The sequence below is a fragment of the Aythya marila genome (genome assembly GCF_965140915.1).
Source record: "Aythya marila genome assembly, chromosome: Z".
Classification (NCBI taxonomy): Eukaryota; Metazoa; Chordata; class Aves; order Anseriformes; family Anatidae; genus Aythya; species Aythya marila.
In genome coordinates, this window is record NC_139080.1 from 87,900,911 (window position 1) to 88,042,548 (window position 141,638).

The window sequence follows — 141,638 nt, forward strand, 5'->3', positions numbered from 1 at the left end:
AGGGTGCCATGCCAGCAGAGCCAGCCGGCAGTGCCGGCAGGGGCTCTCCATTGTCTCCCTTCCCAGCTTTTTTCCCTGAAGGGAGAGAGGCAGGAGCTGGAAAGGGCTTTGTGCACTGCATGCCATGACTGCCCTCTATCCCTGGCTCAGCAGCACGGGAGAGGGAGAAGATGCCTCCACACAAGCCTTGCCCACCCAGTACGGGTCCCACCTGGTGACCCCAGGCCCTGACATCTACGGTCACCTTCCCAGGGCATCTGGGCACTGCTCCTAGTGCCAGCCTCCAACGGGCACCTTCTCTCCTCTCCTTGCAGCAAAGAGAACCTAGCACTGCTGTCACAGCACCTCGGCCCCTGCATCAACGCCATTGGCTCTCTTGCTTCAGAGACGGAGAGGGGCAAGTTGGATGCTTCACTTTATGCTGAGGTAAGCAGCGAGTGAGCTACAGAGAGCCTGCTGCCAGTCAGTTCCTGCGCACTTTTTCCTAGTTAGCTTTGGCTGCTGAAAGACCACGGGAGAAACAGAAAGACAACGGAGATCCTGAGACACCACTGGGCAGGTTGCTGGCACCACTGGGCAGCTGAGGCCTGCCTCAGGCAGCAGGCATTCAAGCCAGCTTCCCATGAGGAAGGCCCAACAAAAAAGCACCACCCGCTCTGTCTTCCTTACAGATTCTGAAATCTCTGGACAGTGTGCTGGAAGTGCTGGTGTGTACTTCATCGGACTACACTGCCACTACGCTGGAGATCATCTTGCAGGTCTGTCCCCAAGGCCGCGACGGGCTATACCCCCTTTCCAGGCTCTTCTCTTGTTCAGGAGAAGCCTGGGCACGCTGCGTAAACCCTGCCCGGCGCTTGGCAGAGCTGCCGTTACGGGAGCTGCCACTGCATCCCAAGGCAAACCAGCAGCTTTTCTCTTCTCAGGCCCTGCTGCCCCTCACAAGATCCGAGAAAGTGGCAAAGCGTCGGTATGCCGTGGGGAGGATTGCCAGTCTGAGCGAGGCCCTGATCCCCACTTCTCTGATGCAGGTAAGGAGCTGGTGGTTCAGGCAACCTCTAAGCACTCCCTCACCCCTTCCTGCTGTCTCAAGTGCACTAGCTCAGCCAAGCTGCCACTGTCCATCCTCTCAACCCCAGGACTCGTTCACAAACAGAGTGGGCACGGTCAGCGTTCGCACCTTCCAGACGAAGCCTGTGCCACTCCTGGGGCAGCTGATGGGGTGCCTCACCCTGTGCTGTGCCGAGGAGGACGAGAACATCAGCTGTGGGTCTGCAGAGGCTCTTCACGCCATCCACAGGATCGTGATGGTGCGACAGAGTAAGAGAGGCTGGGGTGGGCTAGCACCTTCCAGACACGAGGGCCCAGTCAAGACCAGGCATGGTGATACGCCGCTTTGTCCGCCCTCCCCAGCTAGAGGAAAGAGCAGCACATTCCTCCAAGGGTGGAGCAGGGGAGCAGCCGTGCTGCACCAACCCTAGGGGGCTCCCCCAGCCCCTATTGGAGCAGCAGGATGTCCCCTGGGGCAGTGGCTTAGTAGCACTCCTGAGAACCAGTGGACTGGAGAGCCTGTAGCAGTAGCAGCATCGTGGGGCTTCTCTCCTGCTTCAGAGCAGAAAGCCGGACCAAACTCTCTGGCCTTTCTGCAGACTGCGAGGCGGTTTGCCCTCCTCCCCCTTGCAACAGAAGACCCATTTCCTCCCTGGCATGTCTCCTGTCCCCACCCCCTACCCTCCACCCAACACAGAGTGCCCCTCTTTGACAGACACAGCGCCCTGCCACAATCAGAGCTCTGCTTGGTGTTCTCAGCTGTCTTCTCCAAGCAGCAGCTTCTGCATCATTCCTACCACTCACCCACTCTCTGTTTGCCTTGCTGCCCAGGCCACCTGATGACACCTACCTATCCGTATCTCTTGCTGGAGCGGGAATGCCCAAGCACCTTCCTGCCCAAGGACGCTGCTAACGAACCAACGGTAATGAGCCCCTCCCTTCCTGGGATTCTTGGCTGTGAGGTTGACAGGAGACCTGGATGAACCAGTGCCCCAAGAACTGCGGGCAGGAGGCAGGGTCCGTCACGGCCTCCCAGCAAGCCGGCTGCAGGGTCCCACCATATCTCAGCAGGGAGCAGCCAAAGGCTAATGTCAGTGGCCAGCGTCAGCACTGCAGGTCCAGCTGTCCTGGCCACCCACAAGGCCTGGCTGCCTACACACCACCAAGTGTGCCCTGACCCTGACCTCCACCACCTGCCTTCACCCTGCGGGGCAGTTCCCTCTCCGCAGCCACTGAGGCTACAGTCATCCCAGCCCAGGCCAGCCCTTGCAAGCCCACGCCAGCTCTTGCTCCTGCCTGTGCTGGGGGCACAGCGCCAGCACTGCCCTGGCTCTCTCTCCAGAGCTGCCCTCGCTGCTCAGCTGCAGCCCGCCACCAAGGCAGGCTGTGTGACATGTCTTCCCTCTCGCAGGTATTTGGCAGCTTCCTCTTCCCTGTCGAGAGGACGGACTTCATCCTCACCATCTTGGAGGGCATGACACACCCCAGGGTCTCTGACACAAAGGTGGTTGCCCGCGTGTTGGATATGATCACAGACTCACAGATGGAGGAGGTTAGCAGTTTGCAGACAGATTGCCCTGTGCTGTTGCCCTCTCGGGGGCCGTTCTCCCTGGCCCGGGTCCAGGGCTTGGGAGTCCCCGACAGCCATTCGGGCTGGCAAAGAGCCACAGGAGGGAAGCATTTGCTGGTGGCAGCTGGGGCCATGGCTGTGCTCCGCTCCATTCTCCCTCGTCTCTCCTCCAGGTGCCACGGGTCATGCAGATCATCCATGACCGCCTGGCGTCGGTCAGCAAGGAATCACTCCTGGACATCCTGAAGAGGACCCTTTTCCAGATCACCTCCTTGCACCCTGAGCACGCGGTCCAGGGCCTGCTGGAGGTCTTCCCGTGGTGCGATAGGTACAGGGCCCCCCCACCCACCTCTGGCACAGCTCAGGACCCTCAGGGCCGGCACAGGCCAAGGGGCAGTGGCTGGGGTGGCCCCATCGACAGCATGCTTTGTCTCTGCAGGGTTGCCACGGCCATGTGGCAGACGATGGTCTCCGAGCCCTGCGTTGCAGAGGACGTGCTGAGAAAGCTGCTGATGCAACGCATAGGGCCTGGGCACGATGGCTTTGGCCCACACCACAACTGTGTCCGTTCCTGGGCTGTGAGTTCCTGGACCAGGCCTCGCTCACCCCCAGTGGGGCTGCACTCCCCTCCCCATCCCCTCCTCCCCTCTTCCTCTGTCCCCAAACGACAGCCTTCCCTGGGGCTCCCCAGTCAGGGGGGCTGGGAGCCAGAGCCCAGCAGGGCCACATGCACTGCTGGGGCCCCACTGCGCACAGGCACGCAGCCCACCCCTGCCCTGCCGCTCTCTGTCCTCCTCCCTCCCCGCCTGCTCCTGCCTTGCTGGGCAGCCCCGGGCAGGGCGGCTGCCTGGCCCAAGCAGGCTGCAAGGTTTGGCCCAGGGAGCTGAGGACAGCTGGCAAGACCCCCGGGGCCTGCTGGGCCCTTTGCTCTGGACACGAAAAGCTGGCTTGCCCATGCCACAAAGCAGAGACGAACCCAGGGAGCCGCTGGGGCTGGGCCCCAGGCCAGGCAGCCAGGCAGCGGGCTCTGGCCCGGTGCCTCCATCAGCTCAGAGCGACGCCTCACCCCCACCTCCCTCACCCCCCAACCCGCAAGCTCTGGCAGTGCTGCAGGGACACCTGTGCACTGAGAGCTGCACCTGACTGTTTTCTGCAGGTAACCAGTGCCATGAACAAGATCTTCCAGCTGCCCTCCAGCAAAAACATTGCGCACTCACTTTTCCACAAGCTCTACATTGCCGTGCTCTTCCAGATCTCCTTCATCCATGAGTGCACACTGCAGGACTTCAGCAGGAGCAGCAGTCAGATGGGGGAGTGCATGTGGCCTCCAGGCATCTTTCTCAGGTGCTCCATCCCCTCTGCCAGGTCTGTGCCCCAGGCCGGAGCCAGCGCTGGGGCGCCACATGTGACGCGCATTGTGCTCTGCATGCAGGACTGCGGTGATGACCATGAGAGCTCTTTTCCAACACGTGGGGGGTGCCACTTTGGTTGAAGACATCCAGACACAGGGTGGCTGGGACACGCTTTTAAGACATGAGACCTTCCACACAGGTGTTGCTGTGCTGACTAGGTGAGCGCCTCATCAGTTGTCCTTGTCTCCCCTGGCACTCTTCCCCCAGAGGTGGAGGGCCCCACGTGATCCCCTTCCTCGTGGCTGGTGAGGTGTCCCCAGGGGTCCGAGGGACAGCGTTGACCCTCAGTGCTGGTGACTGAGGGATCTCAGGAGAGACCGGCAGGGGAAGTGGCCTCTTTGATCTTTACGGTCCCTTCCAACCCGAGCCATTCTACGATTCATTCTATGATTTCCATGCTGCTGCCTCTGAGAGCTCCTTGGTGAAGGGCTGCTCTTGCCCAGTGCAAGAGGAGGACTCACAGGACCTGTCACCTTCCAATGCACTCCTTCCTCGGGGACCAGTGGTGCAGGAGAGTGCTGGGGCTGGCTCTGCAGGCAATGCCACAGCCTGCACTGGAGCTGTGTGGCAGAGCAGCCGGAAGGGTGGCCAGAGAGCGCGGGAAGGCTCAGTGGCCTGGGGATCCAAAGTGGTCAGGAAATGGCATCTGTTGGAAGGCCACAACTTGTGTGTAGGCAGGGCATCCCTCAGTGAATCGAGCACATCTGTGCTCGTCACCCTCCATGTTTGCAAAGGTAAGGTATGTGGTGAAGGGCGGGCGGCCTCTCCTCAAGTGGATGGCACCAGCTGCTGAAGCAGAGTGCAGAAATGCAAGCCTTGCCCTGGTCTGGCCCATGGGATAACAGCTAGCGCTGAAAGCACAGTCCCAAGGAGGTTTGTTTGCCCAGCTTGGTAGTACCAATGCGTTCTTCCCCTGGCCAGGGCTCTGCGAAGCAAAGCACCGCTCTTCGGTGCCTCGGCGTTTGAAGAGGCAGTCATATGTCTCCGCCAGAGACAGAAGCACAAGGAGATCACCGCCATGGCTGTCTTCATGGAGGTAGGGCCTAGCAGCAAGCGGTGCCTCTCCAAGGTGCCTTGAAACTCTGGGCTCTCTGGCAGATTCAGCGTGCTGCCAGGAGTCCTGCCGGCTGGGCCAGGCTCTCACTGGGCTGCTGGGTGTCTTTCAGTTGCTGGACTGCGTAGACTTTGAGCAGCTTGTCAATGCCTGCATCCCAGACATTCTTCATTCACACCTGCGCAGTCAGTCCTCGGTGCTGCGTAGGATGGCGGTTACAAGCCTCGTCACGCTGTCTACGAGACCCAAGATGGTGAGTGGGGGCATCTGGGCCAAGTGGCAGCATCCACCTGGGGCTGGGCTGCAGGTGCTGTTGCCCACAGAGGCTTGCTTGGACTTTGCCAAGAATCGGGAGGGGCGGTAGTGGCTCCACTGCTCTCACTGCCTTCTTCATCAGCCCCTGAGCGCTTCTGGGCAGCCCCTGCTTGGACTGTGCAGCACGAGGAGAGCGGCACCAGTGTCCGCTCAAAGGCACCTCCTGCTGTGCCAGAAAGAGGTCAATGCCAGGCCCCAGGCCAGCCAGCGCAGGGCTGCCTCAGCTGCAGGAGCACTCTACCCAGAGCAGTCATCCTGCTGAGGTTGGGAAGATGAGGCCCCGCACGGCGCCAGGCTGACACAAGTGGCTACTTCTGCAACCCAAGGCAGCAGCCTTCTGTCTGAAGGGGCCTCAGCACGCTCCTGGAGACAGACCTCTGCTCTGGGCTGTGCCTGCTGTAAGCAAAGGGCTTCTGCCAGGATGGTCTTCGGTGTTTCTGAAACAGAACTGCTGTGTTTCATGTAGGCAGTAACTCTGCAAGACCTGCTGCCAGAGGTCGTGCAGCAACTGCAGGATGCCAACAGCAACATCAGTATGAAGGCCGTGACTGTCCTCCGCAACACTCTGCGCCTAGCAGATGGGCAAGTGGCTGGCCCCATCGCTCTGCAGCTGCCTGACAGGCTCCTGCCCCTCTTTGAAAACGTAAGTCTGGTGGGCAAGCAGGAGGTTTGGCTAGCGTGGCCACGGGGCACGTGAATGTGGCCTGGGGGTGGTGCGTCCCTCTCCGCGTGTCTCACTGGCCTGCGAATTCTTCGCCCACCATGATCCCTGGGCACGTGCTGGAAACGTTTTGCTTGGTGCTTCTTGGGCTCTCCTGCTGGGGCAGCCCCTCCCTGTGCAGAGCCCTGCAGATGTGTGCTCCACAATGGCAACTTCTCCTCGGCCCCTTGCTGCCCATGGCCGCTTCTCCCCTTGCCATGTGTCCCCTTGCCAGCCCCAGGGTGGACCATCTGCAACCCACTGCCTTGCCCTTCCTGTGTCTTGAGCCATTTTGCACTGCCCACACACTTGGCCTACCTGCCACAGCTCACTGCAGAGTGAGAGCCAGGAGCGTGTGTCTCCCTGTCTGCCACACCGACCCCTTGCTCACTGTGAGCTCGGAAGAGCCTGGACTGAGGTCCTCCCTTGTTCTGTCTCACCAGGAGTCCAGCTGCATGAGAGAGCTCTCCATCCTTCTCTGCAAGGATGCCATGGAGGTTGCAGAGGGCACCCATAAGATGGAGATGAAGAAGCAAGTGCAGAGCACCATCCTCCCCCTCTTCTTCCACCTGCATGACCAGGACCAGCGTGTGGCTGAGGTGGGGACACTAAGCTGAGCATTCACTTGAGGGGGCAACACCCCTCAGGAGGGCCTGAGCATTAGGGGCATGGGCTGTTAGCAAGGCTCCCTCTGAATGTGCCTCACCTCAGGGCCAAAGGTCCCGAATCCAAAAGAAAGGTGCAGAGCCCCTCTGTGCCTGCACCAGGCCCACCACAGCCATTTTGCCCCTACTACACCTCCGCCTGCACAGAGGGCCAGAGCGGAGGGGCCTCTCCCTGCCCCACATCCAGCCCCGCATGCAGCCCTCCACAGAAAAGCCCACTGGGAGGCTTCCTGCAGCCCCAGAGCTGTCAGGGGCCAAGAAGGTGGGCACGGACATTTTCCAGACCTGCCCTGCCTGCTCCCAGCTGTGCTCAGCAGTGCTGCGTAGCCACAGATACCTAGGCACTAGAGTTTTCACGGGCATCCCAGCTGTGCCTGCAGGTGTCTGAGGCCAGTGGTGAGGTGCCCAACAGTTGTCGACCCCATGTTATGCACAGGGACCCGCCAGATGCCTAGGCTGAATGCTCCTTTGCTCTCTTGGGCATGAGCACCCTGGAGCCGCCAGCATGCTCACTGCAGAAACCCTGGCCTGCAGGCTGCCCTGGGCCACGCAGAAGGGTGCAGCCCCTGCCAGGGGTTGCAGGAGCCAGCATGGCTGCCAGCCTGGGAAGGGAGCCGCAGCCAGGGCAGGGGTCTGGCCCTGTGTCCGCGGTGGCGGGCTCTGGAGCCCAGGCCTTAGGGAACAGCCTGCTGGGGTCCCCGTGCGTGGCGTCCCTGGCTGCCTCCTGCCCTGGTGCCTCAGTGACTGCAGCGCTTCACCTGCCTGCTGGCCTTGGCTGCAGATGAGCAGCTCTGGGGGACTTCTGTCCTGCAGCCCCAGCAGCATGAAGTGCCAGAGCTGGTGGTTGCCCCACACCTCTGCCCGAGCACTGAACCCTCTGGCAGATGCCTTCCCCAGCTGCTGCACCTCCCCAGCAAGGGCCAGAAAAGCCCCCAAGCCTCGCCAAGGTGCAGGACAACCAGGGCCTGTCCAATGCGCAGTGGTTTCATCTCCCACTCTCTGCTGCTCTGCAGGCCTCTCGGGAAGCCCTCCTTGGTGCTGCCAAGCTCCTGAAGTGGAAGCAGCTCAGGAACCTGCTGGAGACAGCGCAGCCACAGAGGATTGGCAAGTGCCTGGTAAGGACAACTGCCCGAGGGCTCCCAAAACCTGGCCCAGACAAGGCCTGCCAGCCCTGGCCCAGGGTGCAGGGTGGCTACCCTTGCCTCTAGCCACTGCATCAGGCTATCCCAGCAGGGGAAGCCAGTCCCACGTACAGGGCTGGCCTGGCCAAGGGGCAAGGCTGCACCAGCCCCATCCACATGTACTATTCTCTTCCAGCTGGTGAGGCACAGCAGCAGAGTGGATGACTACCTGTGCCAGAGCCTGCCATACCTGTGGAGCCCCCAGGAGCCCCTGCAAGAGGCGGCCATCAGGTTCATTGGTGAGTCACAACCCCATGGGCCCTCTGTGCCCCACAGCAGCTTGGCCGCAGCCCCAGCTGCTGCTGAATCAGCCACGTGGCTGCAGAGCACTGCCGGCTCAGAGTGGGCCTGGAGTGCCTGAGAGGGCTCCCTGCTGCCCTTGGCCACCCCCTGCCCATGCAGTGGTTGCTGGTGGGAAGCTTAGCGAGTGCCTCGCAGCCTCCTTGGGTGGTGTCACACTTGGGCACACATGGCCAAGCCGGCAGGGATGTTGAGGGGGGGACTGTGTCTGGGGCGAGCTGGCCAGCGGGATCTGTGATGGGCTGTGTGTACCTAGGGCTTGCCGGGCAGCACTTGGTGGATGGGCGCAAGGAGAAGCTAGAGAACATCATCGAGGGTGAGTGAGGGCAGTGGGGTATCAGCACGAACTGGCTGGGAGGAGAAAAGACCCTGGGCAGTGAGCTGCGACCCCTGCCCCAGCTGAGGAGGTGGGGTGGGCTTGGCAGGAGGGGTTCCTGGGCGTGCTTCCCAGTGATACAGGCTCTGAGCTGCCCTCTGTTCCTTTCCATGTCAGCCCTGAGAAGCATGGAGGGCTACAGCAGCCCTTCGGTCTCCTCCCTGGTGACTGAAACCATCCTGGTCCTGAGAACTTCCTCCACATTCAGCCTGCAAGCACTACGTTACCGGCTCCGGAGGGTGTGGGAGAGGAGGCCCCGTGTCCCGAGAGCTGGCTGGCTATGCTGCTGCAGCTGTGCTCAGTGCTGAGCCCAGCTCCAGCCCTCGGGCCCCGCCGAGTAACCTCTCTGCTGGACTTTCCCCAAAGAAACAGCCTTCTTTCTTCACTGCTTGAACGTGTCATTTTTTTGTGTGAAAACTGAATGGTTAGAAAACTCCACGGCACCAAGCTGCTCTGCTAGGCTGTGAAACCAAGAGGAAGGAAAGCTTTTGCTTCCCTGGCCACAGCGTGTTAGAGCAACCCACTGCCTCGTCCTTCCTGGGCGTCGGGCCATTTTGCTAGGAACAGCACGATTTTAGAGTGAGCCTGATGGTACGGAACTGATAGATTACATGGCCAGCCCTGAGTCTAACTGACAACCTACTCATGTCCTCTGGATGAACTTTGCTCATTATAATCTCACTACAGTGCCAAAATACACCTCCATCCCCAAGGCTACCCGCCTCCAAGGTGCAACTACCTCTCACTGAGCACACGCTCTGAATTTCCCTGAGCAAAAACAAAAGCCAGGAAAATGTATACCAGTCACAACAAAGGCGCATATGACTTGAGTCGCTCACTACCTAAAAGCAGGAACATAGTAAAAAAAGGGCTCAAGAGAGGAAAATGTTGGGGAAGACACCACCACAGACAAGTAGGGAGGACGTCGCTGACTCCTGGCATCAGCCGAAGGCTGCCGTGCTGAACCTCTCTTCCCCCCTACAGGGATGCCTACAGGGTGAGGTCTGAACCCTCAGTTACAGTGAGTGCTTCCCTGGGAAACCTAACATTCTCTATAGAGTTGTTCCACAAGTTAACGTATATGTAGCTGGTTGTGTTAGTCATATTCTTGGTATTTGCACGTGCTTTGCAGACAGAGTCTTCATCACCAGCAATCCAAAAGAACCTGTGCTCGTGTTGCTCCAATAAACTACACCAGTCATTTACTAGACTGAAAGTGTATTACACGATATGTGCACCCATGATCACGATAATTTAGTCTATTGAATACAACCGGATTTATAGTTCCAAACAGGGCATCGCTCAGAATCCAAACCCAGCCACCCCCAGCCCCTCTGATATCTGAGGACAAGTTGGAACGCAAGGGGGTTTAGGTCCTGCCAACCTTCCTTATCCTTTAACACAACATGCTTTACTAAACGTCCGCTACAGTGGAGCAAATTACTAATGTTCCGGCAGATTCTATCACCTCAGCGCTACAGGAGGTCACATCCTTATCAGCAGGGGTAGTTCAGAACCATGAGGGGTTAGACTGCATAGTAGCATCCCATGGAGCAGTAGGTACACGGCTGCGTTGGAGCTGCTTGCTTCTACGTAGGTGAAAATCAGGTGATCGCCAGTGATGCTGTTATCTCAAATCCTTCGTGCCCCATGCTGGCTGCCCAGTGGGCAGCTGAGCACCACACAGCTGCTCTCTCACTCCGTCCTTGCACCGGGAGTGGGGAGAGAGCTGGAGGGGCCAAAGTGAGCAAAGTCATGCATTGAGGTAGCGCCCAAAGAGAGCGGGCTGGCTTCTGCTGGGATGTCAGCCATTGCTGTGATGAGCACTGAGCCTGGGCCAGGGAAGGCGCTGCAGCTGACATGCGAGAAAACGGAGGGATCAGAAGTAGCCAGTGTGGGTTTCTGAAGGGCTGGTCCTGGGTCTTTGTGCCTAAAGGCAGGACTCCGCAGAACCACCAGCAGGGGACAGGTATCAAGTCAGGGATTACTTGAACAAACTCAGCCACCATAAACAGAAATGGAGGTGGGTGCTCTGACCAGCTCCCCAAACACAAGTAGCGGTATGCCATGACACCCCAGGATCGCAACCCTATGGTTGTGGAGTCTTTTCTGCGCATGAGTTTGGCGAGCCAGGCAGGAGGACTCTGTTCGGCTGCAGGATCGACTGTGGAGCAGACCTCCTAGGCACGCCCCGAGCCCCTTTTTCTCTCTCAGAGGAGCTCCTCTCCCAGCCGCTCACTGCAGGGATACAGGAAGTTCCTGTGGTTGCGGGCAAACGGTACACCTTAATTAAGGTAAGCCAATTGGCCGGGGAGGTCGATAAGCCGCATAGAGATGTCTAGCGTGCAACACGAACCCTGAAGGCGTCTTGGGAGGTGGCCGGTAGAGTGGCCAAACGGAGGTGGCCGATAGAGCGGCCAAAAGGGGTTTTGAGTAGAAGCTGCCATACCCTGGTTCTAGGAACCACAAGGAACATCCTGAAGATCATAGAAGAGACGGGAGGAGGGTAGGCGAGCTTTAATGGTAACTGGCATAATGTTTGCAGCTGCTGGGGAATAATTCTAATTGGAATAATAACTGTATGTTGTTGTATATGTAAAGGCCCGGGCATTTTTGTTAAAGTGTTCTTTTAAACATATGTTAATATGTGAATATGTAAATATAATATAAGAACTGCCATTGAGGTGTATGCCTAAGGGAACAAAATTTGCCCAGGCATATTATCTGCTCGTCGGGTTTAAATGTCCTCAGTGTAATTGTCTACAGGCAGTTAATTTACAGTGGTCTGATTTTACTTGTGTATCTCTATATATTGTGGATTTTGGAGGGATTGGGATTGACTAGTAAAGAGCTCCTAGGAAAATGGTGGAATATTAACTGCTATAGATTAGAATGGGAAAAGGTCAAAGCAAAGAAATCCCGCGGAAAAGCCCCCTAGAATGTATACTAACACATTGGAGGGATATAATGGGAAGAGGGGGGACAGAAAGTAAAAGAACTGTTATCAAATATTGTAATCAGTGGTGGCCACTTTATAAACTAGAGGATGGAGAGGAGTGGCCCCACAATGGAACTATTAATCATAACACCGTATTACGGTCAATATGTCCTTTATTACAGTCAATAAAGTCCTTTGAGGAGAGAAGGAAAATAAGATGAAATGTAGTATACAGATATGTTGTTTCAGCATCTTAGAGAGAAAAGGAGCGGAGTTAATTGGCCCTTGACTGAGCCTTTGGTGTTGGCATTAGAAAAGTACAGGCTGGAGAAAGATAAAGGAAGTGATAAAAGGGTTGTTGAAGGTGTTAAAGGTGTTTAAAGTTGAATGAGCAGGGAAAGAGGATGTAGGAATTTTAAAAGCTCTGTCTCAGCCCCAGGCTGAGATCTCAAAATCACAGGTGTTAGCCCTCTGGGGCAAAGGGATCATGATGGGTCCCAGAGAGAGTTGTTATGGAAACAGAAAAGCAGTTAACTCTTAAAACAACCTGAGTTCATGTGCAAGCTCAGATTGCCAATGGGACCGCTCAGGGAACTGTTGACAATTGCATTCCCCTGACCGACCCCACTGAGACCCTAATCATCCCGAAAATTATGAAGTTAAGTTAATACTCAAATCTGTTTGAATTGGGAATTGAGAATATGCTTCCAACAAGGTCCAAAAGAAACCCCCATGGAATTTTTGGACCAACTTTGAAATGTAATGGAAAAAAAAATAAATGAAAAATATTCGGACCCAGATCTCTCGGATTCAGAGAACAAACTGACTAGCCTTTTCCTAGGGTAATCAGCCCCTGATTTTGGCAGAAATAACGGGGACCTGGGGAATCTACCCTAACGGATCCTCCACTGGTTATAATGAAGATAGGGGAGAAACGGAAGTGAAATTTCTTATTGGTATGGGGGCAACATATTCAGTTCTAAATCAAGCATTAATGGCTTTAGGGAATGATTATGTTAGGGTAAAAGGTGCAACCGATCGACCTGAAAAGGCTTATTTTTGTCAACCTTTGAAGTACAAGTTAGGGAAACAATGGGGCATACACAGATTTTTATATATGCCTAACTCCCCAAGGGCACTCTTAGGTAGAGATTTATTAGAGCAATTAGGAGCAGTAATAAAATTTGAAAAAGGGGAGATTACTCTGGAGGTAAAGGATCAACAATATATACAGGTAATGAGTTTAGCCCTAGTCAACCTGCCAATGGAAGGACAAGTTAATGAAGAAGTCGTAAACCAGGTATACCCAGGCGTATGGGCTACTGATGAACCTGGGAGAGCTAAAAATGCCCCACGTGTTGAGATTCGGCTCAAGGAGGGAAAGCAGCCAGTGAGGATCGAGCAGTACGCTCTAAAGCAGGAAGATAGGGAAGGAATTCGACCAATAATAAAAGTGTAAGTAGGATTGTTGAGGGAATGTGAATCCAATTTTAATACCCCTATATTACCTGTCCACAAGCCGGATGAGTCATATAGGGTGGTCCAGGATCTACGGGCAATAAATAACTGTATTAACACCAGAACTAGCCTGGTTTACAGTTTTTGACTTAAAGGATGCCTTCTTTTGCCTCCCTCTCCATGAAGCCAGCCAGAAAAGATTTGCATTTGAATGGGAAAACCCCAAGAGTGGGCGTAGGACCCAACTCACCTGGACGGTGTTACTCCAAGGCTTCAAGAATAGCCCCACAATAGTTGGAAATTGGTTAGCGAAAGATCTTGAATCCTGGGAGGCCCCACCAGGAGAAGGGAAATTGCTGCAATATGTTGATGATATTCTGACTGCTACTAGAACAAGGGACACCTGCCTGACTTGGGCGGTGAATCTGCCAGACTTTCTCGGACTCCAAGGGTACAGGGTATCTAAGAGAAAGGCCCGAGTAGTACAACAACAGGTAATCTATTTGGGATATGAAATCAGTGCTGGGGAAAGGACCTTGAGACAGGCTCGAAAAGAGGCAATATTCCAAACTCCAAGACCACAAACAGTGAAGGAACTATGGACCTTTTTGGGTATGAGCGGGTGGTGCCATCTATGGATTTAGAATTATGGACTGCTTGTTAAACCCCTGTATGCACTCACGACTACTGAACAGAAATGCCTTCAATGGAACAAGGAAGCAATACAAGCTTTCAAGCTACTGAAGAAGGCCCTGACGTCAGCTCCAACTTTGGGACTCCCAGATGTGAGTACGCCATTTTACCTTTTTTCCCACGAGAAGCAGGGGATTGCCCTGGGAATATTAGCACAAGACCTGGGCCCATACCGTAGGGCAGTTGCTTATTTCTCCAAACGATTGGACACAACTGCAAAGGGATGGTCTGGATGTTTGTGAGCGGTTGCGGCCATAGTACTAAACATCCAGGAGGCCCAAAAATTTACCTTGGGCCAGAAAATAACCGTGTTAGCATCCCATACGGTATCTGCAGTACTGGAAGCAGAAGGTGGACATTAGCTCTCCCCACAAAGAGTTTTGAAATATCAGGCTACAGTGGTGGAACAGGATGATGTGGAAATTGTAGTCACCAACATTGTCAATCCAGCTTCTTTTCTCAGTGGGAACACAAGGGACCCAGTGCATCACAACTGTCTGGAAACCATCAAAGCAGTATATTTGTGCCGTCCAGATCTGAAAGACAATCCTATGGAAGACACAGAAAACTGGTTCACTTATGGGAGCAGCTAAGTCGTAAGTGGTAAACGACACAATGGTTATGCAGCTACCACTTGTAAAGAGGCAGTAGAATCCGGGCCTTTACCTGCGAACACCTCTTCACAAAAGGTGGAAATAATTGATCTGACCCGAGCCTTGGAATTGGCCCAAGACAAAATCAAAAACGTCTATACAGACTCAAAATATGCCTTTGGGGTTGTACATGCGTATTGAGTGATCTGGAAGGAGAGGGGATTACTGAATTTGCATGGCAAAAATATCAAGCATGCAAAAGTAATCTTGAAGTTGTTGGAAGCACTTCAACTCCCTGAGAAAGTGGCAATCGTGCACATCAGAGCACACCAAAAAGCAAACTCAGAATTGGAAAAAGGAAATGAGCTGGCAGATGTAGTGGGTTTACGTGGCAAGGTTTTGGTAGCAGGGAGCCATAGGTGTGGTTTCTGTGAGAAAGATCTAGAAGCTGCCCCATGTTCGGGAAGGGCCCCATTGTTTTCCAGATCCAAGCCAATAAGCGATGTTGTTTTGCGCCTCTGTGAGAGCATATTTAAGACAGGGAAAAAACGCTGCGCCACACAGCAGCCGGGAGAGTCAAGGGAGTGAGAGAACAGCCTTGCACGTGCCAAGGTCAGTGTAGAGGGAGGGGGAGAGGTGCTCCAGGCGCCGGAGCAGAAGTCCCCTGCGGCCTGTGGTGAGGAGCATGGTGAAGCAGGATGTCCCCCTGCAGCCCATGGAGTACCACAGTGGAGCAGGGTTCCACGCTGCAGCCCGTGGAGGAGACCACGGTGGAGTAGGTGGCCCTGCACCGACGGAGGCTGCCGCCTGTGGAAGACCCCTGACGGAGCAGATTCCGGGCCGGACCTGTAGCCCGTGGAGAGGAGCCCACGCAGGAGCAGGTGACCCAGCAGGAGCTGCTGCCCATAGGGGAGCCAGGTTGGAGCAGTTTTCTCCTGAGGGATGGACCCCGCGGTACGGACCCATATCTGGAGCAGTTCTGGAAGAGCTGCTGCCTGTGGGAAGCCCATGCCGGATCAGTTCATCAAGGACTGCATCCCGTGGGTGGGACCCCACAGCACAGGGGACGAGAGTGACCGAGAAGGAGCGGCAGAGAAGAAGTGCTGTAGACTGACCATAACCCCCATTCCCCCGTTCCCCTGTGCCGCTCGGGGGGAGGAGGTGGAAGAGGGTGGATGGGGGGGAAGGTGCTTTTGGTTTGCTTTTTCCTTTGTTTTCTCACTTCTCTCGCTTGTTAGTAATAGGCAATAAATCTTACTATCTCCTTATGCCGAGTCTGTTTTGCCCGCTACAATAATTACTGCGTGATTTTCTCGTCCTTATCTCAATCCTTGAGCCATTTTCACATGTTTTCTCCCCATTCCTCTTTGAGGAGGGGGAGTGAGAGAGCGGCTGTGGTGGAGCTCGGCTGCCCACTCGAGCTGAACCACGACAGCAGACAGAGAGGCAAAACATGCAGCCAAAAGGGAGGTAAAAACAGAAGGGGCCCTGATCCCCAGTGGGCAAATCTCCCTAGAAGGTAAGCCCAAATATACCAAGGAAGATCAGAAATTAATTACTGATCTAGCAGGTTCCTATAACGAGGAAGGGTGGGCTCTTACCCCAAGGGAAAATGATTATTCCCTCTTATATGATATGGCCCTTGATAAGAGAGGAACATAGAAAGAGGCACTGGGGGACTGAAGCCTTATATAAACATTGGATCAGAGAAATTGTAGCAAGGAACCACTGCGAGACAACTGACTCAGCAGTGTGACCTTTGCCTCCAGACTAATCCCAAAAATACTCCAAAATTAGGGACAGGCCAAATTGGAAAAGGTAATGGGCCTGGACAACAATGGCAGATTGAGTTTTTGGAACTGCCAAGAAAAGGGGGGTACCGATACATGTTGGTATTAACTGACACCTTTTCAGGTTGGCCAGAGGCGTTTCCTACCAGAACAGCCAAGGCTAGGGAGGTGGTAAGAATACTAATACAGGAAATAATACCACGTTTTGGGGTACCAGCTACTATATCCTCTGACAGGGGACCGCCTTTTATTTCAAGAATAGTGCAACAAATCAGCCGCCATCTAGGTGTAGATTGACAACTTCATACCCCATATCGCCCTCAGTCAAGTGGCCAGGTAGAAAAGACGAACCACTTGATCAAACAACAGATTGTAAAGTTGGGACAGGAAGCGAATCTGGCCTGGCCTCAGTCTCTTCCTTTGGCTCTCTTATGCATACGAACAAGGCCAAGAGCAAAGGAGGGACTGAGCCCTTTTGAAATCCTGTGTGGACAACCCTATGGAATACAGAAGGGGATGTCCGCACAAGCAGGAGACAAAATTATGACATCCTATATGGTGGCATTAGGGAAACAATTAGACAAAATTGGAAAATACGTAGCTGGAACCCGGAGTAGCGTTTTGGATAGACCTATACACAATGTACAACCTGGAGATTATACATGTATATATGTAAAGTCTCTTGCAGAAGAAACTTTGGAACCCCAATGGGAAGGACCCTTTCAGGTGCTGCTTACATCATACACCGCAGTAAAAATTAAAGAACAACCTGCTTGGATTCACCACATGAGAATCAAGAAGTCAACGCAAGGTCCATGGACACTTGAAACAATGGGACCCAATAAGTTGAAATTGAAAAGGCAACACGTATGGACTTTGGACATTGCTTGTAACTATTGTATCAGCTCAAGCATGGAAGGAAAACTCGTATGTAAACATACCTGAAAGAGTCGCCCGATCTTTAAATTTATCTGACTGTTGGATATGTACTGCACTTCCGAGGGGCAATATGGAAATCCCGCTATATGGGATACCCTCCAGAAATTGGAACAATGCATTATATAGACTAATCAGACGTGGTCCGCTCAATGTTGGGGAATGGAAAGGGTAAATTATACCTTCCCTGAGGGACCGAAATTTGCTTTACAAGCACGGGAAACGTTACTGTTAAAAGTCGGTGTATGGGGGTCAATGATGGCAGCGAACAAAAGATCTTGCGTGATCTGGGGCTTAGTTTTGGTCGGGAACCTGACTGTTCAAAAACGGTAAATGCAGGGGGATATAATCTAGCCAATTTAAGGTCATTTTGTAATATTACTATCCAAGTAGCATACGACCCTGATAAGGTGTCTGGAGTGGATGGATCTTTGGAAAGTGGGTGAAAATTAGGTATAGGGTATACGGTATTGGTAGCTATGTGGTGATGGGAGGGCAAGGAAGAATTTACCACCTAATTGGAAGTATTATATATGGAGTGGTAATTCATGTCAAGAAAATGGTTGATATTAATAAAGAAGGGGAAGATTTGGGAGGGTGGCCATGGGGGTTGGAAAGCCCCACACTAGACACTAACACCACCCTAACACTAGACTCTTCTCGATGAGGCCATCAGGAATGTAAATGACTTTAGAGGGAACAGAGAAGGGTGATTCAGGAGACTGCATGCAGTCTCGGGTTTCTTGTTCTCCAGCCATTGAGGCATGGAAGTTTCTGGGTGTTTACTGTTACTGTTATTTGCAAAGTTGTTTGACCAATGAAAAGTTGTTTTGAAAAGAACTGCTGTGGAGAGAAGGGTATAGGAGGGGAGCCTGCCCTCAAGATAAAAAAAAAAAAAACAAAAAGGAAGGCAACACGATGTGACGAAGTTATGTCATCAGTAAAGAAGCAGAAAGAAGGAATGAAAAGGAGCAGGTTGGCAGAATGGAGACCAGGACAGGAACAGGCACTTTTCTCAGTCGTTCTTCTTGCCATCTCAGGAGTCGGGAGCACTTGGAACAGTCCTTCCCACTCACGTTGCAGCTTCGATTCTTTCCACATTTGCATCAAAACACGATCTCCTGCTCCGAATGGATGGATCAGGACTTCCAACGCCTCCAACATTACATGCTGTCGCAGTAGGGGATCTCCAAGTGCTGACTCTAAGGAACGGGATGGGGCACAGAGTGGAGTGGAGACACCACGGACAGGCTCTGTGACGAGAAGGGGACCTGATGCTCTTGTGCGCACTGTGACCGATAAGCTGCATGATCGCTACCCTGAGCTAATGGCCTGTCATGTTTTTGAGAAAGCGTTGTACTCTAGTGAGAGAACTGGTGTTTCTCTACAAGCAGCAATCCCCATGCTTTTGCTTCAGCTTTGAATATTGAAAGAACAATATGATCAAGCAAGTAACCGAAACTTTTTCAGCTGGAAGTAGCTCAACCTTTCTTTTACACAGGAAGAAAAATCTAGGAGCATAACAGATTACACACCAAAAACAAAAACATGTAAATAAACAATGTAATAATATCACTCGCAGAAAAAATAAAAAAAAAACAAAAAACAAAAAACAACACGGACAGGTGGCGACTCCCCTTCTCCTGCGGGGCAAGACATCAAGCGGTGTCCATCTGTCCCTGCACGGGAAATGGATGCTGGAAGTGGGCTTCTCACTATCGCTGCTTTGGGTAGTTGTGGAGTAATTGCCTTAACTGTTCCCTCATTAATGGAAATGGTTAACCCAACGAAAGTTAGAACAAATGATGGGGATTCTCCCCTCTAAACACAGGCCAAGAGAGCTGGAGTTGTTCATCACGGAGAAGAAAAAGCTCCAGGGAGAGCTAATTGCCGCCTTTCAGTGCCTAAAGGTGGCTTATAAAAAAAGTTGGAGAGCAACTTTTTGCTCAGACAGATAATGACAGGGCAAGGAAGTTTCCAAACTAAAAGAGAAAGAGGGGAGTTAGATTAGATGTTATGAGACCAGGGGAAAGGATAGAGGAAGACAGACACTGAGAAGGGCAGAGGAATCAAAAAAGATCAAGAGACGAGTGGGACAGAGGAAGGAGTAACAGCGGTAGCTGGACAGAGGAATTGCAGGGAACGCTACTGCAGGCGTGCAGTACTGGGTGCTGCAGTATCAGTGCTTTTATCATTGATGGGCAGTACCAGTTGTGGTTGCAGTGCAAGCAGTTGTCACAAAGTCTCAGGAGAGCATAGAAGCACAAGAGGAGCGTGGGGCATAATAGCTTTCTCAGGGTTGCAGAGTAGAGTGCAATGGTCCTAAATGGGTGAGTGCGGTAACATGGCTACCCAGCAGACACCCAGATGCCCGGATAGGTCCTGTGTGCCACTATGTTGGCTCCTGAGTACCACGCACACGCCAGCAGTCAACAAAGCATGCAGAGGCAAGTTAGCAGCAAGAAACGGATGCACAGGAGAGAATGTCCCTGTGCAGGCTGCACCCATCCCACTCCCTGCCCTGCCAGCATTTGCAGTGTGGCACCATTCCACTCCCTCCCCATGCACCTTGACACTCCAACCACCCTGACCTATGGAGGGCTTCCCTGAGCCCTGGCTGCAGCATGCACACGTGAGTTCCTTTGTTCCAGTACGCAAAAGGCAGCATTTATTCAGAGCTTCTTTTAAACTTCAAGGTAGTATTGCATCTGGATGACGGGTTTGGAGGGATTACATTTCACAGAAAACCCATGAGAAATAAATGTCTGGTGGACAGAGGTAACAAAATTCACACCGTATACAGTTGCGCTATTTATCTACAGTTGTCAAAAATACAAAGAAATTAGATAAAAAAGGTTGCTTGGTCAAAACATTAATGAAATATACGTTCCAAACGCATAGGAATCACAGAGTGATCAAACAAAGACAGTAAGTGTCTTAAAGCTTTAGAGCTTTCAAGAGCTGCTGTGGTCACGTGACTAAAGGAAAGCTACCGAGTTTGTTCACCAAGACAGGTGTTCAGATTAAAGACAGGGAAAAAAAATTACACTCTACCACCAGGCATCTTTGCTGGAGGGGAGCAAGGGCATGAACAGAACGCAGCAGATATTTCAACTTTTCCTTACGGTATCTGTATGTTTTAAAGAAACCTCTCTGGCAAAAGCAAGGTCAGTTTGCAGATACTATCTAAGGAAACAGTAAGAGACAGCAACAAATAATGCGTGTCACGGATGGGATCACTTCATATTCATTGTACTGCACAATGACCAAGAACAATGATCTCAGAGCTGAAAAGCAAATCTCTTTCCCCAAAGAGTACCCTGAAGCCTGAACGTCTTCAATAAACATTTTATTGATGAGTTTTCTCAATGTACTCGGTATTTCTCTGAGGGAGAGGTAGGCTCTCATGGGGCTACTTCATGCTCCCGTGCTCTGAGAAGTCAGAAACAACATGATTGTCCCCTGTCAGTAACCACTTTGTAGTTCAGAGTCCTTCAATTCCCACTGGTTCGCGTGCATGGATACGAGAAGTACTAATTCCAACTTCATCACCTGTAGAAAACACACAAGGTAAAGGTAGTTGATCCTCAGAAGATATTCAACTTTGTACTATATAGCCCTGCATCTTTATGTAGAAGCAGTCATTCACCTCCCTTCCTTCACTCCTCCCCAAGTGTCAGAAGTTATTTTTACCTGTTCTGATCAGAGGAGCCTTATTCTAAATTGGAATGTTTATACTTCTGTCAGTTTCAGCTTCACTTTTAGAGAGAAAGAAGCCAGAAAGCTACGTGTGTCTTACATACATCGTACATTTGTTTGAGGGTTTACCCTTTGAACAATAAGAACTAAATTAGTCAGGATTCCATTCTTATATCCTTTTTTGTTTTTCTTTTTCCTCTTCTTAAACAGACTATTGCGTGATCTTATAAAACCCTAAACACAATTTTTTAACACACAGAGCACTGCATGTTCAAGCCTGCTACAGCGATTTCTAGTAGTTTCTACCTCAGGAATTAATGTTTCCCTTGTCTTCTGCACTTCCTAGTATGTGCACCTGTTTACTTAGGTAACTGATACTCAGTTTTGTTCCAGTCTTTCCTTCCTCCCACACTGCTGAGGGAGCAAACGGCTTTGTGGTGCTTAGCTGCCTGCACACCACAGGCACATACAGAGTACAAATCTCTATCCATCAGAGAATCGGTTACTGGCATTCCAAGCACTGTCCACATGCTGGAGGAAGAACTCCACTGTTTTCTCTGAAAAAGAGGCAGAGAAGAAAATAGGATACAGTACAGAGTGATCATGCAGTCCAATAGGCACAGCCTCATACCGTGAAGAGATACAAGAACAGAACTTTCACCTGCAACATTATCAGACAGTATTTAACAGCCTGGATTAAAGCATGTTCATACACACCTTCTTTGTAATATGTTTATCACATAGACACAACTGTAAATATTACAAGAAGCTTGCAAAGACAAGAAGTGAAAAGATGTCTAATTCTTACTACAGCCTAGACCTCGCAAACAGGGATAGTTGTATGACTGGGAAAAAGTGACAGCAGCCCCGAGCTACATTTTGCAGTCAGACAGTTAAACTACATGTTCAGCTCTACATTATCTCAATGGATACATGGAACTGTTCTATAAAGAACATGGAAAGTCCTATCATAATGGAATTAATGGAAATTAATGGAAAGTCCTATATTAAGTTTATACTGAAAACAGTATTTGGGAAAGAGAATGCAGAAACACCACATGAAGTCAGCTAACTAACCCAGTTCAACACAGAACATGCGAGACTGGAGCAACCTCAAGCAGAGTTGTACGAGCCTTAGTACTCTGAAGGATGCCTTTCTCTGTAAGGCTGTAAGCTGCAAGTCAGTTGCCCAGAGCAATGGGACGAATGCTAAAGATGAACTCTATCTCCAGTACACACCCAAGTAAATCACTAGTGCACCAGGTAGTGGCTTACAGTATCAAATGCATGCCTTTCGGTGCTACTCGTTTAATTTCTGCAGAAGGTACAGAAACAGATGCCTGCTTGAATCTCACACTGATGAGCCACAAATCAAAATGACCTTACTGTAGCTGACTCTCAGAAGTTTTAGCCTTGTATGGAGAGTCATCCTTTGGCTGGGAGCAGTTCTAGCTACGTTTTGAAGTGGCAGAGTGTTCAAACCACATGCAGAGGAGTGGAAGAAGCACAGAGTGGCGCATAGGAACAGAAGTTCGCGGCATCAATGGAGCAAGAAACTGGGAACTGAGATACATGCAGCTTTTACGCTACAGATGCGGAACTGGGAAATAAAGGACTGGGAGAGATGGAGAAAAACACTTGTGGTCCTTGTTTGCAAGGCTTAAAAGCAACCTGGGAAGACAAAACGTATATAGTCTGATCTTTCCTACAGCCCATATTCCCTCTATAGAAGCTCACCTCTTCCTCCTTCGGAGGCCTAAAGACGTCTCCAGGATTCAGGAGATGTTTCTGCAAAACTGTCTGATGTGGTAAGTCTGTACAATACAGGAACACAAAGCAATCTGCCTGACAAGAGCATGCGTTGACTTGTCGTTGGCCAGTTGCTCAAACACATGCCTTCACCTCCTGGAATAAGGGCACACAACATGTTTTCCTTGAATTAAACACAACTACAGATAGATTTAGCTCATAGGGTTCCAGCTGATTATGCTCACTACAGAACCAAGATAAGAGAAACTACTGCAATGTAAGTAGTTATGCTAATAACAAGATCCCACAGTGAAACCAAAGCAGAAGCTTAAGGGAACAGATTGGTCACAAACCATTCTCCGTGACGGTAACATCCAGGTGAGAACTTCCATACTTGTGGATATGTTCGACACCCTCTTGTACACTGTCCACAACCTCAATGCAGCTCTCCAGATCCCCATATTCGTCGTGGAGAGATTTCACTTCTGAGGGGTTGAACATCAAGTAAGAGGCAAACTTTGGGCCAGCATGAATCTTCACCTGCAATACCAGAAGTATTTTGTGCTGTAGATTGTACCAGTGCGTAACAGGTGAAAAGTGCAGCTTGTTGTTCTGGGTATAGCTAGGATAGAGTTAATTTTTTTCATAGCAGTCCCTATACTGCTACATTTTGGATTTTTGCCTTAAACAAACCACTGTTTTGGCTGTTGCTAAACAGTGCTCACACAGTTCCAAGGCTTTCTCTTCTCCCCCCACAGTGAGAAGGTCGAGGGTCTGCTAAAAGTTAGGAGAGCACATACCCACAACCGATTCAAACTTAACCAAAGGGATAGCCTATGCCATATAATGTCAAAGTCAGCAATATAAAATGAGGGGAGGGGAGTTTCGAGGAAGGCAGATATTTCCAGGTTTGCAAGTCTCCCCTACAAAAGACTTTACCTGTTTTTATCCCTTTCTTTTGTAAACTGACACCAGCCCTCTCCAAAGTGTATGTTTCAGACACAAAAGAGTTACTGGGCCCAAAACAAGGCAAGGACTTTCAGTTATTTTACGATCCTGATGAAGAAGATCTAATGCATCGTCAATCTCTGAATTTAATCGTAGCAGCTAAGACACCTTAACAATGAGAGGGAGGAGTGGAGGAGCAGGTGCTGATCTCTTCTCTCAGGTGACAGCGACAGGACCCAAGGGAATGGCATAGAGCTGTGACAGGGGAGGGTCAGGCTGGATGTTAGAGAAAGGTTCTGCACCAAGAGGTGGCAGGGCACTGGAACAGGCTCCCAGGACAGTGGTCACAGCACTGAGCCTGCTGGAATTCAAGAAGTGTTTGGGCAACGCTCCAAGATGCATGGTCTGATTTCTGGGTGGTCCTGTGTGGAGCTAGGGGTTGAACTTGGTAGTCCTCATGGGTCCTTTGCAACTCAGGGTATTCTATGAAAAAAAAAAAAAACACAAAACAAAACACAACCAAACCAGACATTAAAAAAAAAAAAAGACAAAAAGAAAACACAAGCGAGTGAGGACTTGCTCCTGACTAGCTATCTGGCAAGCTTCTCTTAATATGACTTTAACATTATCAGAACATGACCTATTTTACCATGTTTTCCTGCATCAATCACTGCTTGTATACACTATTTGCCAAATGGAAATGCTATGTGAAAAATCCATGTTTTGAGTGTAATTTAAGTACTTCACAAATATTTCTCTCGTGATGCATCTCTGCTACAAAACATTACGCATGTCAAAGCAATTATGTAGGACAGTGGCCTTTCACTGTTCCTGTGGAACAGTGGGAGGGGGAAATAATGGGCGGGAAAATGGGTGGGAATAAAGGCAAGTGAGACAAAATGTTCAAAATATGTGGATGAAGCAGATTAGAGGAGGAGAAACATAAAATGGGAAACGACTGAGGTAAGAAGGTAAGTTAATAGATTTAATCAGAATAGTATTTGGGTCCGGGAGGTTGCCAGCCAGTAAGTCAGAATTAAGAGTAGTAGAGAAAGGGTTGGGGAAATGCTCTTCCAAGGCAGAGAATGATTTTTTTCTATGTAAAAGGAAGTAGTTGTATCCCAGCAATGGCATGCAGCCACCCCAAAGAAGCTGCTTGCAGATCGTTTCTATGGAAAAGCTTGGGGTTGCATGGAGAAGCCAAGAAAGCTCTCCGAAAAGAGTACAAAGGTGTACAAAGAGACATGTGGGTAACGTAAGTGTTATGTTATCATAAAACTACATAGGGCTATGTCAGCAAGACCAAGGGCTCCTAAAATGAACAACAAGTAAATAAAACAAAACAAAAGCCAACACAAGTATAAATGACTAACCTGTTCTACTCTCAACGTGTCTATGATCTGATCAAACAACGGAGTTCTCAGCAGGTCTCAGTGAATTAGGAGTGTTTCCCGAGCATCACAGGCAGCAGTATATTCACACTTCGAGCCTCTGACTGAGGTTTAAGAGTAAACAATTGGTTACGTAACATTTATGACAAAGAATTTGAAGAGCATGTGAATTATTATTACGTATGGTTCTAATAATATATTAATATATATATTAATATAATATAATAATATATTAATATAATAATATAATAATAATAATAATAATATAACCATACCACATATTCCAAATGTGTAGTTCAGTTACACTCATGGTATCCAAGTCACTCTCTCACAGCTTACTTATTCATGTGGCCTTCTCCACGCTGGCATCTGTGTCCACATACACATGACAGATCCATTCACCGTGTCCCATCACTGGAATTCCCTTAGCAGCTTTCTGGATAGTCCTGACTAGCTGGGATGAACCATGTGGAATGATTAGATCTACCAGCTTCTCCAAATGGCAGACATCTTCCACTTCCTTGCTTGTATTCACACGTGAAAGTTGTGACACAAACAGTCAATGGCCTGAATTCTCAAGCTCTGCCTGTGCTTTTTCTACATGCTACAGCACAAAAGTTGTTGCTTTAATTCTAGACACTTACTACTTGCACTGCATCTTTGACTCCATGAATGGAGAGTGCTTCTTGAGTCAGATGATGAAGGATTTGATTGCTGTATGCTGCCTCTTTCCCTCCTTTTATTAGCAAGCCATTTCCGCTAGCTATGGCCAAAGAAGACACCTGTCAGAAGGGAATTAAAACAACAACAACAACAACAACAACAACAAAGTGATCTGACTCCTCTGGGAGAATAACATCTGCAAAATAGAGTAAGAACAGGATTTTGCATTCTGCTGACTTACTCAATATTAATATACAGCACCAAGAATTTTTTCCGAGTCAGAACGTGTAACTCCAGAAATGAAGTATCTTAACGTTTCAGAAACAAACTTGAGCTTCAGGGTACTACTGGCAAAGGGAGACTGCAGTAAGTCAAAGGAAACCCTGAACATAGGCTCTGGCACAAATTCGCTAGTTGTATAAAACTATTTCAGATGCAAGAACTCTTATCCCTAATCATTCTGGCTGGAAGTAGCTAATGAGCTCTTCCTACGACTAACATTTTACTTGTGCTCTCTTATACAGAAGCCTTTTGTTTAATCACGCTGATTTTACGTTTATAACCAGAAGGTGTCCTTGCCTATGGCAGGGGGGAGTAGATGACCTTCAAGTTCCCTTCCAGCACAAATCATTCTATGATTCTATGACACCTCCCACTAGACCAGATTGCTCAAAGCCCCATCCAACTTGGCCTTAAATACTTCCAGGGATGGGGCATTCACAACTTCCCCAAGCAGCCTGTTCCAGTGCCTCACCACCCATAGTAAAGAATTTCTTCCTTTATTCTAATCTACATCTACCCTTTTAGTTTAAAGCCATTACTCCTTGTCCTGTCATTACACTCCCTGACAAAAAGTCCCTCCCCAGCTTACCCGAAGCCTGCTTCAGGTACTAGAGGGCCACTATAAGGTCTCCTCAGAGCCCCCTCTTCTCTAGGCTAAGCAACCCCAGTTCTCTCAGCCTGTCTTCATAGGAGAGGTCCTCCAGCCCTCATCAACTTCGTGGCCCTGCTCTGGACCTGCTCTAACACATTTATTTCTTATGTTGGAGTCCCCAGAGCTGAATGCAGCACTGCAGGTGGGGCCTCACAGGAGTGGAGTAGAGAGCGAGAATCACCTCCCTGGACCTTCTGGTCATACTTTTGATGTGGCTCACGATACGGCTGGCTTTCTGGTTTGCAACTGCACATCGCTGGCTCATGTAGAGCTTTTCATCCATCAACACTCCCAAGTCCTTCTCTGCAGGGCTGCTCCCAATCCACTCATCAACCAGCCTGCATTCATTCTTGGGAGTGCCTTGATGACGGTGGTGAACCTTGCACTTAGCCTTCTTGAACTTCACGAGGTTCTCATGTACCAACCCCTTAAGCATGTCAAGGTCAACTCAGACCAACTCCTTTTCCCTACTAGTGTCCTCTGGGTAAAAAACAGTCACCGTGTTTGATATTCTACCTCATCCTGCTGTCCACAATTTGAAAAGAATACTGAAAAAATAAGGAAGACTTCAGAAAGATCCTTGTCATTTAGTGGAACCTTGCTGTACCCAGATACTGTGTGTCTTTAACATACAAAACTAGACATTAAAATGCAATTTGATTGTATCTTGTTAACAATCTGCCTCTCCGAAGATCAGCATCACGAAGGAAAGCTGCAGAGACAAGCTTATTTAAATAAATAAAAAACATCCAATCTGTAATGGGTTTGAAAACAGTTTGTTCCCTTTAGATAGTAATAGAGCACGGCTGTACTTCAGAACAATTGGATTTCTTGAAATCTGTAAGAAGCAGTCTGTGAAATATGATCTCAGAACTTCGCCTTGTAAGTACTAGAGACAAACATGCTATTGTATATTGTTATAAATGACTGAGTCCCGAATAGGGTTACAATCAAAGTTTACAATTTATTAAAGGAACAGAGGTAAGCAAACAGCACTGGGTGCGCTGGGAGTCTCTGCTCCACGAAGACGCACACCGGTTACATCAGGCGACTGGTTTTTATGCTCCTAGGCTAATACATATTCATCACCACTTTTGGAAAAGGCAGGGGTATTATAATTAGTTTCCCAGAACCTGAACCATCCCACGGATGCATGCGTATCAGTCTCCAGTGGTCCCTCTGAGGGTCGCTCATACTGAAGGCTCGTAGTCTTCCTCACAAGTTTTGTCCTTCGGTCGTTCTTCAGCTTCCCCCCCACCCTCCCCTTATTTAGTAGTCTCTGGGCCAGATGCCAGAAAGTCGTGTCTCATGCAATAGTCAGCAGTTATCTCAAAAAACTCCCCCCTATTCTCTTATCTCCCAGACCCAAGTCTCAAGGTTTACCCTTCAAACCCTCTATCAACACGAACTGCTAGACCATTCTTTTGCAAGATACAAGAACTATATACACTAACCACTCTGTTTCTCTTGGACTTGTGGTTATTTATACAAGGGGATGTAAGACAGAAGGTCACATTTCATTATGAGGCCCTAGCATTGTTCCATATTGACACGAATCAGATGAACATATTTCACAGTCCCCCATCTCCTTTTTCATGGTATTGATTCGTGTTTTCCTTTCCAATCGAGTCAATACTTGCCAAATTGGTATCAATTTTGGATATTCTTTTCTTTTTATTATCGTCAGGCAATGGGTTTTCTCTTCTCCCTGGTTCTGGGTCAACAGTGTGAGAAACTCCGTAGCCAGTAACTTAGGCTCAGGCGAGGATCTCAGTGAAGAAGTAATTTGTTCGCGATTGCAATGGCGGGCGCCCCACAAGCAGGAGAGCACACCTACTAGTTCCAAAACACAGTTTATATACTTTTTGATGACAGGACCCTCCCCTGTTTCCCCACTGACTGGGTAATCCAGGTTCACCATCTATCCGATGCTTCACAAACAATGCATGGCCTTCACTTGCCGGCCTGTTAAATTTCAAATTTCTTTTGACATTTTTACTGCTTGGAGAGGTAATGTTTCTTCGCTTGTCTGACTTGACACCGTGATTTTCACCTAATTGTCCTAAGAAGTCTGGTTGTCTGCATTTTACAAGGTCGCCTGCTAAGCTTTCTTATCACTGTAAGCATATCTCAGTACCACATTCCTGCCCTCTAAACAACGTAACTCTGCAAAAACAACATTCCTATTCCCACAACAGGTACTGCAGATATTTGCATTCCTTGTATAACTGGAGTGTATCAGCCTGGTAATAGAAGGTATTAAACATGGAATTATTAACAATTCTCCACATATCCCCAATACAACCATCCTCATTTTAGCAAAACAATCACTGCCCATAAAGCCCCCTCCCATAATCTTCTTAGATCGATTCCATTCCAAGTTTGAACTGGGACGTGTGCAATCTTCTTCATTTCTTTTACAAGTTCATTTACAGCTTTTCTTTCTGTTGTGGTTTAACCCAGCTGGCAGCTAAACACCACACGGCCATTCACTCACCTCACCCCCTCCCTCTCTGGGATGGGAGAGAGAAATGGGAAAGTGAAGCCTGTGAGGTGAGATAAAGACAAGAAAATAATAATAAATAATCATAAATAATAATAATGACAATGACAATAATGATGATAGTTCTACTACTACTCATGTGTATGAAACAAGTGATGCACAATGCAATTGCTCACCACCGCTGATGCCCAGCTGTCTGATGCCCAGCCTAACCCTGAGCAGTCCAGCCCTCCTCCCAGCTCTTGCTGCACCCCCAGCCTGCTCGCTGGCAGGACAGTGAGAAGCTGAAACATCCTTGGCTTGGTGTAAGCATGGCTCTGCAACAATTAAAACATCAGCATGTTATCAGCGCTCTTCTCATCCTAAACCAAAACGTAGCATTCTACCAGCTACTAGGAAGAAACACCTTCATCATTAATCTCTAAACAGCAATTACTAAGGTTAGATTTTCCACAGACTTCTTCTTGTGCTAGTAAATAATCCAAAGCTAAGCGATTTTGATACATAAGTAGATAAGTAGTCCTTATCTTGGTATTTTGCTTTGCAATTAAGCCAAGTGCACCTCCGGTTTTATTTACAACTATTTCCATTACAGCTTGTAACCTAGTTATTCTATTAAGCATATATATTGGGGTCCTATAGCCCCAGGATCCGTCTTCTGCCCATGTAGCTGGATCATAATAGGCAAGACGCCTTCAATCAAGGGGTTGGGCCCACTTTCAGGGTCAATTTGGGCTTGTGATACCGTTCAGCCTGCCGGGGTGATCCAGCTCCTGGAAAACGAATCACAATTTTATATGGGTTTAAAAAGAAAAGTTCTTACGTTATTTTCTCGGGACAACCTCACCTTAGTGTGGGAGAAGTCCGGTCGAGGCCCTCTCACTCGGCAGTCAATACCCATCGCCTCCCTCGGTAGACCATACACACTGCAGTGGAGGGTCCTGCCCCGGTCTTGCCTTCTCCCTTTCCTCCCTTTAGGCTTGTCCCCTTTATTTGGCGTCCTTAATTCATGCAGAGCCTCATTGCCAGAATATGAGTTCTTCTTTAGCTTTAGTTTCAGTTCCCCAGGAGTGGACTCAACCCTCCAGGTTTCGGTAGTTACTGGTCCTTTTATTCTGGATCTGTGGATCCAACCCCTTTCCGCTGTTCTCACAGCTGTTTCAGTAGTAAGTAAAACTTACTACTTACAGTCCCTCCCATCGGGGGCTCAATGATTCTTCCCTCCAGGTTTTTATTAAGACCTTGTCTCCTGGTTGTATCTTATGAATAGCAAATCCTAAAGGTGGTGTTTGAGCCATCATTCCAATTTCTCTTAGCTCTTGTAACCTCCTTCCAATGGTAATTACGTATTTCTGGATGCTACGCTCCTCAACTACATTTTTCCTAGAGGCATCCCTTGAGAATAAGGCATACCATATAACATTTCATATGGCGATAATCCGCTCTCACTGTGTGGTTTAGTTCTTATGTTTAAAAGTGCCAATGGTAAGCATTTCATCCAGGGCATTTGTGTCTCGATCATTAATTTAGCCAAGTGTTGTTTTAGTGTTTGATTCAATCTTTCTACTTTCCCTGAGCTTTGTGGGTGCCACGGAGTATGGTATTCCCACTGAATACCTAATGATTGACATAATAATTTTATTATTTTAGAAGCAAAGTGTGTGCCCTGATCAAAATCAATGTACTGGATTATCCCATATTTAGGTATCAGGTGTTCTAATAGAGCTTTTACCACCATTTGTGCCATAGCTCGAGCTACGGGATAAGCTTCTACCCATTGTGTTAAATGATCTGCTATTTCCCATAGATATTTTATCCTCCCTACCTTGGGCAATTCAGTGAAATCAACTTGTACTTTCTCAAAAGGCCTGTAAGCTGTTTTTCTCCCTCCCGTGGCTGCTTGTCAAAACACTTTCTTATTTATCTTCTGACAAGTTAAGCAACGTTGTGTAATTTGTTTTGCTATTTCAAAAAAAAAAAAAAAACCACACAGCTTCCTGCTGAGGCAGAACTATTAACATTCCTACATCCTCCTTCCCTGCTCATTCAACTTCAAATGGCTCTGTTAAATACTACATGCCACACCTTTAACACCGGGGACAACTCTTTTAACGCTTCCTTTATTTTTCTCCAGCCTGTACTTTTCTCATGCCAACACCAAAGGCTCAGTCAAGAGCCAATTAATTCCACTCCTTTTCTCTCCAAGATGCTGAAACAACGTATCAGTATACTACACTTCATCCTATTTTCCTTCTCTCCTCCAAAACATGAATTGCCAGATAGTGTTATAGTCGACTGATCCATAAAGTGGCCATTTAGCTTATATAGTGGCCACCACTGATTGCAATACTTAGTGAAAGTCCTCTTCCTTTCTGCGCTCCCAGTTCTAACAATATCCTTTGAATGTGCCAGCGTGCACCCAAGGAGGCTTTCTTTAAAACATCTTTGTTTTGGATATTACTCATTCCTTTGATTTTCCATTCCCTTTTATTTATTTATTACTATTCCTTATTAGTTACTGTCCTTTGTTTCAATTTCCACGCAAACCTTTTTACTGTGGGTTTTTACTATCTTTTCCTAATCTTCTTCCCAAATGTCCCAGTTCTCTGGGATTAAATGCCTCTTCCCGCATACAAACTTTACTATTTCAGGTTATTAAGGAGCCCCGTTCCATGTTCCAATCATAAATCCATGGAACTTCAGGAAAAGAGCTGAAGCACTCAGCCTTTCATCTTCTAGACAAACATTACCACCTTTTCCACAAAATTTACATTTCAACAGGACCGAATTTCGAGCCAAATGCCAAGTTTTCTCATGCACTTTGTTAATAAGCCCATACAAAACAAGGAATCACTCCTGTGTATCCGTCAATAAATACCATTTAAAAAGGCATTGACACCTAAATAAATTCACTCTCCCCCTTCTTACCAAATTGCCAGGGCTCAAGCCCAAACCACCACAGAAAGGACTCTCTCCGTTCTACCGCTTTGATAATCAGTCAGCCCCCTCCACCTCTCCAGTACTTGGCAAACTGACCAAACGCCACAGCAAATACACCAACACTTCTAAACTGTTAGTTACTTAGATAACGCTCCCGCCTTTTTTCTTGTCACACTCAAAGCATTTAAGAGCAAAAATAGGATCACAAGATACACTGCCAGGCCCACATATTGGGCACCACCAATCAAAACTTGGTGAAAACAGCACTTCTTTTTGGTCTGTCACGCACTTCGTTCGTCTCCGGCCGCTCCCCTCACGGAGAATACGGAACCGCGGATCGGAACTCCGCACTCGCTTCGCAGCTCACTAGAAGGTAAACTGTTAGTCTGCAATTGTTTCACCTTTACTGCAACTCAAGACTGAACTCTGAGCACTGACTCAATTCCGTGTATGCTATCTCCAGCTAGCTATCAGGCACACACTACTCCATGGAGAAGTCAAATTTCCTCGGTAATTGCTTACCCAAACCAGTATGAGATGCAATAGTAAACTATGGAGGAAGCAACCTCTTCTCTGCACTCAGAGTCCATCCTACTATCAGCTACAGCATGGGAGAGAAACCATATTATTCAGATGCAGAGGTATCAAAGATGATCCTCTGAAGTTACATCGGAGAACTTGAGGATGGGGGCTGGCAGGAAGAAAAGTAACAAGACAAGTCATCCTAAGTCTGTAAAAAAAGAAAAAAAAAAAAAGAAAGGTTGGGGGGGGGGGGGGGGGGGTTGAGGGTGGGAAGCCAGTAAGAATCAGCCTGATAAAACAAATGAGATAAAGAAGAGGAGAATGGGAGAGTTTGGCTAGGCAAGGCAAGACACCCAGGAGGCAAAGGCTGGAGTCTAGGAAGGCAGACTAGAATTTGGCAAGGAAACATACTGGTTTTCTGTGAAGAACAGAGCGAGCAGCAAGGAAGCAATAATGGCAGAAAGGGAGACTACTGCCTTTTCCTTTCACATGAACTTTGCCTACAGCAGACTCCCCTTCAGTATGAAACGAGGAGTCTCTTTTTAAGTGCCCATACCCATCCCTTGCTCCTCAAATACTTGCTCATATGTTAGAGAAATGCTCAATCAGTCTTGCTAAAGATACCGGCAGTAAGAGCCTAGACTTAGCTTTTACACGCTTGTGGAAAGATATCATTCTGCCTCAGTGCAAACATGCAGTATCAGTATGGGACAGACCACTCAGAGCCTAGAACTTCTACTTCGTGCTGATCTTTTTCAGCATATATTCTTAACAGTTGCAGTTTGTTATTAACGACCTATATTAAACATTTGATGTTTAATCGTAGCCTGCAATTCAGCTGTAGTCAGCATGGACAGAAAAGTGCTCATTGGTAGGAGCCTTGTAAGTTGCAAGTTAAGCAGGGAAGCTATGTGATAAGACACAGGCAGAAATTGCACCACCTGAATGTAAGCTAACTCCTTCTCTACGTTGGGTATCAAAAACCAACGCTGAATAACTCTCAGCATTGCAGAAGCAAGTCCCAGGAAGACTGTAGTTTTCTGTAGAAAAAAAAAAATGGGATGACAGCAGAATTCATTTCAGAAGAATACAAGCAGAAGTCTTTTGAGGCAAGACTTCTTGCAGCCTTCCAATAACTCACCAGTAGAAATACACTTTTGTTATCAAAGATCTCTCTGCCCTCCTCACATACCTGTGGAAGACAGTCAGTCTGGACGGGACTCAAAAAAATCGCAAGAAAGACCCCAACAGGCACTGTCACCTGCTCCAACTCTAGATCTTTTGCTATGCGTGCTCTCTGAACTATGCTGCCGACGCTGTCCTGTGAAGATGCTGCAATCTGACAGAGCCCAACAGCCAAGCTGTTCAGCTTTGATGTAGACAGACTGAGACGTTTCAACAAAGGAAGTGCCAATCTTCCTAGAAGAAAGAAAAAATTGCGCTCAAGATAGATTTATCTGGCTAGTTTCAAGAAAGTGACCTAATGGTCAAACCAGGAAAAAAAGCCGCTGTTTCCCACGCCGCAGCAAGAAACCTACCTAAGATGAACAATGTAAAGCATTAAGTTTAGTAGCTACAATCAAACTGCTCCAATTTGACAACGCTTTCACCTACCATCACATATACACCTAATACGATATGAATGATTTGTATATGAAGTAACATCCGCAAAGACAAAGTTTGTCCTATTTCTAGTACCGTTACACAACCGTGTACCTGAATTTCTTACCAATTTCTACCCTTGCAATATTCCTGGAAGGTTTGCGCAGTAATTGCCTCTTTCTATTTCACAGATAGAAATCCCAAAGAGCAAAGGAACGCATAGCATTTCAGATTGGGCAAGAGCTGCCGGAGTTTTCTAGTCTGAACACGTTCAGGTAGGAAGTTTACTCAGAAATGTCCCTCCAGGCATTCTCCTCAGTACAAAATGGTTGCCGTATGCCTTTTACTGAACTTCACAATTTGTGATGCGCCAGTTCCACACATTTTCTAACCCAAGACCAGCTTCCTCACGCACCACTCTTACACAAAAGAATGGATTTAGTCTGTGCTGCCTGAACTGTACTTTCCTCAGTCAGAAGGTAAGGTGGTTCTTTCTGGAAAGCATCATTTTTAAGTAACAACCTTCCCCACAGGGGCCAAACATTACGTTAACCAGCCCAGGAGAATATTCATGCTATTTCATGCATGATGATAACAGGGAAGATCCTTGCTAGATTTAATTTCTAAAGTGAGCCTCCTTTGGCAAAAGAAAACACTGTTCTATTTTTAGTTTTTTAAACAATGCTGTGGGTTGCTGCTTTCAAAGGCCTCTCTCTCCATCTTCTCTGATAGAGACAGCTCTTACGGAAGCTGCAGCTGCTTACACTGACAAGCTCTCAAAGTCCTGGGTTCCCTAATCTGTGACGGCCATAATATCCAATTGCAGGTGACAGACTACTCTTGTTCTGCTCCTTTCCTTTGAGGCCCAGAAAAGCTCATGACAACAGGTGTTCCATGAAAGGACCCGTAATATTACCTTTATTTTCAGCTTCTTCTAAGTCCTTTTTGTTTGCCAAGAGAATTTCTTCTCACTGATCAGTTAGTAAGTCACCGAGATGATAAAAAAAAATAAATAAATCTCTGCTCTCTGAAAGAGAAAAGTGTCTGAACTGCATTCTTACACGAACTCCATGGTGTTTGACATCTGGCTCACTTCAGCTCATTCCTACTGACACATCTTCTCACTGGCTTGATGCCCTGAATACTTGGAGCCAGCTGATTTTTTCCAGGACCCATTTGTGTTATAAACCTGTATTTTAAAACTTGCCACATGTTCACAGCCTTAAAGAGCGAGAACATACTGTTCTCTCACCTGCTCAGGCTGCAGAGCTGCCAGCGTCCTGCTACCGGCTCGAGACATTCCACCCTGCTGCTCTACTGTAGGGCCTGCCAAAACACACACACACACACACCCACAAGACATGCAGACAAAGGTGGAAGGAAATGAACACTAACCTTTCAACTTTCAACTCCTTACTCAAAGCAGAAAAACAGGTACGGTCTTAAGAGACATATCAAAGAAGTTTACTGTATGCCACAACAGGAAAATTTGTATCAGATACCAAAATGCTGCCACGGTCCCCGAGCATAGCCCTTTTCAAGGCATCACAGAGATTCAGTAAGATCATCCATGTCGTAGGGGACAAACAAGTATACAACCTGTATCAAGAAGACTTGACAAAGAGCAAAAGAATACAAGGACAGCTACATCTCAGGGAGTGGGAGGCTACTGCAAAAAAAGGAAGGCATCCTTTGAAAAAGTTTAATTACATAACTACTGAAAAGAGAAAAGATTGCAAAACAACCTGGGAATGTGCGAACAATACAGGAAGCCAAAACCAGCCTCAGCAACAGCTTGCACAATAGCTGCTCTCTCTCTGCTCTGTGTACGTTGAAGGGCTCCTACAGAGGAGAGGTTTTTTTCTTGGCACGGATGTCAAAGAATCCATCTCAAACTGAAATGATACAGAACAAGTTTTGAAACAGAAACTGAAGTAACAAGTCAAAAGGCTCAGGCAGCATTTCACTAAGGAGTTCTCAAGGAGCTCCTGGATAAGCTACGTTTTCACTTTTAACTCTTGAAATTGTCTGTAGAACAGATGACTTGGCATGTGACTAATATGCCCGGACTTCTATTCAAGAAGTGTCCTACAGAAATTGCCAGAGCAGGAATTCCCACGGTAAGGAAAATAACAGGAGGTATAGTGGGAAGCGTAAGAAAAGAACTAGGGGACACTTGATTAATAAGACTTAATGAAGGACTGTTAAAACAGCTTTTTAAAGCAAGGTCATACTTTATAATGTGGCGTGTATTTTTGTGTTCTTTGAACACAAAAGGGGTGTTGGACCACGTGACCTCTGGAGGTCCTTTCAACCTCAACCAGCCTGTGATTCCTTTGCAGCCACTATGCAACAAAATAGCAAGTACAATTCACAGCAGATAAACATGAAGCAACGCAGAGACAAAAGGGGAAATCAGGCCTTGGTAGTGCACATAATCCTACGAAAACATCACTTCAATGCTCATCAGCGTTGAACAGCAACTTCCCTGTTTAAGCTTTTGGAGAAGGCCTAGGAAAGGCAACAAAAACCATCCACAATCTAATCAAAACTCAAAGTTAGCCTTGCTATCTCATAAACTGAAGGTTCACTTGCATCTCGGACGCTACACAAACTTTTATTTTCGCTCACCTTGAAAAGGTCACAGTAGAATAAAAACCGTTTCAGCCAAGAGAAACAGGGATCGACAGATCTTTGGAACAGTTTCTGTAGAAAAGGACTAAGAAAACACCTTTTTCATGTGAAAAAGCAATGAGGGAAAAGACAATGTCTCATCATAGAAGTTGAACAGAGATCGATCACCCACGTTCTCTTTCCATACAGAAGGTGGGGGCATCAAAAGCTAGCAGGAAGCAACTTTCACTCCTCCTGCCCACAAGCACACACAAAGTAAAGCAAGCAGTTCTTCACATAGTGCTAGCTCCAGAGTTTACACACAATACCTGGTTAAGGCTCGTGACTCCTGTGACCCATGGATGCTAAGTGTTTACCTCGGTCCAAAGGATATGGCCAATTTTTACAAGAAATCCATTTAGCATTTTTATACTCCAAGGCATTTGCTTGTCTTACAGTGCAAGTCACGAGTATCACTCTATACTTGTTCTATTCTGCTAAGATCACAGATCTTTGGTCTGACTTTCTGCGGCCCTTGTTACATTGTCACAGCAACACACAGGCAGGAAAACATTGCTACATACAGTAACAAAAGACTGAGTCATAAGAAGAACCTAGGATAAAAAATGAAACCGCACACTATCTTAGTTCAGCACTACATTCTATATGCATGCTTTCAGCCTGAAATCATCAATAAGAGACGATAACCTCTAAGACTGAAAACAAGACAAATTCTACTTAGTTCTCTGAATGCAAGGCTGATGCAGCAAGTCATCAGCTGGAAGGAACCCAAGCAGAGGATTCAAGATGTTCCATTCCAACATTGAAACTTACCTTTCCAAAGCCGCTTGTCAAGCAGAGCATAGTTTCCCATTTGTTGAACAGGCAGGCCTAGCCAAATTTCAACCCTAAACTTCCACGGAATCTCTACTGCTCCCAGCGTACATATTACTTCCGTACTCACCTGCAGGTCTTACCTGTGAAAACAAAGTTCCAACTTTCTTCCCTTCTACAATATCTGTGATGACATGACCCGAGATTTTCGGGTGGACTCCATTTGCAATCACTACAGAGGTGCCTCCTCGCAGGGCCCACAAAGCTGCTGTCACCTACAGTGAAGGAGAGAGCCAGTTCCCAAAAATGCACTTGTTAGTTGAATCCCCATCCTCAACAAGAATTCTTATGTTGGAAGAAGCCCTTAAGACCATCAAGTCCAAGCATCAACCTAATGCTACCACTAAATCATATCCCTAAGTGCTATGTCCACACGTCTCTTGAATACTTCTAAGGATGGGGACTCTACCACTTCCCCGGGCAGCCTGTTCTAATGCCTAACCACCCCTTCCATGAAGAAATGCTTATTTAGTACCCAGATATCTAGTGCTGCTCAATAGAGTTGTTCCTCCCTAGGGGTAGGGCTTGGCATTTCCCTCTCCTGAACTTCAAAAGGTTCCTGCCTGCCCCTATCTGCAGCCTGTCAAGGTTCCTCTGAATGCACCGCCCCCACCCCGCACAAGGGCCATTTCCACAGAAGCCACCAACCACCCGCCGCCTCGCCCCCTCCCTATCCAGCCCACCGTGGCGCGCCACCGACCACCAACCTCGTTGCGCCACCCCTCCTCGGCGTCCCGGCCTGCCCCGACAGCTTCTGCCCATGGCGCCGGCAAGCCCTGCATGCTGCTTCTGCCCTGGCTTCCTCCAAGCCAATCACACAGTGCTTCCGCCCTGATTGAAGACAGGCCCTGACATCACTTCCGCCCCAGGTTCCCAGCCAAGCACAGCGTGTCCCCACAGACACAGCAGAGCAAACACACAAACTAACATTGACATCCTACCCGTAAACATGCCGTAACAGTGACTCACCTGAGAAAGAACTGCATGCAATAAAGGCACCTAGTACTACATTAGTTTATTCTAACAGATCCTACTAGCTGTCACCTCAAAAAGACGTGCGTACCGCTCTCTACTTGGAAACGCATCAGTCCGTCCGTAGACTCTGACCCACCTAAAGAGCCCTGCAACTGACTGAAGGAAAAACAAAGCACTTACCCCAAAGAGCAGCCCAGGCAGAAGGAGCTCTCTGATGGCATACCTGGGGCTCATATACCGTTTGGCCGCGCCCAGCACCCAAGCCCAATCACCTGGGAAAGGGAAGGGGCAAAGCACAAGAAAGTAGAAAGAGAGCAGAAGGAGAAGCAGCAGCTGGCGTGTTTTTGTTCGTTTGTTTGTTTTTAATCTGATTTAGCTCAACAGCAAGCAGAGTGCAGACAAGAGAATCGGGCTGTTTCTAGAAGCAACGTTCCGCATGCTTAGGCTGCAGCTTTTAATCTTGAAAGGACAATATGACCAAGCAAGTAACTGGATTTTTTTCAACTGAAATTAGCTCAAACCTTTCTTTACATAGAAAGAAAAATCCAGGAGCATTAAAAAAAAAAAAGAAAAAAAAAAGCACAACATGCCAAAGAAAAACAATTCAATGTAATAATATCACTTTATCACTTGCAGGAAAAATCACATACTTGAGTAGGCTATCTGAGAGCCAAAAGGCCATTCTGACGGGTCAAAACACGCTACAGGACACTGGGTCCTGGCCCTCCGCTGCACTGACTTGAAACCCATCCCTAACACAGCATGAAAACTTGAAACCCAACCCAAACACAGACACAGCATTTCAGCCTCAACACAGTTTTGGGAACTGCTGGAAAGCAGGCTTCATCCTCAATGAGGTGTGCTCAGGCTACACAGCATGGGGCTTCAGGCACCTCTTCCCCTACGGAAGAAGACCGCCATCAGGAACCGCCACGCAAGACAACCTTTTTCCTCTACAACACCTTTCTCAGGAACAATGCAGCATTCCAGAGACCTGCTTTGCTCCTGTTCTAAGGGCTATCACCTTGCCTGTGGCACCTGATAAACAGAGGAGAAAGCAACCACAGCAGCAAAACCCACAGCAGCCTTTGGACAGTTACTCTCATCCCCTCCTTAACCTCAGCCTCTTACCTGCCCCACGTGGCAGATGCTTCCACCTGTTCTCTTAAGCCACTTAAAGCACCTCTAAAAGGCAAACTGGAATTTTACTCTATTGGATGTAGGAAAATAACTGCAGTGACAACCGCACCCCAAAAACAACTGCTACCTCTGTTCATCACTCACCAGAGTCACTCCAGAGGCAGCTCAGGTCATGACGTCCTGGACTGCACACTGAGTTTCAGCCTGAACAAAGGAAAACACAGCCAGAAGATAAACTTTCAGCTGCCAGCGTTAGCACTCATCCCTCATCAACACAAGCGACTCCATCTTTAATTGTATCCTTTCAAAACAGCAGTCCACTTGCCTCTGTACCTGGAAATTAAGTCCAAGCTCAGAAGGAGTAGACAGCATCACCCATGCCACCTGGGAACACAAAAGGACAAAATGACCACTGTGCTTGCAAACAACCACCTGCCACACTGCTCCTCTATCCCAAACAGCCTCACCTCAGACCCTGAGGGAAACACCTGAGTGTCTTCCGTTCGCTTTGGATAAGGGATGACCAGGCTGAAAACACTCTCACCTTCCCTCACTGCTCCGTGACATGGGGATTTCCCTTCCCTGTCCAAGACTGCACGAAGCACCTGCAGAGACAAGAGAGAAGCACACCCTGAGGCACCTCACAGCCAGAGTGTACCTGCTGCAATACTCTCTCTTCCCAGCTCTGTTACTCCAGCTGCTCACCAGCTTTAACTGAGATTCTTGGCTCACAGCGCCAAAGCAAACTCTGCCCAGGCCACACAACACACACTACACAAGCTACGTTATTTAAGACACACGAGCTGGAACGTTCCTGCCCAAGAATCAGTCGCATCACACAGGAAGGATGCCGCATGCTCCTAGAAACCAAACCTACCAGTCCTGAACAGCTTCCCTGCCAGACAGCTCCCCACCTCCTCCTGCCAACCACGCTCAGCACACGCACTATTTGCCTCTCAGAAACAACAACAACAAACAAACAAACAAACAAACAAACAAAAACCCACAAAAAGTAAGAACATACACACACAAAAGTGACTGAGCTCCACAGATGCCAAAAAGCCACGCACACACAGCAGCCCGGCAGGGGTAATCACAGACCCTTTACAGATGAAAAAAGGTAACTCTGATACGACCCTGCTCAGTCTCTTAGTAATACTGTGCCTACGTGGACAAGCCTCTTGGAGCATGTAATCAAGCTGTTTTTAGTTCTCTGGAGAGTTACACAAGTGATTAAAATATAACTCAAAACCAGAAGTGTATCCCACCATCCCTAAAACCAGTGATCCAGCAACCTCTGCTAAATATCCCTCTATTAAGTGAATTCCAAGCACTTAAAATCTAGAAATCCATAGACTCCAAGCTGCCTAAAGAAGCACCTGTAGAAACAAGAGAAAAAGCACACCCTGAGGCACCTCACAGCCACAGCATACCTGCTGCAACACCTCTCTCTTCCCAGCTCCTTTACCTCAGCTGCTCATTAGCTCTATCTGAAATGTGTGCCCAGGCAGCGCTGCACAAAATTGTGCCATCAGACTTAAAAAAAAAAAAAAAAGGCCCACAGCACAACAGCTGCTGCTCCTTCTGCTCTCCTTCTACTTTCTTGTGCTTTGCCCCTTCCCTTTCCCAGGTGATTGGGCTTGGGTGCTGGGCGCGGCCAAACGGTATATGAGCCCCAGGTATGCCATCAGAGAGCTCCTTCTGCCTGGGCTGCTCTTTGGGGTAAGTGCTTTGTTTTTCCTTCAGTCAGTTGCAGGGCTCTTTAGGTGGGTCAGAGTCTACGGACGGACTGATGCGTTTCCAAGTAGAGAGCGGTACGCACGTCTTTTTGAGGTGACAGCTAGTAGGATCTGTTAGAATAAACTAATGTAGTACTAGGTGCCTTTATTGCATGCAGTTCTTTCTCAGGTGAGTCACTGTTACGGCATGTTTACGGGTAGGATGTCAATGTTAGTTTGTGTGTTTGCTCTGCTGTGTCTGTGGGGACACGCTGTGCTTGGCTGGGAACCTGGGGCGGAAGTGATGTCAGGGCCTGTCTTCAATCAGGGCGGAAGCACTGTGTGATTGGCTTGGAGGAAGCCAGGGCAGAAGCAGCATGCAGGGCTTGCCGGCGCCATGGGCAGAAGCTGTCGGGGCAGGCCGGGACGCCGAGGAGGGGTGGCGCAACGAGGTTGGTGGTCGGTGGCGCGCCACGGTGGGCTGGATAGGGAGGGGGCGAGGCGGCGGGTGGTTGGTGGCTTCTGTGGAAATGGCCCTTGTGCGGGGTGGGGGCGGTGCATTCAGAGGAACCTTGACAGGCTGCAGATAGGGGCAGGCAGGAACCTTTTGAAGTTCAGGAGAGGGAAATGCCAAGCCCTACCCCTAGGGAGGAACAACTCTATTGAGCAGCACTAGATATCTGGGTACTAAATAAGCATTTCTTCATGGAAGGGGTGGTTAGGCATTAGAACAGGCTGCCCGGGGAAGTGGTAGAGTCCCCATCCTTAGAAGTATTCAAGAGACGTGTGGACATAGCACTTAGGGATATGATTTAGTGGTAGCATTAGGTTGATGCTTGGACTTGATGGTCTTAAGGGCTTCTTCCAACATAAGAATTCTTGTTGAGGATGGGGATTCAACTAACAAGTGCATTTTTGGGAACTGGCTCTCTCCTTCACTGTAGGTGACAGCAGCTTTGTGGGCCCTGCGAGGAGGCACCTCTGTAGTGATTGCAAATGGAGTCCACCCGAAAATCTCGGGTCATGTCATCACAGATATTGTAGAAGGGAAGAAAGTTGGAACTTTGTTTTCACAGGTAAGACCTGCAGGTGAGTACGGAAGTAATATGTACGCTGGGAGCAGTAGAGATTCCGTGGAAGTTTAGGGTTGAAATTTGGCTAGGCCTGCCTGTTCAACAAATGGGAAACTATGCTCTGCTTGACAAGCGGCTTTGGAAAGGTAAGTTTCAATGTTGGAATGGAACATCTTGAATCCTCTGCTTGGGTTCCTTCCAGCTGATGACTTGCTGCATCAGCCTTGCATTCAGAGAACTAAGTAGAATTTGTCTTGTTTTCAGTCTTAGAGGTTATCGTCTCTTATTGATGATTTCAGGCTGAAAGCATGCATATAGAATGTAGTGCTGAACTAAGATAGTGTGCGGTTTCATTTTTTATCCTAGGTTCTTCTTATGACTCAGTCTTTTGTTACTGTATGTAGCAATGTTTTCCTGCCTGTGTGTTGCTGTGACAATGTAACAAGGGCCGCAGAAAGTCAGACCAAAGATCTGTGATCTTAGCAGAATAGAACAAGTATAGAGTGATACTCGTGACTTGCACTGTAAGACAAGCAAATGCCTTGGAGTATAAAAATGCTAAATGGATTTCTTGTAAAAATTGGCCATATCCTTTGGACCGAGGTAAACACTTAGCATCCATGGGTCACAGGAGTCACGAGCCTTAACCAGGTATTGTGTGTAAACTCTGGAGCTAGCACTATGTGAAGAACTGCTTGCTTTACTTTGTGTGTGCTTGTGGGCAGGAGGAGTGAAAGTTGCTTCCTGCTAGCTTTTGATGCCCCCACCTTCTGTATGGAAAGAGAACGTGGGTGATCGATCTCTGTTCAACTTCTATGATGAGACATTGTCTTTTCCCTCATTGCTTTTTCACATGAAAAAGGTGTTTTCTTAGTCCTTTTCTACAGAAACTGTTCCAAAGATCTGTCGATCCCTGTTTCTCTTGGCTGAAACGGTTTTTATTCTACTGTGACCTTTTCAAGGTGAGCGAAAATAAAAGTTTGTGTAGCGTCCGAGGTGCAAGTGAACCTTCAGTTTATGAGATAGCAAGGCTAACTTTGAGTTTTGATTAGATTGTGGATGGTTTTTGTTGCCTTTCCTAGGCCTTCTCCAAAAGCTTAAACAGGGAAGTTGCTGTTCAACGCTGATGAGCATTGAAGTGATGTTTTCGTAGGATTATGTGCACTACCAAGGCCTGATTTCCCCTTTTGTCTCTGCGTTGCTTCATGTTTATCTGCTGTGAATTGTACTTGCTATTTTGTTGCATAGTGGCTGCAAAGGAATCACAGGCTGGTTGAGGTTGAAAGGACCTCCAGAGGTCACGTGGTCCAACACCCCTTTTGTGTTCAAAGAACACAAAAATACACGCCACATTATAAAGTATGACCTTGCTTTAAAAAGCTGTTTTAACAGTCCTTCATTAAGTCTTATTAATCAAGTGTCCCCTAGTTCTTTTCTTACGCTTCCCACTATACCTCCTGTTATTTTCCTTACCGTGGGAATTCCTGCTCTGGCAATTTCTGTAGGACACTTCTTGAATAGAAGTCCGGGCATATTAGTCACATGCCAAGTCATCTGTTCTACAGACAATTTCAAGAGTTAAAAGTGAAAACGTAGCTTATCCAGGAGCTCCTTGAGAACTCCTTAGTGAAATGCTGCCTGAGCCTTTTGACTTGTTACTTCAGTTTCTGTTTCAAAACTTGTTCTGTATCATTTCAGTTTGAGATGGATTCTTTGACATCCGTGCCAAGAAAAAAACCTCTCCTCTGTAGGAGCCCTTCAACGTACACAGAGCAGAGAGAGAGCAGCTATTGTGCAAGCTGTTGCTGAGGCTGGTTTTGGCTTCCTGTATTGTTCGCACATTCCCAGGTTGTTTTGCAATCTTTTCTCTTTTCAGTAGTTATGTAATTAAACTTTTTCAAAGGATGCCTTCCTTTTTTTGCAGTAGCCTCCCACTCCCTGAGATGTAGCTGTCCTTGTATTCTTTTGCTCTTTGTCAAGTCTTCTTGATACAGGTTGTATACTTGTTTGTCCCCTACGACATGGATGATCTTACTGAATCTCTGTGATGCCTTGAAAAGGGCTATGCTCGGGGACCGTGGCAGCATTTTGGTATCTGATACAAATTTTCCTGTTGTGGCATACAGTAAACTTCTTTGATATGTCTCTTAAGACCGTACCTGTTTTTCTGCTTTGAGTAAGGAGTTGAAAGTTGAAAGGTTAGTGTTCATTTCCTTCCACCTTTGTCTGCATGTCTTGTGGGTGTGTGTGTGTGTGTGTTTTGGCAGGCCCTACAGTAGAGCAGCAGGGTGGAATGTCTCGAGCCGGTAGCAGGACGCTGGCAGCTCTGCAGCCTGAGCAGGTGAGAGAACAGTATGTTCTCGCTCTTTAAGGCTGTGAACATGTGGCAAGTTTTAAAATACAGGTTTATAACACAAATGGGTCCTGGAAAAAATCAGCTGGCTCCAAGTATTCAGGGCATCAAGCCAGTGAGAAGATGTGTCAGTAGGAATGAGCTGAAGTGAGCCAGATGTCAAACACCATGGAGTTCGTGTAAGAATGCAGTTCAGACACTTTTCTCTTTCAGAGAGCAGAGATTTATTTATTTTTTTTTATCATCTCGGTGACTTACTAACTGATCAGTGAGAAGAAATTCTCTTGGCAAACAAAAAGGACTTAGAAGAAGCTGAAAATAAAGGTAATATTACGGGTCCTTTCATGGAACACCTGTTGTCATGAGCTTTTCTGGGCCTCAAAGGAAAGGAGCAGAACAAGAGTAGTCTGTCACCTGCAATTGGATATTATGGCCGTCACAGATTAGGGAACCCAGGACTTTGAGAGCTTGTCAGTGTAAGCAGCTGCAGCTTCCGTAAGAGCTGTCTCTATCAGAGAAGATGGAGAGAGAGGCCTTTGAAAGCAGCAACCCACAGCATTGTTTAAAAAACTAAAAATAGAACAGTGTTTTCTTTTGCCAAAGGAGGCTCACTTTAGAAATTAAATCTAGCAAGGATCTTCCCTGTTATCATCATGCATGAAATAGCATGAATATTCTCCTGGGCTGGTTAACGTAATGTTTGGCCCCTGTGGGGAAGGTTGTTACTTAAAAATGATGCTTTCCAGAAAGAACCACCTTACCTTCTGACTGAGGAAAGTACAGTTCAGGCAGCACAGACTAAATCCATTCTTTTGTGTAAGAGTGGTGCGTGAGGAAGCTGGTCTTGGGTTAGAAAATGTGTGGAACTGGCGCATCACAAATTGTGAAGTTCAGTAAAAGGCATACGGCAACCATTTTGTACTGAGGAGAATGCCTGGAGGGACATTTCTGAGTAAACTTCCTACCTGAACGTGTTCAGACTAGAAAACTCCGGCAGCTCTTGCCCAATCTGAAATGCTATGCGTTCCTTTGCTCTTTGGGATTTCTATCTGTGAAATAGAAAGAGGCAATTACTGCGCAAACCTTCCAGGAATATTGCAAGGGTAGAAATTGGTAAGAAATTCAGGTACACGGTTGTGTAACGGTACTAGAAATAGGACAAACTTTGTCTTTGCGGATGTTACTTCATATACAAATCATTCATATCGTATTAGGTGTATATGTGATGGTAGGTGAAAGCGTTGTCAAATTGGAGCAGTTTGATTGTAGCTACTAAACTTAATGCTTTACATTGTTCATCTTAGGTAGGTTTCTTGCTGCGGCGTGGGAAACAGCGGCTTTTTTTCCTGGTTTGACCATTAGGTCACTTTCTTGAAACTAGCCAGATAAATCTATCTTGAGCGCAATTTTTTCTTTCTTCTAGGAAGATTGGCACTTCCTTTGTTGAAACGTCTCAGTCTGTCTACATCAAAGCTGAACAGCTTGGCTGTTGGGCTCTGTCAGATTGCAGCATCTTCACAGGACAGCGTCGGCAGCATAGTTCAGAGAGCACGCATAGCAAAAGATCTAGAGTTGGAGCAGGTGACAGTGCCTGTTGGGGTCTTTCTTGCGATTTTTTTGAGTCCCGTCCAGACTGACTGTCTTCCACAGGTATGTGAGGAGGGCAGAGAGATCTTTGATAACAAAAGTGTATTTCTACTGGTGAGTTATTGGAAGGCTGCAAGAAGTCTTGCCTCAAAAGACTTCTGCTTGTATTCTTCTGAAATGAATTCTGCTGTCATCCCATTTTTTTTTTTCTACAGAAAACTACAGTCTTCCTGGGACTTGCTTCTGCAATGCTGAGAGTTATTCAGCGTTGGTTTTTGATACCCAACGTAGAGAAGGAGTTAGCTTACATTCAGGTGGTGCAATTTCTGCCTGTGTCTTATCACATAGCTTCCCTGCTTAACTTGCAACTTACAAGGCTCCTACCAATGAGCACTTTTCTGTCCATGCTGACTACAGCTGAATTGCAGGCTACGATTAAACATCAAATGTTTAATATAGGTCGTTAATAACAAACTGCAACTGTTAAGAATATATGCTGAAAAAGATCAGCACGAAGTAGAAGTTCTAGGCTCTGAGTGGTCTGTCCCATACTGATACTGCATGTTTGCACTGAGGCAGAATGATATCTTTCCACAAGCGTGTAAAAGCTAAGTCTAGGCTCTTACTGCCGGTATCTTTAGCAAGACTGATTGAGCATTTCTCTAACATATGAGCAAGTATTTGAGGAGCAAGGGATGGGTATGGGCACTTAAAAAGAGACTCCTCGTTTCATACTGAAGGGGAGTCTGCTGTAGGCAAAGTTCATGTGAAAGGAAAAGGCAGTAGTCTCCCTTTCTGCCATTATTGCTTCCTTGCTGCTCGCTCTGTTCTTCACAGAAAACCAGTATGTTTCCTTGCCAAATTCTAGTCTGCCTTCCTAGACTCCAGCCTTTGCCTCCTGGGTGTCTTGCCTTGCCTAGCCAAACTCTCCCATTCTCCTCTTCTTTATCTCATTTGTTTTATCAGGCTGATTCTTACTGGCTTCCCACCCTCAACCCCCCCCCCCCCCCCCCCAACCTTTCTTTTTTTTTTTTTCTTTTTTTACAGACTTAGGATGACTTGTCTTGTTACTTTTCTTCCTGCCAGCCCCCATCCTCAAGTTCTCCGATGTAACTTCAGAGGATCATCTTTGATACCTCTGCATCTGAATAATATGGTTTCTCTCCCATGCTGTAGCTGATAGTAGGATGGACTCTGAGTGCAGAGAAGAGGTTGCTTCCTCCATAGTTTACTATTGCATCTCATACTGGTTTGGGTAAGCAATTACCGAGGAAATTTGACTTCTCCATGGAGTAGTGTGTGCCTGATAGCTAGCTGGAGATAGCATACACGGAATTGAGTCAGTGCTCAGAGTTCAGTCTTGAGTTGCAGTAAAGGTGAAACAATTGCAGACTAACAGTTTACCTTCTAGTGAGCTGCGAAGCGAGTGCGGAGTTCCGATCCGCGGTTCCGTATTCTCCGTGAGGGGAGCGGCCGGAGACGAACGAAGTGCGTGACAGACCAAAAAGAAGTGCTGTTTTCACCAAGTTTTGATTGGTGGTGCCCAATATGTGGGCCTGGCAGTGTATCTTGTGATCCTATTTTTGCTCTTAAATGCTTTGAGTGTGACAAGAAAAAAGGCGGGAGCGTTATCTAAGTAACTAACAGTTTAGAAGTGTTGGTGTATTTGCTGTGGCGTTTGGTCAGTTTGCCAAGTACTGGAGAGGTGGAGGGGGCTGACTGATTATCAAAGCGGTAGAACGGAGAGAGTCCTTTCTGTGGTGGTTTGGGCTTGAGCCCTGGCAATTTGGTAAGAAGGGGGAGAGTGAATTTATTTAGGTGTCAATGCCTTTTTAAATGGTATTTATTGACGGATACACAGGAGTGATTCCTTGTTTTGTATGGGCTTATTAACAAAGTGCATGAGAAAACTTGGCATTTGGCTCGAAATTCGGTCCTGTTGAAATGTAAATTTTGTGGAAAAGGTGGTAATGTTTGTCTAGAAGATGAAAGGCTGAGTGCTTCAGCTCTTTTCCTGAAGTTCCATGGATTTATGATTGGAACATGGAACGGGGCTCCTTAATAACCTGAAATAGTAAAGTTTGTATGCGGGAAGAGGCATTTAATCCCAGAGAACTGGGACATTTGGGAAGAAGATTAGGAAAAGATAGTAAAAACCCACAGTAAAAAGGTTTGCGTGGAAATTGAAACAAAGGACAGTAACTAATAAGGAATAGTAATAAATAAATAAAAGGGAATGGAAAATCAAAGGAATGAGTAATATCCAAAACAAAGATGTTTTAAAGAAAGCCTCCTTGGGTGCACGCTGGCACATTCAAAGGATATTGTTAGAACTGGGAGCGCAGAAAGGAAGAGGACTTTCACTAAGTATTGCAATCAGTGGTGGCCACTATATAAGCTAAATGGCCACTTTATGGATCAGTCGACTATAACACTATCTGGCAATTCATGTTTTGGAGGAGAGAAGGAAAATAGGATGAAGTGTAGTATACTGATACGTTGTTTCAGCATCTTGGAGAGAAAAGGAGTGGAATTAATTGGCTCTTGACTGAGCCTTTGGTGTTGGCATGAGAAAAGTACAGGCTGGAGAAAAATAAAGGAAGCGTTAAAAGAGTTGTCCCCGGTGTTAAAGGTGTGGCATGTAGTATTTAACAGAGCCATTTGAAGTTGAATGAGCAGGGAAGGAGGATGTAGGAATGTTAATAGTTCTGCCTCAGCAGGAAGCTGTGTGGTTTTTTTTTTTTTTTTGAAATAGCAAAACAAATTACACAACGTTGCTTAACTTGTCAGAAGATAAATAAGAAAGTGTTTTGACAAGCAGCCACGGGAGGGAGAAAAACAGCTTACAGGCCTTTTGAGAAAGTACAAGTTGATTTCACTGAATTGCCCAAGGTAGGGAGGATAAAATATCTATGGGAAATAGCAGATCATTTAACACAATGGGTAGAAGCTTATCCCGTAGCTCGAGCTATGGCACAAATGGTGGTAAAAGCTCTATTAGAACACCTGATACCTAAATATGGGATAATCCAGTACATTGATTTTGATCAGGGCACACACTTTGCTTCTAAAATAATAAAATTATTATGTCAATCATTAGGTATTCAGTGGGAATACCATACTCCGTGGCACCCACAAAGCTCAGGGAAAGTAGAAAGATTGAATCAAACACTAAAACAACACTTGGCTAAATTAATGATCGAGACACAAATGCCCTGGATGAAATGCTTACCATTGGCACTTTTAAACATAAGAACTAAACCACACAGTGAGAGCGGATTATCGCCATATGAAATGTTATATGGTATGCCTTATTCTCAAGGGATGCCTCTAGGAAAAATGTAGTTGAGGAGCGTAGCATCCAGAAATACGTAATTACCATTGGAAGGAGGTTACAAGAGCTAAGAGAAATTGGAATGATGGCTCAAACACCACCTTTAGGATTTGCTATTCATAAGATACAACCAGGAGACAAGGTCTTAATAAAAACCTGGAGGGAAGAATCATTGAGCCCCCGATGGGAGGGACTGTAAGTAGTAAGTTTTACTTACTACTGAAACAGCTGTGAGAACAGCGGAAAGGGGTTGGATCCACAGATCCAGAATAAAAGGACCAGTAACTACCGAAACCTGGAGGGTTGAGTCCACTCCTGGGGAACTGAAACTAAAGCTAAAGAAGAACTCATATTCTGGCAATGAGGCTCTGCATGAATTAAGGACGCCAAATAAAGGGGACAAGCCTAAAGGGAGGAAAGGGAGAAGGCAAGACCGGGGCAGGACCCTCCACTGCAGTGTGTATGGTCTACCGAGGGAGGCGATGGGTATTGACTGCCGAGTGAGAGGGCCTCGACCGGACTTCTCCCACACTAAGGTGAGGTTGTCCCGAGAAAATAACGTAAGAACTTTTCTTTTTAAACCCATATAAAATTGTGATTCGTTTTCCAGGAGCTGGATCACCCCGGCAGGCTGAACGGTATCACAAGCCCAAATTGACCCTGAAAGTGGGCCCAACCCCTTGATTGAAGGCGTCTTGCCTATTATGATCCAGCTACATGGGCAGAAGACGGATCCTGGGGCTATAGGACCCCAATATATATGCTTAATAGAATAACTAGGTTACAAGCTGTAATGGAAATAGTTGTAAATAAAACCGGAGGTGCACTTGGCTTAATTGCAAAGCAAAATACCAAGATAAGGACTACTTATCTACTTATGTATCAAAATCGCTTAGCTTTGGATTATTTACTAGCACAAGAAGAAGTCTGTGGAAAATCTAACCTTAGTAATTGCTGTTTAGAGATTAATGATGAAGGTGTTTCTTCCTAGTAGCTGGTAGAATGCTACGTTTTGGTTTAGGATGAGAAGAGCGCTGATAACATGCTGATGTTTTAATTGTTGCAGAGCCATGCTTACACCAAGCCAAGGATGTTTCAGCTTCTCACTGTCCTGCCAGCGAGCAGGCTGGGGGTGCAGCAAGAGCTGGGAGGAGGGCTGGACTGCTCAGGGTTAGGCTGGGCATCAGACAGCTGGGCATCAGCGGTGGTGAGCAATTGCATTGTGCATCACTTGTTTCATACACATGAGTAGTAGTAGAACTATCATCATTATTGTCATTGTCATTATTATTATTTATGATTATTTATTATTATTTTCTTGTCTTTATCTCACCTCACAGGCTTCACTTTCCCATTTCTCTCTCCCATCCCAGAGAGGGAGGGGGTGAGGTGAGTGAATGGCCGTGTGGTGTTTAGCTGCCAGCTGGGTTAAACCACAACAGAAAGAAAAGCTGTAAATGAACTTGTAAAAGAAATGAAGAAGATTGCACACGTCCCAGTTCAAACTTGGAATGGAATCGATCTAAGAAGATTATGGGAGGGGGCTTTATGGGCAGTGATTGTTTTGCTAAAATGAGGATGGTTGTATTGGGGATATGTGGAGAATTGTTAATAATTCCATGTTTAATACCTTCTATTACCAGGCTGATACACTCCAGTTATACAAGGAATGCAAATATCTGCAGTACCTGTTGTGGGAATAGGAATGTTGTTTTTGCAGAGTTACGTTGTTTAGAGGGCAGGAATGTGGTACTGAGATATGCTTACAGTGATAAGAAAGCTTAGCAGGCGACCTTGTAAAATGCAGACAACCAGACTTCTTAGGACAATTAGGTGAAAATCACGGTGTCAAGTCAGACAAGCGAAGAAACATTACCTCTCCAAGCAGTAAAAATGTCAAAAGAAATTTGAAATTTAACAGGCCGGCAAGTGAAGGCCATGCATTGTTTGTGAAGCATCGGATAGATGGTGAACCTGGATTACCCAGTCAGTGGGGAAACAGGGGAGGGTCCTGTCATCAAAAAGTATATAAACTGTGTTTTGGAACTAGTAGGTGTGCTCTCCTGCTTGTGGGGCGCCCGCCATTGCAATCGCGAACAAATTACTTCTTCACTGAGATCCTCGCCTGAGCCTAAGTTACTGGCTACGGAGTTTCTCACACTGTTGACCCAGAACCAGGGAGAAGAGAAAACCCATTGCCTGACGATAATAAAAAGAAAAGAATATCCAAAATTGATACCAATTTGGCAAGTATTGACTCGATTGGAAAGGAAAACACGAATCAATACCATGAAAAAGGAGATGGGGGACTGTGAAATATGTTCATCTGATTCGTGTCAATATGGAACAATGCTAGGGCCTCATAATGAAATGTGACCTTCTGTCTTACATCCCCTTGTATAAATAACCACAAGTCCAAGAGAAACAGAGTGGTTAGTGTATATAGTTCTTGTATCTTGCAAAAGAATGGTCTAGCAGTTCGTGTTGATAGAGGGTTTGAAGGGTAAACCTTGAGACTTGGGTCTGGGAGATAAGAGAATAGGGGGGAGTTTTTTGAGATAACTGCTGACTATTGCATGAGACACGACTTTCTGGCATCTGGCCCAGAGACTACTAAATAAGGGGAGGGTGGGGGGGAAGCTGAAGAACGACCGAAGGACAAAACTTGTGAGGAAGACTACGAGCCTTCAGTATGAGCGACCCTCAGAGGGACCACTGGAGACTGATACGCATGCATCCGTGGGATGGTTCGGGTTCTGGGAAACTAATTATAATACCCCTGCCTTTTCCAAAAGTGGTGATGAATATGTATTAGCCTAGGAGCATAAAAACCAGTCGCCTGATGTAACCGGTGTGCGTCTTCGTGGAGCAGAGACTCCCAGCGCACCCAGTGCTGTTTGCTTACCTCTGTTCCTTTAATAAATTGTAAACTTTGATTGTAACCCTATTCGGGACTCAGTCATTTATAACAATATACAATAGCATGTTTGTCTCTAGTACTTACAAGGCAAAGTTCTGAGATCATATTTCACAGACTGCTTCTTACAGATTTCAAGAAATCCAATTGTTCTGAAGTACAGCCGTGCTCTATTACTATCTAAAGGGAACAAACTGTTTTCAAACCCATTACAGATTGGATGTTTTTTATTTATTTAAATAAGCTTGTCTCTGCAGCTTTCCTTCGTGATGCTGATCTTCGGAGAGGCAGATTGTTAACAAGATACAATCAAATTGCATTTTAATGTCTAGTTTTGTATGTTAAAGACACACAGTATCTGGGTACAGCAAGGTTCCACTAAATGACAAGGATCTTTCTGAAGTCTTCCTTATTTTTTCAGTATTCTTTTCAAATTGTGGACAGCAGGATGAGGTAGAATATCAAACACGGTGACTGTTTTTTACCCAGAGGACACTAGTAGGGAAAAGGAGTTGGTCTGAGTTGACCTTGACATGCTTAAGGGGTTGGTACATGAGAACCTCGTGAAGTTCAAGAAGGCTAAGTGCAAGGTTCACCACCGTCATCAAGGCACTCCCAAGAATGAATGCAGGCTGGTTGATGAGTGGATTGGGAGCAGCCCTGCAGAGAAGGACTTGGGAGTGTTGATGGATGAAAAGCTCTACATGAGCCAGCGATGTGCAGTTGCAAACCAGAAAGCCAGCCGTATCGTGAGCCACATCAAAAGTATGACCAGAAGGTCCAGGGAGGTGATTCTCGCTCTCTACTCCACTCCTGTGAGGCCCCACCTGCAGTGCTGCATTCAGCTCTGGGGACTCCAACATAAGAAATAAATGTGTTAGAGCAGGTCCAGAGCAGGGCCACGAAGTTGATGAGGGCTGGAGGACCTCTCCTATGAAGACAGGCTGAGAGAACTGGGGTTGCTTAGCCTAGAGAAGAGGGGGCTCTGAGGAGACCTTATAGTGGCCCTCTAGTACCTGAAGCAGGCTTCGGGTAAGCTGGGGAGGGACTTTTTGTCAGGGAGTGTAATGACAGGACAAGGAGTAATGGCTTTAAACTAAAAGGGTAGATGTAGATTAGAATAAAGGAAGAAATTCTTTACTATGGGTGGTGAGGCACTGGAACAGGCTGCTTGGGGAAGTTGTGAATGCCCCATCCCTGGAAGTATTTAAGGCCAAGTTGGATGGGGCTTTGAGCAATCTGGTCTAGTGGGAGGTGTCATAGAATCATAGAATGATTTGTGCTGGAAGGGAACTTGAAGGTCATCTACTCCCCCCTGCCATAGGCAAGGACACCTTCTGGTTATAAACGTAAAATCAGCGTGATTAAACAAAAGGCTTCTGTATAAGAGAGCACAAGTAAAATGTTAGTCGTAGGAAGAGCTCATTAGCTACTTCCAGCCAGAATGATTAGGGATAAGAGTTCTTGCATCTGAAATAGTTTTATACAGCTAGCGAATTTGTGCCAGAGCCTATGTTCAGGGTTTCCTTTGACTTACTGCAGTCTCCCTTTGCCAGTAGTACCCTGAAGCTCAAGTTTGTTTCTGAAACGTTAAGATACTTCATTTCTGGAGTTACACGTTCTGACTCGGAAAAAATTCTTGGTGCTGTATATTAATATTGAGTAAGTCAGCAGAATGCAAAATCCTGTTCTTACTCTATTTTGCAGATGTTATTCTCCCAGAGGAGTCAGATCACTTTGTTGTTGTTGTTGTTGTTGTTGTTGTTTTAATTCCCTTCTGACAGGTGTCTTCTTTGGCCATAGCTAGCGGAAATGGCTTGCTAATAAAAGGAGGGAAAGAGGCAGCATACAGCAATCAAATCCTTCATCATCTGACTCAAGAAGCACTCTCCATTCATGGAGTCAAAGATGCAGTGCAAGTAGTAAGTGTCTAGAATTAAAGCAACAACTTTTGTGCTGTAGCATGTAGAAAAAGCACAGGCAGAGCTTGAGAATTCAGGCCATTGACTGTTTGTGTCACAACTTTCACGTGTGAATACAAGCAAGGAAGTGGAAGATGTCTGCCATTTGGAGAAGCTGGTAGATCTAATCATTCCACATGGTTCATCCCAGCTAGTCAGGACTATCCAGAAAGCTGCTAAGGGAATTCCAGTGATGGGACACGGTGAATGGATCTGTCATGTGTATGTGGACACAGATGCCAGCGTGGAGAAGGCCACATGAATAAGTAAGCTGTGAGAGAGTGACTTGGATACCATGAGTGTAACTGAACTACACATTTGGAATATGTGGTATGGTTATATTATTATTATTATTATTATTATTATTATATTATTATATTAATATATTATTATATTATATTAATATATATATTAATATATTATTATAACCATACGTAATAATAATTCACATGCTCTTCAAATTCTTTGTCATAAATGTTACGTAACCAATTGTTTACTCTTAAACCTCAGTCAGAGGCTCGAAGTGTGAATATACTGCTGCCTGTGATGCTCGGGAAACACTCCTAATTCACTGAGACCTGCTGAGAACTCCGTTGTTTGATCAGATCATAGACACGTTGAGAGTAGAACAGGTTAGTCATTTATACTTGTGTTGGCTTTTGTTTTGTTTTATTTACTTGTTGTTCATTTTAGGAGCCCTTGGTCTTGCTGACATAGCCCTATGTAGTTTTATGATAACATAACACTTACGTTACCCACATGTCTCTTTGTACACCTTTGTACTCTTTTCGGAGAGCTTTCTTGGCTTCTCCATGCAACCCCAAGCTTTTCCATAGAAACGATCTGCAAGCAGCTTCTTTGGGGTGGCTGCATGCCATTGCTGGGATACAACTACTTCCTTTTACATAGAAAAAAATCATTCTCTGCCTTGGAAGAGCATTTCCCCAACCCTTTCTCTACTACTCTTAATTCTGACTTACTGGCTGGCAACCTCCCGGACCCAAATACTATTCTGATTAAATCTATTAACTTACCTTCTTACCTCAGTCGTTTCCCATTTTATGTTTCTCCTCCTCTAATCTGCTTCATCCACATATTTTGAACATTTTGTCTCACTTGCCTTTATTCCCACCCATTTTCCCGCCCATTATTTCCCCCTCCCACTGTTCCACAGGAACAGTGAAAGGCCACTGTCCTACATAATTGCTTTGACATGCGTAATGTTTTGTAGCAGAGATGCATCACGAGAGAAATATTTGTGAAGTACTTAAATTACACTCAAAACATGGATTTTTCACATAGCATTTCCATTTGGCAAATAGTGTATACAAGCAGTGATTGATGCAGGAAAACATGGTAAAATAGGTCATGTTCTGATAATGTTAAAGTCATATTAAGAGAAGCTTGCCAGATAGCTAGTCAGGAGCAAGTCCTCACTCGCTTGTGTTTTCTTTTTGTCTTTTTTTTTTTTTAATGTCTGGTTTGGTTGTGTTTTGTTTTGTGTTTTTTTTTTTTTTCATAGAATACCCTGAGTTGCAAAGGACCCATGAGGACTACCAAGTTCAACCCCTAGCTCCACACAGGACCACCCAGAAATCAGACCATGCATCTTGGAGCGTTGCCCAAACACTTCTTGAATTCCAGCAGGCTCAGTGCTGTGACCACTGTCCTGGGAGCCTGTTCCAGTGCCCTGCCACCTCTTGGTGCAGAACCTTTCTCTAACATCCAGCCTGACCCTCCCCTGTCACAGCTCTATGCCATTCCCTTGGGTCCTGTCGCTGTCACCTGAGAGAAGAGATCAGCACCTGCTCCTCCACTCCTCCCTCTCATTGTTAAGGTGTCTTAGCTGCTACGATTAAATTCAGAGATTGACGATGCATTAGATCTTCTTCATCAGGATCGTAAAATAACTGAAAGTCCTTGCCTTGTTTTGGGCCCAGTAACTCTTTTGTGTCTGAAACATACACTTTGGAGAGGGCTGGTGTCAGTTTACAAAAGAAAGGGATAAAAACAGGTAAAGTCTTTTGTAGGGGAGACTTGCAAACCTGGAAATATCTGCCTTCCTCGAAACTCCCCTCCCCTCATTTTATATTGCTGACTTTGACATTATATGGCATAGGCTATCCCTTTGGTTAAGTTTGAATCGGTTGTGGGTATGTGCTCTCCTAACTTTTAGCAGACCCTCGACCTTCTCACTGTGGGGGGAGAAGAGAAAGCCTTGGAACTGTGTGAGCACTGTTTAGCAACAGCCAAAACAGTGGTTTGTTTAAGGCAAAAATCCAAAATGTAGCAGTATAGGGACTGCTATGAAAAAAATTAACTCTATCCTAGCTATACCCAGAACAACAAGCTGCACTTTTCACCTGTTACGCACTGGTACAATCTACAGCACAAAATACTTCTGGTATTGCAGGTGAAGATTCATGCTGGCCCAAAGTTTGCCTCTTACTTGATGTTCAACCCCTCAGAAGTGAAATCTCTCCACGACGAATATGGGGATCTGGAGAGCTGCATTGAGGTTGTGGACAGTGTACAAGAGGGTGTCGAACATATCCACAAGTATGGAAGTTCTCACCTGGATGTTACCGTCACGGAGAATGGTTTGTGACCAATCTGTTCCCTTAAGCTTCTGCTTTGGTTTCACTGTGGGATCTTGTTATTAGCATAACTACTTACATTGCAGTAGTTTCTCTTATCTTGGTTCTGTAGTGAGCATAATCAGCTGGAACCCTATGAGCTAAATCTATCTGTAGTTGTGTTTAATTCAAGGAAAACATGTTGTGTGCCCTTATTCCAGGAGGTGAAGGCATGTGTTTGAGCAACTGGCCAACGACAAGTCAACGCATGCTCTTGTCAGGCAGATTGCTTTGTGTTCCTGTATTGTACAGACTTACCACATCAGACAGTTTTGCAGAAACATCTCCTGAATCCTGGAGACGTCTTTAGGCCTCCGAAGGAGGAAGAGGTGAGCTTCTATAGAGGGAATATGGGCTGTAGGAAAGATCAGACTATATACGTTTTGTCTTCCCAGGTTGCTTTTAAGCCTTGCAAACAAGGACCACAAGTGTTTTTCTCCATCTCTCCCAGTCCTTTATTTCCCAGTTCCGCATCTGTAGCGTAAAAGCTGCATGTATCTCAGTTCCCAGTTTCTTGCTCCATTGATGCCGCGAACTTCTGTTCCTATGCGCCACTCTGTGCTTCTTCCACTCCTCTGCATGTGGTTTGAACACTCTGCCACTTCAAAACGTAGCTAGAACTGCTCCCAGCCAAAGGATGACTCTCCATACAAGGCTAAAACTTCTGAGAGTCAGCTACAGTAAGGTCATTTTGATTTGTGGCTCATCAGTGTGAGATTCAAGCAGGCATCTGTTTCTGTACCTTCTGCAGAAATTAAACGAGTAGCACCGAAAGGCATGCATTTGATACTGTAAGCCACTACCTGGTGCACTAGTGATTTACTTGGGTGTGTACTGGAGATAGAGTTCATCTTTAGCATTCGTCCCATTGCTCTGGGCAACTGACTTGCAGCTTACAGCCTTACAGAGAAAGGCATCCTTCAGAGTACTAAGGCTCGTACAACTCTGCTTGAGGTTGCTCCAGTCTCGCATGTTCTGTGTTGAACTGGGTTAGTTAGCTGACTTCATGTGGTGTTTCTGCATTCTCTTTCCCAAATACTGTTTTCAGTATAAACTTAATATAGGACTTTCCATTAATTTCCATTAATTCCATTATGATAGGACTTTCCATGTTCTTTATAGAACAGTTCCATGTATCCATTGAGATAATGTAGAGCTGAACATGTAGTTTAACTGTCTGACTGCAAAATGTAGCTCGGGGCTGCTGTCACTTTTTCCCAGTCATACAACTATCCCTGTTTGCGAGGTCTAGGCTGTAGTAAGAATTAGACATCTTTTCACTTCTTGTCTTTGCAAGCTTCTTGTAATATTTACAGTTGTGTCTATGTGATAAACATATTACAAAGAAGGTGTGTATGAACATGCTTTAATCCAGGCTGTTAAATACTGTCTGATAATGTTGCAGGTGAAAGTTCTGTTCTTGTATCTCTTCACGGTATGAGGCTGTGCCTATTGGACTGCATGATCACTCTGTACTGTATCCTATTTTCTTCTCTGCCTCTTTTTCAGAGAAAACAGTGGAGTTCTTCCTCCAGCATGTGGACAGTGCTTGGAATGCCAGTAACCGATTCTCTGATGGATAGAGATTTGTACTCTGTATGTGCCTGTGGTGTGCAGGCAGCTAAGCACCACAAAGCCGTTTGCTCCCTCAGCAGTGTGGGAGGAAGGAAAGACTGGAACAAAACTGAGTATCAGTTACCTAAGTAAACAGGTGCACATACTAGGAAGTGCAGAAGACAAGGGAAACATTAATTCCTGAGGTAGAAACTACTAGAAATCGCTGTAGCAGGCTTGAACATGCAGTGCTCTGTGTGTTAAAAAATTGTGTTTAGGGTTTTATAAGATCACGCAATAGTCTGTTTAAGAAGAGGAAAAAGAAAAACAAAAAAGGATATAAGAATGGAATCCTGACTAATTTAGTTCTTATTGTTCAAAGGGTAAACCCTCAAACAAATGTACGATGTATGTAAGACACACGTAGCTTTCTGGCTTCTTTCTCTCTAAAAGTGAAGCTGAAACTGACAGAAGTATAAACATTCCAATTTAGAATAAGGCTCCTCTGATCAGAACAGGTAAAAATAACTTCTGACACTTGGGGAGGAGTGAAGGAAGGGAGGTGAATGACTGCTTCTACATAAAGATGCAGGGCTATATAGTACAAAGTTGAATATCTTCTGAGGATCAACTACCTTTACCTTGTGTGTTTTCTACAGGTGATGAAGTTGGAATTAGTACTTCTCGTATCCATGCACGCGAACCAGTGGGAATTGAAGGACTCTGAACTACAAAGTGGTTACTGACAGGGGACAATCATGTTGTTTCTGACTTCTCAGAGCACGGGAGCATGAAGTAGCCCCATGAGAGCCTACCTCTCCCTCAGAGAAATACCGAGTACATTGAGAAAACTCATCAATAAAATGTTTATTGAAGACGTTCAGGCTTCAGGGTACTCTTTGGGGAAAGAGATTTGCTTTTCAGCTCTGAGATCATTGTTCTTGGTCATTGTGCAGTACAATGAATATGAAGTGATCCCATCCGTGACACGCATTATTTGTTGCTGTCTCTTACTGTTTCCTTAGATAGTATCTGCAAACTGACCTTGCTTTTGCCAGAGAGGTTTCTTTAAAACATACAGATACCGTAAGGAAAAGTTGAAATATCTGCTGCGTTCTGTTCATGCCCTTGCTCCCCTCCAGCAAAGATGCCTGGTGGTAGAGTGTAATTTTTTTTCCCTGTCTTTAATCTGAACACCTGTCTTGGTGAACAAACTCGGTAGCTTTCCTTTAGTCACGTGACCACAGCAGCTCTTGAAAGCTCTAAAGCTTTAAGACACTTACTGTCTTTGTTTGATCACTCTGTGATTCCTATGCGTTTGGAACGTATATTTCATTAATGTTTTGACCAAGCAACCTTTTTTATCTAATTTCTTTGTATTTTTGACAACTGTAGATAAATAGCGCAACTGTATACGGTGTGAATTTTGTTACCTCTGTCCACCAGACATTTATTTCTCATGGGTTTTCTGTGAAATGTAATCCCTCCAAACCCGTCATCCAGATGCAATACTACCTTGAAGTTTAAAAGAAGCTCTGAATAAATGCTGCCTTTTGCGTACTGGAACAAAGGAACTCACGTGTGCATGCTGCAGCCAGGGCTCAGGGAAGCCCTCCATAGGTCAGGGTGGTTGGAGTGTCAAGGTGCATGGGGAGGGAGTGGAATGGTGCCACACTGCAAATGCTGGCAGGGCAGGGAGTGGGATGGGTGCAGCCTGCACAGGGACATTCTCTCCTGTGCATCCGTTTCTTGCTGCTAACTTGCCTCTGCATGCTTTGTTGACTGCTGGCGTGTGCGTGGTACTCAGGAGCCAACATAGTGGCACACAGGACCTATCCGGGCATCTGGGTGTCTGCTGGGTAGCCATGTTACCGCACTCACCCATTTAGGACCATTGCACTCTACTCTGCAACCCTGAGAAAGCTATTATGCCCCACGCTCCTCTTGTGCTTCTATGCTCTCCTGAGACTTTGTGACAACTGCTTGCACTGCAACCACAACTGGTACTGCCCATCAATGATAAAAGCACTGATACTGCAGCACCCAGTACTGCACGCCTGCAGTAGCGTTCCCTGCAATTCCTCTGTCCAGCTACCGCTGTTACTCCTTCCTCTGTCCCACTCGTCTCTTGATCTTTTTTGATTCCTCTGCCCTTCTCAGTGTCTGTCTTCCTCTATCCTTTCCCCTGGTCTCATAACATCTAATCTAACTCCCCTCTTTCTCTTTTAGTTTGGAAACTTCCTTGCCCTGTCATTATCTGTCTGAGCAAAAAGTTGCTCTCCAACTTTTTTTATAAGCCACCTTTAGGCACTGAAAGGCGGCAATTAGCTCTCCCTGGAGCTTTTTCTTCTCCGTGATGAACAACTCCAGCTCTCTTGGCCTGTGTTTAGAGGGGAGAATCCCCATCATTTGTTCTAACTTTCGTTGGGTTAACCATTTCCATTAATGAGGGAACAGTTAAGGCAATTACTCCACAACTACCCAAAGCAGCGATAGTGAGAAGCCCACTTCCAGCATCCATTTCCCGTGCAGGGACAGATGGACACCGCTTGATGTCTTGCCCCGCAGGAGAAGGGGAGTCGCCACCTGTCCGTGTTGTTTTTTGTTTTTTTTTTTTTTTTTATTTTTTCTGCGAGTGATATTATTACATTGTTTATTTACATGTTTTTGTTTTTGGTGTGTAATCTGTTATGCTCCTAGATTTTTCTTCCTGTGTAAAAGAAAGGTTGAGCTACTTCCAGCTGAAAAAGTTTCGGTTACTTGCTTGATCATATTGTTCTTTCAATATTCAAAGCTGAAGCAAAAGCATGGGGATTGCTGCTTGTAGAGAAACACCAGTTCTCTCACTAGAGTACAACGCTTTCTCAAAAACATGACAGGCCATTAGCTCAGGGTAGCGATCATGCAGCTTATCGGTCACAGTGCGCACAAGAGCATCAGGTCCCCTTCTCGTCACAGAGCCTGTCCGTGGTGTCTCCACTCCACTCTGTGCCCCATCCCGTTCCTTAGAGTCAGCACTTGGAGATCCCCTACTGCGACAGCATGTAATGTTGGAGGCGTTGGAAGTCCTGATCCATCCATTCGGAGCAGGAGATCGTGTTTTGATGCAAATGTGGAAAGAATCGAAGCTGCAACGTGAGTGGGAAGGACTGTTCCAAGTGCTCCCGACTCCTGAGATGGCAAGAAGAACGACTGAGAAAAGTGCCTGTTCCTGTCCTGGTCTCCATTCTGCCAACCTGCTCCTTTTCATTCCTTCTTTCTGCTTCTTTACTGATGACATAACTTCGTCACATCGTGTTGCCTTCCTTTTTGTTTTTTTTTTTTTTATCTTGAGGGCAGGCTCCCCTCCTATACCCTTCTCTCCACAGCAGTTCTTTTCAAAACAACTTTTCATTGGTCAAACAACTTTGCAAATAACAGTAACAGTAAACACCCAGAAACTTCCATGCCTCAATGGCTGGAGAACAAGAAACCCGAGACTGCATGCAGTCTCCTGAATCACCCTTCTCTGTTCCCTCTAAAGTCATTTACATTCCTGATGGCCTCATCGAGAAGAGTCTAGTGTTAGGGTGGTGTTAGTGTCTAGTGTGGGGCTTTCCAACCCCCATGGCCACCCTCCCAAATCTTCCCCTTCTTTATTAATATCAACCATTTTCTTGACATGAATTACCACTCCATATATAATACTTCCAATTAGGTGGTAAATTCTTCCTTGCCCTCCCATCACCACATAGCTACCAATACCGTATACCCTATACCTAATTTTCACCCACTTTCCAAAGATCCATCCACTCCAGACACCTTATCAGGGTCGTATGCTACTTGGATAGTAATATTACAAAATGACCTTAAATTGGCTAGATTATATCCCCCTGCATTTACCGTTTTTGAACAGTCAGGTTCCCGACCAAAACTAAGCCCCAGATCACGCAAGATCTTTTGTTCGCTGCCATCATTGACCCCCATACACCGACTTTTAACAGTAACGTTTCCCGTGCTTGTAAAGCAAATTTCGGTCCCTCAGGGAAGGTATAATTTACCCTTTCCATTCCCCAACATTGAGCGGACCACGTCTGATTAGTCTATATAATGCATTGTTCCAATTTCTGGAGGGTATCCCATATAGCGGGATTTCCATATTGCCCCTCGGAAGTGCAGTACATATCCAACAGTCAGATAAATTTAAAGATCGGGCGACTCTTTCAGGTATGTTTACATACGAGTTTTCCTTCCATGCTTGAGCTGATACAATAGTTACAAGCAATGTCCAAAGTCCATACGTGTTGCCTTTTCAATTTCAACTTATTGGGTCCCATTGTTTCAAGTGTCCATGGACCTTGCGTTGACTTCTTGATTCTCATGTGGTGAATCCAAGCAGGTTGTTCTTTAATTTTTACTGCGGTGTATGATGTAAGCAGCACCTGAAAGGGTCCTTCCCATTGGGGTTCCAAAGTTTCTTCTGCAAGAGACTTTACATATATACATGTATAATCTCCAGGTTGTACATTGTGTATAGGTCTATCCAAAACGCTACTCCGGGTTCCAGCTACGTATTTTCCAATTTTGTCTAATTGTTTCCCTAATGCCACCATATAGGATGTCATAATTTTGTCTCCTGCTTGTGCGGACATCCCCTTCTGTATTCCATAGGGTTGTCCACACAGGATTTCAAAAGGGCTCAGTCCCTCCTTTGCTCTTGGCCTTGTTCGTATGCATAAGAGAGCCAAAGGAAGAGACTGAGGCCAGGCCAGATTCGCTTCCTGTCCCAACTTTACAATCTGTTGTTTGATCAAGTGGTTCGTCTTTTCTACCTGGCCACTTGACTGAGGGCGATATGGGGTATGAAGTTGTCAATCTACACCTAGATGGCAGCTGATTTGTTGCACTATTCTTGAAATAAAAGGCGGTCCCCTGTCAGAGGATATAGTAGCTGGTACCCCAAAACGTGGTATTATTTCCTGTATTAGTATTCTTACCACCTCCCTAGCCTTGGCTGTTCTGGTAGGAAACGCCTCTGGCCAACCTGAAAAGGTGTCAGTTAATACCAACATGTATCGGTACCCCCCTTTTCTTGGCAGTTCCAAAAACTCAATCTGCCATTGTTGTCCAGGCCCATTACCTTTTCCAATTTGGCCTATCCCTAATTTTGGAGTATTTTTGGGATTAGTCTGGAGGCAAAGGTCACACTGCTGAGTCAGTTGTCTCTCAGTGGTTCCTTGCTACAATTTCTCTGATCCAATGTTTATATAAGGCTTCAGTCCCCCAGTGCCTCTTTCTATGTTCCTCTGTTATCAAGGGCCATATCATATAAGAGGGAATAATCATTTTCCCTTGGGGTAAGAGCCCACCCTTCCTCGTTATAGGAACCTGCTAGATCAGTAATTAATTTCTGATCTTCCTTGGTATATTTGGGCTTACCTTCTAGGGAGATTTGCCCACTGGGGATCAGGGCCCCTTCTGTTTTTACCTCCCTTTTGGCTGCATGTTTTGCCTCTCTGTCTGCTGTCGTGGTTCAGCTCGAGTGGGCAGCCGAGCTCCACCACAGCCGCTCTCTCACTCCCCCTCCTCAAAGAGGAATGGGGAGAAAACATGTGAAAATGGCTCAAGGATTGAGATAAGGACGAGAAAATCACGCAGTAATTATTGTAGCGGGCAAAACAGACTCAGCATAAGGAGATAGTAAGATTTATTGCCTATTACTAACAAGCGAGAGAAGTGAGAAAACAAAGGAAAAAGCAAACCAAAAGCACCTTCCCCCCCATCCACCCTCTTCCACCTCCTCCCCCCGAGCGGCACAGGGGAACGGGGGAATGGGGGTTATGGTCAGTCTACAGCACTTCTTCTCTGCCGCTCCTTCTCGGTCACTCTCGTCCCCTGTGCTGTGGGGTCCCACCCACGGGATGCAGTCCTTGATGAACTGATCCGGCATGGGCTTCCCACAGGCAGCAGCTCTTCCAGAACTGCTCCAGATATGGGTCCGTACCGCGGGGTCCATCCCTCAGGAGAAAACTGCTCCAACCTGGCTCCCCTATGGGCAGCAGCTCCTGCTGGGTCACCTGCTCCTGCGTGGGCTCCTCTCCACGGGCTACAGGTCCGGCCCGGAATCTGCTCCGTCAGGGGTCTTCCACAGGCGGCAGCCTCCGTCGGTGCAGGGCCACCTACTCCACCGTGGTCTCCTCCACGGGCTGCAGCGTGGAACCCTGCTCCACTGTGGTACTCCATGGGCTGCAGGGGGACATCCTGCTTCACCATGCTCCTCACCACAGGCCGCAGGGGACTTCTGCTCCGGCGCCTGGAGCACCTTTCCCCCTCCCTCTACACTGACCTTGGCACGTGCAAGGCTGTTCTCTCACTCCCTTGACTCTCCCGGCTGCTGTGTGGCGCAGCGTTTTTTCCCTGTCTTAAATATGCTCTCACAGAGGCGCAAAACAACATCGCTTATTGGCTTGGATCTGGAAAACAATGGGGCCCTTCCCGAACATGGGGCAGCTTCTAGATCTTTCTCACAGAAACCACACCTATGGCTCCCTGCTACCAAAACCTTGCCACGTAAACCCACTACATCTGCCAGCTCATTTCCTTTTTCCAATTCTGAGTTTGCTTTTTGGTGTGCTCTGATGTGCACGATTGCCACTTTCTCAGGGAGTTGAAGTGCTTCCAACAACTTCAAGATTACTTTTGCATGCTTGATATTTTTGCCATGCAAATTCAGTAATCCCCTCTCCTTCCAGATCACTCAATACGCATGTACAACCCCAAAGGCATATTTTGAGTCTGTATAGACGTTTTTGATTTTGTCTTGGGCCAATTCCAAGGCTCGGGTCAGATCAATTATTTCCACCTTTTGTGAAGAGGTGTTCGCAGGTAAAGGCCCGGATTCTACTGCCTCTTTACAAGTGGTAGCTGCATAACCATTGTGTCGTTTACCACTTACGACTTAGCTGCTCCCATAAGTGAACCAGTTTTCTGTGTCTTCCATAGGATTGTCTTTCAGATCTGGACGGCACAAATATACTGCTTTGATGGTTTCCAGACAGTTGTGATGCACTGGGTCCCTTGTGTTCCCACTGAGAAAAGAAGCTGGATTGACAATGTTGGTGACTACAATTTCCACATCATCCTGTTCCACCACTGTAGCCTGATATTTCAAAACTCTTTGTGGGGAGAGCTAATGTCCACCTTCTGCTTCCAGTACTGCAGATACCGTATGGGATGCTAACACGGTTATTTTCTGGCCCAAGGTAAATTTTTGGGCCTCCTGGATGTTTAGTACTATGGCCGCAACCGCTCACAAACATCCAGACCATCCCTTTGCAGTTGTGTCCAACCGTTTGGAGAAATAAGCAACTGCCCTACGGTATGGGCCCAGGTCTTGTGCTAATATTCCCAGGGCAATCCCCTGCTTCTCGTGGGAAAAAAGGTAAAATGGCGTACTCACATCTGGGAGTCCCAAAGTTGGAGCTGACGTCAGGGCCTTCTTCAGTAGCTTGAAAGCTTGTATTGCTTCCTTGTTCCATTGAAGGCATTTCTGTTCAGTAGTCGTGAGTGCATACAGGGGTTTAACAAGCAGTCCATAATTCTAAATCCATAGATGGCACCACCCGCTCATACCCAAAAAGGTCCATAGTTCCTTCACTGTTTGTGGTCTTGGAGTTTGGAATATTGCCTCTTTTCGAGCCTGTCTCAAGGTCCTTTCCCCAGCACTGATTTCATATCCCAAATAGATTACCTGTTGTTGTACTACTCGGGCCTTTCTCTTAGATACCCTGTACCCTTGGAGTCCGAGAAAGTCTGGCAGATTCACTGCCCAAGTCAGGCAGGTGTCCCTTGTTCTAGTAGCAGTCAGAATATCATCAACATATTGCAGCAATTTCCCTTCTCCTGGTGGGGCCTCCCAGGATTCAAGATCTTTCGCTAACCAATTTCCAACTATTGTGGGGCTATTCTTGAAGCCTTGGAGTAACACCGTCCAGGTGAGTTGGGTCCTACGCCCACTCTTGGGGTTTTCCCATTCAAATGCAAATCTTTTCTGGCTGGCTTCATGGAGAGGGAGGCAAAAGAAGGCATCCTTTAAGTCAAAAACTGTAAACCAGGCTAGTTCTGGTGTTAATACAGTTATTTATTGCCCGTAGATCCTGGACCACCCTATATGACTCATCCGGCTTGTGGACAGGTAATATAGGGGTATTAAAATTGGATTCACATTCCCTCAACAATCCTACTTACACTTTTATTATTGGTCGAATTCCTTCCCTATCTTCCTGCTTTAGAGCGTACTGCTCGATCCTCACTGGCTGCTTTCCCTCCTTGAGCCGAATCTCAACACGTGGGGCATTTTTAGCTCTCCCAGGTTCATCAGTAGCCCATACGCCTGGGTATACCTGGTTTACGACTTCTTCATTAACTTGTCCTTCCATTGGCAGGTTGACTAGGGCTAAACTCATTACCTGTATATATTGTTGATCCTTTACCTCCAGAGTAATCTCCCCTTTTTCAAATTTTATTACTGCTCCTAATTGCTCTAATAAATCTCTACCTAAGAGTGCCCTTGGGGAGTTAGGCATATATAAAAATCTGTGTATGCCCCATTGTTTCCCTAACTTGTACTTCAAAGGTTGACAAAAATAAGCCTTTTCAGGTCGATCGGTTGCACCTTTTACCCTAACATAATCATTCCCTAAAGCCATTAATGCTTGATTTAGAACTGAATATGTTGCCCCCATACCAATAAGAAATTTCACTTCCGTTTCTCCCCTATCTTCATTATAACCAGTGGAGGATCCGTTAGGGTAGATTCCCCAGGTCCCCGTTATTTCTGCCAAAATCAGGGGCTGATTACCCTAGGAAAAGGCTAGTCAGTTTGTTCTCTGAATCCGAGAGATCTGGGTCCGAATATTTTTCATTTATTTTTTTTTCCATTACATTTCAAAGTTGGTCCAAAAATTCCATGGGGGTTTCTTTTGGACCTTGTTGGAAGCATATTCTCAATTCCCAATTCAAACAGATTTGAGTATTAACTTAACTTCATAATTTTCGGGATGATTAGGGTCTCAGTGGGGTCGGTCAGGGGAATGCAATTGTCAACAGTTCCCTGAGCGGTCCCATTGGCAATCTGAGCTTGCACATGAACTCAGGTTGTTTTAAGAGTTAACTGCTTTTCTGTTTCCATAACAACTCTCTCTGGGACCCATCATGATCCCTTTGCCCCAGAGGGCTAACACCTGTGATTTTGAGATCTCAGCCTGGGGCTGAGACAGAGCTTTTAAAATTCCTACATCCTCTTTCCCTGCTCATTCAACTTTAAACACCTTTAACACCTTCAACAACCCTTTTATCACTTCCTTTATCTTTCTCCAGCCTGTACTTTTCTAATGCCAACACCAAAGGCTCAGTCAAGGGCCAATTAACTCCGCTCCTTTTCTCTCTAAGATGCTGAAACAACATATCTGTATACTACATTTCATCTTATTTTCCTTCTCTCCTCAAAGGACTTTATTGACTGTAATAAAGGACATATTGACCGTAATACGGTGTTATGATTAATAGTTCCATTGTGGGGCCACTCCTCTCCATCCTCTAGTTTATAAAGTGGCCACCACTGATTACAATATTTGATAACAGTTCTTTTACTTTCTGTCCCCCCTCTTCCCATTATATCCCTCCAATGTGTTAGTATACATTCTAGGGGGCTTTTCCGCGGGATTTCTTTGCTTTGACCTTTTCCCATTCTAATCTATAGCAGTTAATATTCCACCATTTTCCTAGGAGCTCTTTACTAGTCAATCCCAATCCCTCCAAAATCCACAATATATAGAGATACACAAGTAAAATCAGACCACTGTAAATTAACTGCCTGTAGACAATTACACTGAGGACATTTAAACCCGACGAGCAGATAATATGCCTGGGCAAATTTTGTTCCCTTAGGCATACACCTCAATGGCAGTTCTTATATTATATTTACATATTCACATATTAACATATGTTTAAAAGAACACTTTAACAAAAATGCCCGGGCCTTTACATAGACAACAACATACAGTTATTATTCCAATTAGAATTATTCCCCAGCAGCTGCAAACATTATGCCAGTTACCATTAAAGCTCGCCTACCCTCCTCCCGTCTCTTCTATGATCTTCAGGATGTTCCTTGTGGTTCCTAGAACCAGGGTATGGCAGCTTCTACTCAAAACCCCTTTTGGCCGCTCTATCGGCCACCTCCGTTTGGCCACTCTACCGGCCACCTCCCAAGACGCCTTCAGGGTTCGTGTTGCACGCTAGACATCTCTATGCGGCTTATCGACCTCCCCGGCCAATTGGCTTACCTTAATTAAGGTGTACCGTTTGCCCGCAACCACAGGAACTTCCTGTATCCCTGCAGTGAGCGGCTGGGAGAGGAGCTCCTCTGAGAGAGAAAAAGGGGCTCGGGGCGCGCCTAGGAGGTCTGCTCCACAGTCGATCCTGCAGCCGAACAGAGTCCTCCTGCCTGGCTCGCCAAACTCATGCGCAGAAAAGACTCCACAACCATAGGGTTGCGATCCTGGGGTGTCATGGCATACCGCTACTTGTGTTTGGGGAGCTGGTCAGAGCACCCACCTCCATTTCTGTTTATGGTGGCTGAGTTTGTTCAAGTAATCCCTGACTTGATACCTGTCCCCTGCTGGTGGTTCTGCGGAGTCCTGCCTTTAGGCACAAAGACCCAGGACCAGCCCTTCAGAAACCCACACTGGCTACTTCTGATCCCTCCGTTTTCTCGCATGTCAGCTGCAGCGCCTTCCCTGGCCCAGGCTCAGTGCTCATCACAGCAATGGCTGACATCCCAGCAGAAGCCAGCCCGCTCTCTTTGGGCGCTACCTCAATGCATGACTTTGCTCACTTTGGCCCCTCCAGCTCTCTCCCCACTCCCGGTGCAAGGACGGAGTGAGAGAGCAGCTGTGTGGTGCTCAGCTGCCCACTGGGCAGCCAGCATGGGGCACGAAGGATTTGAGATAACAGCATCACTGGCGATCACCTGATTTTCACCTACGTAGAAGCAAGCAGCTCCAACGCAGCCGTGTACCTACTGCTCCATGGGATGCTACTATGCAGTCTAACCCCTCATGGTTCTGAACTACCCCTGCTGATAAGGATGTGACCTCCTGTAGCGCTGAGGTGATAGAATCTGCCGGAACATTAGTAATTTGCTCCACTGTAGCGGACGTTTAGTAAAGCATGTTGTGTTAAAGGATAAGGAAGGTTGGCAGGACCTAAACCCCCTTGCGTTCCAACTTGTCCTCAGATATCAGAGGGGCTGGGGGTGGCTGGGTTTGGATTCTGAGCGATGCCCTGTTTGGAACTATAAATCCGGTTGTATTCAATAGACTAAATTATCGTGATCATGGGTGCACATATCGTGTAATACACTTTCAGTCTAGTAAATGACTGGTGTAGTTTATTGGAGCAACACGAGCACAGGTTCTTTTGGATTGCTGGTGATGAAGACTCTGTCTGCAAAGCACGTGCAAATACCAAGAATATGACTAACACAACCAGCTACATATACGTTAACTTGTGGAACAACTCTATAGAGAATGTTAGGTTTCCCAGGGAAGCACTCACTGTAACTGAGGGTTCAGACCTCACCCTGTAGGCATCCCTGTAGGGGGGAAGAGAGGTTCAGCACGGCAGCCTTCGGCTGATGCCAGGAGTCAGCGACGTCCTCCCTACTTGTCTGTGGTGGTGTCTTCCCCAACATTTTCCTCTCTTGAGCCCTTTTTTTACTATGTTCCTGCTTTTAGGTAGTGAGCGACTCAAGTCATATGCGCCTTTGTTGTGACTGGTATACATTTTCCTGGCTTTTGTTTTTGCTCAGGGAAATTCAGAGCGTGTGCTCAGTGAGAGGTAGTTGCACCTTGGAGGCGGGTAGCCTTGGGGATGGAGGTGTATTTTGGCACTGTAGTGAGATTATAATGAGCAAAGTTCATCCAGAGGACATGAGTAGGTTGTCAGTTAGACTCAGGGCTGGCCATGTAATCTATCAGTTCCGTACCATCAGGCTCACTCTAAAATCGTGCTGTTCCTAGCAAAATGGCCCGACGCCCAGGAAGGACGAGGCAGTGGGTTGCTCTAACACGCTGTGGCCAGGGAAGCAAAAGCTTTCCTTCCTCTTGGTTTCACAGCCTAGCAGAGCAGCTTGGTGCCGTGGAGTTTTCTAACCATTCAGTTTTCACACAAAAAAATGACACGTTCAAGCAGTGAAGAAAGAAGGCTGTTTCTTTGGGGAAAGTCCAGCAGAGAGGTTACTCGGCGGGGCCCGAGGGCTGGAGCTGGGCTCAGCACTGAGCACAGCTGCAGCAGCATAGCCAGCCAGCTCTCGGGACACGGGGCCTCCTCTCCCACACCCTCCGGAGCCGGTAACGTAGTGCTTGCAGGCTGAATGTGGAGGAAGTTCTCAGGACCAGGATGGTTTCAGTCACCAGGGAGGAGACCGAAGGGCTGCTGTAGCCCTCCATGCTTCTCAGGGCTGACATGGAAAGGAACAGAGGGCAGCTCAGAGCCTGTATCACTGGGAAGCACGCCCAGGAACCCCTCCTGCCAAGCCCACCCCACCTCCTCAGCTGGGGCAGGGGTCGCAGCTCACTGCCCAGGGTCTTTTCTCCTCCCAGCCAGTTCGTGCTGATACCCCACTGCCCTCACTCACCCTCGATGATGTTCTCTAGCTTCTCCTTGCGCCCATCCACCAAGTGCTGCCCGGCAAGCCCTAGGTACACACAGCCCATCACAGATCCCGCTGGCCAGCTCGCCCCAGACACAGTCCCCCCCTCAACATCCCTGCCGGCTTGGCCATGTGTGCCCAAGTGTGACACCACCCAAGGAGGCTGCGAGGCACTCGCTAAGCTTCCCACCAGCAACCACTGCATGGGCAGGGGGTGGCCGAGGGCAGCAGGGAGCCCTCTCAGGCACTCCAGGCCCACTCTGAGCCGGCAGTGCTCTGCAGCCACGTGGCTGATTCAGCAGCAGCTGGGGCTGCGGCCAAGCTGCTGTGGGGCACAGAGGGCCCATGGGGTTGTGACTCACCAATGAACCTGATGGCCGCCTCTTGCAGGGGCTCCTGGGGGCTCCACAGGTATGGCAGGCTCTGGCACAGGTAGTCATCCACTCTGCTGCTGTGCCCCACCAGCTGGAAGAGAATAGTACATGTGGATGGGGCTGGTGCAGCCTTGCCCCTTGGCCAGGCCAGCCCTGTACGTGGGACTGGCTTCCCCTGCTGGGATAGCCTGATGCAGTGGCTAGAGGCAAGGGTAGCCACCCTGCACCCTGGGCCAGGGCTGGCAGGCCTTGTCTGGGCCAGGTTTTGGGAGCCCTCGGGCAGTTGTCCTTACCAGGCACTTGCCAATCCTCTGTGGCTGCGCTGTCTCCAGCAGGTTCCTGAGCTGCTTCCACTTCAGGAGCTTGGCAGCACCAAGGAGGGCTTCCCGAGAGGCCTGCAGAGCAGCAGAGAGTGGGAGATGAAACCACTGCGCATTGGACAGGCCCTGGTTGTCCTGCACCTTGGCGAGGCTTGGGGGCTTTTCTGGCCCTTGCTGGGGAGGTGCAGCAGCTGGGGAAGGCATCTGCCAGAGGGTTCAGTGCTCGGGCAGAGGTGTGGGGCAACCACCAGCTCTGGCACTTCATGCTGCTGGGGCTGCAGGACAGAAGTCCCCCAGAGCTGCTCATCTGCAGCCAAGGCCAGCAGGCAGGTGAAGCGCTGCAGTCACTGAGGCACCAGGGCAGGAGGCAGCCAGGGACGCCACGCACGGGGACCCCAGCAGGCTGTTCCCTAAGGCCTGGGCTCCAGAGCCCGCCACCGCGGACACAGGGCCAGACCCCTGCCCTGGCTGCGGCTCCCTTCCCAGGCTGGCAGCCATGCTGGCTCCTGCAACCCCTGGCAGGGGCTGCACCCTTCTGCGTGGCCCAGGGCAGCCTGCAGGCCAGGGTTTCTGCAGTGAGCATGCTGGCGGCTCCAGGGTGCTCATGCCCAAGAGAGCAAAGGAGCATTCAGCCTAGGCATCTGGCGGGTCCCTGTGCATAACATGGGGTCGACAACTGTTGGGCACCTCACCACTGGCCTCAGACACCTGCAGGCACAGCTGGGATGCCCGTGAAAACTCTAGTGCCTAGGTATCTGTGGCTACGCAGCACTGCTGAGCACAGCTGGGAGCAGGCAGGGCAGGTCTGGAAAATGTCCGTGCCCACCTTCTTGGCCCCTGACAGCTCTGGGGCTGCAGGAAGCCTCCCAGTGGGCTTTTCTGTGGAGGGCTGCATGCGGGGCTGGATGTGGGGCAGGGAGAGGCCCCTCCGCTCTGGCCCTCTGTGCAGGCGGAGGTGTAGTAGGGGCAAAATGGCTGTGGTGGGCCTGGTGCAGGCACAGAGGGGCTCTGCACCTTTCTTTTGGATTCGGGACCTTTGGCCCTGAGGTGAGGCACATTCAGAGGGAGCCTTGCTAACAGCCCATGCCCCTAATGCTCAGGCCCTCCTGAGGGGTGTTGCCCCCTCAAGTGAATGCTCAGCTTAGTGTCCCCACCTCAGCCACACGCTGGTCCTGGTCATGCAGGTGGAAGAAGAGGGGGAGGATGGTGCTCTGCACTTGCTTCTTCATCTCCATCTTATGGGTGCCCTCTGCAACCTCCATGGCATCCTTGCAGAGAAGGATGGAGAGCTCTCTCATGCAGCTGGACTCCTGGTGAGACAGAACAAGGGAGGACCTCAGTCCAGGCTCTTCCGAGCTCACAGTGAGCAAGGGGTCGGTGTGGCAGACAGGGAGACACACGCTCCTGGCTCTCACTCTGCAGTGAGCTGTGGCAGGTAGGCCAAGTGTGTGGGCAGTGCAAAATGGCTCAAGACACAGGAAGGGCAAGGCAGTGGGTTGCAGATGGTCCACCCTGGGGCTGGCAAGGGGACACATGGCAAGGGGAGAAGCGGCCATGGGCAGCAAGGGGCCGAGGAGAAGTTGCCATTGTGGAGCACACATCTGCAGGGCTCTGCACAGGGAGGGGCTGCCCCAGCAGGAGAGCCCAAGAAGCACCAAGCAAAACGTTTCCAGCACGTGCCCAGGGATCATGGTGGGCGAAGAATTCGCAGGCCAGTGAGACACGCGGAGAGGGACGCACCACCCCCAGGCCACATTCACGTGCCCCGTGGCCACGCTAGCCAAACCTCCTGCTTGCCCACCAGACTTACGTTTTCAAAGAGGGGCAGGAGCCTGTCAGGCAGCTGCAGAGCGATGGGGCCAGCCACTTGCCCATCTGCTAGGCGCAGAGTGTTGCGGAGGACAGTCACGGCCTTCATACTGATGTCGCTGTTGGCATCCTGCAGTTGCTGCACGACCTCTGGCAGCAGGTCTTGCAGAGTTACTGCCTACATGAAACACAGCAGTTCTGTTTCAGAAACACCGAAGACCATCCTGGCAGAAGCCCTTTGCTTACAGCAGGCACAGCCCAGAGCAGAGGTCTGTCTCCAGGAGCGTGCTGAGGCCCCTTCAGACAGAAGGCTGCTGCCTTGGGTTGCAGAAGTAGCCACTTGTGTCAGCCTGGCGCCGTGCGGGGCCTCATCTTCCCAACCTCAGCAGGATGACTGCTCTGGGTAGAGTGCTCCTGCAGCTGAGGCAGCCCTGCGCTGGCTGGCCTGGGGCCTGGCATTGACCTCTTTCTGGCACAGCAGGAGGTGCCTTTGAGCGGACACTGGTGCCGCTCTCCTCGTGCTGCACAGTCCAAGCAGGGGCTGCCCAGAAGCGCTCAGGGGCTGATGAAGAAGGCAGTGAGAGCAGTGGAGCCACTACCGCCCCTCCCGATTCTTGGCAAAGTCCAAGCAAGCCTCTGTGGGCAACAGCACCTGCAGCCCAGCCCCAGGTGGATGCTGCCACTTGGCCCAGATGCCCCCACTCACCATCTTGGGTCTCGTAGACAGCGTGACGAGGCTTGTAACCGCCATCCTACGCAGCACCGAGGACTGACTGCGCAGGTGTGAATGAAGAATGTCTGGGATGCAGGCATTGACAAGCTGCTCAAAGTCTACGCAGTCCAGCAACTGAAAGACACCCAGCAGCCCAGTGAGAGCCTGGCCCAGCCGGCAGGACTCCTGGCAGCACGCTGAATCTGCCAGAGAGCCCAGAGTTTCAAGGCACCTTGGAGAGGCACCGCTTGCTGCTAGGCCCTACCTCCATGAAGACAGCCATGGCGGTGATCTCCTTGTGCTTCTGTCTCTGGCGGAGACATATGACTGCCTCTTCAAACGCCGAGGCACCGAAGAGCGGTGCTTTGCTTCGCAGAGCCCTGGCCAGGGGAAGAACGCATTGGTAGTACCAAGCTGGGCAAACAAACCTCCTTGGGACTGTGCTTTCAGCGCTAGCTGTTATCCCATGGGCCAGACCAGGGCAAGGCTTGCATTTCTGCACTCTGCTTCAGCAGCTGGTGCCATCCACTTGAGGAGAGGCCGCCCGCCCTTCACCACATACCTTACCTTTGCAAACATGGAGGGTGACGAGCACAGATGTGCTCGATTCACTGAGGGATGCCCTGCCTACACACAAGTTGTGGCCTTCCAACAGATGCCATTTCCTGACCACTTTGGATCCCCAGGCCACTGAGCCTTCCCGCGCTCTCTGGCCACCCTTCCGGCTGCTCTGCCACACAGCTCCAGTGCAGGCTGTGGCATTGCCTGCAGAGCCAGCCCCAGCACTCTCCTGCACCACTGGTCCCCGAGGAAGGAGTGCATTGGAAGGTGACAGGTCCTGTGAGTCCTCCTCTTGCACTGGGCAAGAGCAGCCCTTCACCAAGGAGCTCTCAGAGGCAGCAGCATGGAAATCATAGAATGAATCGTAGAATGGCTCGGGTTGGAAGGGACCGTAAAGATCAAAGAGGCCACTTCCCCTGCCGGTCTCTCCTGAGATCCCTCAGTCACCAGCACTGAGGGTCAACGCTGTCCCTCGGACCCCTGGGGACACCTCACCAGCCACGAGGAAGGGGATCACGTGGGGCCCTCCACCTCTGGGGGAAGAGTGCCAGGGGAGACAAGGACAACTGATGAGGCGCTCACCTAGTCAGCACAGCAACACCTGTGTGGAAGGTCTCATGTCTTAAAAGCGTGTCCCAGCCACCCTGTGTCTGGATGTCTTCAACCAAAGTGGCACCCCCCACGTGTTGGAAAAGAGCTCTCATGGTCATCACCGCAGTCCTGCATGCAGAGCACAATGCGCGTCACATGTGGCGCCCCAGCGCTGGCTCCGGCCTGGGGCACAGACCTGGCAGAGGGGATGGAGCACCTGAGAAAGATGCCTGGAGGCCACATGCACTCCCCCATCTGACTGCTGCTCCTGCTGAAGTCCTGCAGTGTGCACTCATGGATGAAGGAGATCTGGAAGAGCACGGCAATGTAGAGCTTGTGGAAAAGTGAGTGCGCAATGTTTTTGCTGGAGGGCAGCTGGAAGATCTTGTTCATGGCACTGGTTACCTGCAGAAAACAGTCAGGTGCAGCTCTCAGTGCACAGGTGTCCCTGCAGCACTGCCAGAGCTTGCGGGTTGGGGGGTGAGGGAGGTGGGGGTGAGGCGTCGCTCTGAGCTGATGGAGGCACCGGGCCAGAGCCCGCTGCCTGGCTGCCTGGCCTGGGGCCCAGCCCCAGCGGCTCCCTGGGTTCGTCTCTGCTTTGTGGCATGGGCAAGCCAGCTTTTCGTGTCCAGAGCAAAGGGCCCAGCAGGCCCCGGGGGTCTTGCCAGCTGTCCTCAGCTCCCTGGGCCAAACCTTGCAGCCTGCTTGGGCCAGGCAGCCGCCCTGCCCGGGGCTGCCCAGCAAGGCAGGAGCAGGCGGGGAGGGAGGAGGACAGAGAGCGGCAGGGCAGGGGTGGGCTGCGTGCCTGTGCGCAGTGGGGCCCCAGCAGTGCATGTGGCCCTGCTGGGCTCTGGCTCCCAGCCCCCCTGACTGGGGAGCCCCAGGGAAGGCTGTCGTTTGGGGACAGAGGAAGAGGGGAGGAGGGGATGGGGAGGGGAGTGCAGCCCCACTGGGGGTGAGCGAGGCCTGGTCCAGGAACTCACAGCCCAGGAACGGACACAGTTGTGGTGTGGGCCAAAGCCATCGTGCCCAGGCCCTATGCGTTGCATCAGCAGCTTTCTCAGCACGTCCTCTGCAACGCAGGGCTCGGAGACCATCGTCTGCCACATGGCCGTGGCAACCCTGCAGAGACAAAGCATGCTGTCGATGGGGCCACCCCAGCCACTGCCCCTTGGCCTGTGCCGGCCCTGAGGGTCCTGAGCTGTGCCAGAGGTGGGTGGGGGGGCCCTGTACCTATCGCACCACGGGAAGACCTCCAGCAGGCCCTGGACCGCGTGCTCAGGGTGCAAGGAGGTGATCTGGAAAAGGGTCCTCTTCAGGATGTCCAGGAGTGATTCCTTGCTGACCGACGCCAGGCGGTCATGGATGATCTGCATGACCCGTGGCACCTGGAGGAGAGACGAGGGAGAATGGAGCGGAGCACAGCCATGGCCCCAGCTGCCACCAGCAAATGCTTCCCTCCTGTGGCTCTTTGCCAGCCCGAATGGCTGTCGGGGACTCCCAAGCCCTGGACCCGGGCCAGGGAGAACGGCCCCCGAGAGGGCAACAGCACAGGGCAATCTGTCTGCAAACTGCTAACCTCCTCCATCTGTGAGTCTGTGATCATATCCAACACGCGGGCAACCACCTTTGTGTCAGAGACCCTGGGGTGTGTCATGCCCTCCAAGATGGTGAGGATGAAGTCCGTCCTCTCGACAGGGAAGAGGAAGCTGCCAAATACCTGCGAGAGGGAAGACATGTCACACAGCCTGCCTTGGTGGCGGGCTGCAGCTGAGCAGCGAGGGCAGCTCTGGAGAGAGAGCCAGGGCAGTGCTGGCGCTGTGCCCCCAGCACAGGCAGGAGCAAGAGCTGGCGTGGGCTTGCAAGGGCTGGCCTGGGCTGGGATGACTGTAGCCTCAGTGGCTGCGGAGAGGGAACTGCCCCGCAGGGTGAAGGCAGGTGGTGGAGGTCAGGGTCAGGGCACACTTGGTGGTGTGTAGGCAGCCAGGCCTTGTGGGTGGCCAGGACAGCTGGACCTGCAGTGCTGACGCTGGCCACTGACATTAGCCTTTGGCTGCTCCCTGCTGAGATATGGTGGGACCCTGCAGCCGGCTTGCTGGGAGGCCGTGACGGACCCTGCCTCCTGCCCGCAGTTCTTGGGGCACTGGTTCATCCAGGTCTCCTGTCAACCTCACAGCCAAGAATCCCAGGAAGGGAGGGGCTCATTACCGTTGGTTCGTTAGCAGCGTCCTTGGGCAGGAAGGTGCTTGGGCATTCCCGCTCCAGCAAGAGATACGGATAGGTAGGTGTCATCAGGTGGCCTGGGCAGCAAGGCAAACAGAGAGTGGGTGAGTGGTAGGAATGATGCAGAAGCTGCTGCTTGGAGAAGACAGCTGAGAACACCAAGCAGAGCTCTGATTGTGGCAGGGCGCTGTGTCTGTCAAAGAGGGGCACTCTGTGTTGGGTGGAGGGTAGGGGGTGGGGACAGGAGACATGCCAGGGAGGAAATGGGTCTTCTGTTGCAAGGGGGAGGAGGGCAAACCGCCTCGCAGTCTGCAGAAAGGCCAGAGAGTTTGGTCCGGCTTTCTGCTCTGAAGCAGGAGAGAAGCCCCACGATGCTGCTACTGCTACAGGCTCTCCAGTCCACTGGTTCTCAGGCGTGCTACTAAGCCACTGCCCCAGGGGACATCCTGCTGCTCCAATAGGGGCTGGGGGAGCCCCCTAGGGTTGGTGCAGCACGGCTGCTCCCCTGCTCCACCCTTGGAGGAATGTGCTGCTCTTTCCTCTAGCTGGGGAGGGCGGACAAAGCGGCGTATCACCATGCCTGGTCTTGACTGGGCCCTCGTGTCTGGAAGGTGCTAGCCCACCCCAGCCTCTCTTACTCTGTCGCACCATCACGATCCTGTGGATGGCGTGAAGAGCCTCTGCAGACCCACAGCTGATGTTCTCGTCCTCCTCGGCACAGCACAGGGTGAGGCACCCCATCAGCTGCCCCAGGAGTGGCACAGGCTTCGTCTGGAAGGTGCGAACGCTGACCGTGCCCACTCTGTTTGTGAACGAGTCCTGGGGTTGAGAGGATGGACAGTGGCAGCTTGGCTGAGCTAGTGCACTTGAGACAGCAGGAAGGGGTGAGGGAGTGCTTAGAGGTTGCCTGAACCAGCAGCTCCTTACCTGCATCAGAGAAGTGGGGATCAGGGCCTCGCTCAGACTGGCAATCCTCCCCACGGCATACCGACGCTTTGCCACTTTCTCGGATCTTGTGAGGGGCAGCAGGGCCTGAGAAGAGAAAAGCTGCTGGTTTGCCTTGGGATGCAGTGGCAGCTCCCGTAACGGCAGCTCTGCCAAGCGCCGGGCAGGGTTTACGCAGCGTGCCCAGGCTTCTCCTGAACAAGAGAAGAGCCTGGAAAGGGGGTATAGCCCGTCGCGGCCTTGGGGACAGACCTGCAAGATGATCTCCAGCGTAGTGGCAGTGTAGTCCGATGAAGTACACACCAGCACTTCCAGCACACTGTCCAGAGATTTCAGAATCTGTAAGGAAGACAGAGCGGGTGGTGCTTTTTTGTTGGTCCTTCCTCATGGGAAGCTGGCTTGAATGCCTGCTGCCTGAGGCAGGCCTCAGCTGCCCAGTGGTGCCAGCAACCTGCCCAGTGGTGTCTCAGGATCTCCGTTGTCTTTCTGTTTCTCCCGTGGTCTTTCAGCAGCCAAAGCTAACTAGGAAAAAGTGCGCAGGAACTGACTGGCAGCAGGCTCTCTGTAGCTCACTCGCTGCTTACCTCAGCATAAAGTGAAGCATCCAACTTGCCCCTCTCCGTCTCTGAAGCAAGAGAGCCAATGGCGTTGATGCAGGGGCCGAGGTGCTGTGACAGCAGTGCTAGGTTCTCTTTGCTGCAAGGAGAGGAGAGAAGGTGCCCGTTGGAGGCTGGCACTAGGAGCAGTGCCCAGATGCCCTGGGAAGGTGACCGTAGATGTCAGGGCCTGGGGTCACCAGGTGGGACCCGTACTGGGTGGGCAAGGCTTGTGTGGAGGCATCTTCTCCCTCTCCCGTGCTGCTGAGCCAGGGATAGAGGGCAGTCATGGCATGCAGTGCACAAAGCCCTTTCCAGCTCCTGCCTCTCTCCCTTCAGGGAAAAAAGCTGGGAAGGGAGACAATGGAGAGCCCCTGCCGGCACTGCCGGCTGGCTCTGCTGGCATGGCACCCTCTGCCCTCCTATCTGGTGCAGGGGAGAGCTGAGGCCCTAAGACAGAGCACCAAAGTCCTGCCCGGGTGGGGGAAGCCCGCTGCTGTCAGGCCCATGCTGTGGAGAGGCCCTGGCCAAGCCAGGGTATGGGGCAGGTACCTCCTTTCACTGATGGCATACGCAGCTTGCCAGCCCAGGAGCATCACAGTGCGCAGGTGGTCGAAGGGAGACTTAGGCAGTTGCATCTGGAGAGAGACAACATGGTCAGGATGGGACACGGGAAGCTGCCAGGGGCTGGCACTGATCTGCAGGGCAGGCAGAGCGTTGCTGGCACTATACCAGCATTGGCGTCAAGACCCGGGGGGTTAAGGGGGGCACAGGCCAGGCTGCTCTGTGCCCACAGAGGCCCGTCCCACCCTCCCCTGTGTGCAGAAACCCCTGTGCTGTTCTGACTGCTGGGCTGGTGCCCGGACAGCTCACCCTTCCCCCCTCCCCGCCCCACTGGGTATCCCCTCACCTTCTTCTCCACTCCCAGCTCGTCGCTGGGCAGGTACATGTATGTCCTCTCCATCCTGGTGCTGCAGATGGTGCGGATCGAGGCCAGAAACTTCAGCTTCCAGTCCTCTTCCTGACAGTCAGGGAGCAGAGAGACAAATAGGGAGGGTGAGAGGGCGGCGACATGGCCAGCAGGGCCACTGCACCACAGGGGTGCAGTGATGGCACAAGGGGCCAGGAGGGCAGCAGCTCAGCACAGCCAGCAGCCCTCCAAAAGCCTGTGTGTGGGCAGCAAACATGGCAGCCCCCAGCTGGGAGAAGCAGGCTGAGCCTCACGCACTGACAAAGTCTGCAGTTACCATTTTGGTGCCAGTGAGAACAGCCCAGAAGTAGTCACAGGCTTCCACGTCCTTGGGCTCCGGAGACATGACGGAGGCAGCAGAAGCATCATCTGATTAAAAAAGAATGGACAGAGCTGTAGGCGGGGCAGGAGGCAGAGGGAAGAGCCATGCCCTCTCTTGAGCCCTGTGCCCACCGCCCTGCCGACTGCAAGCCCTGGGTCGGAGCACTGATGCCCCCTTTCCTCAAGGTTGCCGCTGGCAGCAGAGCAGGAAAGGTCCCTGTCCTGCAGCACTCCTGCCAGGTGAGCAGCCTTCTGCTGCCTGTCCCCACAGCAAGAGCTGGGTCCCCTCCACTCTCTCCCGCTGGGAGCCTCCCCTGCTGCCAGGGGAGGCTGTGCTGGGGCTGGCTCCTGGCTCACAGCTGCCCTGCCCTTCAGGAACCGGCATGCCCCCCGCCGGCTGTACCCCTCTGCTGATGTTCCAGGGAAACGGGCTCCTGCTGCAGAACAGGGTGCACTCGCTGACTTTGGTCCCGTCCAGCCCGCTGGGGACCCTCGCTCGCTTGGCTTCCTCAGTTGTGGCAGTGGCATGGCAGTGCCATGCTGTGGCACCCGTCCCTGGTGGAGCCCCGACTCCAGCCTGCTGGTGAGCCTGGAGCCTGGGGCCAGGCTGGACGGGCCCAGCAGTGCCTGCGTACTTACCCCTCTGAAGCACATGGGTCTCCCACGTAGAATATGCAGCAGATCTGCTATCCTTCTCAGCGTTCAGGATCTCGGGGACAAGTAATAGCAGCCCCGCCAGGGCAAAATCGTCAGTGCCCCTTTGGCAAGGAGCCGCACAACTCGTGCACTGTCCCATTGTAATCCTCGTGGACACTGTGGGGCTGCCCTGCTGGTGCTGGGTAGTTGTAGCTGTCCCAGGGGTGAGTCACAAAGGGCTCTGCTGTGATGTCACCCAGGACAGAAGGGGGACGCTGTCTCCAGGGCGGAGGGCGTGAGGCCCAGGCACCTGACTCCTCTCAGATGCCACAAGGCCGCTGTGAGATGGGGAAGATGCTAAAACTTATCCAAATTAGTATTTAGCTACATATATGGTAAAATATCCTAATTATAAGGATGTAGATGAGAACCTTATGAGCAGCAGATGTAAAAAGGAAGATATCGCTCAAGGCCAACGGGTGAGGGAAGGACGAACAACTTGTTGGCAGGAAAGAAAGCAAAGATAAACAAAAAACTTCTACATGCTGTCCAGCAGCAGGTCCAAGTCCAGAAAGGTAAAGAGAGTTTAACCTGCTCTTCCTCACTGCGTTCAACCTGAAAGACCTCTGCCCACGACCACCAGGCTACGCTGCGCAGGTGCAACCGGGAGGAGCTAAGGGCGGGGAGTATGGAAATGAGTACTTGGAAGAGGTCTGCCTTTTGGGGAAATCAATGAATATGTATGAGAGCTCATGTAATATGTAACAGTATTCGTGTATAAAATTGTGAGAGACGAGCGGGCAGGTGTGCACTTTTTCAGGGAAGCCATTCCCAGTGCGCCTGGTGCACCGCAATAAAGTGTACCTACTTTACAACCCTATGGTTGTGGAGTCTTTTCCGCGCGTCACCTGTGTGCCCTCACACCCTCTTGGGACCACCCTGTGGCTCTGTGGTGTGTCCCAGAGCGCCAGTGTGCCTGAAGGACCTCCCTTTGTCTTCATGGGCACACCAGAGCCTTGCCTCTCCCACTCAGTGGCCAGAGCAGCCATGGATGTGACCTGGCAATCCTGGGAGACATTCTGACAGCAAAGGTCTGCTAAAACACTGGCAGACACAACTGCCAGTCAGCCTGCAAACTGCTAATCCTTGAGAAGGCCCAAGTGGCCCCTTGGAACTTTGGCTGTGCACCTAAGAAGCAGAAACCTCCTGAGCGACCACTGATAAGGGCAAAAAGGAGGAGCTCTAACAGCACTTTATTGTCTGAAAAGGTGAATATACTTTGGGAAAGTGTGGACATGGACACCTTCTGGGCCACTTTCCCTGCTTGTTCTACCCTGACCCCACAGCTTTTAGAACAGGGAGAAGCCCCTGTCTGCAGGGTCTGCAGAGAAACTTCTGTAATTTGAGTTGTTTGGATTGTGAGGAACGTGATCTCCACACAAGGGTGCCTTCTGGTTGCTATTGAGCAATCTAGAAAGTTCTCTAGTGCCACATAGGAGTAAATAACACTGTCAGCCTTCAGCTTGGAGGCAGATGTGGCGATGACACCCTAGTATCCTGCCAAGTGTTGCCATCACGGCTAACTTCTTTTGTTGGTATCAAAACTTACCAATTCTTTTGTGATCTCTTGCTAATCATTAATCCTTCCTGTGATAATACTACCCTGGCCACACCACTGAGTGTGTGAGGCACAGATGCTCTCTCCCACTTTCTGCAGTTTTTGGCATATCACATTTACATCCTTTCCCTCACGCTGAAATCTCTTTCAGTGCCAGGAAGTGCTTTGCAAAAAAGCCTCTACATTGCATTTTCCGTCCTTCTGAAAACGTGGTCACACATCCAATAGACAGAGAGAGCGAGCACAATTTAGAGCACATCCAAAAATCCTGCCCATAGGGAGACATTAGAAAACACCTGTGACTTCGGCTTTGGAACTGGAAATGGCACATTTTCAGAGTCCTGGGGTGACTAGTGTCATCATGTGCTCTGATCTTACCACCTAGTCCTGCTGGCCACGCTAGTTCTCATGCCGTCCAGGATGAGACACCTGGGCACGCTGCTGGCTCACGTTCAGCCAGCCATCAACCAGCATTCCCACGTCCTTTTCTGCTGGGCACACTTCCAGCCACTCTTCCCCAGGCCTAGGTGGCTGCATTAGGTTGCTGTGAACCAAGAGCAGGAGCCAGCACTTAGCCTTGTATAGTGGCACGAGATTGAACTCGGCCCATCGATCCTTTAACCCGGCTGGCAGCTAAGCACCACACAGGTGCCTGTACTGGGCTGGAGTGGCCGCAGGGGCTGGAGTGGTAGCAGTGCTGCACCTGGCCCTTGCTGGGGAGGTGCAGCAGCTGGGGAAGGCATCTGCCAGAGGGTTCAGTACTCGGGCAGAGGTGTGGGGCAACCACCAGCTCCGGCACTTCATGCTGCTGGGGCTGCAGGACAGAGGTCCCCCAGAGCTGCTCATCTGCAGCCAAGGCCAGCAGGCAGGTGAAGCGCTGCAGTCACTGAGGCACCAGGGCAGGAGGCAGCCAGGGACACCACGCACGGGGACCCCAGCAGGCTGTTCCCTAGGGCCTGGGCTCTAGAGCCCGCCACCGCGGACACAGGGCCAGACCCCTGCCCTGGCTGCGGCTCCCTTCCCAGGCTGGTGATGATGTTCTTTTTCTTTCCCTCAATGATGTTCTTTAGCTTCTCCTCATGCCCATCCGTCAAGTGCTGCCCAGCAAGCCTTAGGTGAGGAGCCACAGTCCTCAGGGGCTGCCTTTGTGTGACTTAGGGGGGCACTCCTGGCTCCAGCAAAGCCTCATTAGCTGCCCTCGTGAGGGCTGCCGGCTTCTGGTGGTTCCCTCAGCTACTTTGATGGCTGCACACTGTGATCCCCACTCCACTGTGGAATACATCTGCCCCAGAGCCGATCGCCTCAGGCGAGTGACTGTTAGATGGCGGTTAACAGTGCTCACAACAGAAGGCTTTTCATAGTCCACAAATTCCTTTAGCTGCCATTTCACAGCTCCACTTACAAAGGGAGCCCGAGCTTTCTCTCTCCCCTAAGCACAGCCCTAACCGACGCGCGGAAAAGACTCCACAACCATAAGGTTGTAAAGTAGGTACGCTTTATTGCGGTGCACCGGACACACTGGGAATGGCTTCCCTGAAAAAGGTGCGCGCCTGCCCGCTCGTCTCTCACAATTTTATACACGAATACTGTTACATATTACATGAGCTCTCATACATATTCATTGATTTCCCCAAAAAGGCAGACCTCTTCCAAGTACTCATTTCTATACTGCCTGCCCTTAGTTCCTTCCGGCTGCGCCTGCGCAATGTAGCCTGGTGGTCGTGGGCAGGGGTCTTTCAGGATGAAGGCAACGAGGAAGAGCAGGTTAAGCTCTCTTGACCTTTGTGGACTTTGACCTTCTGTTGGACAGTTTAGGCCTTTTTTGCTTGTCTTTGCCTTGTTTCCTGCCAACAAGTTGTTCATCCTTCCCTAATGAGTTGTTCATCCTTCCCTCACCCGTTGGCCTTGAGCGATATCTTCCTTTTTACATCTGCTGCTCATAAGGTTCTCGTCTACATCCCAGATAATTAGGATATTTTACCATATATGTAGCTAAATCCATCAATGCAAAATGGACTTCTTTACCGGATGCGGGGGGAAACCTTGTTACAAAAGATGAGGAAAAGGCGGAGGTGCTTAATGCCTTCTTTGCCTCAGTCTTGTACTGGGTCTGGCTGGAATGTTAACTTTCCCGGCAGCAGCCCATTCAGTGCCGTACTCTGTACTTGTAGCTGGAACAGCAGTGTTATCACACCAGTGTTGTGTCTACTGCTGAGCAGCAGTGGCACAGCATTGGGCCTTTCTCTAACCCTCCTAGGGGGTGGGCAAAAAGTGAGGAGAGAAACATCACTAGGGCAGTTGACCTAAACCAATCAAAGGGATATTCCATACCATGTGGTGTCACACTCAGCAATAAAAGGTGGAAACAGGAAGAAGAGGGGAGGGGTGGGCTCTCGTTGAGAAGACGTCGGTCCTCCTCTCGAACACCGGCTGCGTGCGTTGAGGCCTTGCTTCAAGGACGTGGTCAATCATCGCTCATTTGTGGGAAGTAGAGAGTAATTTCTTTCCTCTGCACTTCCATATAGTTTTCATTTATTTTGTTTGTTTGTTTTCCTCCCTTTTTCCCCTTTCCCTTTTATTTTCCCCTTAGTTAAATTGTTTACTTCATGGTAGTCTTTATTTAATTATTATAATTATTTCCCTTTAATTAAATTATCCTTATCTCAACCCGTGAGTTGTTCTTTGCTTTACTTCTCCCCCTCCTTATCTAAAGGAGGGGGAGTGAGAGAGCGGTTGTGGGGTTTAGCTGCCCAGCACGGTAAAACCACCACAAGTCTTTAGCGGCAATATCGGTCGTTCTCTGGATACCCAGTACCCTGAGCTGGTGGAAGGGGATGGGGAGCAGAATGTGGCCCTCACTATCCATGAAGAAATGGTTGGCGACCTGCTACGGCACTTGGATGTGTGCAAGTCAGTGGGGCCGGATGGGATCCACCCGAGGATACTGAGAGAACTGGCGGAGGAGCTGGCCAAGCCGCTTTCCATCATTTATCAGCAGTCCTGGCTATCGGGGGAGGTCCCAGTTGACTGGCAGCTAGCAAACGTGACGCCCATCTACAAGAAGGGCCGGAGGGCAGACCCGGGGAACTATAGGCCTGTCAGTTTGACCTGAGTGCCAGGGAAGCTCATGGAGCAGATTATCTTGAGAGTCCTCACGCAGCACTTGCAGGGCAACCAGGCGATCAGGCCCACTCAGCATGGGTTTATGAAAGGCAGGTCCTCCTTGACAAACCTGATCTCCTTCTATGACAAAGCGACGTGCTTAGTGGAGGAGGGAAAGGCTGTGGATGTGGTCTACCTTGACTTCAGCAAGGCTTTTGACACCATTTCCCAAAGCCTTCTTTTTCTCTCCCTCTTCTGTGACTGAAGCGGCATTGAGGCACACATTCCCCATGATGGCCTTTTCCGTATCCTTGCTGTATCTTGTGCTGTCTCAGTGGTCCTTGCAAACACCACAAGGTAGCTTATAACTCATGAAATGCAAGCAATCCATGCTCAGTCCAGTCTCACATTTCCCAAAAGTTAAGTTCTTTCTGCCCAGCTTACAAACACTGCCTCTCCATTTCCCCCATCTGCAACATGTTCTGTACAGTTATCCATTTCTTAGTGAACAGCGCTCGCTTCTGACTTAGGTGAATTCAGGTCTGTGCCAGGTTTTGCAGCATGTACCTCATTGCACGGAACTTCAACAACTTTCTTCATAACCTTCAGCTCACTGGGATGAGGGGTTTCTCTGCGCTGTAGGCCCTACCGAAGAAAAAGCACTCATGCAGAGCATGACATTTAACAATCAGAGGAATACGTGTCATACCTCAAGATTGAATCAGTTCAAATGACATGTTTTATCAGACCACTAGAGCCCAAGCTGGACATGAACAAAACGTCACAGAATCTGATGTGGACTTCTCTGCTATTACAGTGTGCAGCTGGGTACAGGACTTCATTCTGGTCTAACCAAAGCTCGCACAAGTTTGGTAGCACTCCCAGAGTTATCTGGCTGTAACAGAGCAGGGCAGTAGCAGTGTCACAGCAGTAGCAGTGTCAGTCCTTTCCAGGGGAGAAACTGCTCTAGGATATTCCAAATCACACTAAAACTCTGCAAAACTCGATGTTACTGCTTTCACACCTCCTACAACCATTCACCAAATGGTTTATGAAACTAACATTTTGGTGTGCCACAATACTGCAGCAAATATGTTTGGAAGTGTCTGGGTTAGCATACTGGCTGCGGAAGCTCCCAACAGGAAACATGGAAGACAACAGGAAGGACTGTCCAGTAGCAAGGTTTTGGAAATGCTGGACCCACAGTAGAAATGTGTCTTTCTCCCCCTCCTCCCAGACATGAATAAAAGCTTTTGGTTAACACTGACAATCCCAACATGATATAGCAGCGCTATCAGCAATGGTAGACGTGTTCATAGTATTGCTCCTTTTGTTACCTGTAAACACAACACACACTGATGAGTGTTTGGTTTAGGAGTTAAAGCACCACTCGAGTGCTGTTCAAGCATCAGCCAACTGTTCTCACAAGCAGGCTGCAGCTTTGTGCATAGGAAGCTGCAAAATCTCTTCTGTCGCCCATTTTAGTTGGCTTTCTGCCAAAAAGCATTTCAGAACATTAAGAACAGGGTTCAGTAACAACTTGATCCACAACTGCAAAGGTAAATATCACTGGATTTCCCCCAGTGTCAAGACGAGCTGTAATTCAAGATTATGCACTGGCTCTCAGCGTACTTAGGTTTAGGCTTGGGTTCAGAGCCCTCCATGGAGGCACCCACCACATGCTAGGCTGACATCACTGTCAGGAACAACATGGAATGGTCCTGTACTTTCTAAAGGAGAAAATAAATTATGAAGGGAAATGCAGAAAGTCAGCCCAGCAGAAGTGAAAAACGACAGCTGGTGGCAGTGAAACACAGCAGAGAAATAAAGTACCAGACAAGAATTTCATTGGAAAGGAAAGATCTTTAGGCAGCTAGATAGCAACAAAGAATGCCTCAGAGCAAAGGGGCTTGGAAAAAGCAGAGCAAGGTGTGTATAAGTGTAGTAGAAAGTGAAACAGGGCCAACACGCAAAGAAAACATTACACTGGGAACAATGACTAGGCCATCCTGGGCAGATCAGAATCTTCCCAAACAACCTGAGGGTCTACTTCTTTGCATTTCAGACAAAACAAAACAAAACAAAACAAGAAACACTTCCAAAAAGGTACAGATGCTACCCCTACCAACCACCCATATTCCCTCCCCACCATGCCTCACCTACCAGTAATTCCAGGTCATTAGCACCAAGGTCCAACTGTTCTAACTTGACAAGGAATGAGAGTGAACTGCAAGATACAAGGAATATAAAGGGGAAAAGAGAGGAAGAGGAAGAGGAAGAGGAAGAGGAAGAGGAAGAGGAAGAGAGAATGAGAGAGAGAGAGAGAGAGAGAGGAAGGAAGGAAGGAAGGAAGGAAGGAAGGAAGGAAGGAAGGAAGGAAGGAAGGAAGGAAGGAAGGAAGGAAGGAAGGAAGGAAGGAAGGAAGAGAGGAAGGAAGAGAGGAAGGAAGAGAGGAAGGAAGAGAGGAAGAGAGGAAGAAGGAAGGAAAGAAGGAAGGAAAGGAAAGGAAAGGAAAGGAAAGGAAAGGAAAGGAAAGGAAAGGAAAGGAAAGGAAAGGAAAGGAAAGGAAAGGAAAGGAAAGGAAAGGAAAGGAAAGGAAAGGAAAACTAATAATACTGTGTACAAACAAGTGATGTACAATGCACCCGCTGACTGATGCCCAGGCTATCCCTAAGCAGCCAGACCCCCCACCCTGTCCAGCCCCCCATATAATTGTTCAGCATGATGCCATATGGTGTGGATTAGCCCTTTGGCCAATTTGGGTCAGCTGTCCTGGGTTTGTCCCCTCCCAGCTTCTTCTTCACCCCAGCCTGCCTGCTGGCAGGACGGAGCAAGAACCTGAGAAGTCCTTGGCTTAGTGTAAGAACTGCTCTGCAACAATTAAAACATCAGGGTGATACCAACGTTAGTCTCATACTAAATCCCAAACACAGCTCTGTAACCTGCCCTGATACTGACATCAGGCTGACGGGCCTGTAATTCCCTGCAAAGTCCTTCCAGCCCTTCCTGTTGCCTGGAGGCACGTCTGCCAGCCTGCAGTCCACTGGGGCCTCCCTCATCACAGTGGGCAGCAGAAGAGACCTGCTGCGCTCCTCTCTTGCCACGGGAGCCCCACGGCTCCCACTGTCCCCCCAGGCCACAGTGAGCTCCACAGCCCTTCCAAGGAGGCAGGAGCAGCTGGTGCAGCAAGGCTGCCTCTGCCCTCCGCAAGCAACCTCAGGGCCCCATATACAACAGCCTGGCAGCATGGCTCTTACCCTCCAAACCGTCACACAGGTAGTCATTGTGGGCTTACATATGATGTTACAAGCACCCTGAAGTCCATAGCACTAATATCTACCTCTCTGTGAATATAACAGGCCATCAAATTATGGTCCCTTCATTTCGTATTTCATGTTAACAGTTAGTATGTCACTCAGTAGTCATGTAACTTATTTCTCTTGAGACCTAAGACAATATTAAATTACATCTCATGCTTCTTCTATATTTGTCAAGGTGGGTGATTTATGGACTAATGAACACATTTCATGTGAACTTTTACAATATTCACCTCAGTTTCATTTCCATACTCAATATGATGTTCATGAAGGTGCATGACTACAGGATTGCTTTTCTCCAGTTAATTAGAATTCAGAGCATTTCTCTAGGTTAAAAGCAAAGAGTATGCAGCCACTTATGTTAAAATTGTTGCCCTGATTTTCACTGCTAGTGATTTCAAATTCTTTTCAGGCTAATTGGTCTGCTTTTCACATTACTTAGCTTTCATCATCCCTTTGCACTTCATTTATAACATATTCATTTTTTATATATCAGAATCCTACTCACTGCACTTTAGAAAACAGTCTTCCTGGCAGGGGAGAAGGAACAGAGGTCTATGAAATAGGATATAGCTAATGATGTAATTAGCAGTATACCAAGCTAGTACCAGACCCAAAGGATTATAAAGTTTATAAATGTTTATAAATCTAGTTATCTGATTAATTTTATATTTTGGCTTTTGGTTTTGGTTGGATGGTTTATTGGTTGGTTTGGTTTGGTTTAGCTTGGTTTTGTTGTTGTTTTGTTTTGTTTTTGAGAAAGCCTGAGAAAGTCATAATTTTGATGAGGCTGAAACTCATGAGTGGTATATGGATAACTTTTCAGCCCAGGGAGGTTTGCATCTCTTTTTCCAGTGAGCTATTCATTCAAGAATAGCTCTAGAATAGTTGAGCTATTGATCAGTGTCCAGGTGATTTTTTATATTGTTTTTGCAGATGTGGAGGGATGAGGCATGTGCTACAGGGTAATGGATGCAGTGGAGTTCTCTGTAAAGGTGATCTAGTGTATAGTGTTGGAGGGAAGGCACTACAGTTGGTGACTACATGAAAATAGTTTTTGCTTGTTTGGAAGCTCTCTAGAGGTACCTCAAAGGAGGCTGTAGCAAGGTGGGGGTTGGTCTGTTCTCCCACGTGCCTGGTGACAGGATGAGGGGGAATGGGCTAAAGTTGCGCCAGGGGAGTTTTAGGTTGGATCTTAGGAAGAACTTCTTTACTGAAAGGGTTGCTAGACATTGGAACAGGCTGCCCAGGGAAGTGGTGGAGTCACCATCCCTGGAAGTCTTGAAAAGACATTTAGATGTAGAGCTTAGGGATATGGTTTAGTGGGAACTGTTAGTGTTAGGTCAGAGGTTGGACTCGATGATCTTGAAGTCTCTTCCAACCTAGAAATTCTGTGATTCTGTGTGATTCTGTGAAGATGCAAAGCAGGGCATGAAGTGGAATGTCAGCACCAGAGCCTACCTGAGCAAGTTAAGTGATGACCACCATGTTGAAACAGAGGTTATTTATTTGAGGGACTGGTGTGGCAGTTTTAAGTATTTCCCGTTTGGGTATTACAGGTGATGCCCAGTCCTCAGTGTGGGAGAATTATCCTTGGGGCAGGTGAATGGTTTGGGTAAAGGAGTGGGAGAGAGGAATCGCGGGAGGTAGATGCAGAGAATAGTCAGACTTGCTAGTGTCTCTGATAAGCACTGGCCTTGGGCAAGGTGGGAGTTGAGCAGCCTGCTTCCACTTCTCTCTTATACAGATGTTGTGGATGGAGGTCTGTAGGCTTGGTATGAGAGGCTACTGAGGGACGGTGTCTTGCCATATGAGGATGGTCCTTATCTGGCAGCAGAAGAGAATCTTGAAGGCCATGGTGCCTGGAGTGAAACCTTTCATTTGATTATTTGTAAAATGAATCTTAATGAAATACATGCTAAACATACATATCTTTACTATTTGACTCTCCACACAAATCATGCTAGACATCACTCCAGGGAAGGGAACAGATAATGTAAGGATATAAAGGAAATGGTTTTAGTGTTAGGAAAAAGCGTTGGTGTTAGCATTAGTTGATAAAGTGAGAGGAATGTCATAAAAGAGCTGGGGGGAGAAAGAAGAGATTGGAAAGCTGGAAGAGGTAGGTGAAAGGCTGGGCTCCTTCGTCTCCACCAAGACAGGGATGCCTTGTTGGTAAGCTCTGCACCTTCATCTTTTGGAGAGGAATACCTGAGATAGCATTTTGCTAGCACTGTTATCAGATATGAGCGCTATTGCAGAAAGGGTGTTTATCAAAAACAATTCCAAATCTCATATAGAAAATAGAATCATAGAATCATCCAGGTTGGAAAACACCTCTAAGATCATCTAGTCCAGTCCCATCTGTCACCTTATTAGAAGTTTTCAACTTTGTGAAACTGTCTCAGTGAAAGTTGTTGGCAGGGCTCTTAAACAGGCAAGTGTTTGACTTTGATAGGCACCTTTCAATGTGACACAGATCCTACTCCCACTCCACCTAGGTCTCCCACAAAAAGTTATTTACAACAGAAGCCATTTTATATCTCATGGTATATCTCTACTTCCTTTGGCAGTGTGAGAAAAATCTCAATTAATTTTCTTCAGACAGGATCTTCTGCAAAGCTATTTTATTTGTGATTGGAATGGCGGAAGTCCTGTCAATTAAGAGTGCATTTTAGTAAACAAATCATAACCTTTTATTCCCTATTACCCGACGCCTGATCACCTCCCCTGTTTCCTCATTGACTGAGTACTACAGGTTCACAAGCTACCCAACACTCCTCTATAGCATATATGTACAATTTTCCTTTCTTTCTTTTTTTTTTTTTTTTCCAACCCTTTAATTTCTCCTTTCTTATGTTTTGAGAATTTGTGATCTTTGTTTTACTATTCTCACACTGCTCATCCTATTTTTCTCAAGCTTCTACCTTGTTCTGGAACAGTGAGGGGCCTTCTACTGTCCACTTACCTACTTTGCATTTCTCCTTGTTATGACTCCACAACTACCTTTGAATACAGAAAACTAGTTCTCTACTGCAAAAACACAACTTAGTTTCTCACAGCAGCCTTTTCACACACTCACTCACAACGGAAGTCTGTACTCTCTCTGTCTCCAAATCCTAACCCTAACTCTGAACTTTCTGTGAAACAAAACAATTTGTGGACTTTGACTGATTCCAAAGTGCTGCCCATACAGCAGGGCCCCACGTGCCCCAAGGCTCCAAGAGCCCTGCTGGCATATCATAGTGGGACTGGCTCTGGTCTGCACTCAGCTCACAACCACAAGATGTGTGCTGCTGTGTCCCCAACCCCAAAGGCACATCCTTTGAAAGTCCCTTCACAGTCACACTAACAATGGGAGTCTGTGTTTTCTCTCTCTCCAAACCCTAAGCCTAACTCTAGACAGTGCCCAGGTCCAACACACACCACACACAGCACTTCCATGAAATGCTGCTTGCAGTGGAAGCAATTTATTTAGTAGCCCTTGATTTCCTTTGGCAGCCTTTTAATGAAATTGCTCACAATGGGAGTCTGGACTTTCTCTGTCTCTCTCTAAACCCTAACCCTAGCCCTAGACATTGCCTAGATCCAAGAAACATTTCACCTAGTGCTCCCAAGAAAAATTGCTCGCAACAGAATCTTTTGGTAGCCCTCCACTTGCTTTGGCAGCACTCTCACAACTTCAGTCTCAAGGGGAGTCTGTGCTTCCTTTCTTTCCAAACATAAGGACAGGGCTAAGACAGCTCCCAGGTCAAACATTCGTCCTAGCAAGAGCTCCCATGAAAAAGTGTTCCCATCTGAAGCATTTGGTAGCCCTCAACTTCCTTTGGCAGCCCTTTCACAACCTTAGTCCTAGAGAGAGTTTGACCTTTCTCTCTCAAAACCTTAATCCTAACCCTAGGCAGTGCCCTAGTCAACACCCTCTTCCAATACCCACCCCACCTAGGCTCCCATAAAATAGTGCTCACAACAGAAACCTCTTGATAGTCCTTGACCTTCTTTGGCAGAATTTTCACAAACCCACTCAAAAAGGGAATCTAGCTTAGAGCTTGGGGATATGATTTAGCGGAGGACTGTTAGTGTTAGCTCAGAGGTTGGACTCGATGATCTTGAGGTCTCTTCCAACCTAGAAATTCTGCGATTCTGTAAATATTAATTCGGAGAAGTTTTAGCATCTTCCCCATCTCAGTAGCACATATGAAGCAAGGAGTGTTGCCTACATATTCATTCTTAATTCATCGCTCTCTAATTTCTAATCCCATGTTTCACAACGAGGAGCAGCCCAACGATCAAGTGCAGCAAGGACCTGGGCCAGCACCCCGGAGCCCATGTGGGCACGCCTCGGGACGGAGCAGCCCACCTGACACTGCGGGGACTCTGGAACGCCCCCCCACCGTGGCCCTCCCCTCCTCTGCTCGCTCTGCACTATGGCAGCTTCCACCGTCCCAAACTGCCCATGCTGTCTCTCTCCAGGTGCCCACACAGGTTCCGAGGGAGCCTTCAGACCACCTCCCTGGTAAGGCAGCTTGTGCTGACGGGCCTGCTTCAGTGCCCCGCGTCTCTTGCTGGGGGAGCAAGCTCTCCTTTTCTGAGAAGAACTTGCTTCTTAGTTCCAACCTGAACCTTCCCTGGCAAGGCCTGACAACCACCACCATAAGAAAACAGATGTTTTACTAAGACACACTGAGAAAAGCAGGGATGGAAAGTCAGTTGTCGGGGTGGGAGTCTTCTTCCTGAGAGGAGTCCATTCTCCTGTCCACGTTGGCTTTCATGCGAGCTGCCAGGCGGGAGAACCTCCGTCCTGCTGATGTGCCCTCCAGGCTGTAGAGGTGCCCCAGTAAGGAGAGGCAGTGGGTCTGCTGAAGCATCCAGGCTAGCTTCTTCCTCCTGACACACAAGAGAAACTGCTGAGCCCAGAGGCGCGGCTGTAGAGCACCAAACCAGACTGGGCAGGGGAAAGTGGGGTGGCAGCTGAGACACGTACACCTCCTCAGAGGAAGGGAGCTGGTGCTGGAAGGGCTGCTGGCACGGAAGTGGGCAAATGAAGAAGTGCTGCCAGGGGCAGCCAACCGCTACAGAGGGTGTGCTGGCACTACAGCACGGGGGGGGGGGGAAGTGATGCCAGGCACCAGCAGGAGAAGGACTATCGCAACTCTGAGCCTTCTCCTCATCACGCCCTTCCCCCCCCCAACCTTAACCCAACCTCATCCCATCCCTTGAGGTCACTGCCTTCCTTCCCCTGTTAAGCCCGTCCTCCCTGTTCACATCTCTTCTCTGTTCCCAGCCACCCCAGCCTCATCCGAAACGTGCCAGCAGGTGCATCCCTCGGCACAAGCTGCTTTCTATGCAAAGGCCCAGGGACTGCACAGGGGGGCAGCGTGAGGCTGCACTGGCCCCTGTTTGACCCACATGTCGTGCCTTAATGCCTCGGTCCTGCTAATGAGCTATGGCACAGCTTAGGCGTGGCCTGAAGTCCAGGCAGGCCTGGGCCTGAATGCCTGGCACCAGAATACTCTTCCTTTCCCACGCTCTTCCTTCTGCTGCTTACCGAGCCTCTAGCAGAAGAGAGGGTGTTCTTCTGTTTGTGGCACAAAGAGCACCCTGAAACCTTTCCCACAGAGACTTGACAAAGGCTCCGGCGCATGTCTGAGGGAATCGCTTTTTCAGAAGGCTCAGCGCCTGCCTGGTCGTTTTCTTGGCCAGCCCCACGCGTCCTAGATTACAGCAGACCTGCACAGGAAGAGGAAGCCATGCAGACATGGACCGCTTTCCCAAGCCTCTCCTCCTGCAGAGGCTGCAGAAATGTATAAGGGGCTGGCCATAGCAGGGACACCCCCTGCAAGAAGGGCGTCACCCTGCCGCTTTACCTCCGCTTTGAGGCTGAAGAAGGTCACCTCCTCAAAGCAGTCTAACACAGTTGCTGTCTTCCCCATGGAGTTCCTCAGGACCTCCGCTTCGTTGAGCTTCATAAGGGCCTTTGAGCAAGCACACAGGCAGCAGGTGAGCATCGGTGCAGAGCCCCCAGCTAGCTCCACCCTTCCCTCTTGCCTCCTGTGGCACCTGCCTTAGGAGGGCCCGCATCTCCCCATGTGATCCCTGCCCTAGCACAGTGCCCTGTGGGCTCAGAGCTCAGGCACCAAGGGAGCCTTCAGACTGCCTCCCAGGTACTGCAGCTTGTGCTGACGGGCCTGCTTCAGTGCCCCGCGTCTCTTGCTGTGGGAGAGGCAAAGCGCAGGAAACAGTCCGGCTCTGCCCCCACTGTTTCTTTTGGGAGGCCCCTCAGCGGGCGTGTCCTGTTGCAGTGGACTCCAGGTGCAATGCGTGCTGGCAAGCAGGGTCACTCACCATGTAGCTGTTGGAGACGTGCAGGTAGGCAGCCGCACACTCCAGCAGGTAGTAGAAGGCTCGGGAAGCATTGCCTGTTGCCACATAGTGGCGAGCCAAAGGCATAAGCACTGATTCAATGACGGCTTCGCATTTGCAGGAACACTCGCCACCGTCCTTCTCTTTGGTCCTGCTGGGCTGCACACTTGTCCATTTGCCCTCTGGTGGAAACCGCTCTGACGCTCTGGTCAGAGGCAGGTTGCCAGGAAAAGAAGAGAGCAAAGAGCAGATGAGCATCACCTGAGATGACCCTGCTCTCCCTACGGGTAGCAACAAACCCCTATTTCCTGCTGTCTCATCCCAGCTCCCACCCCACAGCCAGCCTCCTCCTCCCAAAGCTGGAGTCCCAGCCAGCAGCCAAATGGCAGAGCTCCATCTGTCTCCTCTGGAGCTCGCTCGTTTCCACAATCATCAGAACCTTGTCTCCTCACCTGAACTCCTCCTCCGAGAAAGCCTGCTGCGGCTGCAGGGCATTTGCACTACCTGGGAAGAAGAGAGCGTGTCAAGGGACTCCCCACATAGCCCGGGCTAAGAGCTGCAGGCTTGCAAGGGTCCTGTCGAGCAGACCCAGGGCACAAGAGCTGCGGTGATCGTCCTTGTCCCCTGGCTTATCCCTGGTGTTGGGGACCCGGTGGGCCCCAGCCTGCATGGGCCTGGACTTCCAGAGGGAGGGGGCTCCGCTGCACGGCACACAGCCTACCTTCAGGGGTGTGAGTCCTGTCCTTCTTCAGGTGTTCTCCAGCGAGCACCAAGGCCTCCCAGCTGTGCCAGTCATCCTCGTCAGCAGAGCCCCGGCAGTTTTCCTCATCCTGGGGACGGCGAAGCGGTGGAAGGCCACAAAGTCCCCTCCGTGGCAGCTCCGGCATTTGTGCGCGTGCTTCTCCAGGAAGGCAGCACACTTGCGCTGCGTGCTGGCCCTCTGTCTCTTGGGCCACAGCTCGTAGGCTGCCTCCTGCAGCAGCGGGGCACAGAAGGCCAGAACGCCAGCCTGCTGCTCCGTGGTCTCCTTGCTTGTAGACGGCCTCTCCACCCCTGCAAGGCAATGGATGGTGGCCTCAGCCAGAGTGGTAGAGACATTCCCAACAGCCGCTGGGAATTTCCCTTTGCACAAAGCTGGTGGGGGAAGGCCTCCTTCAGCTACAGCGCTCCTGGGTCTACGTTACTGCCACCACTTACCGCTCCCTGCCTGCTGAGAGGTGGCCGGCCCCTCTCGAGCATCTTGGATGTCTCTGGGCACCCCTGTGTCCTTCAGCCACTTAAGGATGTTGTCGCTCACCAGCATGTCCAACAAATAATTCATCTGCTGCCTGGTGCAACTGGGAAGGATGTGAGCCAGCAGCTGGGTGGTAAACACTGGCCCTATGATGGCTGCAAACTTCAAAACCATCTGCTTCTGCAGCGTGATCCGGTCCAGCTCAGCCAGTGCAATATCTGTCAAGAAGAAGCAAATCGTCTCTCTCTTTTGTGTCCCGGAGCCTGAGCTTGGAGAGGCTGGACGGTTCCACCACAGGAAACAGGGTAGACTTTGGCCTCTCTTCCTCAGGATGGCACCTGGTGGGCAATTGGAGCCCAGGGGAATGTCTTCAAGATGGCTCCACTCCTCTTGCAACCACAGGCCACAAGGCCCAGGGATAAGAGCTCCTCCACCACGGATGGGGAGGGCACGATCCTGCGGGTACATGCGACCCGTGATGCGACCTACCGGAGCTGAACTAGGCTGATGCCCAGCAGCGCACACAGAGAGCAGAGAGCGCTTTCACCACCTCAGAGCTGGACTTGGAGCTCCCCACAACTGCTGTGGGCCTCACAGCCGGCCCACAGCCCGGAGGGGGACATCTGTGTCCTTAAGCACAGAGCTCTGTCTGCTCAGACCAGAGTTGCCTTCCTGGCAGGGCCCCCCAGGCTGAGAGGGTGCTTCTGCAGCATGCTGATGCCCAGCCCCTCTCTCACATGCACCCCAGGAAAGGACCCCAGCACAGCCACGAACTCAGCCCCTCACCTTTCAAGGCAGCCGGCAGCACGGTGGTCTCCAGGCTGACATCTGCTCTGACGGTGCAGACCCTGCCACTGTTATTCCCAGCACTGGAGCTTGAGGTGGCTGAGACAATGGGTGAAGCCTCGACTGCAGAAGCTGGGAAGAGAGAGAGAGAGAGCATGAACAAGGTGGGGCAAGTCCAACCTGTCACGGTTGGGTGCGCTTCATGGCCCGCACCGAATGCGGTCAGTGAGCAGGGCAAACCGGTTTCCACCGCAATGGTTTTGTCTGCATTGCCCTTGCAACTCTTTTTCTGCCTTTGGACCAGCTGCCCAGCTGTACTGAACGAATATCCCGCAACAGAATGCAGCGGTTGCTACCTTTGACAGCGCTCCCTCCCACAGCCAGGGAAATTGCCAGTGATAATCCAAAAGGCAAAGCCCATGCAGGCTGTCCCCAGGGCAACAGCACTCTGCTTGGCATTGCTCTTGCAATTACTGCTCTTGCGTTACTGCCAAGCTCCTCAGTTCCCAGCGCCTTTGCGGGCATTTCTGGTTTTGGATTACACTTTCCCAGGTCTGACCCTCTCCTGCAGAAGGGCTTTCTTCTCGAGGGAGCTGGTGGCTTGCCAAGGTGACAGCAAGGTGTGCAGGAGCCCACACCTCAGCCAGATCAAGTTCTGTCCTGCTGCCAGATCGGACTCTGCCCAGACTCACTGGAAAGCCACAGGACACGGTCGTGTGTGTGTGTGTGTGGGGGGGGGGGGGGTGACGTGCAACAGCATCTAGCCAGTCCGCAACAAGAGTGCTTACCGATCAAGCCCTCCCAGTTGTCCTCTACTATTTTGTCCTGCCTCCCAGTGCTGAACAAGAGCATGTTGTTGCGACGCAGGCAGCGCAGCAGTTCCTCACAGTAATATGGGATGCCAGAGCTTCTTTGGATCAGGAACCTGGGCAGGAGCAGACCCAGCAGTGACCAACACCAGGGAAGTATGGTGCAACACAGTTCTGATGGGCGGGTGGCGAGTCACTCAGGCCTCACAGGGTAACCAGCCTCTTTGTCACAGCTACGGCTCACTTCAGAAGGGGGCGGTCCTCCCACTGGCTTGGGCGTTTGGGACCCCTGACCCTACACTGTTTGCTGGAGTCCATGGGGAAATGGTCGTGGGCAATGTCCAAAGCACAACACAGCAAGCCTGATCTTCCCTGTCCTCAGGAGCCCAGATCTGCTCTGGCAGCTGGCTGGACCCCTGCTCCTGGGAATCCCTACTGCAGCCTGGCTACATTGGTCAAAGCCTTTTTCACACCTCAGCCACGCTGAGGCTTGGGTACCCATCTCCCTCTGCTCTCCTCTCTCCTCTTCTCTCCCTTTTCCTCCCTGCCTTGCCCTCCCTCCTCTGCAACAGCAAAGGGCTGTCACTGCCCACGTGCTGCGTCCTGGGAGCTGCCTATTTTTAGCTCACACCTGCTGTGGTGAGTCTTAAGGAGAAACCCAGGTCCTTGCTGGAGTCAAGGATGCTGCCAGAAGGCCCCGTGCTTCCTTTCCTGCGGGGCGACTTCCTTCCGTGGCAGCATAGGTCCAACCCCTCCGGAAGAGCTCCGTGGCCTGCAACATACCTTGCTAGATCCCTGGGGATGCTGACCACTCCAAGGTCCTGGCAGACTTTCTGCACCACAGCTGCAGGTTTCAGCTCTTCCAGATGAAGACAGCTGATTCTCTGGGACGTTGTGCTGTCTGCTGCAGCTTTGAAAAAGCTCTCCGTTCTCTCATGGCCAGGAGCTAAGCTCATCACCATAAAGAGCGTGACGCTTTGGAGCACGGGCCACATGACAGTCCAGGAGGCAGGGTCGATGAAGTGGGCGTTGTCGATGACAAATATGCCAAATTCTCCTCCAAGGGTCTGAAAAAAGCAGATGGATCTGTGTGGAGTCTGGCGGATTCTCAAGCATCCTCTAGGGGAGGAGATGCAGCCTCTCTCTCCGGAGACGGAGAATACTCAGAAGTCTCTCCCCAGCCGCTTCCCTCTTCAGAAGCTTACTGGCTTTTCATTTCTGCGAGACTTTAAGGCCTCCTGGAACATCACTTGCCCTTCTGAAGAAGGGAGCTTGGGCAAAGGAATGCAGAAGGCGTCAATCCTCCTCCAGGGCACATACCCTCCAACTTAACAGGAGGCGAGCTACGACGAGGCATATGGGGAGGGTGTGAGAGGGGCTTCTGGGAGGAGGGGCTCCTGGGCCCTGAAGGGCGGTGACCCTGGCACATCGTCCTGCTGCCCACTCAGGCTGTTCTGATGTGGAGCCTGCAGCGGGCAGGGTTGTTTTCTTTCTCTGACCCAGGTAGAAGGAGGAACGCTCACCTTCTGTAGCACTTTCCTACAAGTCTTCTGCAACTCCCTTTTCCTTTGAAGGTCATGCATCTTGCAAACCTCGTCTGAGATGGCAAACTGGACAGGAAAGCAGAGTCAGAAAGAAACATCATCCTGGGACCAGGCATGCCTATCCACCAAGCTAGACGGCAGAGCAAAGCGCCTCTGCTTTTGCATGAGGTCAGCGCAAGCCTCTCTTCACTGGCCTTTCCAGGGCGCTGACCAAGACACCTGGCACATGCACAGGACATGAAGTCACCACAGACAAGGAGCCTCCCTGGACCCACGAATCAGAACGGGGTGCTATGAGCACTGCAACTCCCAGCCCAGCAGAACACCCAAACAACCACCAGACTACCTCAGGAGGCCTCCCTCTCGCTCTCACCTCGACGAGGAAAATGTTGTTGAGGAGGCAGTAACTGCTCTCTTCTATCGCCCCTTGGAGCTTGGCCTGCAGGGTGCGCTGCCGGTCCTTGCACGTTTCACCCGCCTGCAGTCCCAGGGCCCTGGCCACCAGCATACAGACGGCAGAGAAGGGCTGCCTCATGTTGGCCTTGGTCAGTTCCATGGTGACAACCCTGCGGTGCAAAAGCAAAAGGCAGTTGAGCTGCAGAAAAGGCCCCCAGTAGCCCACGCCTGCCAAGACAGGAGAGTTAGAGACTCACGCTGCCTGGTTCTTACTGCAAAGGAACGCAGGGTGCACAGTCCTGGGGGTGTGGGCGGAGGGCCAGGCACAGGGCAGAGGCATCGCAGTCTTCCACGAACGTCAGGGGACGGGCATGGGAAGGGGCTCAAAAAACCCACTTACCTGTGCCCAGTGGCCTGGCCCAGAAAGGCCAGCTCAGTAAGTAAGTGGCTCTTTCCAGAGCCCAGAATGCCTGCGTACGCCAGGATGCGCGGCTGTCCCAAAGTCTCATAGGCCTTCAAGCTGCGTTCAAAGAGGTCAATCTCCACCTCCCGACCTGTGAAGACCAACCAGGAAACAAGCTGTTGCAGCATGCTGAAAAGCAGGGCAGCATTCCCTTTTGCTGGCACGGCAGCTTCCCTCCACCACGTCAGCAAGCCTGCCTACACCCAGGCCTCCTTCCAAGCCCCTCATCTCAGAGCCGCCTGCCTGCTGGCCACACGGCGCAGCTCCTAGGAGCTCTTTCCCCTCCGCTTCTCCTCCCACAGGCAATGAGATTCAGCCAGCTGGACGCAGCTCCCCACACTGATCCAGCCCAAGACTGGAGGGCACACTTTGAGGCACTGCAGGCAGCTGCGCCCAAAAGGCATGCCAAACATCTCACTGCACCCTGAGCCCCAGAGCTCTTGCCAGCACCCTGTAGCTAAGGTGGCGTCTTCGGGCCTGTTGTGGTTTTGGCTGCGATACAGCTCCTTGTCTTCACAGGAGCTTGGAGTGTGCTGTGATGTGCTGGACTTGCCACCAAAGGAACGCCGAGAACACACTGAACTCTTGCCGAGCAGTGCTGGCACAGTGTCAAGGCCTCTGCAGTTTCTCATGCTGCCCCACCAGCCAGCAGGCTAGAGGAGGGAGGAAGGGAGCGAGCGGCTGTGTGGGGCTCAGCTGCCTACCGGGGTTAACCTCCAGCAAGGTGCACTGCTTTGGGCAAAGGGAAGCAGCTGGGGTTCTGAAGAGCGAGGACTTCTCTACCTACCCAGCAAGGGGCCATAGTCCGACCTCTTCTTGGTAAGACCCATGTCAAAGATGCTAGAAGCGGGAGAAGACAAAACATGAGTTTCACTTAGTTGTTCAGAAGCCAGGGAATATAGAGCCTGCTGTGTTAGGGGAGGAGACCCGCCGCAGGTAACTGCTTTTCTTTCCAGCAGCATGCTGTCCGGAGCATGCTCCCCGGCCAACGTTCGAGTGGACATGCCAGGACAGCTTCAAGCACGAAGAAGGCCAGCAGCCATGGCGGGACAGCAGAAGGTGTTGGGAGTCCCTCGCCAGAGGCCAAAACCAAAGAAAGCCCAGATGCGGCAAAGAAGCCAGGGTGTGCTGTTGGCTAGTAGACTGCTCTGCCACCCTGGACAAGCAAAAGAAGCCTCTTGGAAAGGAGGACCTGTGTCACTTAGTGGCTCAGGACACCAAGCACCTGGCACCTTTGGCTCAAGTCTTTTGATAGTTTTCAAGAGACAGCAACGTTAACATCCAAAAGGTCCTCCAACCCTGGCCCGGAGGGACAGCTGAGAACTGAGCAGGCAGACAGGAGGAAGAGTGGCCCAGTGGCCCACCTTTCCCCAAGGCGACATGACTGACCCAAAGCTTCCTGCGCAGAAGGAGCTGGGAAAAAATTCCTCCTTGCATCAGAATGACCTCTGCCTTAGCCTTGCACATAGTGGAGCAAACACAGAGCAGGGAGGGAGCCCAGCGGAAAGCCGCTTGGACAAAGCCTGCATGGCTAGCGTGCGTCTCCAAAGCCAGGACAACCTTCTGCACCCCACTGGCGTCACTCGCAGCTCTCTTAGCAGCAGGAGACACAAGGGCAGAAAGGCACAAAGCAGACCCATGCCAGGCCTTTGGATCTTCTTGGCCACAGGGAAGGGATGTCTGTGGGAGGCCAGGCTGGTCTCTTGCTGCACAGCTCCTCTTTACCGGTCAAGGTTGCACCCTTGGCTTCCCCTTGTGGCCCCATCCAGATGGCTCGGAAGACACTCACCACTTGTCGGTGATCCCCACATATTGATAGATAGCGCCGGGATCTGTAACACCTTTCAACTTTGTCTTCGGCAACTCCTTGAAGAGGTAACTGGGCAGGCGAGAGGCCTTGTAGGTGTCTTCATCACAGGACACCAGCCTGGGGTAGTGCACCATCAAGCGGGCACCCCAATTCACCTTATGGCCAATCACTGCCATGGAGAGAGAACACATTGACATGGTTAGGAAAGCAGCCTTGCCCCACCCTTTAAGGCCAAGGGCTACTTCCCCTTGTTGTCCATAGGTGCATGCCTAGTGCACTGCACCAATGAGCACACACAGCAAAGATCTTTTAATTAATTCATTATATAAATATATATATATTATATAATTAAATATTTTATTATATAACTCTGCAGAGTCAGGTGCTTGGCGATCTTCCGCAAAGCCAGCACACCTCTGACTTGAATCACCGTTACTTGTACACAGCAAACTTGTGAAAGCTATCTCTTTGGGTACTTCTGATTGGCTATTACAGCTCACCTAACTTATGTCTCCTGAGTTTGCACATTACAGAGAAAGAGTGGGGGCTGGGGAAGTGGGGACACATCAAATCCCACATTAGCATACGTTAGCATTTTGATGGGTACGATTTTTAATACGTTTATGACCCTTAATGAGCAAAAGGTTACTACAGATTAGTCTGGAGCTGTTGTTCTCCTCCTTGTTTTCACCTTTTGTCCCTTATCTCCCTTGCTGCTGCTAGCTCAAGGCTACCTGTCTCTCTGTTCCCTTATTCTCTCACCTAAAAGACTATACAAGCTATAGAAATACTACACAAGCTACAGGACTCTCTATATTCTTCAAGGTTTCCTTGTTTTTCCCAGCTTTGGGACTACACCCTCAGGCACAGGTCAACCCCGCAGCAGGGCAAGCTGACCCAGCGGGAACCGCAAGTCTGAGCCCATTCTCCCACCTCAGGTCGAGACCTGTGACATCTGGGCCGCTCTCGGCAGGCTGTAGCATATGTGCTTGCCCCAGCCTTCCCATCTCTTCATGATGGATGTGTGTGTGACAGGTGTGCTTAAGCACACCCACGCCAGCCTCCCACTCTTCAGACTAAGGTGCGGTACCTGTATGTTCAGCCCTCTCCGGATGGCCACAGAGGCCGTAGAACATCGTCCCGCTGGTGACCCCAATAGACATTGCCCTGGCACACAGGGAGAGAAGTGCAAATTCAGTGGTGCCTCAGGCGCAGTCCTGCTCGCCCTGCTCTGCCACTTCCCACGTCTCCCCTTGGCACCAACCAGGGACACCTGCTGTCCCACAGCCGGTGTGTGCCTCGGGGACTTGGAGAGCTTGGGGCACCACACACAAGGGACGTGGGGAGGGTGCACGCAAGACGGCTTGGACCCTTCCCCTGAGGCCCGATGGCTGTGACCTGCAGCAGGCCACAGCCCCTCTCACTAGTGGAGGAAAGCAGGTGCTACCCACTGAGCACCTACAATGCCAGCGACTTTGAGATTAGGCCAGAGCCCTGTTCCTGGCAGGCTGTGCTTGGAGGGACTGCGCCTGGCTGCCGTGAGCTAAGCCCAGGGGCCACCTGCTGCCTCTCAGGGTGCTGCCTCAATCCTGCCAGGGACAAAGGAGGCCAAGCCAGGAGGCCACGTCTCTTGCTGGTCAGCCCCCTTGCGCTGTCCCAGGCAGCACGCATGCCCTGCAACACCGCCACACACTCACTCAAGTTTCCTCAATGATCTGGAGCACGTGCTGAAGATCTGAAGAGCGCTGTCCAAGGCACGGGTGCTCTCGTCATGCAGCTTTGCTCCAGACATTCCGAACACACAGAGGAATGTACAGCCCTGCAGAGGACAGATGCAACACATCTGGTTACAGTGCCTATGGCCAGCAGCTAATGCCGTTCCATTGCAGTCGCCAGGGAGACCAGTAGAGCTGCAGGTCAACACAAAGCCACAGAGGACTGATCCCACCAGCAAGGCAGAGCTGCTCCTCAGTCCCTCTCCACTAAACAGACACAGGCCACCCTCTGGGGGTGGGATTGCTCCCCCACGCTCACCTTATCAAACAGAAGGCTTTTGTTGATTTCACCCTTGTGAGGACTGATGATTGTTGAAATCATCCTGTTGGCATCACGGAGGCCCCTCTGAAGATCCAGTAACCTGGCCTCTGCAGAAAACTGCAGCTGGATAAAGAGGCTGGTGACTGGCCGTAGCTCAGACCACAGGTGCAGCGGCATATCCACGTCCAGCTGGAAGTGAAGAGCACGACAGCTTTGCCAGCCTGTTCTCCCGGCGGTTCCTCTGGGCCCGTGCCACGTACCGAGGGAGAGCAGGCATGTTGGCAATACCAGGTACTACTGGAGGAAGGGTAAGTCCCCTGCTCGGTGCCAATCGCAGGCCAGCCTGCGGCAGGCAGGTCACAGCAGAGTCATAGCACAAACGAGAGGGGAATGTTCCAGCAACACTGCATCTTGTGGCAAGTACGGATGCGAGGGGCGACCCTCTGGCACATCCCAGGGACTTGAGCAGACTCGCCCCCTTGTCCTCGCCTCGTGCCCACAGCACGTCCAGAGCAAGAGTCATGGAAAAGACAGAGGCAAGTCCACCTCCTGCCACCCGTGCCTCTTTGAGGAGCAGCACAAAATGGGCAGTTGCCTGGCACGTGCAGCACCAGTAAGCCTGGCATCAGGTCCCCTGGGTTCCCGCCCCAGGGTGCTTTTTCTTCCATTTGTCTGTTTTCACGAGAGCTCCACCCATGCAATGCACACCTTCTTCTGCCCTCCCAAAATGCAGCCTCCAGCAGCAGCGGCCTTACCTTCCTGAGAGGAGCTGCTGGTATGTACTTCTGCATCTCTGCTGCCACTTTAGGACCATTGGACACGAGAAAAGCTGGCCTTAGGTGCCCTAAGGGAAGCAAACGCAGGCCTTCACTGGCAGGACGGGACTACAAGGGGGTTGAAAGACGGGGCTGGCACTGGGCAAAGCAGAGCAAAGATTCTTTGGCGTTTCCTCCTGCTCCCCTCTGCAGCTGCTTGGCCAGAGCCATCCCCTGGAAGGAGGGGATGGCAGCGACAGCCTCAGCTGAAGCACAGGAGGGACAAAGGCACGAATGCTGACTGAAAGGTGGAAGAGGGCAGGGGGAGTTCCTCCCTGGAACTCTGAAGCAGGCAGGCCCCATTTTTCCAGCCAGTCTCAGAACACGGTGAAGCAGGGACTCACCTATCCTTTCCAAACGCTGCATCTTCACGTGTTGCTCAAACTGGCCTGCAGCATCTTGGCGTTCTGATCCAGACATGTGCTCCATCCTCTGAACCTGCAGACACGCAGAACAAAAGTACTGCCACTGGCCTCCCCAAGGAGCCCCGGGAGACACAGCCCGCCCCTCCACTCTCACTTTCCAGAGAAGGGCAGAACCTCTTGGTGCAGCAAGCCCACCTCTCTGGATTTTCAGCTGGGACGGAAGTGCCTCTTCAGAAGGACCAGAGCCACGCAGGCATCACCCAAGCATGCCCCAGCTCTCCAGGACAGCTGCGCGACCCACGGGGGACATTGCTGGTGGGGCCCACACCCTTCCTGTGCTTCCCTTGGCCAGTCACACCAAGCAAGCACTACCCAGAGCTACCCCTGAGGTGGAAGGGCAACTGCTTCAGCTCTCTACCAACCCTTACAGCTACAACTCTCTCCACGTCCAGCGCCTCAGCCTTCTGGCATCTGCCTCCTTCCCTCTCAGGTGCAGGTCTTCAGAGAGGCTCTAGAGGCCAACCTGTCCACCTACCTTCAGAACCCGTTTGCCACCAAGAAGCCTGGTCTGGATCTTTTCCTGCTCACACAGCTTCCAGCAGGTGGGCGAGACAATCACTTCACTTTTAACCGCAAGGTTTTGGGCGTTCATAACTTCCTCCAGGGCCTGGCTGCAGATGAAGTACTGCTGATGGTACCTGTCTCCAGCAGCCAGTACGGTCATTTGCCCTGCGGAGATCCCTGGGGAGAGAGCAAGAAGCAGCATTGACACCGGGGAGCAGAAGCAGTCAGCAGCACTGGAGAGTGCCAGGGCTGTGCACGTGGCACAGCTGACCCTGCAGCGCCCATACCTATCTTCAGGTGGAGCTTCTGACCCACGTGTGTGTCACGACTGCCATGCTTCTTCTGGATTTGTTGGCAACACTGCAGCACCAGGCTGATGGTCTGAGGCAGCTGAGCTTCTGATGCTCTCCACAGCACCAGCACAGCATCCCCTGGGGAAAGTGAGGGGAAGGGGAAGGCTCTCCTGAGGGACAGCAGCAAGTGGCCAGCCGGCGTGCAGAGGAGGACGGGCTTGTGGGAGGGCATCCTCCTGAAGGACAGCACCCTGGCCACAGGGACCCCTCCCCTCTGCCAGACCAGCCACAGCACCAGCCAGGGCAGCAGGGCAAGAGGGTGGGTGGCGGGGGGACCCTCTGCCCAGCACTCCTCCGCAGCTGCAGCAGCCCAGGGACACCACCGGAGGGATTGCTGCGTGGCCAGAGAGCTGCTCCATCAGGCCAGAGCACAGAGCAAGCGGCTCCCGCGGGAAACACTGCACAGCAGCAGGACATGGAAGCAGCCTCCTCCTAAGGACATACCTCCAAACTTCAGGATGTCTCCTCCGAAATCCAGCACAACTGTGGAGAAAGAAGGGAAGGCAGAGTTATGGGGCGCCTTCTTCCGGAATCCGTGGGGCAAGCCACCTGTAGCCACAGCCCTGGCCCCTGTACAGCGAGTTGGGAGGCCACACAAGCACAGTACGGTGCAAGCTGGAAGGCACCTCTGGAGAGTATCTGCTCCAGTCCCGCACCCCGTCTCCACTCAAGCCGAGCCACTCAGAGCCACCTGCCCGGGGCCACGTCCAGACGCCTGGTGAAGATCTCTGAGCGGGGACACTTGCAAATGCTGCCAAAGTGGTGGCCACCACATGCTCACGGTCAGAGACGTCCCCCAGGATAAGGGGCTCAGGAGGGCCACACACAGATGTCAGTGCGAGCCTCCCTAGGTCACTGGCACGCTGGCACTCACTGGATGCCCCCAGCCTGCCTGCGGTCCTAATGGCACCAAAGCCGTGTTCCATCGTGGAACTGCAACGGTCTCTCTGCAAGCACAGAGACAGATGCTGAGAAAGCAGGTGTCCCCTTGCTCATACGATCAGAGAATGATCTAGGCTGGAAAAGGCCTTCGAGATCATCAAGTCTGACCATCCACCTAGCCTACTGAGTCCCCATCACTAAACCATCTACCTTAGTGCCACGTCCACACATCTCTTAAATAGCTGCAGGGACTGGGACTCCATCGCTTAACTGGGCAGGCTGCTCCAGTGCTCAACCACAACCTCCTTGAAGAAATTCTTCCCAGTACCCAACCCAAGCACAGCCTGCCCCAAATCGAGAGCCTTTCCTCATGGCCTCTCTCTTGTCACCTGAGAAAAGAGACCGACTGCCTCTGCGCTGCAGCCTCCTTGCAGGGAGGTGGGAAGCGCAATGAGGTCTCCCCTCAGCCTCCTCTTCTCCAGACTAAACAACCACAATGCCCTCAGCTGCTCCTCGTAACTCTTGTTTTCTAAACCCTTCAGCAGCTTTGATGATCTTCTCTGTACACACGCAAGCAACTCAGACATCCTTCTCGTGGTCAGGGGCCCCGAACTGAATGCAATATTCGAGGTGTGGGCTCACCACTGCCGTGTCCAAGAGCTATCACTTCCCTAGCCCTGCTGGCCACACTAGTTCTCATGCAGGCCAGAATGCCATCGGCCTTTCTAGAGACCTGGGCACGCTGCTTGCACATGTTCAGCTGGCCGCCAAGCAGCAACCCCACATCCTTTTCTACTGGGCACATTTCCAGCCACTCTTCCCCCAGGCCTATGTGGCTGCATTAGGTTGCTGTGTGCCAAGCGCAGGACCCACCACTTAGCCTGGTTCAGTGGCATGTGACTGGACTTGGCCCAGCCTACCTCAGCAAAGCCTTCCCACCCTCAAGCCAGTCAACCGTCCCGCCTAACTTGGAATTGTCTGCAAACTTACTGATGGAGGGTGCATTCAATCCCCTCCTCCCTCCTGGTCACTGATGAAAATGTTAAACAAAAAAGGCCCTGGTAGAGTGCCCTGGAGAAGGCCACTGGTGTCCAGACACCAACTGGATTGAACCTGGATTGAACTCCGCTTGCTAGGACTCCTTAAGCCCAGCCGTCCAGCCACTTCTTTACCCAGCAAACAGTATGTCTGCCCAAGCCCTGAGCAGCCAGTCTCTCTGGGAGAATACTGTGGGCAGCAGTGTCAAACGCTTTATAAAAAGCCAGGCAGACAATGACCAGAGCCTCTCCCTCCTCTACCAAGTGGGTCACCTTGTCGTAGGAGATCAGGGTAGTCAGGAGGCACCTAGCCTTCAAAATCCCGCGCCAGCTGCTTCTGATCCCTCCATTGGAGGCATGTGCCATGTCACAGCACTCAGGATCACCTGCTCCGTAACCTGCCCTGATACTGACATCAGGCTGACGGGCCTGTAATTCCCTGCAAAGTCCTTCCAGCCCTTCCTGTTGCCTGGAGGCACGTCTGCCAGCCTGCAGTCCACTGGGGCCTCCCTCATCACAGTGGGCAGCAGAAGAGACCTGCTGCGCTCCTCTCTTGCCACGGGAGCCCCACGGCTCCCACTGTCCCCCCAGGCCACAGTGAGCTCCACAGCCCTTCCAAGGAGGCAGGAGCAGCTGGTGCAGCAAGGCTGCCTCTGCCCTCCGCAAGCAACCTCAGGGCCCCATATACAACAGCCTGGCAGCATGGCTCTTACCCTCCAAAACGTCGCTCATGTAGTCATTGAGTGTTTGTGCCAGCTCGTCAGCACCTCTGTCTGTGCCGCTCTGCTGGACACACTTCTCTGACAAAGAAGTGAAACCTGCAGGAAGAACAGGCAGAAATCAGGACATGTCTACGTGGGCCACAGGGCCTGGCAGCCAGTCCCATGCTGCCAAGCCTAAGCGCCTGTCAGTCGCTGCATCGCAAGAGAAGCCAATCCGTGCTCTCTTTAGCCATCACAGCAGGAGTCCTCAAGAGCGACAAGATAGCTGTGCCATCTACGGGCCAGGGCCCCCGAGGGCCTGGTGTGTCCCAATGGCTCGTTTCCGGGGAGGCTCTACCGTGCCCAACCCACCTGAAAAATCCGCTAAGAACAGCACTCCCACGATAAGCCTGGGGATCTGGCTGTCCCAGGTGAAGTCCTCAGAAAGAAGATCGGGGAGGAGCACGCTCCCGTTCTCCATCTCAGAGTACGGGTACTTCCCCTCCCAGGCAGATGCTATGGTCAGTGCCCTGTGGTACCGGGGTACCTCAGCAGAAGACAACCATGCCCAGCTGGGAGGGAGGAGATGAAGACCCCTCAGCACCGGACGATGCAGTGAGCCTGGGGCCTTCTTGAAGGACAGTTTGGTCTCTGCCACCATGGGTCATCACAATCACCTGGTTGGTAGGTGATGACCTGGTTCATAGGTCATCGCTTAGTGGCTGCCCTCCAGCAACACGGTGGGCTAACAGTGCCATCCTCCATAGATCAATGCCTGCTGAGCAGCAGCCGCTGTGACCCCGTACAAATGTATAGAGCTACTTCTTCCAATGAGGTTATTAAAAAAAAAAGAAAAAAGTACAAATAGGATTAAGACTGGAAGAGGGTAAAGAACATTCATATATTCATGACAACATTCACCACCAGAACCTTCCAGAATGGTTGCTCAGTTCTTCTGTTCTGGGGGGGTGGTTAGGGGCTGGTGGCAGGGAATGCAGGCTGCTGGTCAGTTAAGTCAGCGGACCACTGACACAACCAGAATGAAGAATGCTAACACATAAATAAAATTCAGAAATTATTCTATTCTGGCTAGAAAAGTTGTTTCATGTTGCTCCATCCATCCAAGAGGAAAGGTTGAAAACAACAGTGGCAACGTGAAGTTTAAGAGAAGAAGAGATAAGGAGTGAAGGATGGAGGATGAGGATGGTAACATAAGCAGCAAACGGTGGTTAGTAATTAACCTCTTAGAAGATCACTAGAAAAGAGATATTTAAGTAGGAGATTTGTTTTGTTTTGAAAACACTGGCTTGTGCTTTTAAGGGTCACCGATTACCTGAACTGTTTGCAAGGTCACTGCTTGAAAACTGGAAAACTTGTTCAATAAAATTAACAATTCTGTATTTTGAAAATGGTATGGTTTAAATATTAAACTTCATAAATGTTCTCATTTGTGTATTACATTTATGAATCCAGTAGTTCTTAACTGAAAACAACCAAATGTTTTCAGTAAGGTTTAATAGCAAATAAATGCATTTCAACTTTCCAAACTCGTTTTTCAGCAATTTTAGCCTACTGTAATTCCAATTACTTGATTCAAATCATGCTTCAGTCTGGTGTAACAACAAAATCAAGTTTAACTTTCATTATTCCATTATTGCCTAACATTTTCCCAGAGTAAACGTAATTTAGATGGATATAAAAGACACCGCATGTAACCAGCACAAAAACAGTCACTTCATTTTAAATGTGCATAAAAAAAAAAAAAAAAAAAAAAAACAACAAACCACACAGAAACCCAAACACATGAATGGTTAACTTTTTGTTCCCTTTTTCTCAGACAAAACCTTTGTCTTACTTCGGAGAGCAATGTCTTGATATCTGAAGGAGCTCCCTCCTTGAAGTCATCCATTCCTAGAGTCAAAACGATCAGTAATTCATCTACTCACAAGCATCTTTTCTGCTCTGCTTCCACAAATTATGTCTCATCTCAGAGCAGAGCCATGCTACTCTACCATGTTATTATACCTTCAGCTGGGATTTACATGGCTGGGATTGGTGTGCTTTTAGACCAGCAAAGATCATTCGATACATTTGTTTGACCTCCTGCGTGCTACAAACCACAGAGTTTCACCTCAACATTCCCACATCAACCCTGCAGCTCCCAGTTCAGCTATTTTATGGTTTATGATTATATATATTGTAACTATATATAGTTACAATTCCAAGGACAGCTTGCAACATAATTATTCAATTCAAATTACAAATAGGTTCTCGGGCCCCCATACTACCTCATTCAGGTTCCAGGTAGCTGGTCCATAATGCTGTATGATTCTTTCAGGAGGCCATTCATTCTCTCCCCATTCTTGGGCACTACGCCCAGCTAAGGAAGCATCAATAGATCGTTTTACTCTATTCAGATAAAAACAAACAAACAAAAAACTCTTTTCAGCTGGAATTAGCTCAAACCTTTCTTTACATAGAAAGAAAAATCTAGGAGCGTAACAGAATGACACCAGGCAGAATGACAACTCCCAGAGGGAAGCCCTACAGTGACAGCGAGTCAGAACAGATGATCTGTGGCCACCCCAGGGACAGACTCAAATGCCATGACCTGCGACTGAAAGTGACCGCCAGAACTGGGATGATGGACGCATAGAATGCTTGCCTTTAAGACAAGAGACCGGAAGGATGGGCAGTGCAAACCCCTTAAGAATAACGCTTCAGAAATGAATTCCCCAGCCTGAGCTCCTGGTGAAGCCCAGATGACTTCCACAACAGTGACGATGGAAACAGACACAATCTGAAACCAAATATGCACAAGACCCAAAACGCATCTGCTCTTTAAGCTGTGACTGCAAGACAAGAAGTGCTTGGATCAGCCCTGTGATCACAGAATCACAGAATTGATGACGAAACAAGCATTTAGGACCTTTAGTGTGGCTACCAAGTTGCCCATCTAATCTGTCCAGTGGAAGAAGGCGATGAGGATATCAAAACCTGAGGAGCGCGTAACACATAATGATCATATCAGGAAACATTCGATACAAAATAAAAGTTACACGCACGGAAGAAGTGATCCCTTTAAGCTCCTACTGCAAGACAAGAGGTGCTCAGCTCCCAGTTGAACATCAGCGTTATTCCGATGAGGTCAAGTGTTCAATACCCTCAGGATGGCTTCCCCAGGGCCTGCCGAGCACCAAGAGCAACAGCACAGCACAGACAACAAGCTGGGACTGCCCTGCCTGGCACGTGTTCACGCTGTACGTGACAGAACTCCCCACACATCATCTCTGCCTGACCTGATCAATCCTGAAAGGCCCCATCCGCTGCAATGACTTACAAGCACAGACCCTTGCCCTATGGGTCCATTCACAACCCCAACTCAAACATAGCACTTGCCCCCCCAGCTTAGCTTGGGAATGCTGGGAGGCAGGTTCCATCCTCATCAAGGAACACAAAGGCTAGCCAGGACACTGCTTCAAGCCTAAGGCTCCTCTTCACCTGCAGAAATAAAGTGCCATCAGGCACCAGCACGCCAGCCAAACTTCTTCCAGGGAAGCACCCTCCTCAGAAACAAAACAGTAGTCAACTGACCTGCTCTGCTACTGAAATCAGATAGACACCCCCTAGACAACTCCCTGCCTCCCCCTGCCAACACACAAGATTTGCCCCTGAACTTAATTCTCAGGGCTCAGAATCCATCCTCAGTGTGGACCACAGAGACCAGCTAGGATGTTCCCAGTACCTTCTTCATCCCTGGAAAAGAGGAGTCACCCAGAGGTGGACCAATAGACTACCAAACCAAAAACAATGCCTGTTTTCCAACTTTTCTCCACTCACCTTCCCAACCCACACCCAGCGCTTCCATTCACTGTGCCAAGCCAAGCCCACGGGGCTTAGATCAAGGAGAAAGAACAGACAAACGTGACAATCCATAAAACGGTCTATACCCACTCCTCTTCTTTCATCCCCTACCGCAAGAGCCAAGAAGCCCCAGACCCGTGTTCCCCAGCCCAGTATCACCGCTTCGCCCACCTAACACCCCAAAGAGATGCATCTCCAGCATTTCAGGAACTAGAACTGCTGACGTCTGGCGCGCCTCAGAAACGTGGCAGGAGACGTACTCTGCTGTCGCAAGGTAGTTTGCCCAACAGGCAAAGCAGACTAACACAGTCCACTGACCAACTCAGGGCCCACACTGCTGTCCACTCACCCTCGTGCTTCGTTCAAGTTTCCGTGCCCATGCCCTGGGCTACAAGAAACAAAGAGAGAAGGTCATGCCCACGATGGACACGCAAACAGTACAGCTTCTTGCAGAGGACTCAAACACAGAGACCAGAGCCAGAAAAAAAAAAACACACCCTCGAGTCCACAAATGCCAAAAAGCCATGAATGCACAGCAGTCCCAGCAGGGGTAATTACAGACTTATCCTTTACAGATGAAAAAGGTGACCCTGCTCAGTCTCTTCGTACTACTGCGCTTATGCAGTCGAGCCCCTTGCAATGCGTGCTGAAGCTCTTTGTGAATCCTCTGGACAGTGACACAAATGGCTTGATATATCTAAAGATTGAAATGTAACGCCAAAAAAAGGAACCGTACCCCATGATTTCCCAAAAACAAGTTAGCCAGCAACCCCTCCTAAGCATCCCTCTTCTAAGTGAATTCCAAGCTCTTAAAATCTAGAAGGATGCAAGGTCTAAAGACTCAACAGCCAGCAAAACCACAGGCAAAAGCTGCAGAAATATAACAAACTGTCCCTAACCCTGAACAAGATTACACCTTACATGCCTACTGCTGCTGGTTTCAGATACATGCTTACACAGGGAGCTTCGACAATACCTTTCTCCTAAACCCTGCTCCCTCACTTTGCCACCAAGGTTGTAACTTTGATAGTATTTGACATACAGGCAAAGACTCACAGTAAGCCCCGTAATCCTGCAAAAATCCTGAGGGACCCAGAACCACTAAGCAAACACACAAACTAACATTATTGTCCTATCCATGAACATGCCATAACAATGACTCACCTGAGAAAGAACTGCATGCAATAAAGGCACCTACTACAGTGCAAGTCACGAGTATCACTCTATACTTGTTCTATTCTGCTAAGATCACAGATCTTTGGTCTGACTTTCTGCGGCCCTTGTTACATTGTCACAGCAACACACAGGCAGGAAAACATTGCTACATACAGTAACAAAAGACTGAGTCATAAGAAGAACCTAGGATAAAAAATGAAACCGCACACTATCTTAGTTCAGCACTACATTCTATATGCATGCTTTCAGCCTGAAATCATCAATAAGAGACGATAACCTCTAAGACTGAAAACAAGACAAATTCTACTTAGTTCTCTGAATGCAAGGCTGATGCAGCAAGTCATCAGCTGGAAGGAACCCAAGCAGAGGATTCAAGATGTTCCATTCCAACATTGAAACTTACCTTTCCAAAGCCGCTTGTCAAGCAGAGCATAGTTTCCCATTTGTTGAACAGGCAGGCCTAGCCAAATTTCAACCCTAAACTTCCACGGAATCTCTACTGCTCCCAGCGTACATATTACTTCCGTACTCACCTGCAGGTCTTACCTGTGAAAACAAAGTTCCAACTTTCTTCCCTTCTACAATATCTGTGATGACATGACCCGAGATTTTCGGGTGGACTCCATTTGCAATCACTACAGAGGTGCCTCCTCGCAGGGCCCACAAAGCTGCTGTCACCTACAGTGAAGGAGAGAGCCAGTTCCCAAAAATGCACTTGTTAGTTGAATCCCCATCCTCAACAAGAATTCTTATGTTGGAAGAAGCCCTTAAGACCATCAAGTCCAAGCATCAACCTAATGCTACCACTAAATCATATCCCTAAGTGCTATGTCCACACGTCTCTTGAATACTTCTAAGGATGGGGACTCTACCACTTCCCCGGGCAGCCTGTTCTAATGCCTAACCACCCCTTCCATGAAGAAATGCTTATTTAGTACCCAGATATCTAGTGCTGCTCAATAGAGTTGTTCCTCCCTAGGGGTAGGGCTTGGCATTTCCCTCTCCTGAACTTCAAAAGGTTCCTGCCTGCCCCTATCTGCAGCCTGTCAAGGTTCCTCTGAATGCACCGCCCCCACCCCGCACAAGGGCCATTTCCACAGAAGCCACCAACCACCCGCCGCCTCGCCCCCTCCCTATCCAGCCCACCGTGGCGCGCCACCGACCACCAACCTCGTTGCGCCACCCCTCCTCGGCGTCCCGGCCTGCCCCGACAGCTTCTGCCCATGGCGCCGGCAAGCCCTGCATGCTGCTTCTGCCCTGGCTTCCTCCAAGCCAATCACACAGTGCTTCCGCCCTGATTGAAGACAGGCCCTGACATCACTTCCGCCCCAGGTTCCCAGCCAAGCACAGCGTGTCCCCACAGACACAGCAGAGCAAACACACAAACTAACATTGACATCCTACCCGTAAACATGCCGTAACAGTGACTCACCTGAGAAAGAACTGCATGCAATAAAGGCACCTAGTACTACATTAGTTTATTCTAACAGATCCTACTAGCTGTCACCTCAAAAAGACGTGCGTACCGCTCTCTACTTGGAAACGCATCAGTCCGTCCGTAGACTCTGACCCACCTAAAGAGCCCTGCAACTGACTGAAGGAAAAACAAAGCACTTACCCCAAAGAGCAGCCCAGGCAGAAGGAGCTCTCTGATGGCATACCTGGGGCTCATATACCGTTTGGCCGCGCCCAGCACCCAAGCCCAATCACCTGGGAAAGGGAAGGGGCAAAGCACAAGAAAGTAGAAAGAGAGCAGAAGGAGAAGCAGCAGCTGGCGTGTTTTTGTTCGTTTGTTTGTTTTTAATCTGATTTAGCTCAACAGCAAGCAGAGTGCAGACAAGAGAATCGGGCTGTTTCTAGAAGCAACGTTCCGCATGCTTAGGCTGCAGCTTTTAATCTTGAAAGGACAATATGACCAAGCAAGTAACTGGATTTTTTTCAACTGAAATTAGCTCAAACCTTTCTTTACATAGAAAGAAAAATCCAGGAGCATTAAAAAAAAAAAGAAAAAAGAAAAAAAAAAAAAAGCACAACATGCCAAAGAAAAACAATTCAATGTAATAATATCACTTTATCACTTGCAGGAAAAATCACATACTTGAGTAGGCTATCTGAGAGCCAAAAGGCCATTCTGACGGGTCAAAACACGCTACAGGACACTGGGTCCTGGCCCTCCGCTGCACTGACTTGAAACCCATCCCTAACACAGCATGAAAACTTGAAACCCAACCCAAACACAGACACAGCATTTCAGCCTCAACACAGTTTTGGGAACTGCTGGAAAGCAGGCTTCATCCTCAATGAGGTGTGCTCAGGCTACACAGCATGGGGCTTCAGGCACCTCTTCCCCTACGGAAGAAGACCGCCATCAGGAACCGCCACGCAAGACAACCTTTTTCCTCTACAACACCTTTCTCAGGAACAATGCAGCATTCCAGAGACCTGCTTTGCTCCTGTTCTAAGGGCTATCACCTTGCCTGTGGCACCTGATAAACAGAGGAGAAAGCAACCACAGCAGCAAAACCCACAGCAGCCTTTGGACAGTTACTCTCATCCCCTCCTTAACCTCAGCCTCTTACCTGCCCCACGTGGCAGATGCTTCCACCTGTTCTCTTAAGCCACTTAAAGCACCTCTAAAAGGCAAACTGGAATTTTACTCTATTGGATGTAGGAAAATAACTGCAGTGACAACCGCACCCCAAAAACAACTGCTACCTCTGTTCATCACTCACCAGAGTCACTCCAGAGGCAGCTCAGGTCATGACGTCCTGGACTGCACACTGAGTTTCAGCCTGAACAAAGGAAAACACAGCCAGAAGATAAACTTTCAGCTGCCAGCGTTAGCACTCATCCCTCATCAACACAAGCGACTCCATCTTTAATTGTATCCTTTCAAAACAGCAGTCCACTTGCCTCTGTACCTGGAAATTAAGTCCAAGCTCAGAAGGAGTAGACAGCATCACCCATGCCACCTGGGAACACAAAAGGACAAAATGACCACTGTGCTTGCAAACAACCACCTGCCACACTGCTCCTCTATCCCAAACAGCCTCACCTCAGACCCTGAGGGAAACACCTGAGTGTCTTCCGTTCGCTTTGGATAAGGGATGACCAGGCTGAAAACACTCTCACCTTCCCTCACTGCTCCGTGACATGGGGATTTCCCTTCCCTGTCCAAGACTGCACGAAGCACCTGCAGAGACAAGAGAGAAGCACACCCTGAGGCACCTCACAGCCAGAGTGTACCTGCTGCAATACTCTCTCTTCCCAGCTCCGTTACTCCAGCTGCTCACCAGCTTTAACTGAGATTCTTGGCTCACAGCGCCAAAGCAAACTCTGCCCAGGCCACACAACACACACTACACAAGCTACGTTATTTAAGACACACGAGCTGGAACGTTCCTGCCCAAGAATCAGTCGCATCACACAGGAAGGATGCCGCATGCTCCTAGAAACCAAACCTACCAGTCCTGAACAGCTTCCCTGCCAGACAGCTCCCCACCTCCTCCTGCCAACCACGCTCAGCACACGCACTATTTGCCTCTCAAAAACAACAACAACAAACAAACAAACAAACAAAAACCCACAAAAAGTAAGAACATACACACACAAAAGCGACTGAGCTCCACAGATGCCAAAAAGCCACGCACACACAGCAGCCCGGCAGGGGTAATCACAGACCCTTTACAGATGAAAAAAGGTAACTCTGATACGACCCTGCTCAGTCTCTTAGTAATACTGTGCCTACGTGGACAAGCCTCTTGGAGCATGTAATCAAGCTGTTTTTAGTTCTCTGGAGAGTTACACAAGTGATTAAAATATAACTCAAAACCAGAAGTGTATCCCACCATCCCTAAAACCAGTGATCCAGCAACCTCTGCTAAATATCCCTCTATTAAGTGAATTCCAAGCACTTAAAATCTAGAAATCCATAGACTCCAAGCTGCCTAAAGAAGCACCTGTAGAAACAAGAGAAAAAGCACACCCTGAGGCACCTCACAGCCACAGCATACCTGCTGCAACACCTCTCTCTTCCCAGCTCCTTTACCTCAGCTGCTCATTAGCTCTATCTGAAATGTGTGCCCAGGCAGCGCTGCACAAAATTGTGCCATCAGACTTAAAAAAAAAAAAAAAAGGCCCACAGCACAACAGCTGCTGCTCCTTCTGCTCTCCTTCTACTTTCTTGTGCTTTGCCCCTTCCCTTTCCCAGGTGATTGGGCTTGGGTGCTGGGCGCGGCCAAACGGTATATGAGCCCCAGGTATGCCATCAGAGAGCTCCTTCTGCCTGGGCTGCTCTTTGGGGTAAGTGCTTTGTTTTTCCTTCAGTCAGTTGCAGGGCTCTTTAGGTGGGTCAGAGTCTACGGACGGACTGATGCGTTTCCAAGTAGAGAGCGGTACGCACGTCTTTTTGAGGTGACAGCTAGTAGGATCTGTTAGAATAAACTAATGTAGTACTAGGTGCCTTTATTGCATGCAGTTCTTTCTCAGGTGAGTCACTGTTACGGCATGTTTACGGGTAGGATGTCAATGTTAGTTTGTGTGTTTGCTCTGCTGTGTCTGTGGGGACACGCCGTGCTTGGCTGGGAACCTGGGGCGGAAGTGATGTCAGGGCCTGTCTTCAATCAGGGCGGAAGCACTGTGTGATTGGCTTGGAGGAAGCCAGGGCAGAAGCAGCATGCAGGGCTTGCCGGCGCCATGGGCAGAAGCTGTCGGGGCAGGCCGGGACGCCGAGGAGGGGTGGCGCAACGAGGTTGGTGGTCGGTGGCGCGCCACGGTGGGCTGGATAGGGAGGGGGCGAGGCGGCGGGTGGTTGGTGGCTTCTGTGGAAATGGCCCTTGTGCGGGGTGGGGGCGGTGCATTCAGAGGAACCTTGACAGGCTGCAGATAGGGGCAGGCAGGAACCTTTTGAAGTTCAGGAGAGGGAAATGCCAAGCCCTACCCCTAGGGAGGAACAACTCTATTGAGCAGCACTAGATATCTGGGTACTAAATAAGCATTTCTTCATGGAAGGGGTGGTTAGGCATTAGAACAGGCTGCCCGGGGAAGTGGTAGAGTCCCCATCCTTAGAAGTATTCAAGAGACGTGTGGACATAGCACTTAGGGATATGATTTAGTGGTAGCATTAGGTTGATGCTTGGACTTGATGGTCTTAAGGGCTTCTTCCAACATAAGAATTCTTGTTGAGGATGGGGATTCAACTAACAAGTGCATTTTTGGGAACTGGCTCTCTCCTTCACTGTAGGTGACAGCAGCTTTGTGGGCCCTGCGAGGAGGCACCTCTGTAGTGATTGCAAATGGAGTCCACCCGAAAATCTCGGGTCATGTCATCACAGATATTGTAGAAGGGAAGAAAGTTGGAACTTTGTTTTCACAGGTAAGACCTGCAGGTGAGTACGGAAGTAATATGTACGCTGGGAGCAGTAGAGATTCCGTGGAAGTTTAGGGTTGAAATTTGGCTAGGCCTGCCTGTTCAACAAATGGGAAACTATGCTCTGCTTGACAAGCGGCTTTGGAAAGGTAAGTTTCAATGTTGGAATGGAACATCTTGAATCCTCTGCTTGGGTTCCTTCCAGCTGATGACTTGCTGCATCAGCCTTGCATTCAGAGAACTAAGTAGAATTTGTCTTGTTTTCAGTCTTAGAGGTTATCGTCTCTTATTGATGATTTCAGGCTGAAAGCATGCATATAGAATGTAGTGCTGAACTAAGATAGTGTGCGGTTTCATTTTTTATCCTAGGTTCTTCTTATGACTCAGTCTTTTGTTACTGTATGTAGCAATGTTTTCCTGCCTGTGTGTTGCTGTGACAATGTAACAAGGGCCGCAGAAAGTCAGACCAAAGATCTGTGATCTTAGCAGAATAGAACAAGTATAGAGTGATACTCGTGACTTGCACTGTAGTAGGTGCCTTTATTGCATGCAGTTCTTTCTCAGGTGAGTCATTGTTATGGCATGTTCATGGATAGGACAATAATGTTAGTTTGTGTGTTTGCTTAGTGGTTCTGGGTCCCTCAGGATTTTTGCAGGATTACGGGGCTTACTGTGAGTCTTTGCCTGTATGTCAAATACTATCAAAGTTACAACCTTGGTGGCAAAGTGAGGGAGCAGGGTTTAGGAGAAAGGTATTGTCGAAGCTCCCTGTGTAAGCATGTATCTGAAACCAGCAGCAGTAGGCATGTAAGGTGTAATCTTGTTCAGGGTTAGGGACAGTTTGTTATATTTCTGCAGCTTTTGCCTGTGGTTTTGCTGGCTGTTGAGTCTTTAGACCTTGCATCCTTCTAGATTTTAAGAGCTTGGAATTCACTTAGAAGAGGGATGCTTAGGAGGGGTTGCTGGCTAACTTGTTTTTGGGAAATCATGGGGTACGGTTCCTTTTTTTGGCGTTACATTTCAATCTTTAGGTATATCAAGCCATTTGTGTCACTGTCCAGAGGATTCACAAAGAGCTTCAGCACGCATTGCAAGGGGCTCGACTGCATAAGCGCAGTAGTACGAAGAGACTGAGCAGGGTCACCTTTTTCATCTGTAAAGGATAAGTCTGTAATTACCCCTGCTGGGACTGCTGTGCATTCATGGCTTTTTGGCATTTGTGGACTCGAGGGTGTGTTTTTTTTTTTCTGGCTCTGGTCTCTGTGTTTGAGTCCTCTGCAAGAAGCTGTACTGTTTGCGTGTCCATCGTGGGCATGACCTTCTCTCTTTGTTTCTTGTAGCCCAGGGCATGGGCACGGAAACTTGAACGAAGCACGAGGGTGAGTGGACAGCAGTGTGGGCCCTGAGTTGGTCAGTGGACTGTGTTAGTCTGCTTTGCCTGTTGGGCAAACTACCTTGCGACAGCAGAGTACGTCTCCTGCCACGTTTCTGAGGCGCGCCAGACGTCAGCAGTTCTAGTTCCTGAAATGCTGGAGATGCATCTCTTTGGGGTGTTAGGTGGGCGAAGCGGTGATACTGGGCTGGGGAACACGGGTCTGGGGCTTCTTGGCTCTTGCGGTAGGGGATGAAAGAAGAGGAGTGGGTATAGACCGTTTTATGGATTGTCACGTTTGTCTGTTCTTTCTCCTTGATCTAAGCCCCGTGGGCTTGGCTTGGCACAGTGAATGGAAGCGCTGGGTGTGGGTTGGGAAGGTGAGTGGAGAAAAGTTGGAAAACAGGCATTGTTTTTGGTTTGGTAGTCTATTGGTCCACCTCTGGGTGACTCCTCTTTTCCAGGGATGAAGAAGGTACTGGGAACATCCTAGCTGGTCTCTGTGGTCCACACTGAGGATGGATTCTGAGCCCTGAGAATTAAGTTCAGGGGCAAATCTTGTGTGTTGGCAGGGGGAGGCAGGGAGTTGTCTAGGGGGTGTCTATCTGATTTCAGTAGCAGAGCAGGTCAGTTGACTACTGTTTTGTTTCTGAGGAGGGTGCTTCCCTGGAAGAAGTTTGGCTGGCGTGCTGGTGCCTGATGGCACTTTATTTCTGCAGGTGAAGAGGAGCCTTAGGCTTGAAGCAGTGTCCTGGCTAGCCTTTGTGTTCCTTGATGAGGATGGAACCTGCCTCCCAGCATTCCCAAGCTAAGCTGGGGGGGCAAGTGCTATGTTTGAGTTGGGGTTGTGAATGGACCCATAGGGCAAGGGTCTGTGCTTGTAAGTCATTGCAGCGGATGGGGCCTTTCAGGATTGATCAGGTCAGGCAGAGATGATGTGTGGGGAGTTCTGTCACGTACAGCGTGAACACGTGCCAGGCAGGGCAGTCCCAGCTTGTTGTCTGTGCTGTGCTGTTGCTCTTGGTGCTCGGCAGGCCCTGGGGAAGCCATCCTGAGGGTATTGAACACTTGACCTCATCGGAATAACGCTGATGTTCAACTGGGAGCTGAGCACCTCTTGTCTTGCAGTAGGAGCTTAAAGGGATCACTTCTTCCGTGCGTGTAACTTTTATTTTGTATCGAATGTTTCCTGATATGATCATTATGTGTTACGCGCTCCTCAGGTTTTGATATCCTCATCGCCTTCTTCCACTGGACAGATTAGATGGGCAACTTGGTAGCCACACTAAAGGTCCTAAATGCTTGTTTCGTCATCAATTCTGTGATTCTGTGATCACAGGGCTGATCCAAGCACTTCTTGTCTTGCAGTCACAGCTTAAAGAGCAGATGCGTTTTGGGTCTTGTGCATATTTGGTTTCAGATTGTGTCTGTTTCCATCGTCACTGTTGTGGAAGTCATCTGGGCTTCACCAGGAGCTCAGGCTGGGGAATTCATTTCTGAAGCGTTATTCTTAAGGGGTTTGCACTGCCCATCCTTCCGGTCTCTTGTCTTAAAGGCAAGCATTCTATGCGTCCATCATCCCAGTTCTGGCGGTCACTTTCAGTCGCAGGTCATGGCATTTGAGTCTGTCCCTGGGGTGGCCACAGATCATCTGTTCTGACTCGCTGTCACTGTAGGGCTTCCCTCTGGGAGTTGTCATTCTGCCTGGTGTCATTCTGTTACGCTCCTAGATTTTTCTTTCTATGTAAAGAAAGGTTTGAGCTAATTCCAGCTGAAAAGAGTTTTTTGTTTGTTTGTTTTTATCTGAATAGAGTAAAACGATCTATTGATGCTTCCTTAGCTGGGCGTAGTGCCCAAGAATGGGGAGAGAATGAATGGCCTCCTGAAAGAATCATACAGCATTATGGACCAGCTACCTGGAACCTGAATGAGGTAGTATGGGGGCCCGAGAACCTATTTGTAATTTGAATTGAATAATTATGTTGCAAGCTGTCCTTGGAATTGTAACTATATATAGTTACAATATATATAATCATAAACCATAAAATAGCTGAACTGGGAGCTGCAGGGTTGATGTGGGAATGTTGAGGTGAAACTCTGTGGTTTGTAGCACGCAGGAGGTCAAACAAATGTATCGAATGATCTTTGCTGGTCTAAAAGCACACCAATCCCAGCCATGTAAATCCCAGCTGAAGGTATAATAACATGGTAGAGTAGCATGGCTCTGCTCTGAGATGAGACATAATTTGTGGAAGCAGAGCAGAAAAGATGCTTGTGAGTAGATGAATTACTGATCGTTTTGACTCTAGGAATGGATGACTTCAAGGAGGGAGCTCCTTCAGATATCAAGACATTGCTCTCCGAAGTAAGACAAAGGTTTTGTCTGAGAAAAAGGGAACAAAAAGTTAACCATTCATGTGTTTGGGTTTCTGTGTGGTTTGTTGTTTTTTTTTTTTTTTTTTTTTTTTATGCACATTTAAAATGAAGTGACTGTTTTTGTGCTGGTTACATGCGGTGTCTTTTATATCCATCTAAATTACGTTTACTCTGGGAAAATGTTAGGCAATAATGGAATAATGAAAGTTAAACTTGATTTTGTTGTTACACCAGACTGAAGCATGATTTGAATCAAGTAATTGGAATTACAGTAGGCTAAAATTGCTGAAAAACGAGTTTGGAAAGTTGAAATGCATTTATTTGCTATTAAACCTTACTGAAAACATTTGGTTGTTTTCAGTTAAGAACTACTGGATTCATAAATGTAATACACAAATGAGAACATTTATGAAGTTTAATATTTAAACCATACCATTTTCAAAATACAGAATTGTTAATTTTATTGAACAAGTTTTCCAGTTTTCAAGCAGTGACCTTGCAAACAGTTCAGGTAATCGGTGACCCTTAAAAGCACAAGCCAGTGTTTTCAAAACAAAACAAATCTCCTACTTAAATATCTCTTTTCTAGTGATCTTCTAAGAGGTTAATTACTAACCACCGTTTGCTGCTTATGTTACCATCCTCATCCTCCATCCTTCACTCCTTATCTCTTCTTCTCTTAAACTTCACGTTGCCACTGTTGTTTTCAACCTTTCCTCTTGGATGGATGGAGCAACATGAAACAACTTTTCTAGCCAGAATAGAATAATTTCTGAATTTTATTTATGTGTTAGCATTCTTCATTCTGGTTGTGTCAGTGGTCCGCTGACTTAACTGACCAGCAGCCTGCATTCCCTGCCACCAGCCCCTAACCACCCCCCCAAGAACAGAAGAACTGAGCAACCATTCTGGAAGGTTCTGGTGGTGAATGTTGTCATGAATATATGAATGTTCTTTACCCTCTTCCAGTCTTAATCCTATTTGTACTTTTTTCTTTTTTTTTTAATAACCTCATTGGAAGAAGTAGCTCTATACATTTGTACGGGGTCACAGCGGCTGCTGCTCAGCAGGCATTGATCTATGGAGGATGGCACTGTTAGCCCACCGTGTTGCTGGAGGGCAGCCACTAAGCGATGACCTATGAACCAGGTCATCACCTACCAACCAGGTGATTGTGATGACCCATGGTGGCAGAGACCAAACTGTCCTTCAAGAAGGCCCCAGGCTCACTGCATCGTCCGGTGCTGAGGGGTCTTCATCTCCTCCCTCCCAGCTGGGCATGGTTGTCTTCTGCTGAGGTACCCCGGTACCACAGGGCACTGACCATAGCATCTGCCTGGGAGGGGAAGTACCCGTACTCTGAGATGGAGAACGGGAGCGTGCTCCTCCCCGATCTTCTTTCTGAGGACTTCACCTGGGACAGCCAGATCCCCAGGCTTATCGTGGGAGTGCTGTTCTTAGCGGATTTTTCAGGTGGGTTGGGCACGGTAGAGCCTCCCCGGAAACGAGCCATTGGGACACACCAGGCCCTCGGGGGCCCTGGCCCGTAGATGGCACAGCTATCTTGTCGCTCTTGAGGACTCCTGCTGTGATGGCTAAAGAGAGCACGGATTGGCTTCTCTTGCGATGCAGCGACTGACAGGCGCTTAGGCTTGGCAGCATGGGACTGGCTGCCAGGCCCTGTGGCCCACGTAGACATGTCCTGATTTCTGCCTGTTCTTCCTGCAGGTTTCACTTCTTTGTCAGAGAAGTGTGTCCAGCAGAGCGGCACAGACAGAGGTGCTGACGAGCTGGCACAAACACTCAATGACTACATGAGCGACGTTTTGGAGGGTAAGAGCCATGCTGCCAGGCTGTTGTATATGGGGCCCTGAGGTTGCTTGCGGAGGGCAGAGGCAGCCTTGCTGCACCAGCTGCTCCTGCCTCCTTGGAAGGGCTGTGGAGCTCACTGTGGCCTGGGGGGACAGTGGGAGCCGTGGGGCTCCCGTGGCAAGAGAGGAGCGCAGCAGGTCTCTTCTGCTGCCCACTGGGATGAGGGAGGCCCCAGTGGACTGCAGGCTGGCAGACGTGCCTCCAGGCAACAGGAAGGGCTGGAAGGACTTTGCAGGGAATTACAGGCCCGTCAGCCTGATGTCAGTATCAGGGCAGGTTACGGAGCAGGTGATCCTGAGTGCTGTGACATGGCACATGCCTCCAATGGAGGGATCAGAAGCAGCTGGCGCGGGATTTTGAAGGCTAGGTGCCTCCTGACTACCCTGATCTCCTACGACAAGGTGACCCACTTGGTAGAGGAGGGAGAGGCTCTGGTCATTGTCTGCCTGGCTATTTATAAAGCGTTTGACACTGCTGCCCACAGTATTCTCCCAGAGAGACTGGCTGCTCAGGGCTTGGGCAGACATACTGTTTGCTGGGTAAAGAAGTGGCTGGACGGCTGGGCTTAAGGAGTCCTAGCAAGCGGAGTTCAATCCAGGTTCAATCCAGTTGGTGTCTGGACACCAGTGGCCTTCTCCAGGGCACTCTACCAGGGCCTTTTTTGTTTAACATTTTCATCAGTGACCAGGAGGGAGGAGGGGATTGAATGCACCCTCCATCAGTAAGTTTGCAGACAATTCCAAGTTAGGCGGGACGGTTGACTGGCTTGAGGGTGGGAAGGCTTTGCTGAGGTAGGCTGGGCCAAGTCCAGTCACATGCCACTGAACCAGGCTAAGTGGTGGGTCCTGCGCTTGGCACACAGCAACCTAATGCAGCCACATAGGCCTGGGGGAAGAGTGGCTGGAAATGTGCCCAGTAGAAAAGGATGTGGGGTTGCTGCTTGGCGGCCAGCTGAACATGTGCAAGCAGCGTGCCCAGGTCTCTAGAAAGGCCGATGGCATTCTGGCCTGCATGAGAACTAGTGTGGCCAGCAGGGCTAGGGAAGTGATAGCTCTTGGACACGGCAGTGGTGAGCCCACACCTCGAATATTGCATTCAGTTCGGGGCCCCTGACCACGAGAAGGATGTCTGAGTTGCTTGCGTGTGTACAGAGAAGATCATCAAAGCTGCTGAAGGGTTTAGAAAACAAGAGTTACGAGGAGCAGCTGAGGGCATTGTGGTTGTTTAGTCTGGAGAAGAGGAGGCTGAGGGGAGACCTCATTGCGCTTCCCACCTCCCTGCAAGGAGGCTGCAGCGCAGAGGCAGTCGGTCTCTTTTCTCAGGTGACAAGAGAGAGGCCATGAGGAAAGGCTCTCGATTTGGGGCAGGCTGTGCTTGGGTTGGGTACTGGGAAGAATTTCTTCAAGGAGGTTGTGGTTGAGCACTGGAGCAGCCTGCCCAGTTAAGCGATGGAGTCCCAGTCCCTGCAGCTATTTAAGAGATGTGTGGACGTGGCACTAAGGTAGATGGTTTAGTGATGGGGACTCAGTAGGCTAGGTGGATGGTCAGACTTGATGATCTTGAAGGCTTTTTCCAGCCTAGATCATTCTCTGATCGTATGAGCAAGGGGACACCTGCTTTCTCAGCATCTGTCTCTGTGCTTGCAGAGAGACCGTTGCAGTTCCACGATGGAACACCGCTTTGGTGCCATTAGGACCGCAGGCAGGCTGGGGGCATCCAGTGAGTGCCAGCGTGCCAGTGACCTAGGGAGGCTCGCACTGACATCTGTGTGTGGCCCTCCTGAGCCCCTTATCCTGGGGGACGTCTCTGACCGTGAGCATGTGGTGGCCACCACTTTGGCAGCATTTGCAAGTGTCCCCGCTCAGAGATCTTCACCAGGCGTCTGGACGTGGCCCCGGGCAGGTGGCTCTGAGTGGCTCGGCTTGAGTGGAGACGGGGTGCGGGACTGGAGCAGATACTCTCCAGAGGTGCCTTCCAGCTTGCACCGTACTGTGCTTGTGTGGCCTCCCAACTCGCTGTACAGGGGCCAGGGCTGTGGCTACAGGTGGCTTGCCCCACGGATTCCGGAAGAAGGCGCCCCATAACTCTGCCTTCCCTTCTTTCTCCACAGTTGTGCTGGATTTCGGAGGAGACATCCTGAAGTTTGGAGGTATGTCCTTAGGAGGAGGCTGCTTCCATGTCCTGCTGCTGTGCAGTGTTTCCCGCGGGAGCCGCTTGCTCTGTGCTCTGGCCTGATGGAGCAGCTCTCTGGCCACGCAGCAATCCCTCCGGTGGTGTCCCTGGGCTGCTGCAGCTGCGGAGGAGTGCTGGGCAGAGGGTCCCCCCGCCACCCACCCTCTTGCCCTGCTGCCCTGGCTGGTGCTGTGGCTGGTCTGGCAGAGGGGAGGGGTCCCTGTGGCCAGGGTGCTGTCCTTCAGGAGGATGCCCTCCCACAAGCCCGTCCTCCTCTGCACGCCGGCTGGCCACTTGCTGCTGTCCCTCAGGAGAGCCTTCCCCTTCCCCTCACTTTCCCCAGGGGATGCTGTGCTGGTGCTGTGGAGAGCATCAGAAGCTCAGCTGCCTCAGACCATCAGCCTGGTGCTGCAGTGTTGCCAACAAATCCAGAAGAAGCATGGCAGTCGTGACACACACGTGGGTCAGAAGCTCCACCTGAAGATAGGTATGGGCGCTGCAGGGTCAGCTGTGCCACGTGCACAGCCCTGGCACTCTCCAGTGCTGCTGACTGCTTCTGCTCCCCGGTGTCAATGCTGCTTCTTGCTCTCTCCCCAGGGATCTCCGCAGGGCAAATGACCGTACTGGCTGCTGGAGACAGGTACCATCAGCAGTACTTCATCTGCAGCCAGGCCCTGGAGGAAGTTATGAACGCCCAAAACCTTGCGGTTAAAAGTGAAGTGATTGTCTCGCCCACCTGCTGGAAGCTGTGTGAGCAGGAAAAGATCCAGACCAGGCTTCTTGGTGGCAAACGGGTTCTGAAGGTAGGTGGACAGGTTGGCCTCTAGAGCCTCTCTGAAGACCTGCACCTGAGAGGGAAGGAGGCAGATGCCAGAAGGCTGAGGCGCTGGACGTGGAGAGAGTTGTAGCTGTAAGGGTTGGTAGAGAGCTGAAGCAGTTGCCCTTCCACCTCAGGGGTAGCTCTGGGTAGTGCTTGCTTGGTGTGACTGGCCAAGGGAAGCACAGGAAGGGTGTGGGCCCCACCAGCAATGTCCCCCGTGGGTCGCGCAGCTGTCCTGGAGAGCTGGGGCATGCTTGGGTGATGCCTGCGTGGCTCTGGTCCTTCTGAAGAGGCACTTCCGTCCCAGCTGAAAATCCAGAGAGGTGGGCTTGCTGCACCAAGAGGTTCTGCCCTTCTCTGGAAAGTGAGAGTGGAGGGGCGGGCTGTGTCTCCCGGGGCTCCTTGGGGAGGCCAGTGGCAGTACTTTTGTTCTGCGTGTCTGCAGGTTCAGAGGATGGAGCACATGTCTGGATCAGAACGCCAAGATGCTGCAGGCCAGTTTGAGCAACACGTGAAGATGCAGCGTTTGGAAAGGATAGGTGAGTCCCTGCTTCACCGTGTTCTGAGACTGGCTGGAAAAATGGGGCCTGCCTGCTTCAGAGTTCCAGGGAGGAACTCCCCCTGCCCTCTTCCACCTTTCAGTCAGCATTCGTGCCTTTGTCCCTCCTGTGCTTCAGCTGAGGCTGTCGCTGCCATCCCCTCCTTCCAGGGGATGGCTCTGGCCAAGCAGCTGCAGAGGGGAGCAGGAGGAAACGCCAAAGAATCTTTGCTCTGCTTTGCCCAGTGCCAGCCCCGTCTTTCAACCCCCTTGTAGTCCCGTCCTGCCAGTGAAGGCCTGCGTTTGCTTCCCTTAGGGCACCTAAGGCCAGCTTTTCTCGTGTCCAATGGTCCTAAAGTGGCAGCAGAGATGCAGAAGTACATACCAGCAGCTCCTCTCAGGAAGGTAAGGCCGCTGCTGCTGGAGGCTGCATTTTGGGAGGGCAGAAGAAGGTGTGCATTGCATGGGTGGAGCTCTCGTGAAAACAGACAAATGGAAGAAAAAGCACCCTGGGGCGGGAACCCAGGGGACCTGATGCCAGGCTTACTGGTGCTGCACGTGCCAGGCAACTGCCCATTTTGTGCTGCTCCTCAAAGAGGCACGGGTGGCAGGAGGTGGACTTGCCTCTGTCTTTTCCATGACTCTTGCTCTGGACGTGCTGTGGGCACGAGGCGAGGACAAGGGGGCGAGTCTGCTCAAGTCCCTGGGATGTGCCAGAGGGTCGCCCCTCGCATCCGTACTTGCCACAAGATGCAGTGTTGCTGGAACATTCCCCTCTCGTTTGTGCTATGACTCTGCTGTGACCTGCCTGCCGCAGGCTGGCCTGCGATTGGCACCGAGCAGGGGACTTACCCTTCCTCCAGTAGTACCTGGTATTGCCAACATGCCTGCTCTCCCTCGGTACGTGGCACGGGCCCAGAGGAACCGCCGGGAGAACAGGCTGGCAAAGCTGTCGTGCTCTTCACTTCCAGCTGGACGTGGATATGCCGCTGCACCTGTGGTCTGAGCTATGGCCAGTCACCAGCCTCTTTATCCAGCTGCAGTTTTCTGCAGAGGCCAGGTTACTGGATCTTCAGAGGGGCCTCCGTGATGCCAACAGGATGATTTCAACAATCATCAGTCCTCACAAGGGTGAAATCAACAAAAGCCTTCTGTTTGATAAGGTGAGCGTGGGGGAGCAATCCCACCCCCAGAGGGTGGCCTGTGTCTGTTTAGTGGAGAGGGACTGAGGAGCAGCTCTGCCTTGCTGGTGGGATCAGTCCTCTGTGGCTTTGTGTTGACCTGCAGCTCTACTGGTCTCCCTGGCGACTGCAATGGAACGGCATTAGCTGCTGGCCATAGGCACTGTAACCAGATGTGTTGCATCTGTCCTCTGCAGGGCTGTACATTCCTCTGTGTGTTCGGAATGTCTGGAGCAAAGCTGCATGACGAGAGCACCCGTGCCTTGGACAGCGCTCTTCAGATCTTCAGCACGTGCTCCAGATCATTGAGGAAACTTGAGTGAGTGTGTGGCGGTGTTGCAGGGCATGCGTGCTGCCTGGGACAGCGCAAGGGGGCTGACCAGCAAGAGACGTGGCCTCCTGGCTTGGCCTCCTTTGTCCCTGGCAGGATTGAGGCAGCACCCTGAGAGGCAGCAGGTGGCCCCTGGGCTTAGCTCACGGCAGCCAGGCGCAGTCCCTCCAAGCACAGCCTGCCAGGAACAGGGCTCTGGCCTAATCTCAAAGTCGCTGGCATTGTAGGTGCTCTGTGGGTAGCACCTGCTTTCCTCCACTAGTGAGAGGGGCTGTGGCCTGCTGCAGGTCACAGCCATCGGGCCTCAGGGGAAGGGTCCAAGCCGTCTTGCGTGCACCCTCCCCACGTCCCTTGTGTGTGGTGCCCCAAGCTCTCCAAGTCCCCGAGGCACACACCGGCTGTGGGACAGCAGGTGTCCCTGGTTGGTGCCAAGGGGAGACGTGGGAAGTGGCAGAGCGGGACGAGCAGGACTGCGCCTGAGGCACCACTGAATTTGCACTTCTCTCCCTGTGTGCCAGGGCAATGTCTATTGGGGTCACCAGCGGGACGATGTTCTACGGCCTCTGTGGCCATCCGGAGAGGGCTGAACATACAGGTACCGCACCTTAGTCTGAAGAGTGGGAGGCTGGCGTGGGTGTGCTTAAGCACACCTGTCACACACACATCCATCATGAAGAGATGGGAAGGCTGGGGCAAGCACATATGCTACAGCCTGCCGAGAGCGGCCCAGATGTCACAGGTCTCGACCTGAGGTGGGAGAATGGGCTCAGACTTGCGGTTCCCGCTGGGTCAGCTTGCCCTGCTGCGGGGTTGACCTGTGCCTGAGGGTGTAGTCCCAAAGCTGGGAAAAACAAGGAAACCTTGAAGAATATAGAGAGTCCTGTAGCTTGTGTAGTATTTCTATAGCTTGTATAGTCTTTTAGGTGAGAGAATAAGGGAACAGAGAGACAGGTAGCCTTGAGCTAGCAGCAGCAAGGGAGATAAGGGACAAAAGGTGAAAACAAGGAGGAGAACAACAGCTCCAGACTAATCTGTAGTAACCTTTTGCTCATTAAGGGTCATAAACGTATTAAAAATCGTACCCATCAAAATGCTAACGTATGCTAATGTGGGATTTGATGTGTCCCCACTTCCCCAGCCCCCACTCTTTCTCTGTAATGTGCAAACTCAGGAGACATAAGTTAGGTGAGCTGTAATAGCCAATCAGAAGTACCCAAAGAGATAGCTTTCACAAGTTTGCTGTGTACAAGTAACGGTGATTCAAGTCAGAGGTGTGCTGGCTTTGCGGAAGATCGCCAAGCACCTGACTCTGCAGAGTTATATAATAAAATATTTAATTATATAATATATATATATTTATATAATGAATTAATTAAAAGATCTTTGCTGTGTGTGCTCATTGGTGCAGTGCACTAGGCATGCACCTATGGACAACAAGGGGAAGTAGCCCTTGGCCTTAAAGGGTGGGGCAAGGCTGCTTTCCTAACCATGTCAATGTGTTCTCTCTCCATGGCAGTGATTGGCCATAAGGTGAATTTGGGTGCCCGCTTGATGGTGCACTACCCCAGGCTGGTGTCCTGTGATGAAGACACCTACAAGGCCTCTCGCCTGCCCAGTTACCTCTTCAAGGAGTTGCCGAAGACAAAGTTGAAAGGTGTTACAGATCCCGGCGCTATCTATCAATATGTGGGGATCACCGACAAGTGGTGAGTGTCTTCCGAGCCATCTGGATGGGGCCACAAGGGGAAGCCAAGGGTGCAACCTTGACCGGTAAAGAGGAGCTGTGCAGCAAGAGACCAGCCTGGCCTCCCACAGACATCCCTTCCCTGTGGCCAAGAAGATCCAAAGGCCTGGCATGGGTCTGCTTTGTGCCTTTCTGCCCTTGTGTCTCCTGCTGCTAAGAGAGCTGCGAGTGACGCCAGTGGGGTGCAGAAGGTTGTCCTGGCTTTGGAGACGCACGCTAGCCATGCAGGCTTTGTCCAAGCGGCTTTCCGCTGGGCTCCCTCCCTGCTCTGTGTTTGCTCCACTATGTGCAAGGCTAAGGCAGAGGTCATTCTGATGCAAGGAGGAATTTTTTCCCAGCTCCTTCTGCGCAGGAAGCTTTGGGTCAGTCATGCCGCCTTGGGGAAAGGTGGGCCACTGGGCCACTCTTCCTCCTGTCTGCCTGCTCAGTTCTCAGCTGTCCCTCCGGGCCAGGGTTGGAGGACCTTTTGGATGTTAACGTTGCTGTCTCTTGAAAACTATCAAAAGACTTGAGCCAAAGGTGCCAGGTGCTTGGTGTCCTGAGCCACTAAGTGACACAGGTCCTCCTTTCCAAGAGGCTTCTTTTGCTTGTCCAGGGTGGCAGAGCAGTCTACTAGCCAACAGCACACCCTGGCTTCTTTGCCGCATCTGGGCTTTCTTTGGTTTTGGCCTCTGGCGAGGGACTCCCAACACCTTCTGCTGTCCCGCCATGGCTGCTGGCCTTCTTCGTGCTTGAAGCTGTCCTGGCATGTCCACTCGAACGTTGGCCGGGGAGCATGCTCCGGACAGCATGCTGCTGGAAAGAAAAGCAGTTACCTGCGGCGGGTCTCCTCCCCTAACACAGCAGGCTCTATATTCCCTGGCTTCTGAACAACTAAGTGAAACTCATGTTTTGTCTTCTCCCGCTTCTAGCATCTTTGACATGGGTCTTACCAAGAAGAGGTCGGACTATGGCCCCTTGCTGGGTAGGTAGGGAAGTCCTCGCTCTTCAGAACCCCAGCTGCTTCCCTTTGCCCAAAGCAGTGCACCTTGCTGGAGGTTAACCCCGGTAGGCAGCTGAGCCCCACACAGCCGCTCGCTCCCTTCCTCCCTCCTCTAGCCTGCTGGCTGGTGGGGCAGCATGAGAAACTGCAGAGGCCTTGACACTGTGCCAGCACTGCTCGGCAAGAGTTCAGTGTGTTCTCGGCGTTCCTTTGGTGGCAAGTCCAGCACATCACAGCACACTCCAAGCTCCTGTGAAGACAAGGAGCTGTATCGCAGCCAAAACCACAACAGGCCCGAAGACGCCACCTTAGCTACAGGGTGCTGGCAAGAGCTCTGGGGCTCAGGGTGCAGTGAGATGTTTGGCATGCCTTTTGGGCGCAGCTGCCTGCAGTGCCTCAAAGTGTGCCCTCCAGTCTTGGGCTGGATCGGTGTGGGGAGCTGCGTCCAGCTGGCTGAATCTCATTGCCTGTGGGAGGAGAAGCGGAGGGGAAAGAGCTCCTAGGAGCTGCGCCGTGTGGCCAGCAGGCAGGCGGCTCTGAGATGAGGGGCTTGGAAGGAGGCCTGGGTGTAGGCAGGCTTGCTGACGTGGTGGAGGGAAGCTGCCGTGCCAGCAAAAGGGAATGCTGCCCTGCTTTTCAGCATGCTGCAACAGCTTGTTTCCTGGTTGGTCTTCACAGGTCGGGAGGTGGAGATTGACCTCTTTGAACGCAGCTTGAAGGCCTATGAGACTTTGGGACAGCCGCGCATCCTGGCGTACGCAGGCATTCTGGGCTCTGGAAAGAGCCACTTACTGAGCTGGCCTTTCTGGGCCAGGCCACTGGGCACAGGTAAGTGGGTTTTTTGAGCCCCTTCCCATGCCCGTCCCCTGACGTTCGTGGAAGACTGCGATGCCTCTGCCCTGTGCCTGGCCCTCCGCCCACACCCCCAGGACTGTGCACCCTGCGTTCCTTTGCAGTAAGAACCAGGCAGCGTGAGTCTCTAACTCTCCTGTCTTGGCAGGCGTGGGCTACTGGGGGCCTTTTCTGCAGCTCAACTGCCTTTTGCTTTTGCACCGCAGGGTTGTCACCATGGAACTGACCAAGGCCAACATGAGGCAGCCCTTCTCTGCCGTCTGTATGCTGGTGGCCAGGGCCCTGGGACTGCAGGCGGGTGAAACGTGCAAGGACCGGCAGCGCACCCTGCAGGCCAAGCTCCAAGGGGCGATAGAAGAGAGCAGTTACTGCCTCCTCAACAACATTTTCCTCGTCGAGGTGAGAGCGAGAGGGAGGCCTCCTGAGGTAGTCTGGTGGTTGTTTGGGTGTTCTGCTGGGCTGGGAGTTGCAGTGCTCATAGCACCCCGTTCTGATTCGTGGGTCCAGGGAGGCTCCTTGTCTGTGGTGACTTCATGTCCTGTGCATGTGCCAGGTGTCTTGGTCAGCGCCCTGGAAAGGCCAGTGAAGAGAGGCTTGCGCTGACCTCATGCAAAAGCAGAGGCGCTTTGCTCTGCCGTCTAGCTTGGTGGATAGGCATGCCTGGTCCCAGGATGATGTTTCTTTCTGACTCTGCTTTCCTGTCCAGTTTGCCATCTCAGACGAGGTTTGCAAGATGCATGACCTTCAAAGGAAAAGGGAGTTGCAGAAGACTTGTAGGAAAGTGCTACAGAAGGTGAGCGTTCCTCCTTCTACCTGGGTCAGAGAAAGAAAACAACCCTGCCCGCTGCAGGCTCCACATCAGAACAGCCTGAGTGGGCAGCAGGACGATGTGCCAGGGTCACCGCCCTTCAGGGCCCAGGAGCCCCTCCTCCCAGAAGCCCCTCTCACACCCTCCCCATATGCCTCGTCGTAGCTCGCCTCCTGTTAAGTTGGAGGGTATGTGCCCTGGAGGAGGATTGACGCCTTCTGCATTCCTTTGCCCAAGCTCCCTTCTTCAGAAGGGCAAGTGATGTTCCAGGAGGCCTTAAAGTCTCGCAGAAATGAAAAGCCAGTAAGCTTCTGAAGAGGGAAGCGGCTGGGGAGAGACTTCTGAGTATTCTCCGTCTCCGGAGAGAGAGGCTGCATCTCCTCCCCTAGAGGATGCTTGAGAATCCGCCAGACTCCACACAGATCCATCTGCTTTTTTCAGACCCTTGGAGGAGAATTTGGCATATTTGTCATCGACAACGCCCACTTCATCGACCCTGCCTCCTGGACTGTCATGTGGCCCGTGCTCCAAAGCGTCACGCTCTTTATGGTGATGAGCTTAGCTCCTGGCCACGAGAGAACGGAGAGCTTTTTCAAAGCTGCAGCAGACAGCACAACGTCCCAGAGAATCAGCTGTCTTCATCTGGAAGAGCTGAAACCTGCAGCTGTGGTGCAGAAAGTCTGCCAGGACCTTGGAGTGGTCAGCATCCCCAGGGATCTAGCAAGGTATGTTGCAGGCCACGGAGCTCTTCCGGAGGGGTTGGACCTATGCTGCCACGGAAGGAAGTCGCCCCGCAGGAAAGGAAGCACGGGGCCTTCTGGCAGCATCCTTGACTCCAGCAAGGACCTGGGTTTCTCCTTAAGACTCACCACAGCAGGTGTGAGCTAAAAATAGGCAGCTCCCAGGACGCAGCACGTGGGCAGTGACAGCCCTTTGCTGTTGCAGAGGAGGGAGGGCAAGGCAGGGAGGAAAAGGGAGAGAAGAGGAGAGAGGAGAGCAGAGGGAGATGGGTACCCAAGCCTCAGCGTGGCTGAGGTGTGAAAAAGGCTTTGACCAATGTAGCCAGGCTGCAGTAGGGATTCCCAGGAGCAGGGGTCCAGCCAGCTGCCAGAGCAGATCTGGGCTCCTGAGGACAGGGAAGATCAGGCTTGCTGTGTTGTGCTTTGGACATTGCCCACGACCATTTCCCCATGGACTCCAGCAAACAGTGTAGGGTCAGGGGTCCCAAACGCCCAAGCCAGTGGGAGGACCGCCCCCTTCTGAAGTGAGCCGTGGCTGTGACAAAGAGGCTGGTTACCCTGTGAGGCCTGAGTGACTCGCCACCCGCCCATCAGAACTGTGTTGCACCATACTTCCCTGGTGTTGGTCACTGCTGGGTCTGCTCCTGCCCAGGTTCCTGATCCAAAGAAGCTCTGGCATCCCATATTACTGTGAGGAACTGCTGCGCTGCCTGCGTCGCAACAACATGCTCTTGTTCAGCACTGGGAGGCAGGACAAAATAGTAGAGGACAACTGGGAGGGCTTGATCGGTAAGCACTCTTGTTGCGGACTGGCTAGATGCTGTTGCACGTCACCCCCCCCCCCCCACACACACACACACACACACACGACCGTGTCCTGTGGCTTTCCAGTGAGTCTGGGCAGAGTCCGATCTGGCAGCAGGACAGAACTTGATCTGGCTGAGGTGTGGGCTCCTGCACACCTTGCTGTCACCTTGGCAAGCCACCAGCTCCCTCGAGAAGAAAGCCCTTCTGCAGGAGAGGGTCAGACCTGGGAAAGTGTAATCCAAAACCAGAAATGCCCGCAAAGGCGCTGGGAACTGAGGAGCTTGGCAGTAACGCAAGAGCAGTAATTGCAAGAGCAATGCCAAGCAGAGTGCTGTTGCCCTGGGGACAGCCTGCATGGGCTTTGCCTTTTGGATTATCACTGGCAATTTCCCTGGCTGTGGGAGGGAGCGCTGTCAAAGGTAGCAACCGCTGCGTTCTGTTGCGGGATATTCGTTCAGTACAGCTGGGCAGCTGGTCCAAAGGCAGAAAAAGAGTTGCAAGGGCAATGCAGACAAAACCATTGCAGTGGAAACCGGTTTGCCCTGCTCACTGACCGCATTCGGTGCGGGCCATGAAGCGCACCCAACCGTGACAGGTTGGACTTGCCCCACCTTGTTCATGCTCTCTCTCTCTCTCTTCCCAGCTTCTGCAGTCGAGGCTTCACCCATTGTCTCAGCCACCTCAAGCTCCAGTGCTGGGAATAACAGTGGCAGGGTCTGCACCGTCAGAGCAGATGTCAGCCTGGAGACCACCGTGCTGCCGGCTGCCTTGAAAGGTGAGGGGCTGAGTTCGTGGCTGTGCTGGGGTCCTTTCCTGGGGTGCATGTGAGAGAGGGGCTGGGCATCAGCATGCTGCAGAAGCACCCTCTCAGCCTGGGGGGCCCTGCCAGGAAGGCGACTCTGGTCTGAGCAGACAGAGCTCTGTGCTTAAGGACACAGATGTCCCCCTCCGGGCTGTGGGCCGGCTGTGAGGCCCACAGCAGTTGTGGGGAGCTCCAAGTCCAGCTCTGAGGTGGTGAAAGCGCTCTCTGCTCTCTGTGTGCGCTGCTGGGCATCAGCCTAGTTCAGCTCCGGTAGGTCGCATCACGGGTCGCATGTACCCGCAGGATCGTGCCCTCCCCATCCGTGGTGGAGGAGCTCTTATCCCTGGGCCTTGTGGCCTGTGGTTGCAAGAGGAGTGGAGCCATCTTGAAGACATTCCCCTGGGCTCCAATTGCCCACCAGGTGCCATCCTGAGGAAGAGAGGCCAAAGTCTACCCTGTTTCCTGTGGTGGAACCGTCCAGCCTCTCCAAGCTCAGGCTCCGGGACACAAAAGAGAGAGACGATTTGCTTCTTCTTGACAGATATTGCACTGGCTGAGCTGGACCGGATCACGCTGCAGAAGCAGATGGTTTTGAAGTTTGCAGCCATCATAGGGCCAGTGTTTACCACCCAGCTGCTGGCTCACATCCTTCCCAGTTGCACCAGGCAGCAGATGAATTATTTGTTGGACATGCTGGTGAGCGACAACATCCTTAAGTGGCTGAAGGACACAGGGGTGCCCAGAGACATCCAAGATGCTCGAGAGGGGCCGGCCACCTCTCAGCAGGCAGGGAGCGGTAAGTGGTGGCAGTAACGTAGACCCAGGAGCGCTGTAGCTGAAGGAGGCCTTCCCCCACCAGCTTTGTGCAGAGGGAAATTCCCAGCGGCTGTTGGGAATGTCTCTACCACTCTGGCTGAGGCCACCATCCATTGCCTTGCAGGGGTGGAGAGGCCGTCTACAAGCAAGGAGACCACGGAGCAGCAGGCTGGCGTTCTGGCCTTCTGTGCCCCGCTGCTGCAGGAGGCAGCCTACGAGCTGTGGCCCAAGAGACAGAGGGCCAGCACGCAGCGCAAGTGTGCTGCCTTCCTGGAGAAGCACGCGCACAAATGCCGGAGCTGCCACGGAGGGGACTTTGTGGCCTTCCACCGCTTCGCCGTCCCCAGTCCCCAGGATGGGGAAAACTGCCGGGGCTCTGCTGACGAGGATGACTGGCACAGCTGGGAGGCCTTGGTGCTCGCTGGAGAACACCTGAAGAAGGACAGGACTCACACCCCTGAAGGTAGGCTGTGTGCCGTGCAGCGGAGCCCCCTCCCTCTGGAAGTCCAGGCCCATGCAGGCTGGGGCCCACCGGGTCCCCAACACCAGGGATAAGCCAGGGGACAAGGACGATCACCGCAGCTCTTGTGCCCTGGGTCTGCTCGACAGGACCCTTGCAAGCCTGCAGCTCTTAGCCCGGGCTATGTGGGGAGTCCCTTGACACGCTCTCTTCTTCCCAGGTAGTGCAAATGCCCTGCAGCCGCAGCAGGCTTTCTCGGAGGAGGAGTTCAGGTGAGGAGACAAGGTTCTGATGATTGTGGAAACGAGCGAGCTCCAGAGGAGACAGATGGAGCTCTGCCATTTGGCTGCTGGCTGGGACTCCAGCTTTGGGAGGAGGAGGCTGGCTGTGGGGTGGGAGCTGGGATGAGACAGCAGGAAATAGGGGTTTGTTGCTACCCGTAGGGAGAGCAGGGTCATCTCAGGTGATGCTCATCTGCTCTTTGCTCTCTTCTTTTCCTGGCAACCTGCCTCTGACCAGAGCGTCAGAGCGGTTTCCACCAGAGGGCAAATGGACAAGTGTGCAGCCCAGCAGGACCAAAGAGAAGGACGGTGGCGAGTGTTCCTGCAAATGCGAAGCCGTCATTGAATCAGTGCTTATGCCTTTGGCTCGCCACTATGTGGCAACAGGCAATGCTTCCCGAGCCTTCTACTACCTGCTGGAGTGTGCGGCTGCCTACCTGCACGTCTCCAACAGCTACATGGTGAGTGACCCTGCTTGCCAGCACGCATTGCACCTGGAGTCCACTGCAACAGGACACGCCCGCTGAGGGGCCTCCCAAAAGAAACAGTGGGGGCAGAGCCGGACTGTTTCCTGCGCTTTGCCTCTCCCACAGCAAGAGACGCGGGGCACTGAAGCAGGCCCGTCAGCACAAGCTGCAGTACCTGGGAGGCAGTCTGAAGGCTCCCTTGGTGCCTGAGCTCTGAGCCCACAGGGCACTGTGCTAGGGCAGGGATCACATGGGGAGATGCGGGCCCTCCTAAGGCAGGTGCCACAGGAGGCAAGAGGGAAGGGTGGAGCTAGCTGGGGGCTCTGCACCGATGCTCACCTGCTGCCTGTGTGCTTGCTCAAAGGCCCTTATGAAGCTCAACGAAGCGGAGGTCCTGAGGAACTCCATGGGGAAGACAGCAACTGTGTTAGACTGCTTTGAGGAGGTGACCTTCTTCAGCCTCAAAGCGGAGGTAAAGCGGCAGGGTGACGCCCTTCTTGCAGGGGGTGTCCCTGCTATGGCCAGCCCCTTATACATTTCTGCAGCCTCTGCAGGAGGAGAGGCTTGGGAAAGCGGTCCATGTCTGCATGGCTTCCTCTTCCTGTGCAGGTCTGCTGTAATCTAGGACGCGTGGGGCTGGCCAAGAAAACGACCAGGCAGGCGCTGAGCCTTCTGAAAAAGCGATTCCCTCAGACATGCGCCGGAGCCTTTGTCAAGTCTCTGTGGGAAAGGTTTCAGGGTGCTCTTTGTGCCACAAACAGAAGAACACCCTCTCTTCTGCTAGAGGCTCGGTAAGCAGCAGAAGGGAGAGCGTGGGAAAGGAAGAGTATTCTGGTGCCAGGCATTCAGGCCCAGGCCTGCCTGGACTTCAGGCCACGCCTAAGCTGTGCCATAGCTCATTAGCAGGACCGAGGCATTAAGGCACGACATGTGGGTCAAACAGGGGCCAGTGCAGCCTCACGCTGCCCCCCTGTGCAGTCCCTGGGCCTTTGCATAGAAAGCAGCTTGTGCCGAGGGATGCACCTGCTGGCACGTTTCGGATGAGGCTGGGGTGGCTGGGAACAGAGAAGAGATGTGAACAGGGAGGACGGGCTTAACAGGGGAAGGAAGGCAGTGACCTCAAGGGATGGGATGGGGTTGGGTTAAGGTTGGGGGGGGGAAGGGGGTGATGAGGAGAAGGCTCAGAGTTGCGATAGTCCTTCTCCTGCTGGTGCCTGGCATCACTTCCCCCCCCCCCGTGCTGTAGTGCCAGCACACCCTCTGTAGCGGTTGGCTGCCCCTGGCAGCACTTCTTCATTTGCCCACTTCCGTGCCAGCAGCCCTTCCAGCACCAGCTCCCTTCCTCTGAGGAGGTGTACGTGTCTCAGCTGCCACCCCACTTTCCCCTGCCCAGTCTGGTTTGGTGCTCTACAGCCGCGCCTCTGGGCTCAGCAGTTTCTCTTGTGTGTCAGGAGGAAGAAGCTAGCCTGGATGCTTCAGCAGACCCACTGCCTCTCCTTACTGGGGCACCTCTACAGCCTGGAGGGCACATCAGCAGGACGGAGGTTCTCCCGCCTGGCAGCTCGCATGAAAGCCAACGTGGACAGGAGAATGGACTCCTCTCAGGAAGAAGACTCCCACCCCGACAACTGACTTTCCATCCCTGCTTTTCTCAGTGTGTCTTAGTAAAACATCTGTTTTCTTATGGTGGTGGTTGTCAGGCCTTGCCAGGGAAGGTTCAGGTTGGAACTAAGAAGCAAGTTCTTCTCAGAAAAGGAGAGCTTGCTCCCCCAGCAAGAGACGCGGGGCACTGAAGCAGGCCCGTCAGCACAAGCTGCCTTACCAGGGAGGCGGTCTGAAGGCTCCCTCGGAACCTGTGTGGGCACCTGGAGAGAGACAGCATGGGCAGTTTGGGACGGTGGAAGCTGCCATAGTGCAGAGCGAGCAGAGGAGGGGAGGGCCACGGTGGGGGGGCGTTCCAGAGTCCCCGCAGGGTCAGGTGGGCTGCTCCGTCCCGAGGCGTGCCCACATGGGCTCCGGGGTGCTGGCCCAGGTCCTTGCTGCGCTTGATCGTTGGGCTGCTCCTCGTTGTGAAACATGGGATTAGAAATTAGAGAGCGATGGATTAAGAATGAATATGTAGGCAAC

The 141,638-nt window shown here is 50.3% G+C and overlaps 4 protein-coding genes and 2 pseudogenes across 6 annotated transcripts; 3 read left to right on the forward strand and 3 right to left on the reverse strand.

Moving 5' to 3' along the window:
* Nucleotides 1-20,377: 20,377 nt before the first annotated feature.
* Nucleotides 20,378-38,268, reverse strand: LOC309890264 (delta-1-pyrroline-5-carboxylate synthase-like; annotated as a pseudogene). The gene is made up of 11 exons: nt 38,170-38,268; nt 37,557-37,701; nt 35,232-35,305; nt 34,896-35,004; nt 33,570-33,796; nt 25,460-25,597; nt 25,155-25,350; nt 24,798-24,919; nt 22,830-23,016; nt 21,198-21,284; nt 20,378-20,580 (listed from the first exon to the last, which is right to left on the reverse strand). The product of its transcript is annotated as a delta-1-pyrroline-5-carboxylate synthase-like (transcript).
* A 3,428-nt stretch (nt 38,269-41,696) lies between these two features.
* LOC309890265 (delta-1-pyrroline-5-carboxylate synthase-like) lies at nt 41,697-59,596 on the forward strand (annotated as a pseudogene). The gene is made up of 11 exons: nt 41,697-41,795; nt 42,264-42,408; nt 44,660-44,733; nt 44,961-45,069; nt 46,169-46,395; nt 54,368-54,505; nt 54,615-54,810; nt 55,055-55,176; nt 56,958-57,144; nt 58,690-58,776; nt 59,394-59,596. The product of its transcript is annotated as a delta-1-pyrroline-5-carboxylate synthase-like (transcript).
* A 34,633-nt stretch (nt 59,597-94,229) lies between these two features.
* Nucleotides 94,230-104,039, reverse strand: LOC309890266 (adenylate cyclase type 10-like; the record flags this gene model as incomplete). Its single annotated transcript, XM_082783947.1, is given in 17 exon segments — nt 94,230-94,410; nt 95,072-95,253; nt 95,391-95,498; nt 95,869-96,091; nt 96,339-96,390; nt 96,608-96,724; nt 96,727-96,939; nt 97,084-97,338; nt 97,907-98,038; nt 98,695-98,831; nt 99,499-99,782; nt 100,239-100,325; nt 100,633-100,825; nt 101,056-101,209; nt 101,906-101,958; nt 102,908-103,097; nt 104,019-104,039. Coding segments are annotated over 16 exon segments (2,526 nt in total). The 5' UTR covers nt 103,063-103,097; nt 104,019-104,039.
* Nucleotides 104,040-104,896: 857 nt separating this feature from the next.
* On the reverse strand, nt 104,897-109,883 carry LOC309890267 (adenylate cyclase type 10-like; the record flags this gene model as incomplete). Its single annotated transcript, XM_082783948.1, has 7 exons — nt 109,695-109,883; nt 107,507-107,545; nt 106,997-107,140; nt 106,681-106,886; nt 106,125-106,218; nt 105,721-105,809; nt 104,897-105,154 (listed from the first exon to the last, which is right to left on the reverse strand). Exons 1-7 carry the CDS (start codon nt 109,711-109,713, stop codon nt 104,897-104,899), a joined length of 849 nt encoding a protein of 282 aa, XP_082640074.1. The 5' UTR covers nt 109,714-109,883.
* A 15,599-nt stretch (nt 109,884-125,482) lies between these two features.
* LOC309890268 (adenylate cyclase type 10-like) lies at nt 125,483-134,275 on the forward strand (the record flags this gene model as incomplete). Its single annotated transcript, XM_082783949.1, has 12 exons — nt 125,483-125,671; nt 127,821-127,859; nt 128,226-128,369; nt 128,480-128,685; nt 129,148-129,241; nt 129,557-129,645; nt 130,212-130,403; nt 130,619-130,740; nt 131,271-131,347; nt 132,269-132,458; nt 133,408-133,460; nt 134,157-134,275. Coding segments are annotated over exons 1-12 (1,344 nt in total), but the record flags the coding sequence as incomplete, so codon positions are not given.
* A 5-nt stretch (nt 134,276-134,280) lies between these two features.
* On the forward strand, nt 134,281-141,143 carry LOC309890269 (adenylate cyclase type 10-like; the record flags this gene model as incomplete). The annotated part of the gene is made up of 13 exons (XM_082783950.1): nt 134,281-134,306; nt 134,537-134,729; nt 135,037-135,123; nt 135,580-135,863; nt 136,531-136,667; nt 137,329-137,460; nt 138,029-138,283; nt 138,428-138,766; nt 138,984-139,035; nt 139,283-139,505; nt 139,876-139,983; nt 140,121-140,302; nt 140,963-141,143. Exons 2-13 carry the CDS (start codon nt 134,547-134,549, stop codon nt 141,141-141,143), a joined length of 2,163 nt encoding a protein of 720 aa, XP_082640076.1. The 5' UTR covers nt 134,281-134,306; nt 134,537-134,546.
* Nucleotides 141,144-141,638: the final 495 nt, after the last annotated feature.